Raw genomic sequence first — 144,179 nt, forward strand, 5'->3', positions numbered from 1 at the left:
AGCACTAAGGATAAATCATTAGCTTTAGAATGAAAGGGGCCATGTTGAAGGCATCTGGATATTGAAATAATAGGTTGATCTGAGCTCATTGTTCATTCATTTAACAAATAATTTTCTCTGCCTACTGTGTGCTTAGAGTTCTGCTGGGGGATCCAGCAGTGGGAAGAACAGCCATCTACCTACCATGTGCAAAGCAGAGTGGTTGCTACCATTCTCTACTTGGCTGCCAGAGGCATACAGAGTTTAACTGGGATCACTTAGGAGTCTTCAAGGAATTTGTACAACAAACACATGAGGAGTCACTCCCATCATACAGATCAGCAAATGGAGGGTCTAAGAGGTTATATGTGTGGCTCAAGGTCAACCACCCCCCTTGCAAGAAACTTATACCCAGGTCAATGCAGCCCTGTTTCCACCTAGGCTAAAATGCTCTCTGCACTGCATGGGGTAGTTTGAGTGGAACATAACTTCCTAACTATGCCAATAAAAACATGCTCTTCCTAAATCAAATTGCCAATGGCTTACGCTGAGGTCCCTGACCAAATGAAATGTCATTGGAATAGTGGGAGAGTTGGATGGTGGGATGCTGTCTCTCTATCTCCCCACCACCCCTAAGTTGGTTCAGAGGGTATCAGGAGGTGAGGAGCCTGGTTGAAGCCCAAGGCTGTGACACTCTCAGGAAGCGAGTGCACCCAGCAGAGGCGCAGGCCAACATAGTTGTTCCAGGTGGAAGCTTCTGCAGCCTCATCTATGCAGCAGCTTGACAGCCTCTCTGCCTGAAGGCAGGGGACGGCCTGTGTGTGTTCCCCCCTCCCCCTCAGAACTTTGAGTATGAGTCAGTGACCCAGTGCTTCTTCACTGCTGAGAGGTGCTACTTGGTCCACGTGCAGGTTTCCAAGATGTGAGCTGGGAAGGGCTCTTCTGGCCCAGCCCATTCTAGAGTGTTCCCTAGGGTTGTCCATGATCCTGGGGTGGGGGAATGGGGGAGGGGCAGTGAAGAGAAGTAGGAGAAAATGTGGAAGAGGTGTGGGAATGATCAGTACACTCACTATGCAAATTATTCGAGCTGAAGACAGCAGACAACTTTGGGGAAGGCCGTTAGAGGGATTTTTTTTTCCTCCCACCCAGCTGTGAGCAGGTGTATGTGCCTGTCTGTCTGTCCCTGACAGGATCACAGTTCAAATCCTGGTGGTTCAAGCTTCCCAGGGTCATATAGGGTGAAGGCAAATCCAGTGACCTCCAGCCAGGTCCTCCCAAGTCTCCAAGCCCCTGTATGCTTAGACCTTATACCATTTGTTCTTGTGTCTTCTTCCCTTACTGGGACCACCAACAAGAGGTGAAAGGTAAGGTAAGGCAGTGTCTAGAAAACTTGATAGATAAGATGGTGCGTGTGCATGTGTGTGTGTGTGCGTGTGTGTGTTGGGAGAGGCTTGCAGAATGCATTGGGTCGGGGCACATTTTTATCTGGTGAACTGGGGCCTTTCCAGGAATGAACACCAGGCCAGGCCTGCTCCCTGGGAGAAGAGGGCTTTATTAATAGCCGGAGCAATTTAGGACCCTTTTTCCCTGAGCCATTTCCATTTGTGGTTCCAATGGGGTTTTGTTTTTGGTTCTCATGAGTTATTTTCTGCCCTCTGCCCTCCGCCCTTCTGTGGTGGGTCAGCTGGGGCCTGACTGGGGGCACGTGGTCCTGTTCTCCAAGAAGAGAGAAAGGCCAGGGATGGGGTTGGGTGGGGCCTTCCAGAGAAAGCTTCTAGTGAGTGCTTGGTGGGGATGGCAGGGTTACTGTCACAGAGAACGGGGACCGGATGGAGCAACTGGGCGTTTAGAAAAAAACGTCAATGGACATGTGGGGGAGGTGCTTCTGAGGACTGCCAGGGCCTAAGGCTCACCCTCTGGGCCGAGATGAATGTGTTTCCTCTGTGCAGGAGGAGGGAGCCCTTCCAAGGTGGCAGCCCAGAATTCCCCCAAAGACCCCAAGCCTGCAAATGCAAGCTTGCACCGCCTAGGGTCTGCCTTCCGTCCGTCTGAGGCCAAGGTTGGTAAGATAGACAAAAGACTCCATTGTGCTGGTTTATACACTGGCCCCACCACCAAACACCTGACCAACTTAAGTCAACTTTGTTAAGACAGAGAGCGCTTCTAGTGGCTTAATAGCTGTCATTATTTGATGAGGGTGGTGCTTCTATTCTGCCATCCTTACTACCCCTCGGGGATACTGGGCAGACAACTATGTTTATCAAGGGCTTCCTGCTTTGGCAGGAAGAGGAGTGCCGCTGACTGTAGGACCTGGTGTGGGGGGAGGTGTCCCCAGGGAGTTGGGTCTGGAGGGGAGTGGGGGCATGGCATTTAGGAGGAGAGTCAGCCTAGGTGGTAATTTTGGGAGTGGATAATTCACTGTGAGTTGAAGCTGGAAGTCATGAAAGTGGATGAGAGTTTTGAGAAACGACTTGCTGGAACTGCAAATTCCTCTAAGGATTACAGCTTGGAGTAGATCACACTGAGGAGGGAAGGGAGGAGAGAAATCACCCTGCCACTTTGCCTCTTAAACTAGTCCAGTGCCTGGAATGTGAGGAAGGGAGGGAGAGAGGAAGGAACGAAGGAGGAAGGGGGGAGAGGTGGGGAGATGAGAATGGTGGGGGAATATCTATTTATCCTGCACCTACTCTGTGTCACACACTTGGAATATGTCACCATACTCAACTACACCCACAATTCTGTAAAACAGAGATGATAATTTTTATGCTACAGATGAGGGTCCAGCCCTTCAGAGACAGGTGCCCAACGTCACACAGGTCGGATGCAGTAGAGATCAGAAGCAATCCCAGCCTAGCTGACACCCCCTTATCTTTCACCCTATTCCCTAGGAGAAGAAAACAAAATAGAGTCAAAGGTAAAGAGAATCAGTAGCTCTCGGGGAAAGCCAGAGCAAACCAAAGTTTCTTCAAGATTGTGGAGACTGGAGCATTTCTTTAGATGAGGTAGACGGAATCCCAGGAGAGAAATTCAAGATTGTGTGTGGGACGGGCAGGGGCGTTTCAGAGAATGTACTGCTCGGTCCGGCTTCATGGCTACATTTCAATACAACATTCTTCAATTCTGCATTTCAAATACATGTATGATGCCTTATCTCTAGTGAGAAAGTATACACGTAAATAACCACGGTGCTTATGCTCTGGGAGGTCTCGGCAGGTGATGTGAGCATATGAAAGGAGAGCAGCCTAGAACGGAGAGGAGGGGTTCAGAAAAGTCTGCAGAGGTTTGAGATGAATGGAAAATAATGAGTTCACTAGAAGAAAAGGCAGGGAAGGGCATTTTAGGTGAGGAGCGTCCAATGGACAAAAGTATAGACGTCTAAAATGTATGACCTGTTAAGATTGTGTTTGCTGCAGCCAACTCATCTATGACAAAGGAGACAAGCATATACAATGGAGATAGGACAGCTTGTTCAATAAGTGGTGCTGGGAAAACTGGACAGCCACATGGAAAAGAATGAAATTAGAACACTCCCTAACACCATACACAAACATAAACTCAAAATGGATTAAAGACCTAGATATAAGACCAGACACTATAAAACTCTTAGAGAAAAACATAGGCCAAACACTCTCTGACATAAATGACAGCAACATCTTCTCAGATCCACCTCTTAGAGTATTGGCAATAAAAACAAAAATAAACAAATGGGACCTAATCAAACTTAAAAGTTTCTGCACAGCAAAGGAAACCCTAAACAACAGGAAAAGAAAACCCACAGAATGGGAGAAAATCTTTGCAAATGAACCAACTGACAAGGGATTCATCTCCAAAATTTATAAACACTTTCTGCAGCTCAATACCAAAAAAACAAACAACCCCATCAAAAAAATGGGCAGAAGATCTAAACAGACAGTTCTCCAAAGAAGACATACAGATGGCCGAGAAACACATGAAAAGATGTTCAACCTCACTCATTATTAGAGAAACGCAAATCAAAACCATGATGAGGTACCACCTTACACCAGCCAGAATGGCCATCATCAAAAAGTCTACAAACAAGAAGTGCTGGAGAGGGTGTGGTGAAAGGGAATGCTCTTACACTGTTGGTGGGATTGTACATTGGTGCAACCACTGTGGAAAACAGTATGGAGATTCCTCAGAAAACTAAATATAGAACTACCATTTGATCCAGCAATCCCACTCCTGGGCATCTATCCAGAGAAAACCATGACTCGAAAAGACACATGTACTCCAATGTTCACTGCAGCACTCTTTTAAATAGCCAAGACATGGAAACAACCTAAATGTCCATCAACAGAGGAGTGGATCCAGAAGATGTGGTATATATACACAATGGAATATTACTCAGCCATTAAAAGGAACAAAATACTGGTATTTTTAGCAACATGGATGGACCTAGAAATTATCATGCTAAGTGAAGTCAACCATACAATGAGACACCAACATCAAATGCTTTCACTGACATGTGGAATGTGAAAAAAGGACAGACTGAACTTCTTTGTAGAACAGATGCTGACGCACAGACATTGAAAAACTTATGGTCTCTGGAGGAGACAGTTTGGGGGGTGGGGGGATGTGCTTGGGCTGTGGGATGGAAATCCTGTAAAATTGGGTTGTTACGATCATTATACAACTACAGAGGTGATAAATTCATTTGAGTAATTAAAAAAATAAATAAAAATAAATAAAAATTTTTTTAAAAAGATTGTGTTTGCTAGGGAGTGGCTTAAGCAATTGAGGGGTTCATCTTTCTCATGTAACTGGAAGATCAGAGAGAGCCCAGGGCTGATGTGGCAGTTTAAGGAGGCCACTGGGGACCCAATTCCCTCTGTCCTCCTGCTCTGCCATTCTTAGCTCAAGGCTTTTGTCTTATTCATCATAAAATTGTTGCCATACCTCCAAACATTGCATCAGAGTTCCGGGCAGAAAGAAGAGGGAAACAATAGGTAGGGCTTTGCTCACCGATGTTGGTAGGAAGGCTTCCTCAAGGATGTCTGCTGATCTTGAATGAGCCAGAATGGTATGACCATTCTGGTACCCTACTTGCAAGACAAGGTAAAGATTTGAGTATTTCTTTTTTGCTCTCTCTGTAGTAGAGGAAGGCAAGGCAGAAGGGTATTAGAATGGATGTTAAGCCAAACTATGGAATCTGCCATAAAGTGTTTAGAAAAGGAGTGAGTGGTCCAGAATAGTCAGGAGATGTGAGACATGACTGGAGATTGAGCTGTTGGATGGGAACTGAACTATGAGTGTCCTTTCTCCAGGTTTAAACTGCTTCTAGGAGGCCAGGCCTGGACGGTGTCAGTTTTTCAGTTGTGACCCTAAACAGAGTGAATATATCTGGACAAGACATCTATTCTTAAACTCAGGAGGATCCCATGGGTAAACATGTTTTCTTTCTTCTCTCTCTCCATCCATCCATCTATCCATCCAGTATCCAATTAAGCATTATGTAAAGCTTGTCATCTCTCTTTCCCCAACCCTCTCTCTCTCTCCCCACTTCTTTCTCTCTCCCCACCCCTCTCTTCCCCTCCCTCTCTCTTCCCCCACCCTCTCTCTCCTCCCCGGGTTGGGCTAAGACCTTTTCTAAACGTGGGAGCCTAAGGATGAGGAGTTATCTAAGACAGCTGCTATTTCAGTCCAGAACTTGAAGCTAAAAATGTTCGAATGGAAAAAAAAGTTTAAAAATATAGATGTGTATTTTTCTAAAACCCCATTAAGCTGTCAAGGGCCCTCAGTGTGTGTTTCCTTTCCCATCGTTGCTAATCAGCAAGGTATGTGTGTGCCCTAAACAGAAGAGTAGCCAGCCACCTCCTCCTCCTCTTCCTTCTCTCTACCTCTTTCTGCTGTTGCTTGCACTTGAGTTGAACCCAAGCCTTGGGAACCCAGGAGCTAGGCTTCCGCTCCCCTGGGAGACTGCTAGGTGGAACAGCGCGCCAGCTCCCACAGAGGCTAGGACACCAGTGCCAGCCTTCCTAATGGCACAGTCAGGCCCTCTGGGCTCAGATCCTGGCTGCACCACTCACTAGATATATAACTTCAAGTGCTTTATTGTTTGAGGTCTCCTCTTTCTCATCTGTAAAATGGGTATAGACAGCATTTCCTACATCTTTGCCTCACTGTGAGATTAAAGGAGCATATAAAATATGCAGGACAGGGTTTCATAGGAAACACTCACTGCATGCGGTCTATTGTTATTAGGGTTACTATTACAGTATTACTATTGCCTCATTGCTCTCTAGTCCCTTCCCCCAGTTTGGAGAGTCTTAGATAGAAGAACTAGGAGTTCCCATTGTGGCTCAGAGGTAATGAATCCAACTTGTATCCATGAGGATGTGGGTTCGATCCCTGGCCTCGCTCGGTGGACTAAAGATCCGGTGTTGTGGTGAGCTGTGGTGTAGGTGGCAGATGTAGCTCAGATCTGGCATTGCTGTGGCTATAGCATAGGCCAGAGGCTACAGCTCCGATTCAACCCCTAGCCTGGGAACCTCTATATGTTGCCAGTGTGGCCCTAAAAAGCAAAAAAAAAAAAAAAAAAAAAAAAAAAGAACTACAAAATAGACTTTGAGATTGCCTTATCCAATCACAAGACTTGAAGATGAGAAAATGAAACAAGGAAACTTTCTTGGAGCTACCCCAGTCCTGGGTCCTGGACCCTTTCCACACTACCGTGGCTTGGCCACCCCTTGTCCCATCATCTCAGCCCACCAAACGCAGACACAGAAGTACTTAGTATTTTCATTGTTTACAAACATGTTCCTTAACTCTCTCTCATCATCATGGTGCTCGCATTGCTAACGTCCAGAGAACGGAAACCATACGTGTAGTTTGCTTGGCTCAGTGCTGTCACAGCAGCCACACAGACAGAAGGAGGACACCAGCAGTGAGAGTGCCGGAGGGGCAGCCCCAGAGCCATGGGACTGGGCCCTGATTCAGTCAAGGCAACATCTCTGGACCTTCCCTCTTCTTCAGCTGCTCCTTTGACTAAATGGGAGATTGCTTCAAAGCAGGTATCTCCGAGGGGAGATTTGAATGTGTCAGAATACTCAGAGCACTTTCTAGCCCTGGGACCCCATGATTCTGATTTTTATATCAATACAGTGCATCATTTCCACTAGTGAATAAGAGGTAGGGGCCCCAGATTCTGGGGTATTGTGAACATTCCCACTTATTGATCTGGGGTGATTTAGGAAGACTCCTTCCAGAAAAAGGCATATGCTTTGTATATGTATACACATATATATACACACCTATATGTATATACATGTATAAATATACTGCATATATATTTTTCTGTATAGTATTATGGTTTGGCATTTTTTGTGGGCTGGAAGTTATGCTTTATTTTTTTAACTAAATTTTATTAGAGTATAATTGATTTACAACATTGTGTTAGTTTCAGGTGTACAGCAACGTGAATCACACATAGACACATCCTTTCCTTCTCAGATTCTTTCCCCGTACAGGTCACTGCGGAGTACTGAGTAGACCTCCCTGTGCTATCTGGTAGGTCCTTGTTACTCATCAATTCCATACACAGCAGTGTGTATATGTCAATCCCAACTGCCCACTTACCCTCCCCCCACCCATATGTTTTGACACTTAAAAAAAATCGTTCCAGCTGGGAGAAGAATGCTCCTTCTGGGGCTAGCAATTCTTTGGGATAGCAAAGGACCCATAAGACACCTCTCTTTGATATGCACACTACCCAACCCAGAGCCACACAGCTTCTGTCTGGCCCATCCACTCTGAATGGCAATAGTCCTCTGTCTTAATCTTCCTGGGACCAGGTACCAGGCAACCACTTGTACAGTCCAAAGCCCACTGAAGTTATTCCAACTAGTCAGTCCTAAACTCTTCCCCCGACCCTGCCTTGTCTTTCTGGCAAAGACCCCAATGAAGCCATGGTTTAAATCTTCCTCTCGGTCCTGTCTTCTGCCTCCTCACCACCCGGGTGAGCCTGCATAGAGCGCTGGGCTGCTTGTTGCAAACCCCTGTGAGCACAACAAACGTTGTCTTTTCCTGAGCCTCTCCTCTATCTTCTCTTGTGGCCGCACCTGACTCACCATCATGTTATAGCCTACAAACAAGGTGCCAAAGATCCCCAAACATCTCAGTAGCCCATGGCATCACATCTGGTCTCTTTGCTACATCAGCTGCTTAGAAATGAAGCTGACTGTTGGGTGTTGAGTGTGCACAGGTGTCCCAAGACAGGTGCGTCAAGATCCCAGCTTTTGAGAAGCTTGTAATTTCATTGGGACGATAAGCTACAAACAGATGAATGGTTCAATGACAGAAGATGCAAATGACAGTTTAAGACATCCCAGCACAGCCCAGGGTGAGGACAAGTAAGCTGAAGCCCAGGGTGCTGGGCAAGGCTGCTGGGCTGGGAATGCTCCTGGGGCTACCATCTTGCTTTGTTACCCATGTAATCCTTGACCCGCTGGGGAGTGAGGGTTTGGCCTGGACCCCTAACTCCATGTGTTTGGCTCTCTGGGCCCCCAGTCTCCTTGTTTTATACATAGAATGGAACTGGTGCTCATTCTCCTTCTGTTCTCAGAATACGTGCTGCACAAATGCAGGGCTGGGGCTTGCAGGGGAAGAGCCAGCTTTGGCTTGTGGAAGAGACTGGTATCCTGTGTCGCACCTCACCCTCCCCTCCCCATACTGGACAACTGATGGGCTCAAGAGAGCAGGGTCAGCAGAGCTTCAGGTGGGGATTCTGTGGAGAGAATGCACAAGCTCAGGACCCTCATTCGCTGTGAATACATGCAGAGAGAGAACAGAAGCACTTTTATTTGGGAGGAACACTCTTGGGAAAAAAAGTTCAGCTATCATCATCTCTCATTTTGTTTCTATGAAACAAGGATTCAGACAAATCCTAGCACTTTACTTTGGGCTGTTGGCCCGAAGGAGACCTCGTGTGTGGCTGCAGTGGCCAACTTTCCAGTATAGCTCCCATTTCTGAGATGCCTAAACCACATCCCTTATTAATATCCAAATGCTTGCAACACCACCAAAGAAACCTCCCTTCTGCCTTTCTGGCTCAAGTCGGCCTCAATAAAGTGTGCTCTAGGGAGAAAACCCTTCTTTCTTGTAAGAGAAACCCCTTTCAAACCGCAGGAGGTTCGAAGCTATAAGCCTCAGAATATCTGGCTGATAAAGGTTTAAAGCATGGAGACCTTCCCTCTGGCATTTAATAAGAAGCTTGGAAGCAGGCAGTGGTTATGATTGTTTAGTGGCCCAATAATTTCAGCAGGGCCTGGACTTTTTCTGTGCTTCCTTTCCACCACGCTCATGGCTGCAAGATGGCAGCCATAGTTTCAAGCAGCACATTCTTACATGAGTGACCATAATTCGAAGTGGATGGGGCTAATGGCCACTCTCTTCACCTCTCTCTCTCTCTTTTTTTTCTTTTTTGGGTTACACCAACTGCTTAGGGAAGTTCCTCGGCTAGGGATTGAATTGGAGCCACAGCTGCCAGCCTATACCATAGCCAGATCCAAGCCACATGTGCAACCCACACCACAGCTTGCTGTAACACCAGACTTTTAATCCACTGAGAAAGGCCAGGAATTGAACCTGCATCCTCATGGAGACTAGTTGGGTGCTTAACTCACTGAGCCACAACAGAAACTCCTCTTTTTTTTTTTTTTTTTTTTTTTTTTCGTCATCTTTTTGCCTTTTCTAGGGCTGCTCCCTCGGCATATGGAGTTCCCAGGCTAGGGGTCTAATCGGAGCCGTAGCCACCAGCCTACACCAGAGCCACAGCAATGCTGGATCTGAGCCACGTCTGCAACCTACACCACAGCTCATGGCAACGCTGGATCATTAACCCACTGAGCAAGGCCAGGGATCAAACCTGCAACCTCATGGTTCCTAGTCGGATTCGTTAACCACTGTGCCACGACGGGAACTCCAGAAACTCCTCTTTGATCAAGGAGAAAAATCTTTCTGAAACAGGCTTCCTTTATGTTTCATTGGTCAGAACTGGATCAGACACCCACCCTAATCAAAAGCAACTCTTTGTTGACTAAGACCCTGCCTTCCCTATGGGGGTAATATCACCCTCAATGGGATGAAACTGGGTTGTTGGAAGACGGGGGCAAAAACATCTCACTCTTTTCATGTAAAAAGCACATGTACATACAGTATATGAACATATACAGTGTAGCTATGGTATTAAAATTTCATGGGAGGGGGAAATTAGGGGAAAAAAGTCTTAAAAAGTCTCCCTAATAATTTTTTTCGGCCTCATCCTCAGCATGCAGGAGTTCCCAGGCCAAGAATCACACCTGAGCCATAGTAGTGACAATGCTGAATCCTTAACCACTAGGCCACCAGAGAAGTCCAAAAACAAATTTTTAAAATGTTGATCAGTGCACAAAAAAAAAAAGCCTGCACATGGATGTTTATAATAGTTTTATTTATAATTGCCAAAATTCGGAAGCAACCACAATGTCCTTCAATAAACTGTGGTACATCTAGACAATGGAATATTATTCAGTGCAAAAAAGAAATGAGCCAATCAAGCCATGAATAGACATGGAGGAAACTTAAATGTATATTATTAAGGGAAAGAAGCCAGTCTGAAAAGGCTACCTACTGTATGATTCCAACTATACGACATTTTGGAAAAGGCAAAACTGTGGAGACAGTAAAAGGATCACTGATTTCCAGGGGTTGAGGGGAGGGAAGGATAAATAGAACACAAAGGAATTTTAGGGCAGTGAAACTACTCTGTATGACATTATACTGAGGGATATATGTCACAATTTTTCCAAACCCATACAATGTACAACACCAAGAACAACCCTAAAGGAAACAATGGATGATAACGATGCTTCAGGGTAGGTTCATCCTTGGTAACATGTACCACTCTGGTGCGGGATGCTGATGCTGGGGGAGACTGCATGTGCGGGGCAGGGGTATATGGGAAAGCTCTGTAACTTCCCTTCAAGTTTTCTTTGAACTGAAGACTTCTCTGAAAAAACAAAGTCTTTCTTTAAAAAGGTTGAGAACCACTGACCTGGACCAACCCCGACTCATTGCCAGAGTCTAGGGACATTTCTTTTGGCCAGGAAGTCTGGGGAATGAGGGCCAAATAGGCACCAACAAGGTCGACCACATCCTGCCTAGAAAGAAATGTGCTCTGTGGGGGGAATACTTGGTGGGTATGTGCATAGGTGTGAAACTTCACAGGCACGCTGGTTACAACATGTAACCACTGCCTTGTTTTCAAAGATGGGCTGGATTGGCTAACTCCATGATTGAGCTGGGTTTGTAAGATGAGGGCCAGGACTGAATTTCTGGGGACAATAAAGAGCATTGGCCAGGGATTTTGGAGAAATAATAGCCACTTAAAGGAGAGTTTTATGAAGTTTGGCTGTGTGGTCAATGACTATGCTAAATGGTTCAAAGCATTTCTCTCTCTCTCTCTCTCTCTCTCTCTCTCTCTCTCTCTCTCTCTCCAACAAGATGAAATCTGGCTCTAGATCTGGCATTCTAGGCCAGTGAACTCAGACCACTGGGCTCAGCGAAAAAAATTGAGGAACCAATCTTTTGGAACAGTTGGCTAACTCCAGGCAATATGGAAAGTCAGGGGCAAAAGGGTCTTCCTTGCATTCTTCCATTCCTAGAACCCATCTCAAATCCTCCCCCTATTTCTTCCTCTGACAGTTGTCTTTCTCTTCATGTTACTAGCCAACTGTGTTTCCAAGCCCTTAGCCCTGCATTAAGTCAAGTCAACTAATGTGCTCTGCTCAGGAGAAGTTCTGGGTTTTAGCTAAGCATTCTTTGCTGGTAGTTGAGTGAGCTGAGGAAGAGGCATCAGTGCCCTGGAGTCGTCCTTGGAATTATCCTTGCTCTATCCACCACCACTTTCACAGGCCCCATTTCAGTTCTCCTGGAGGCTTGTCTTACAGACTTTACATGCTGCTCAAATGCTTGCTTTTTGGACGTCTTTGTGGTCCTAGGAGGTAGGTAGGGACAAGCACATACATCTGAAAAACCTGGTTCCTGAGGCAGGATAGGGTAAAGGTCTCTTCTGCTATGGGACACCTGGAGCAGCCCAGATGATGCTCCTTGACAGATATAGACACCAGTGTTTTTTCCTTGACCTAGTCCCTGCAGCCCACACCAGTGACACCTCTGGCTTACTTTACTGAAAATCAAAACTAGTTAGCCCCAGGCAATGGAAGTCTCTAGGTGATACTCACCTTTTTCTTTATGCCTTTTTATAGAAGAGTGGTTCTCAGCCCTGACTGCACATTGACATCACCTGGGGAGCTTTCAAGTCACTACTGCTGCCTAGACTAATTAAACCAGAATCTCTGGGGGTGGGGCTCCGGCTTTAGGATTTTTTAAAGCTCCCAGGTGATGGGATATGAATGAGAACTTGAACATGTATATGTGTGTGTGGTTTTTTTCAGTGGGTCCACACTTTTTTTGTGTATGGCTTTTTAGGGTTGCTCTTGTGGCATATCGAAGTTCCCTAGGAGTGGAATTGGAGCTGAGCCACCAGCCTACACCACAGCCACAGCAATGCAGGATCCAAGCCCAGTCTCCAACCTACACTGCAGCTCAGGGCAATGCTAGATCCTTAACCTACTGAGTGAGGCCAGGGATCAAACCCCTGTCCTCATGGATACTAGTTGGGTTCGTTACCTCTGAGCCACAATGGGAACTCCTGCCATACTTTATTTCTTAAATCTTAAAAGAAAATAAAACAATTCTCACTTTGAAAAAATTTTTGGCCCCATCTCCTCGATTCATTCCAAGAATTTTGCCCTTTTATTTATTTAAAAAGTATAAAAACTTACCATGAAGGAAAACATTGTATATAATGAGAAATATTCGTTTTCAGTGCTGTGTGTAAAGGAGAAGAAATTCAAATAAAGTGAGTAAAATCATAATTTAAAATAAATATCATTTACGCTTTATTTCTTTAAATGAGGTAACTGTTTTCGTGGCATTTTCGTAAGGAGAAAATATGGGAAAGACCTTCAAAAATGAGTAACAAATCGATTGAAGGTACATTTTTGGAGGGGGGGCGATACACAACCTTGCTATGTGCTGACCTTTAAATAGATCTTTATTTCTGTACTGACTCATACCATAGTTGTTTCTGGTGGAGGCCGAGCTTTTATAACTGCATGTTTTGTACCAGATGTGGTTGTAAAGGCACGGGGTGCTGGGATTGAGGTCACTGAGAGCAGAACATAGATGAGTAGAGGGGAAGAAAATGTGGCGTCCTGCCTTCCCATGCACCCTTTCCTTCTTTTCAGCATCAGTTCTGTCCAGGAAGCAGCTGCTGAGAACAGGTACCTTGGTAAAGCTAACCGGGGGCTTTTCCCCCATTGACCGAGCAGACATGCATGGCCTTCGGGGTTCTGGACTCAGAGTCCCTGGCTGGGCGCTCTTACCTCTGCCCAAGCTGGCAGAGCCTTGAGCCTCAGGCTGAGCCTGTGCCTCTCAGAGCAGCTGGGGTGATTTACAGGGGAGGGGGCCCCGCTTTGGGTCAGGCTCACACGCTCTGGTGACTAAGGGGATGGTCACACGAAGGGTTTCTTTCTCTGAACCTTCCCTTTTAATGTTATCCGCTGTATTAACAATGAATCTACCTAAGATTTCACTGAAGGATAACAAAGTGAAAAAAATAACACCTTGAAGTTCCTGTTGTGGCTCAGCCGTAATGAACCCAACTAGTATCCATGAGGATGCGGGTTAGATCCCTGGCCTCGCTCAGTGGGTTAAGGATCTGTCATTGCCATGAGCTGTGGCGTAGGCCAGCAGTGGCTGCAGCTCCGATTCAAGCCCTAGCCTGGGAACTTCCATATGCCACACATGCAGCCTTGAAAAGCAATAATAATAATAATAATAATAATAATAATGCCCTGCTATACCGAGGCCCTAGCCAGGGCCGGTGTTCCTATGTTAACATGCAAAGTAGCCCAGCGACTACACACCGACATCCCAAACATGACAGTGCAGAATTTCTACCGAACTTTGTGGTCCACCCCTCCCTAACAACAACAGCACCAGTCACGTTCATGTGAGTGGCCAAGATCTTTATCGTCAAAGGTCTTGGATATATACTCATTAATTCCTATTTTTCTCCCTTGTAATCATTCTCAAACATTTGCCCAGCAATGCTGGGTCTTCAGTAGCTCATAAGACCCCCGAGGGGATGAACCTTGCTACTGATATTTCCTCCCAGGACATCTCTAATACACTGAGTTGCACACTCTGGGCGCCTAATGAGTGCATGGGAACTGCCCGGTGAGAGCACTAGCTCTTTGGCACTTTGCTGTTGCATCAGCCAAGTCAAATGACTGGAACGGAGATCACAGTCAGAGCCAGGGGACCTTTATTGATCATCTGGGAGTCAATCTAACCCAATGCCTTCAGTTTATGGAGACAGACCCAGAGATCAAGAGCTGGCTAGTAAATGTTAAAATGGAAATAACCCAGTTAAATATGTCACCAGACTGCTGCCTCCCTGCTCCACATTCTCCTGGAGGGTCAGAGCCCTGGAAGCAAAGTGAATAAGCTTAGGACTATTAAAGTCCATTTCAATGGAAAAAAGATCCTATCTGTATATTAACTGAAGACATGCTCATCGATTTCCCTTAGCAATTGTGATACTTAGAAACTTGGTGTAAAGCTATTGTGGTCCCATGTTTTTTTACAAAATTGGACTAACCGGCTTAGTGTTAGGAATGACATCCTCTGGTGTAGGTCCCTTTTATGGGGAGAAAATGAAGACACCCCAGAGCTAGCTGCCCTCCTGCAACCCAGTGTAATCCAACAAGCCTGCATGGGCTGGCTCACCCTACTTCCCGGCATGAAAATCATGCCTCAGCCCCTTGTCCTGTTCTTGTTCTAAAAATCCGGTTCCCAGGGACCTTGGTCTTTCTTCTCAGAGGAAACTGGGCAACATTTGGACTTAGCATCCAGAAAGAGAAGCCTGAGTTTGGAGCGTCCCTGAGGTCTAGTCCCCTTTCTGGAACTCTGGCAGGTGCCTCCACTTAGCCACTCACTGCCCTGCAAGCGCCCTCTGCCTCCCCCACTCCCTTCTGCAGCCCACTTGCTGCAGGAAGCCCTTATTCTCTGGCTAGTTTGTCTCTGCTCTGCAGTGGCTGATTTAGCCCCCAATATCATTGCTGAGGTTTCACCCATCTTCCCTCCCTCTCTCCCCACCAGACCACCTAAGCTGATGTACACCTGCTTCTACACCTCCAAGGCCACTCTTCAAAGCCCACCCTGCCAGCCCTGCATGGGACAGGTGGGAAGCGTGTCCTAACTCTTCAGCCCTCTAGCTGGGGGACTGCAGGCTGATTACATCCCATTCTTTTTTTGAAACCAAATTTATTATGATAGAACTTACAAACGAAAAGTGCTCTCATTTAAAATGTTCAGCTCAATGAATTTTGACAAATGTATACACACCCCTGCAAATACCACCTGGTCAAGAAAGAACATTTCTGTCCCCTTAACTGGTCCTTCCCTTACCGCTCAAGCAAGTAGTTGAGCAGCTTTCTCTCACTGCAGATTACTTTGACCTGTTCTAGAAGTCATATAAAAGGAGTCATAGGGTGGGTTCTCTTGAGTCCCTAAAGGCTTCTTTCTCTCAGCATGTTTCTGAGATCCATGCACATTTTTGCATCTCTGCATTCATTCCCTTTTATTGTTGAGTAGGATTTCATTGCAGGGATGACCCACAACATTTTTACCTGTTCACCTGTTGATGGTCCATTTTTTTCCTACTTTGGGGCTATTATGAAGAAGCTATGATGAGTAGATGTGTATATGGCTTTGTGTGGACATATGTTTTCATTTCTTGGTTTTTCTTTTTTTGCGTTTTTTTTTTTTTGTGTGTGTGTGTGTGTGTCTTTTTGCAATTTCTAAGGCCGCTTCTGTGGCATATGGAGGTTCCCAGGCTAGGGGTCGAATTGGAGCTGTAGCTGCTGGTCTACACCTGAGCCACAGCAATGCGGGATCCGAGCTACGTCTGCAGCCTACACCACAGCTCACAGCAACGCCAGATCCTTAACCCACTGAGCAAGGCCAGGGATCGAACCCGCAACCTCATGGTTCCTAGTTGGATTCATTAGCCACTGAGCCACAATGGGAACTCCAACATATGTTTTCATTTCTTAGTTAAACTGGAGTAGAATTCCTGAGTCACATTGTAAGAATAGGTTTAATTTTATTTAAAAAATTTTCTTTAAAAACCCTGCCAAACTACTTTAAAGTGATTGTACCGCTTCACACTCCACCCTTAATCTATAAGGTTCTAGTTGTTCCACATTCTTGTCAGCCCTTGGGGTCATCATGTTTTCCACCTGAGCCATTAGAGGAGCAATGCCGGATCCTTAACCCACTGAGCAAGGCCAGGAATTGAACCTGCATCCTCATGGATGCTAGTCAGATTCGTTTCCACTGAGCCATGATGGGAACTCCAGGAACCTCTTATATGAGGCAATAGGCCCTAGGAGGTCCCACAATATTGATTTTTCTTGATCATGGCTTTGTTACCTCTCCAGTTCAAGAAAAGTCAGTGGCGGAGGTCCTGTCGTGGCTCAGAGGAAACAAATCTGACTGGGAATCATGAGGTTGTGGGTTTGATCCCTGGCCTCGCTCAGTGGGTTAAGGATCTGGCATCACCATGAGCTATAGTGTAGGTCGAAGACATGGCTCGGATTTGATGTGGCTGTGGCTGTGGTGTAGGCCGACAGCCACAGCCCTGATTGGACCCCTAGCCTGGGAAACTCCATATCCAAAAAAAAAAAAAAAAGAAAAAGAAAAAAAAGAAAGAAAAGTCAATGGTAATCTACTAGCAGCCGCCTATCCCTTCCCACCTCAACCAAACTCACAGTCAGAGTCGGCCTTCATCTCCGCAACGTGGAGTTCTCCCGGCAGCCGAGACTCTCCTCTGTCCCTCTCCTGAGTTGACAAACCACTTTACATTCCATATGACCCTCCTCCTGGTTTTTCTCCTGTGACCCCATGGGATTTCCTTTTTCAAAGCTCTCTTTCCAACTCACCCCTTCCTCCAGCCAGTCTCCCCTTTGTAAGCCTTTAGCCCTAAAATGGATGGATTTGGGGGCTATCACACAGATGGATTGTGACATAGGACTTTGTTCTGAGCCCCTCTGAGCTCCATGTTTCCAAGCTGGATGTCTCCACCTAAATGTTCCACAGGCACCTCAAACTCAGCATGGCCCCAGGAGATGCTTCCCCTCTCTGTCCCCCCATGATTTCCCTTCTCCCATTGGCTCCATTTCTGCTCCCACATCACCCCCCTTTTGGTTACCCAGGCTCAAAACCCTGGGGTGACCTACAGCTCCTCCCTTTCCTTAATCTCTGATTTTGCATCTGTTACCAAGTCCTGCCAATTCTACCCCTTGCATTCTTCTCTTTCTCTTCCTCCTAGAGTCTGTGACCCTGGCTCTCATCTGCCGAGGCCTGTTGCTTGGTCTATTTGTGACCAAGTGGCAGCATTGCTGGCTGCCTAGCTCACAGCCATTTCCCATTGTTCCCTTCCTGCCAGGAGACCCCACAGACCATGGGAGAGACAGAAAATCTAGATGCTTCCTTTCCTAGCATCCTTTGCAGCCATGGGACCTAGTTCTAATCAATAAGCTATCAGAGGAGGTCTTCTGAGAGGCTTCTGGTGTGATTTCTCTCTCTCTCTTCTCACTAACCCTCTGCCACTAGTGACTCTTCTTGTTCTTAATTCCCTCCCACCCCTATCCTTTTATGCCAATTCTCTCCTCAACATGTCTGCCAAATCATCTCTCGAAAACAGAGTTTTGACCAGGTTATATTCCTGCTCTCAATAATTCCCCTATCAGATGATGGAGAACCCTAAAAGTCTAGAGCCTGGCACATAAAGCCTTCCAAGATTTTGTTCTAATGTATTTTCTTTTTTCTTTTTTTTTTTCTTTTTTTTTTTTTTTTTATTGTCTTTTTGTCTTTTCCAGGGCCGCAAGGCTGAATCCTTAACCTACTGAGCAAGGCCAGGGATCAAACCTGCAAGCTCATGGTTCCTAGTTGGATTTGTTAACCACTGAGCCATGACAAGAACTCCTCTAATGTATTTTTCTTACTTTTTTCCCTGAGATTTGTTTTCATATCTCAATGCCTGGCTGAAAGGGGATGCGTGCTTTCCCTGTTTATGAGTTAGGGGTCTCCAGAGCTTAGGAGGGAAGGCGGTTAGAAACAAGAGAATGACTTTCCATGGCCTGTCCTGTTACCCCATTCAGGACAGTCTTAGGAGCAGGTACCTGACGTGTCTGCCCATCATTATGTGATCCGACTCAAGAAGACCAAGGCCCTGGCTAAACTGCTCCTCCCACACACTGCGGAGTCTGAAATGCCATCACTTGCAGAATCAGAAAAGCAGGGGTGCTTGTTGTCTATGCCATCCTCAAAAGCAAGGATTTATATGACAGCACAGGCTGGAGACAGGCAAGGTTATCCTGATCCTTGAATAAACATCTTCCTAAATAAAAATGAGGAAGAAATAAAGATCTTCTCACATAAAGCGCAGGTGGATTCCAGAAATTATGGTGATGGGGAGAGGACAGCGGAGATGATGAAAGAAACAAGACACACAGAGCGCGTAAGCCTAAACGTCTCACTGACTTGTATCCCAGCCTCCAGGCTCATCACATTTAACTACCCCCTTGGTTCTGCTTCCTGAAAATAGTCATCGTAAAAATAGCTAATATTTACCAAGCGCTTCCGATGCCTGATCTCATTTAATTCTCCCATGGCCCTAGGAAGTGGGCACTGTCCTTTCTCCCATTTTACAGTTCTTTGCCTTAGGTTTACAGCTGACAAGTGGCAGAGCTGAGACTAGAAGTTCAAAGTCTACTTCTGTCCCAGAAGCCCCGCCAACACTCCTTCCTTGACTCATGCCTGCCTCCGTGCGTTCATCCCTTTGCCATTGACTGACTCACAGATCTAAAGGGAAGTAATACATAGGTCCTGCCCTGAGCAGCTCACCGGCTAGTGAGAGAAACACCTACATCAGCAAATATTCATACTGTATCCCAATGAGCGTTATTATTACCACAGGGACCTGAGCGGGTTACTTGGGTTGTCCCTGACGTGTACCAACCTCTTGGAGTTTGTGCCTTCTCATCCAATCCCAGGCTCTTTCCACGATCTTCTATTTTCCTCCATGATGCTGACGTCAGCATTTGTGACTTTATCTGATACCCCCTGACATGCTTTCTCTTATGCTCCTAGACGGAGCTGCCCTCCAGCTCCATTCAGCGCTGGCTCCCCCACACCCTGTCAGGTCTGAGCAGGGAAAAGGAGGGGGACCTCAGAGCAGCCTGGGGAGCCAGGTCTCCTCATGGCCCTGCCTCTGACTTCCAGCAAGTCCTTGGATGAGCCACTTAATGACAGAGGGCCTCGTTCACCACTTTTTGTGCAGAGAAGGGTAGGATCAGATGCTCTTTGAGGTCACTTTAACTTTTGGTATCTTATGACCCTAGCTTAACATTCTGACCGGGTGTCGGGGGAGTGGACTTTCCAATAAGACCGTCTCCCCTCTCCTCCCGTCTCCCGGCCTCAGCCCTTACTTCGATAACCTTCCCCTCCTTTTATCAGGTAACCCCCTGCTCTGTGTGCCCAGGGTCCTGGTTCCATCCTGGGTTATAATCCACTGATTTTCAAGGTTCCCTCACCAAGGTTCCCTCTGTCTGGGGTCCAAACGACAGATTGGGCCATGAGTCACCTGTGGAAGCGGAGGAAATCCAGGATCTTGAGCTCCTGGCTGAGGCTCAGATCCACTTGAGTGAGCTGGCGGCCTCCTTGATACAAGGGCCAAGACTTCCTTCCTTGCCAGCAGATGATCACAGAACACAGGAGAGAGGCTTGCTGGCCGCCACCAGACCCACGCTCGCCCTTTGTCTAGGCCCAGAGTTTATTATTTAAGAACAGCACCCCAGGAATGGGTGCTGTGGACACTCTCTTTAAAGAAAAGCATTTCGGGGGGGAATGGTTGTGGCTCAGGTTATTCTTCCTTCTTCCCTCCTCCCCCAACTTAGCCATGGGTCGGAAACTAGTGCCATGCTAATGCCACCAGCTCAGCACCCTCTGACGGAACCAGGATGACATAACCACAGGATACTGAGACTTATAGATGGGAAATGACATATCACAGGCAATTTAACCCATGACAAGCCTGGCCAGATCAGAGACTCATGTCTTCAAACATGAGTCTGAAATCCTCTCTCTGCATTTACAGTCTTGGTTTGCCCTGTGACACCCCGCTGTAGGTACACTGTTCAGATATAGAAAGAGCTGCCATCCTTTCTGTAGCAGACGTACGCAGCAGAGGAGGACTTTTGTAAGAAATGAATTCTTCTGCTCTGGAAGATAACGTGTTCAACGCTTCTGAGCCTAAGCCCTGGACTTCCCTTCCATTGTGTTCCTGACATTTGCTGTAATAAATATCTCTTCTCTCAACAGAAGGAACACACAGATGAGAGCACAGCCACCTCCCAAGTGTCTAAGCTCCTCATCTCCGTAGCCAACCTGCTTTCTAGAACATCTGCCTCGCAGAACCACCCTCCTGGAGAAGGAGCCAGTGTTTACCTTTGTGCGATTCTTCAGCACTTCCTGGGCATCTGCTATGCCCTCAGCTCTGCAGGACGCCCCTCTGCAACACATGAAGAACTTTCTTCAATGAACACTCAGACTGCGCTTACCATGGGCACAGAGCGAGGCTGAACACAAGAGGCGAGTCCTCGCCTGCTTCAAGCTTACCATCCAGCAGCATGTGAAACTTATCAGAAGATGAAAATATGCAAATGTGACAAGAATATGTTTCCGATCCTTAAGGAGTTATAATAGCGTAGGGACCATAAAATGTGGTGAAAAATCCACAGTATTTTATCTAGAAGCCGTAGCCAATATCCAGCCAGCCAGCCCCTGGCTGCCGGGAAGAACAATGGCCTCTGTTCAACTGTGCTGACAAGGAAACATGGTAGAGAGAGCTCTGGGTCTGGACTCAGCCGCGTGCTGGCTGTGAGGTCTTGGGCAAATGCCTTAGCCTTTCTGGGACTCGGGCTCCTCCTCTGTAAAAGGGTTTGCCTTGCTTCCTTGCAGGGTTGTTGTGACACAGGTAAGTTAATATACATGCAGACAGCTTGCAAACTAGAAATAGCACCAAAAGGCCGTTTTTATTCTTAAGACAAAAGGTCGGTATTTTAAGAAATAAAAAGTTCTGAGTATGAGACTAGTTCCCCTAGGATTCCCAAGGACGAGAGAGTTCACACCACGACAAGCATGGGCACACCAAGTGCATTCACATTAAAAATATTAACATGAGTTTCCAGCCATGACCTTCTACCAGACCAGGGTCAGTTTTAAGTGGACTTTGCCCCCGCTTACCTGGGGGCGATCTCTAAACTGGCTACTGACATTTGAAACCTATAATCAGAATGCTAACACTCGAGCTGAGATGGGGTTTTATTACATGTTGAATGAAAATACCCCCCCCTCGGCAAGAATGACTTTATATCCTCGGCTACAAGTTCTGACCGTGTGACTCATTCATTCGACAAGCATCTCCTCTGCACTGGGAAACTCCTGTCTGGGAAGACAAAGGTAGTCAGGACAGGTCTGTCCCGTGGAGACCTGAGAACCAGGTCTAGAGGGAGCAAGTGCAGCCACTGGCGAGGTCTGGGGTACGTGGACGCCCCACGCAGGAACATCTTGCCCAGTCTGGAAGGGGGAGGCGGGTTGGGAAATGCTTCCAGCGGAAATGCTATTTCGGTGGGTGGCTGGAGGGTGGGGTGGGCTGGAGAGGTTCCTGGCGGAGGCAACAGACGATGCAAAGGTGCAGGGGGTGCAGAGAGTGGGCAGAAACCAAAAGAAACCTGGAGCCAGGCCGGAGGAGGGCAGGAGGGGTGTGTCTAGAGATGAGGCTGCGGTGCTGGCAGGGGCCGATGCGAGGGATCCCCGGTGCCACGGGAAACAGTTTGGAATGTCCTCCCTGGGAAAGGTGACTGGTCTGCTAGGGACAGTCAGGGTTTATGCCTGTTGCCTCGCAGGAATGATGAATCGCACCATTTCCTTTTGCTCTTCAAAGCTGCCGGGGTTGGATGATGAATGATGCGGCCACCCTGTTCTTCGGGCAGTAGGGAGGTAGGAGCCAGGCCGTGACTGGGGGAGGAACCTGGCCTCCTCTCCATGATGCTGGGGGTCGTGGGCACAGAGAGATGTGTCTCAGAACATTAATAGGATCTTTCAACCTTTCAGATAACTATTTCTCCAGCACCAAAAGAAGTGATTGAGGAGTTCCCTTCATGGCGCAGTGGAAACAAATCTGACTAGCATCCATGAGGATGCAGGTTCGATCCCTGGCCTCGCACAGTGGGTTAAGGATCCAGTATTGCCATGAGCCGTGGTGTAGGTTTCAGGTGTGGCTTGGATGTGGCGTGGATGTGGCTGTGGCTGTGGTATAGGCCAGCAGCTACAGCTCAAGTGTGTCCCTTAGCCTGGGACCCTCCATATGCCTCGGGTGTGGCCCTAAAGAAAAAGACCAAAAAAAAAAAAAAAAAAAAAAAACAGTGATTGAGTTCTTATTCAGTCTCTTGAATTCTCTGTGACTGCCAGCAACTATGCTAATCACGCACAGAGATTTGAAGGTGGCATATTTTGCCTCTGAAGGGTCAGTTAGGAAGACCCCCGGAGCCACGAGGGAAGCCCTTCTTTCCGAAGAGAAGTAAGAAGCAGGCAGGATCTTCCTTCAGCCCAGACTGGGGAAGGGTAGGAGTCTAAAACCACCTCCCTCATCTTCGGCTTTTGTGGGGTGGGGGCTGGCCCTGAGGGGGACACTCAGACCTGTTCCCCTGTCTCCTCTTCCTGGAAACTGGCCAGCGCTCCGTTGCATGGCCCTAGGACTCAAAGGCCTCCTGGGAGCCCAGCTCCCTCCCCCATGACTCCCAGCAAAGTAGGCCTGTTATCAGAGTTAATGAGAGTTACTCACAGTTTAAGTGCTGTTTCCAGCCTGGAGTTGGCATTTCTGCTTTGGTTCAGCCTCTCCCACTATAATTAACTAATTAACTATCAACGAGGGGGTGATGCAATTATGACACAGCAAGCCTGGCTCCTCATCTTCCCATCAAGAACCCCAGAGCCTTCTAGAATCAAGGGAGGCTGGTCTGAGTTAGACAGGATCCTCCGCCCTAGTGCTTGGTCACCCAGCCAGCATTCAAGGCCACTCCTTTCCTTGGTCCCAGAGGCCAGGCAGGGACTGGAGCTGCCCTGAGGGTGAACACTGGACTCCTAGCCACCAACCCACTAGCCAAGGGTTAGTCCCTAAGGCTCCCTGAGCTTCCGTCCCTCCGTCAGTAAACAGACATAACAAAAGCTATTATTTCAGTGAATGTAAAAGTGCTTTGTAACACACTACACAATTGCTCCTTGTACTGGATGTGCAAATCAAGGCCCAAGGCATTAAGGGACTTGCCTAGACCACCAGCAGGCAAGCGGAGCCTGGATCAGAATCCTGGGCCCTGTGCCAGCCAGCATTGCCCACTCAGCTCGCTGCAGTGGGAGCCTTCGGTTGGCCAGGGCTCTCAGGACAGCGGACATACCCGAGGGGCAGGTGGTGGGCCTGGAGCTCCAGAGGGCAAAGGGCTGGAGGCACACCTACTCCAGCAGAAGCCTGGAGAATTCCAGAAGGCTCCCATGAAGGGGCCTCAGCCTGAGTCCCTGGTCCTGAGGCTCTCATGTGGCCAATGAAGCTGGGCTGGGGGGCCGCACCACAGTGGGGTTCCCGCGGGCCCACGGCTTTGTTTTCATCCTGTGCCTCTGGTGTCCACAGGATGCCAGGGAGGAGGGCTGTTTCATAAAACCCCTTGCGTAGCAGACTCACGACACTTCAACCTTGACTCCTCAGGTGGAATATCCGTGGAGCAGCCTCCAGTCAGAATTCTCCTCACAGTCTTAGGTTTGGTGATGGATCCCCAACTGTGCTGCGAGGTCCCCCTGGGGCTGGACTCAAGCTGTGGTCCCCTCTGCATCTCCCAGTGCAGTTAAACATGGCGCCCTGGCTGAGCAGCGGCTCAATTACATGCATATTATTAATCACAGCCTGTTTGTATTACTCCTAATTTCTTTCCAAGCCCAGTGCATGTAATTTCTAAACATGTTAGCCTCACTGTAATGGTACGCTAGTGCTATTTGACTCTCAAATTTTTATTTGACATTATTTTATCGATTGCACACTTCAATGCGGAATCTGCATACTTGTCATGGTTAATGGCTACACAGGATTCCAGGAGCCTGATATCCCACACTTCCTTTAAGCATTCCCTGATTGCTGGGCATCTGGGTTGCCTCCAGTGTTTGAACACTATAAATAACGCCACGAGGCCACCTGGCTTTTCTCCCCCTCGCCTGGACATGAGGAGAGGGGCTGGAATGGGGGCGGGACTTCTCTCCTGCATTTCTGGAAAGCCCTAGTTTTTCCACTGCTTCATTGGATTGGGGGTAACAGAATCCCCTGTCTGTTGCCCTGTCCCAGACAGGCCGGTGTCACAGGGTATCAATGGGGGATTTTTTTATCTGGCCTGTGGTGCCCCCAAAATGGGAAAAGACACTCGGCTGGCTGAGGCCTCTGGGCTCTTGAATCAGCAGTGCTCCCGCTTTGAACTCTTGACTTTGGAGCTGGCCTTTTGGGTACAGTGGCTGTCGACCCATCTCATCAGGTGGGCTCTGAGGGAGCCCCAATAAGATCCCTTTTGTTCTTACAGATCAGTTCAAGGTTACACTGGGAATCAGAGTATGTCTGACCTGAAAAGGAAACTTCCTATTTAGCCAACCCAACTTTTCCATCTTACAGCTGAAGAAATTGAGGGCCAGAGAGTAGAAGTGACTTTCTAAGATCACACAGCTGTTATGGCTCAGTTAGGCCAGAGGGTAGGAAGCTCCTTATACACAAGCTGGGCCTTAGCATCCTCCAGCTTCCCCTCTGGAGCATATTTTTAGATGGGAATACTCACCATAGGTAAGATGTCAGCTCTTTACAAACTGATCTATAGCTTTCACAAAATCACAGCAGGGGTCTTTGGGGATACAGACAAGGAGATTCTAAAATTTATGTGGGAAGGTAAAGCCAAAATAATTTTTAAAAAGAACAAAGTTGGAGATTCACATTACCTGACATTAATATGCATCATAAAGCTACAGTTCTCCAGGCAGGGTGGTGGTAATGAAAGGATGGACAGAATAAAGAAAACCCAGAAATAGACCCACACAAGTACGGTCAATTGATTTTCAAAAATGATGTAAAGGCAATTCAACGGAGAAAGAAAAGTCTTTTCAATACATGGTGCTCAAACATTAGACCTCCTATAAAAAACAATATACCTGACCTATGTCTCCCACCTTATACAAAAATGAACTAAAGTTAGATCGGAGACCTAAATTTAAAATGTGTACTTATAAAACTCAGGAGAAAACGTAGAAGATCTTGGTGATTTTCGATGAGGCAGAGTTCTTAGATACAATAACACGTGTATGACCCATAAAAAAAATCAATAAATTGCACTTGATCAAAATTAAACCCCTTTACCTCAGCAAAAGACACATGAAAGAGATTGAGAAAACTCCCACAGATTGTGAGAAAATACAGATCACATATCAGACAACAGATGTATATCCATAATATAGAAAGAACTCAAGAAGCAACCAAAATTATTGAATGGGCCAAAGATCTGAACAGACATCTCACTAAAGAATAAGATATGCAGATAGCAAAAATAATGCTCGAGATCTTTTGTCATGAAGGAAATGCAATTAAAACCAGAATGAGACACCATCACATACCTACTAGAATGGCTAACAATAGCGACGTCACCAAATGCTGGTATGGATATGAAGCGACGAGAACGCTCAGACATTGCTGATGGGATTGCGAAAGGCACAACCAGTCTGGAAAACACTTTGGCTATTTCATATAGAGCTAAACATATATTCACCATGTGATCCAGCAACTCCACTTCTAGGTCTCTAAAGTAGACATGGAAGCATATGTTTATTCATGAATATATAGGGGTATATAGTGATATGAGACATCATTGTCACAATTGCCCAAATCTGGAAACACCCCAAATGTCCCTCACTGAGGGCATGGATAAACATGCATGAGGTGCATGCATGCAATGGGATATGATCCTGTGAGGCAATTAAGAGGAACAACCACTGATACATGCAACAGTTTGGCCAAATCTCAAATGCACGATGTTCAGTGAAAAAAGCCAGTCCCAGAAGGTTACCATGGGGAGGACAAATAATTTCCTCTCTACCTCCTCTGATAAAAGACAGATTAACAAGAGAAAAACAAGCAGAAGTTTATTAACATGGATACTTTTGTATATAAGAGAGACACCCAGGAAAACAGTAATTGTGTGAGGTGGCCCAAGCCACCATCTAAAACACCGTCATCAAAGATAAAATCAGTTGCGACAGGAGGTATAGGGAGGCTGGTTATGGAAATTTACCAGGAAAAGCGCGGTATACAAGGAGAAGGTTTATTACGCAGATGTAAGTCTTGCTTTCTCTATTGATGGCAGTTCTGAAGATTTAGAGTCATCTTTCTCTTCTTGGTAAGGTGAGAGAGACACCTTTACAAATGGAGACTTCCTTTATAAGTGTAAATGTCCTGCAATTGTGTTCACCAGCGCCAGCCCAAGGAGAAGGGGGTGAGTAAGGAGGTCTCTTTACCTTGGCTCTACAAAAACAGACCACCCGCAAATCCACCGGTGGTAAAGCTCCTGGCTACAAAAGCCGCTCGCAAGAGTGCGCCCTCTACTGGAGGGGTGAAGACACCTCATCGTTACAGGCCTGGTATCGTGGCCCTCTGTGTAATTAAACGTTATCAGAAGACCCCTAAACTTCTGATTCGCAAGCTTCCCTTCCAGTGTCTGGTGTGGGAAATTGCTCAGGACTTCAAAACAGATCTGGGCTTCCAGAGGGCAGCTATTGGTGCTTTGCAGGAGGCAAGCGAGGCCTATCTGGTTGGCCTTTTTGAAGACACCAGCTTATGTGTTATCCATGCCAAACATGTAACAATTATGCCAAAAGACATCCAGCTGGCATGCCGCATACGTGGAGAACGTGCTTAAGAATCCACTATGATGGGAAACATTTCATTTTTTTTAAAAAAAATTCTCTTCTTCCTGTTATTGGTAGTTCTGAACGTTAGAATTTTTTTTTTCCGAGGGGTAGAAAGGTACCTAGGTGTATGATTGTAAGTGGAAAAACAGGGGACAGAAATCAGGTGTTGGCAGTTTTTTCATTTTCACTTACGTGTGAATTTTTAATACAAATGTGGGGACATTAAGCATCAATGCAAGTCAAAATGTTTCAGTGAACAAGTTTCAGCAGTTCAACTTTTTATTTATTTTTGTCTTTTTGCCTTTTCTAGGGCTGCTCCCATGGCATGTGGAGGTTCCCAGGCTAGGAGTCGAATCGGAGCTGTAGTCACTGGCCTACACCAGAGCCACAGCAACGCGGGATCTGAGCCGCATCTGCAACCTACACCACAGCTCATGGCAATGCCGGATCCCTAACCCACTGAGCAAGGCCAGGGATCGAACCTGCAACTTCATGGTTCCTAGTTGGATTTGTTAACCACTGCACCATGACAGGAACTCCCAGCAGTTCAGCTTTATAACAATTATAAATAAACCTGTTAAATTTTTCTGAACAGTGCCAACATTTGGATTTTTTTAAAAGTAAATTTCTTATTGACCACAAAATAAAATTAAAAAAAAAGTAAATGTCCCTTACTAAAGGGTAGCTTCTACTCTGTTTTCAGAGTTTCTCCTATGGTGCTATTTCTTAAAATAATCAGCTCAAAATGATCCTTTTGCCAAAGAGGCACACATACCTATATTACATACTGTATAATTCCATGATATGACATTCTGGAAAAGGCAAAACTACCGGGACAGAGACTAGATCAGAAGTTTCCAGGAGTCTGGGGTAGAGGAAGTATCTGAATTCAAAGGGGCAACACGAGGTTGGGGTATTGGAATTGTTCCTTATCTTCTCAGCGGTGATGATTGCAAGAATGTGCATGCGTTAAAGCTCAGATGTCAGGAAGGGGAAGTGGGGACTCTGCTGGGCACTGGGGCTCAGGGGCAGCTCTCCGGACCCCAGAGGGATTGATCTCCAAAAGGGAAGCTCAAGGCACTAAGGGGCTGGGAAGTCATCAGATGGTCCACACCAAGGCAAAACCAGTAGGGCTCCCAGGAGCTGAGCGTGAGGCAGGGGGTTGGTCATGGGAACTCAGATCTCTGCTGATGCCTGCCCCCCAGGAGAAGGTCACAGAGCAATTACAATAAAGCCAGCTAGGAGCTTGTGTACTGGAGACTAGAGTCTGGACTGGTCCCACGCGCTGGAGCGGCAGTGCTAGACCTGCAAGTCAGGGTCTGGAGGCGCTGCTGCGGAACCTGACACAGCCAGCTGTGAGAAACACATGTGTTGGGAGTAGTGGGGAAGCAGAAATATGCCGTGGGCCAGATACTGTCCCTCCTCAGGTCCAGGCTTCCTATCTGCAGAATGAGGGTGGGAAAACTGGACTTCAAAGTTCTCATGAGCCTTAAATGACAGTGACAGCCAAAGTGCCTAATACCTAGTAGGTCAGGTGGCAAAAATTCGACCAGCAGGGATCTAATTGGTTCAGTTGTCTGCTAAGGAGGTTGAATGAATAGTGTAAACTGGTGGTTCTCACACTTAACTGAGCATCATAATCACTTGGGGGCTTGTCAAACCAACTGGCTGCCTCCTCTCCCTGGAATTTCTGAGCCTGTAAGCTCTGGGGTGGGTTCTGAAGCCATGCATTTCTACAAGCTCCCCAAAGTTGCAGCTGCTGAGCTCCTGGCCTGGAGATCATGCTTCAAGAACCATTGATATAAACACCAAGAGAGTTGACTTTAGAGCCACATAATTTGAGCAGGAAAATTCTGGTTCCACCACCTCCTAGCCCTGGAACCTTGAACAACTTACTTAACTGCATGGTATCTCAGCTTCTTCACCTAAAATAAGGATAGTTGGGCCTTAGGATGATTGTGGGGTGTTGTAAGGATTAAATGAGTTAGTAAATGAGTAAAGTACTAGAAGAGAACCTGATAAATTGTGAACACCCCAAGGGGTCAGCCAGGCTCTTAAAATACACCCACAATTGAGGTTAAGAGCATCACCCCCACGTTCAGGTGGAGAAACACAGGGTCAGAAATAGGAGGGACGGAAGGACGCAACTCATCAGAACCAGAGCTGGGACCTGAGCCCAGGTCTTCCAGCTTCCTAGTTAGGGCTCCTTGCACATCAGGACTCACGGGTTCCTGGGGCTCGGTTCCTTTTCTTTAAACTCTAAGCCCTGGGAATGGATAATTAGGCCCTTAAGGCTGAGTACAGGAGAAAGGAAATGGGAAGGAGGCGGCTCCAGGAGGATGTTTGTCTGAGAACCTGGCACAGAACAACTCAGGATACACGGAGTGGGCATTTTTGTGCCTTCAGAAGGCAGATATATGAGGTGACTCAACGTCCTGCCCACACGTTCCCTCTTGGCTGTGTAACTGATTGAAGTCATCAGTGAATGATGCAGCAGGTGCAAATGGATCACCCACTGATGGTTTACACAGCCCTGGAGGACACCTCTACTCCCAGCCTAATATGGACAGAAACCCCAGCTACTGGACTACAGCATCAACAAACACAGCAAGCCTTCGTGGGATGAATCAGAGCATCCCACTCGCCCATGCGGAACATAGTGTCAAAGAAGCAAGGATCAACAACAGCGAGTTCCCTGGTGCGTGTGTGTGTGTGTGTGTGTAGGGGGGTCTTTGTATCCCCCAGTCCTAACTGCAGTCAGTTGCCTTGCACCAAATGCTCATGAACAACAGGGGAGGCTGGGTCTAGAGTCAGCCCAACCGCTAATCTGCCAAGGAGGAAACTCTGACCCAAGCCTGGCACTCGATGGGTTTATAAATGGATGGCCTCTGAATTCCAGACTCTTCTGTTCCCTGGTCTAAAAGATACATCTCCTTGAGAGTCTCCCAGCCAAACCTCCTCTCAACATCTTTGTTTGATTTTCTCTTTTTCCTATCCCCACTGTCTCAATGGATGACAGCATCCCCTAAGCACCCAAGCCAGAGGCTCAAGAGGAAAGGTGCACATTCTACTTTTTGTTCTAATTACTTTTTTTTTTTAGGGCCTCACCTGCAGCATATGGAAGTTCACAGGCTAGGGGTCAAATCAAAGCTGCAGCTGCCGGCCTTTGCCACAGCTCCCACCACGCTAGATCCGACCTGCACCTGCAACCTGTGCTGCAGTTTGCAGCAATGCCGGATCCTTAACCCACTGAACGAGGCCAGGGATCAAACCCGCATCCTCATGGATACTAGTCAGGTTCTTAACCTGCTGAGCCACAACAGGAACTCCCAAAGTGCACATTCTAATGCAAAGTGCCCCTAGAGTAGATGGTAGCCTTGAAATGGGGTACACAGAGTGTACACAGACCACTTGGGGCAGCCTTGGGAGCCACCTTGCCATCCTTGCCCTCTTGCCCCAGGAATGTCCAGTTGCCCTGGCCCTGACCAGCCTCTTTCCTAGGCAAGCTGCCTGTGGTTTGTAGATTAGCCCTTATCTTAAATACTGAGCTGGAGGAATCAGCTTGTGTGAGTTTGGGGATGATCTGATTATCTTGAATTTGAATAGATGCATTAGATTTACTACAAATCCTTCTTGACCACGATGCCTGCACTGCATTCTCATTTCCTTCCTTGTCAGTTTCTTCTACTCATTGACTCCATTTCTATAGCCGTCTCCATCGCCAGCCCTGGACTGGAGGAAGGAACAAAACGTGGGGAGGTAGAGGGGCCTGGTGACAACTGGACTCCTAAAAAAATCCATTCGGGTTGATCATGCTGGCCTCCCTTGCCGGTGTGCTTAGGGGAAGGAGCATCTCCGTCTCTCCTGCCTCCCTTCTCCCACTGCATCCTCCTCCCTTGAAGGGCCGTTTCTGTGGGAGGGATGGGGTGAGAGATGGGAAAGGTAGGGAGAGAGAAAGCGCAGAGGAAACAGGGATTAAATCAAATTCCCGCTCTTCACATTCTCACGACTGAAGACTTCTGTCAGCCTCTCAACGCTTGGATGCCCAGGAAACAGTTAACACTGGAAGGAACAATGGAATGAACTGGAAGCCTTCCCCTTGTTACAGGGAAAAGGAATGCATTGTTCAAATTTCTTAGCCTTTTTTTTTTTTTTTTTTTTAATTTAAGCGATGTGGGCTACTAAAATGTTTCCTACAAAAAAGCCTTTTGAAAATTCTATGAAAGTGGCCACATTTATGTTTCTTGTAACTGGATTTAGGTGTGAATTTGTATACTGCTGGATATAACGTAAAGCCAGAATCATCTATGCCATGAACATTCTATACGCGTGCCCTTTGCTTATGTCAACTTTGCATACGTGGGGTGGGGCAGGGGTCTTAGATCCTCTGTAGTCAGCCACTTGTCGCCACCAGGTTCACACACCTTAAGAACCAAGCTCATAGCCACTAAGAAGCTGAGTCATCTTGAGCAAATTCCAGCCTGTGGTCTCAGGTTTCTTATCTGTCCAGACTGACAGAACAAAAAGTCTCTCTTAGTTTTCATATTCTGATTCCACACTAGTGCTAGGGTGTGTGTGTGTGTGTGTGTGTGTGTGTAAGTGACCAAATTTAATAAATAATTATTAGGAAGCTCCTGTTGTGGCTCAGCAGTAACAAATCTGACAAGTAGCCATGAGGATGCGGGTTCGATCCCTGGCCTTGCTCAGTGGGTTAAGGATCCAGTGTTGCCGTGAGCTGTGGTGTAGGTTGCAGGCGATTGGACCCCAAGTTGCTGTGGCTGTAGCTATTAGACCCTTAGCCTGGGAATTTTCAAGTGCCACAGGTGTGGCCCTTTTAAAAAAAAAAAAAAGGCAATAAAATTACTAGACTGTGTCTATTGTTTTCTGACTCAATCCTTGCCTTAGAAGTCCCCACCAATACTCCTACCCTACCTCTTTATGAGTTTAACCACTCCTTGGCATTGTCCCCTCCGGGAAGGGGCGTTCCCCTTGAAGAACCCAACTTCCCCTTAACAAACTTTTATGAGTAGTGTAGAAACATTTTTTTGTTTGTTTCAGTGGAAAACTATAGCACACCCTATCAGGTTATCAGATTCTACTGTGTGTTGTCTTTGAGCTATTTGGCCATGCTCTGTAAATTCTGAGGTTGTCCCTGTCAATAGGTTCTCACAGGGGACTGATTCCAGACTCCAGCAGATACCCAAATCCATGGATGCGAAACTCCCTTATATAAAATGGCATAGTATTTGCGATAAAGCTACCCACATCCGGTATAAACCATCGCTAGATCACTTATAATATCTAATACAACGAGAATGCTATGTAAATAGCTGTAAATACAATGTAAATGCTATGTAAACAGTTGTGGTATACATCAAATTCAAGTTTTGCTTTTTGGAACTTTCTGGAATTTAGAAAATATTTCCAATCTGCCATTGGTTGAACTTGTGGATATGGAACCCTCAGGGAGAGGGTCAATTGTATGTAAATCCTGTGCTGTTAAGAGATTTCACTTCCCTGGAACCAGTTTTATCTCCATCTATCTTCAGTTCGTCTCAACATTTCTTTACTCAATATAAATGCGTGGGGGGGGGGGGCTTTTCCTTTGAACATCTGCCTGGTTCCCTCACATCGTGAGGAAACTAAATTCCTGAACACTGACATTTTTCTCTCTGTGAGTCGTGATATTACCTATCTCTGCAAATTGTCTTTTAATAAGATATTTTTTCTTGCTAAGCTTTTAGGAGACTGTTTCTGTTTTTACCCCATCATTTGAATTTTGTTCTACCTCAGTACTCTCCTATCCTCACCAATTACTCTTCTCATCACTTCCCTACTCCACCCCATTTATTGCTCCTTCTAGATTCTTCTGTTCTTTTACCCTGGACTTGTACAGAATCAGGCTTGAACATATCCAGGCACTGCTGGAAACCAAATGTTTTGAGGTTTTTTATTTTGGAAATTTCAGCTTCAGTGCTTAAGAAATACAGCCTGGGCATGTTTTTGGTATTTGGGATCATTTAAGAGCTGCCTATTTGGTTCCTGGAGACAGAGACCATAGTTAGCATTTTCCTAGCTTTGGAAGGCAGAGGTGGGGCCTGCATGTTTTCAGATAATTTGTATGATAATTGTGTATGAAAATAATTTAACCCTTTGTTTCAATTTTTTTCACTTTATCACAGAGGGGGTTTTCTCTTGAGGTGTTGCCTTCAGTTATGCTTTTGTTTTTGAATAGCTTCTACTAAGAACTACAACAAACCCTGAGTGTGACTCTGCCCATATATTTAGCTGGCTTATTTGGGTGTGCATGTATGTGTGAAACACACACACGGAAGATAGAGGAAATGAGAGAATGCTCCAACACTTGTAAGCATCGAGTGTATGAACTGTGATGCTTACATTTATAATTTCCGTTTTCTTTAGCTGTCAGGTTTGAGCCTGACGTTTCTTATGCTGGGGGCCGGGGGTAGGGGGCTGTTGGTGGGAGCAAGAGCCCTTGGGGGCAGCCCAAGTACATGGCTTTCCTGGGCCCTTGGAAGGGTGGGAAAAACCTTGTTTCTTGGAAGAGCTAATTAAAGACACTTCATTTGCTCTTGGTGAAATTCACAGCCAGGGAGGTAGAAGAGAAAGGAAGTGAGTGAGTCTCACTTGCTGAACCTTGCTTTTTTTAAAAAAGTTAACTCTTTCTCTACTCCGGTCAACGTGGACAAAGTACACTGTAATCTCACAGCTCATGGTTCCAACAGCACGCTCGATGAATGTTCTCAGATCTCCTGCCAGAAAACATGTCGTTGCATCAAAAGAAGGGGGAGACGAAATGTGTGGTAGGTAGTTTATGAAGGGACATTTTCTTCTGAACGGGATAGAGGATGAGTCACAGACTGGGACCAAACATAGATTCTCTAGACCTTGAGGACATTTCTCTGGACAGCTTAATGAGAACTGGGAAGGCCATTTCAACATGTTATGAATTCCTCATTCACATTTTTTTCATTAGAGAGAGAGAGAGACAGACAGACTTAATCCTAGACTAACATGGTTGCAGCACCAGAGATATTAATGTAATTTGAGGCATCATATTATAAAAATGCCATGCTATAAAGACATTAATTTGCCAAGCTCGACTGGGTGCAGGATGATACAATTCCCCAAAGAAAACGTCTCCTTGAACAGGAGAAAGTCTGTGATTTTTCCTGTGATAGGGAGGAGAAAACATGGATGTTTGGTATCTTGATTTGGATACCAATTTTTTTTTTTTTTTTTTTTTTGGTCTTTTTAGGGCCGTACCCATGGCACATGGAGACTCCCGGGCTCGGGGTCCAGTCTGAGCAGTAACTGCTAGCATACACCAGAGCCACAGCAATGTGGGATCCGAGCCGTGTCTGCAACCCACACCACAGCTCACAGCAACGGCCAGATCCCCAAACCACTGAGCAAGGCCAGGAATCGAACCCGAGTCCTCATGGATGCTAGTCGGGTTCATTAACTACTGAGCCATGACAGGAACTCCTAACGTTCTTTAGAGAGAGCAAAGGAAACAGCCCAGCAGACAGACACCTCCAAGTCCTGGCTCTGCTTCCTTCCTGGAATCAGCTCTCTGGTTCCAACAGAGGTTCCGACAAAGACTCGGAAGGGGTGATTGGAAACTCCCGGCCTCTGACAACGCCTCTCACTGCTTCGCACAGATCTCATTTCCTCTGACCCCACCAGAAGCCCAAATAGGAAAATGTCAATCATTTTAAACTCGTGCTCCTCCCTCTTACTGTGCTCCCATGAAGCACCATCAATTCCCACCCTGATGGTTCTGTTCCCTGTGTTGGCTGCTGCCTGAGCTCCGTCTTCATCCTGTTGTCTGGATAAGGTAGTGGCTTCCACCTGGGGTCTCTCCCCACCTCCCCATCCCCCCATCCTTTCCCTTGGACCTGTTACATGCTGTTAGGTTTGCTTAAATGCAGATCCTACCATGTGCCTCTCTTGCTTAAAAATCGCTGGTGGCACCTCACCACCTGCCCCAGGAATGGCGAAATTGTCCCTAGACTCAAGCTTGTTTTGGTCCCACCTAAAAAGCTTGAAAGCAAATCTCAAAAGATCAAACTCCTTCTAAGTAACCTGAGTCCCAGAATATAGCTCAAAAATACTTAAAGAAAAAACAAAGTCAGTATGCAACAATAAAACACACATTATATAGCATCCAATAAAAAATTATCAGACATTGATGTTCCCATCATGACTCAGTGAAAACGAATCCAACTAGGAGTGATGAGGTTGCGGGTTCGATCCCTGCCCTTGCTCAGTGGGTTAAGGATCCAGCATTACCGTGACCTGTGGTGTAGGTTGCAGACGCAGCTCAGATCTGATGTTGCTGTGGCTGTGGTGCAGGCCAGCCACTACAACTCCGATTAGACCCCTAGCCTGTGAACCTCCATGTGCTGTGGGTGTGGCCCTAAAATGAAAGAAAAAAAAAATCAGACATCAAGGAACCAGGAAATAAAATCCACAATGAGAAAAATCAATCGATAGAAACAGATACATAAATGACTTAGATGAACCCATACTTATATGGTCAATTAATCTAAATAAAGGAGGCAAGATTTGGAATGGATTAGCAATGAGATCCTGCTGTGTAGCCCTGGGAACTATGTCTAGTAACTTATGATGGAGCATGATAATGTGTGAAAATAGAATGTGTACGTGTGTGTAACTGGGTCACCATGCTATACAGTAGAAAAAAATTGTATTGGGGATATAACTATTAAAAAAAAAATCCTAAAAAAAAATCCTAAATAAAGGAGGCAAGAAAACACAATGAGGAAAAGATACCCTCTTTAATAAATGATGTTGCAAAAACTGGACAGCTACATGCAAAAGACTCAAACTGGACTGCCTTTTCATACCATATACAAAAATAAACTCAAAATTGATTAAAAACTTAAAGAAAGTTTTCAGAAAGAAAACTGAAAGAAATCAGAAAACTGCCAGAAGAAAACATAGGAAGTACATATTTTGACATGGGTCTTAGCAATATTTTTTTGAATCTGCCTTCTCGGGCAGCAAAAACAAAAGCAAAAATAAACAAATGGAACCTCATCAAACTAAAAAGCTTATGTACAGCAAAGAAAACTGTCAACAAAAGGCCACAGGAGTTCCCTTCATGGCTCAGCAGTTACCAAACCCAACTAGGATCCATGAGGATGTGGGTTCGATCCCTTGTCTTGCTCAGTGGAAGAAGGATCCAGCCTTGCCATGAGCTGTGGTGTAGGTCAAAGATGCGGCTTGGATCTGGCACTGCTGTGGCTCTGGAGCAGGCAGTGGCTATAGCTCCAAATCAACCCTTAGCCTGGGAACTTCCATATGGGGCACAAGCGGCCCTCAAAAGCAAAACAAAACGAAAACAAAAGGGAAAAGGCTGTACACTTTCACTTACATGTGGAATCTAAAAAACAAAACAAATGAACAAACATAACAAAACAGAGCCTCCTGAATAGGAAACCATACTTGAAAACAATGTATCCATCAGGGGTTAATAATCAAAATGTACAACTCAGCATCAAAAAACAAACAACTCAATTAAAAAATGGACAGAGGACCTGAATAGACATTTTTCCAAAGACATACAGATGGCCAACAGACACGTGAAAAATGCCCAACATCACTAATTATCAAGGAAATGCAAACCAAAACCACAATGAGATAGCACCATACACCTGTCAGAATGGCAGTTATCAAAAAGACAGAAAATGATGTGCGTGAGAATGTGGAGAAAAGAGAATGCTTGCACACTGTTTGGGGGGGCGGGCGGATTGCAAATTAGAAAACAGTATGGAGATTTCTCAAAAAAATTGAATTTGAGATCCTCTAAAAATTAGAACTGCTAACTAGTAAAGCAACTCCACTTCTGGGCATTTATCCAAAGAAAACAAAAACAATAATTTGAAAAGACATACATCCCTCTGCTCATTCAGCCTTATTTATAACAGTCAAGATATGGAAACCACCTAAGTGTCTATCAATAGATGAATGGATAAAGAAGAGAGATACACACACACACTGGAATTTTACAGAGCCATAAAAAAGAATGAAATCTTTCTGTTTTTCAAGACAAGAATGGACCTAGAGTGTATTATGCTAAGTGAAGTAAGTCAGAGGGAGAAAGACAAATGCTGTGTGCTTTCACTTACATGTGGAATCTAAAAAACAAAACAAATGAACAAACATAATAAAACAGAATCATAGATAGAGAACAGGTGACTGCAAGAAGGGAGGTGGGGGGAGGAACGAAAGAGGTGAGGGAGATTAAGAGGTATAAACTTCCAGGTACAAAACAAGTAAGTCACAGGAATCAAATGTACAGCATGGGGAATATAGTCAATAACAATGTAATATCCTCAATGATGACGGATGATAACTAGACTTACCATGGTGAGCATTTTCTAATGTATAGAAATATCAAATCGCTATGTTGTAAACCCGGAACTAACAATGCCATAGGTCAATTATACCTCAAAAATAAACCAACTCGGAGAAAAGGAGATCAGATTTGTCGTGACCAGTGTCTGAGAGTCATGGGAGGGGGAACTGGATGAAGGTAAACAGAAGGTACAAACTTCCTGTTATAAAATAAGTGCTAGGGATGTAATGTATAACATGATAAATAAACATTGCTGGAGTTCCTGTCCTGGCTCAGTGGTTAACGAATCCAGCTAGGAACCATGAGGTTGCGGCCTTGCTCAGTGGGTTAAGGATCTGGCGTCGCTATGAGCTGTTGTGTAGGTTGCAGACGTGGCTCCGATTCGACCCCTAGCCTGGGAACCTCCATATGCCACGGGAGCAGCTCTGGAAATGGCAAAAAGACAGAAAATAAATTAATTAATTAATGCACATTGCTTTATGTTACATGTAAAAGTTGGTAAGAGTAAATTGTAAGACTTTTCATCACAAGGAATTTTTTTTTCTTTTTGTTTTTTATCTATATGAGATGCTGGATGTTCACTAAACTTATTATGTAATCATTTCATGAGCTAAGAAAGTCAGATCACTATACTGTATACTTTAAACTTATACAGGGCTGTATGCCAGTTGTATCTCAATAAAATGGAAAGAAAAAACCGACACAGATGGCAGAATAGACAGGAACATTTTTAAAGTTATTATAAACATCCTCCATATACTCAAGAAGATAGAGGAAAGCATAGGCATGTTAGGAAGAAATATGAAATATTTTTTGAGGTCTTATTGAACTATAGTTGATTTATAATGTCATGATAAGTTCTGCTGTACAGCAAAGTGATTCAGTTATACATATACAAACATCTATTTGAAAGTTTTAAGACTCAGATCAAACTTCCAGAGACCAAAGCAAGAAAATAAAAATAAAAACAAAAAACAAACTGCAATATCTAAGACAAAAAACATACTGGAAGGGAATAACTATAGAGTAAACACTGTGGCTGAAGAAATAAAACTGTCAGCAAGCTATAGGAGAACTTTAGGCAGCCTAATATAGGAATAATTGCAGCCCCAAAAAGAAAGTAGAGAGAGGGAAGAAATAGGTGAAAGACTCCCTAATTTGATAAAAGGATCCAGGAAGCTCAATGGATCCCAAGCACAAGACACACGGAAAAAAAAATACCAATGCCTGTGCAAATGCAATTTGATTATATAATCAGGAGTTACTGTCATGGCTCAGCAGCTATGAATCTGACTCGCATCCTTGAGGATGCACGTTTGATCCCTGGCCTTGCTCAGTGGGTTAAGGATCCGGCATTGCCATGAGCTGTGGTGTAGGTCACAGACGTGGCTCAGATCCTACATTGCTGTGGCTGTGATGTAGGCCAGCGGCTATAGATAGCTTCAATTCGACCCCTAGCCTGGGAACCTCCATGTGCCGGGGCTGTGGCCTTAGAAAGACAAAAAAAAAAAATTACACAATCAAATTGCTTAAAAATAGTGACAAAGAGAAAAGTCTTAAAAGTAGCCAGAGAAGGAGTTCCCGTTGTGGTGCAGCAGAAATGAAATGGACTAGAATCCATGAAGATGTGGGTTCAATCCCTGGCTCACTCAGTGTGTCAGGATCTGGTGTTGCTATGAGTGTGGTGTAGGTCAAAGATGTGGCTTGGATCCCATGTTGCTGTGGCTGTGGCACATGCCGGCAGCTGCAGCTCCTATTCAACTCCTACCCTGGGAACTTCCATATGCCACGGATGCAGCCCTAAAAAGCAAAAAAAAAAAAAAAAGTTTCCGGAGAAGAGTCATGAAGACAAAAAAGAATGAATGGGACCAGACTTATTGTTGAAGACAATGAATCCAGGGGACAGCTGAGCAACATCTTTGAAGGACTGAAAGAAAGCACTCTGAACCTAGAATTCTTTACAGAGTAAAATATCTTACAAAAGTGAAGTGAAGTAAAGATTTGAGACATACAAAAGCTGAAAGAATTGATCACCAATTCTACAAGAAAGTTAAAAGAAGGGGCTTTGTGCATAAGGAAAATAAAATCAAATAGAAATCTGGTTCCACACAAAGGGATAGAGCTGCTAAGTGGAAAATATATGGGTCATTATTTTTTTTCCACTTTCTTTTTTTTCCCATGTATTATTATTATTATTTTTAATAGTTATTTCCCCAATACAATTTTTTTCTACTGTACAGCATTATGACCCAGTTACACATACATGTACACATTCTATTTTCACACATTATCATTGCTAATCCATTGCAAAGGCAATAGTTTGTATCTATTAACCCCAAGCTCCCCAACCACCCACTCCCTCCTCCTCCCCCTTGGCAACCACAAGTCTACTTTGCAAGTCCATGATTTTCTTTTCTGTGGAAAGGTTCATTTGTGCCTTATATTAGATCCCAGATACAAGTGATATCATATGGTATTTGTCTTTCTCTTTCTAACTGACTTCACTCAGTATGAGAGTCTCTAGTTCCATCCATGTTGCTGCAAACGGTATTATTTCATTCTTTTTTATGGACGAGTAGTATTCCATTGTGTATATATACCACATCTTCCTAATCCAATCATCTGCTGATGGACATTTGGGTTGTTTCCATGTCTTGGCTATTGTGAATAGTGCTGCAATGAACATAATGGGTGCATGTCTTTTTCAAGCAAATTCTTGTCTGAATATATGCGCAAGAGTGGGATTGCTGGGTCATATGGTAGTTCTATGTATAGATTTCTAAGGTACCTCCAAATCCCATAATACATGGCTATTTTTACTTTAAACAACCAAGTGTCTTGTAAAGATATTTGGAATTAAATTTAAAGCTTTTAAAAAAATAAATTTAGTTCCAAATATCTTTACAAGACACTTGGTTGTTTAAAGTAAAAATAGTCATGTATTATGGGATGTATATTACACATACAAGTAAAATGTTTGCCGAGTAGCACAGAAGGCCGGAGGTGGGGCTGGAAATGAAAGTACACTGCAACATTCTTGTGTTGTATATGAATTGGCACGATATTATTTGAGGTAGACTGTGATAATTAAAGATGTATATTATAAACCCCAAAGAAGCCATCAAAAACAAAACAAAAACATCTCTGTAATAAGGCAGCATAAGAAATGAAACAGAAGTATGGAAAACAGTCTAACCTAAAAGACAGAAATAGGAAAAAAAAAAAAAAAGGAAAAGCGGCAAACAAAGAGAAAGAGGGTAAATTTAAAACTAGCCATTGCTGGGAGTTCCTGGCATGGCTCAGCCATTAATGAACCTGACAAGGATCCATGAGGATGTGTGTTCGATCCCTGGCCTCGCTCAGTGGGTTAAGGATCCAGCATTGCCGTGAGCTGTGTCTTAGGCTAGTGTCTGCAGCTCCAACTTTACCCCTAGGCTGGGAACTTCAATATGCCACAGGTGCAGCTCTAAAAAAGCAAAACAAAAACAAAAAACAACCATTGCTATAATGACATGATGTACATTTAAAAAGCAGAGACTGTCAGACAGGATTTTTAAAAGTCAAGCTCTGATTCGATTCTATATTGGAAAGTAAACCAAAACACAAAGACACACATCGGTAACAGAAAAGGGATGGAAAAAATAGGTCATAGTCACGCTCCTGGGAGAAGCTTCTGCTCCGACCATGGGGAGCAGTAAGAAGGCAGGGGATTGGGAAGGGAGGAACAGGGAAAGGTGTCAGCAGTGTCCCCAGACACCTCCCCTCACTGGGAAAAAGTGGGGCATCTGCAGCCCCCCAGCATGCACTGTGCCCCAGCCTGGCAAGGGTAGCCAAGGCGGAAAGAAGACGAGTGAAGGCACCTGCGTCAAAGACTGTTTTTGTCATCACGTCGGGGCAGGACTGGCCTCTAGAAAAGTGTCCGCAGGGAGAGCTGTGGGATGAGTGACTGGAAGAGATGCCAGGTCAACAAGGCTCCCAAATAGCTCAGGACCCCCTGAGTGACAGTGGTGTTGGTATTATTTCTGATTTATCAAAACTTTTTTTGGCCGTGCCCACAACATGCAGAAGTTCCCAGGCTAGGGATCAAACCCATGCCACTGCAGTGACAATGCTGAATCCTTAACTTCTAGGCTACCAGGGAACTCCCCCATTTTTTTTTTTAATACTGTTGGCAAGTTGGGAACAAGGTTAGCGAGTTAGGAGTTCTGGGCCATCCAGAGGAGAGGGATTTCCCCCAGGGGCCTGGGCGTGAGCTCAGGTCCAGTGGAGAGCAGCTCTGATCATCCCTGTGTCAACGGGACCGTCATGATTGTGAGGGGAGCTTCCATGGTGCCTCTTGGTGAGCTCCTGAGTCTGAGTCAGAGAGATGGGGAAGCAGGACAGACCCATACCTGAGGGATGATGTTGGGGCAGGGTTGGACCAAGGAAGCTCTGCCAGGTCCAGGCTAAGCGGTTGTCTTATCAGAAAGTCCTTCTTCTGGGGAGGGTGAGGGACAAAAGGGCTAAGACTATGCCATTCTGGGGCAGGGGTGGTGGGGGGAGATCAGGCCTCCAAGCAGCTCTTCTGAAATATTTAGTTGTTTCAGGCAGTGTTTAGTACTGGATTTCAGGGTCTCATGTCAGAGATGCCCGCCTAGACCCCCCTACACTTGACAAAGCATGGAGGTCTCCATGCAGGGGGGAGATAGTGGGGCATGAGAGAATCAGGACCACTCTCTCAGAGGTAACCAGATGGCAGGGGTGCTAAGTCAAGGATACACGAGGCTCTACAGGTAGGGAGACCTCTCCCATTGTTTCTTCCAGAAAAGAGTGGTCATCCACCCACCGGCCACCAGACCTAAGTCCCCCAAGGTCACCTGAGCAGCCCAGCTCTTCTCAGACTAGTGCCACAGCCACCACCCAGACTGTCTGAGCCACCATCTTCTCACCTGTACTGTCCACCCCCCCTCCGAGAGTGACCTTCCTACACATCTCAGCTCCCTCTTTTCTCAGAACAAAACCCATGTTCTTCAGCCTGGAATTATCCACCAATCTTGATTTTTTTCCTTTGCATGGGGGATGTGCATTTACATCTGTTTCCCCACTCGCCTGCCTCCATCTGGGTACCCTAAGAGCGGAGCTCAAGGTACACGCCGATATGCTACTGCCTTCAGGGTACAGTCCTTGGGAAGAAAGAGCAAATGAAAAGAGGGTGAACTGGGAAGCCAGGAGAGCCAGCATGTGGTTGCTTCTGAGCTGGCCCCGCATAGACTGAACAAACAGAGGGCATGATACTCTGGGGCTGTGCTGTCTTCCAAGAGTCTGCAGAGTGTCAGGACAGCCCCTTCGGCGGGGAGGAAGGGGGGAAATGTGTTCACTGTCTCCATTGCTCTAAGGTCTTACTCCTTGGAGTTGTGTGTTTGAGACCCATCAATGGCACCTCCCACGTTAGAGGCAACATGGAACCCCAGAGGAAGGAGAGGTTAGAGGGGAGGGCCTGGCAAGATACGGCCCACTAGGAGCTGACTGAGCTGCTGCTGGGTGGGGCACCTCAGAAGCAGCTGGAGGACATCCTGCAGCCAAGGGCACCAGACATGGTGAAGCTCGGAAGGTCAAGGTGATCCAAAGAGGGGCCCTCACGTACACTTTAGCCCTGCATCCACCACAGGCAGAGGGTTCTCAGAAGACACATGAGAAGACATATAGGTTATTAAACAAGACAACTTGTGTTAAGTACTTAGCCTGGTGCTTTGGAAATGCTCAGGAAACTTCAGCTCCTATGGGAGTTCCTGCTGTGGTACAATGGGATGGCATCGTCAGTGTCTCGGGAACCCTGGGGTGCAGGTTCCAACTCTGGCCCAGCACTGGGGTTAAGGATATGATGTTGCCGTGTAGGTCACAATTGCAGCTCAGACCTGATCTCTGGCCTGGGAATTGCAATAACATAAAATAAAAGCCTCCCTGCAACTCTCAGGACCAACCAAAATTTTAAAATCCAGTATCCTTAAAAAAATTAGCTCCTGTTATTACTAATATCATCCTTACTCCATCTCTCTGACGGGAAAAAGGTGTTTCTTGCCCATGCCTAACACTGTTCTTGATGCAAGACAGTGTCTACCAGGCCCAGGCTAAGCAGTAGTCCTATCAGAAAGTCCTTCTTTTGGGGGGGGGGGGGGCGAGGGACAAAAGTGCTAAGACTATCCCATTCTGGGGCAGGGGTGTTGGGGGGACTTCAGGCCTCCAAGCAGCACTTCTGAAATATTTAGACAGGTGGTTCTTCTCCAAAGGCCCTTGTCTGCCCCCACATCACCCCTGTAATTAAGGCAAGAGAAGGAGGGCTGAGGGCAGGCAGGGTGGGGCCCGGGAGGGGGGCCTCAGCTGCCGTTCCCCAGCTGGCTGCCCCGGCCTTCCTGGCCCTGCTTCTGCTTCTCTCCACTTGGTCAGCCGACGTGAACCAACACAGCGGACCTCTTACCCAGCTGCTCGGGGCCGGGACTCCTGTACAGAGGTAGTTCTGAGGGCATGGAGGCCCCTGTTCAGGCTGAGTGCCTTGGAAAGGAGGGGGCAGCTGCTGGAAGATACTAGGAACTCCTATTCTAGGGCAGCTGGACCTGGCCATGAAGCATCTCTTCATCCTCATCCTTGACAGAGACCCTCTCCTCACTCCATCCTGGCCTTGGTCTCTACCCATGGCCCTTATTAGTCTACTGGCTTTGAACAATTCAGTGTTCCAAGTCAGGGCCTAAAGCAGAGTCAGGTTCCCCCCAGGAAAACAGCTCAGCAGGAATGGGGGAGGGAGGATGGCGCTGACACTCATCCCTCCTACCCTCCCCCCAGGGGCAGAGTCCCATGGCTCTCCCCACTCTAGAAGACCACTCACCTGGTAGCCTGCATCACACAACTGCTCCAGACCTGACCAGAGAGCCCCAAGAGGAAAATCCCAAAAGCTCTGGCCAGGGGTGGCAGCACAAGAACTTTTGCTATGCCCTATGTTGTAGGGCAATTCTTGTGTGTGTTTATTATATCGTTGATTTGTTCATTCATCCAGCAAATGAATTATCAACACCAAAAGAAAGAGGCATGATCGTGAAGTTCAGCTACATACAGCAGGAAGAAGGTCCGCAAGCAAAAATACCCCAAGAACGAAAAGACTATCCACTTACAGAGAAAGAGGAAGTTAATTTCTGCCTGAAGGAACCAGAAAGAAATTGTCGAGAAGGACTTTTTAAACTGGGTCCTGAAGCATAAGAAGGAGTTTCCCAGGGAAAAATCTGAGGAGGCTATGGACAGGACTGGGGTATTACATGCAGTTGGAAAAATGTGCCTAACTTGGGGGCATGAAGGAACATGTGTTTCTTTATGATCATTTTGTAAAATTTTGTTTAAAACCCTCTAGGTTCCAGGTTATTGGGTTAGGTACCAGGAGTGCAGAAAACAGCAAGACAGACACAATTTTCTCTTTCTAATGGAAAAATAAAAATTAAACAAATGAACATTACATAGATAACTATATTTACAATTGAGCCAAGTCTGTGAAGGGGAAGCAAAGGGAGCTATGGGAGCATGAATAGAATAAAAGAGAGAGGGGTCCATGGGATCTGGGAGTCAAGAAAGGCCTTTCTGGGGAAGAGACAGTTCAGCTGATTCCTGAAGAATGAGTGGGAATTAGTCAGGCAAGACATTCCAGGAAGAAGGAACAGCCTGTGTAACAGTTCTGAGATAGAAAGGCCATAGGGTCTGGAATATCAGAAAATATTCAGAATGGATAGAGAACTCGGGCTGCGGAAGGCAGGCAGCAAGATGGTGCAGGATCAGAAGGCTTTGAGCATCATCCTAAGAGCAAGGGGAGGAAGGTGAGGGGTCTGCCTTATGGAAAAGACCTCTCTCTGGCTGTTGTGTGGAAAGTGGAGTGGAGCCATAACAGATGCAGGGAGACCAGTTAGAGCAATGAGTCTCAATCCTAGCTGTAAGTTAGAATTAACTGGGGAGTTTTTAATAAGGATCATTAGACTCCCAGATTTCTTTTTTTTTTTTTTACTTGTTGTGGATGAAGCTTGGGCATTAGGGGGGTTTTGTTTAAAAAAGAATTTATTATAGTTGATTTACAAGGTGCCATTAGTGATTTTATTTTAAGTTATGCAGATGACTTTACAGCCTGTCTGGGACTGAGAATCCTTGAGTTATACAAATGTTTCTTTTAAAAGAGAAAAAGAGAAGAAGGACCTTGCTCTACTCTAGGTGATAGAAGGTGGTGGTTGGCCTAATGGTGATGGAGACGGAGAGCAAACGGTGGGTATTTTAGGAGGCAGGATAGACAGTAGTAACCAGCAAGGGCTGCCAGATTTGGGGCTAGGCAATTCACTGAGAAGAAAAACATTGGGGATACCAGTTATGAGGGTCATGACATAAAGCCAGGCATGGATATGTTGAGGGTAAGGTGCATATGAGCCCTCTAGGTAGATGGCAAGCAGTTGAATGCATAGACCTGGAACTCAGAGACGTCTGGGTTAGGGGTATGAATTTGAGAGTCATGGATGCAGAGGTGGTATTTGAGATGTGGCTGGGATTGCCTAGCAAAAAGGAAAGTATGTGGGATGGGTGGAGAGAAGAGGGTCTAGTACTGAGCCTGAGGTCCTTTAGCACCAGGGGTTGAATAGAGGAGAGGAGTTTGGCAACAGCATCTATAAATGAGAAGCTGGGGGGAACCTGGAAGCTTAGAGGAATCAACATTTCGATGTTCCCGAAGGTCAAAAAGATGGGGTCTGGAAAGTGTTTCTTGGATTTAGCAATCTCTAGATTATTGGTAAATTTAGAGAGACATGTTTCGGTGCAGTGGTTAGCACAAAGGCCAGCCGGACTGGAGTGAATGGGAGGGAATGAAATGTGGGGACACACCAAGAGCTTGGTTATAGAAAGAAGAAAGAAGGGGTGTTTGTGGCTGGAGGAGGTTGTTGGCTCAAGGATATGTTTGTTAAAATGGGAGAGAACTGACTTGAAAGGTTGGAAAGGAGAGGGAGGGGTTGTGGATACAGGAGAAAGAAGGGGATCTAAAGCCCTGGAGGAGTTGGGATCCGTTTAGGAAGTCATTCTATTGGAATGGGAGAAAGGGACGAGGGGTTGGGTGCTAAAGTGGATAACTCTGTCCCTTTGTTGGGGAGGGTAAGTGACTTCTCATCTGATAGCTTTTGTATTCTTAATGGAACAAGGGGAGAGTATGTATTGGGAAGAAGTTTTGAGGGTGCGTGGTGGCAGGGTTGGAAATTTGAACCCAGCAAATTTGATGGGGTTGATCAGCATATTTGTTATGGAGAGATGGCAACTAAAGTGGCAGAGAAACGGGAGTATGTAAGGCTCTATGACAGCCCTGGAGAAAGTGATCAAGAATTTACAAAAGCGTTAAATTCTAGAGTGACTTTTTGACATGTAGTGAGACTTAGTGAGGCTGTATTGTATTAATTGTTTTTTGCTATATAACAAGTTATTCCTAAACTTGTTAAAACAAAGATAATCTTAATGTTCGTTCAGGAATTTGGACACATCTTAGCTGAGTGAGTACCTCTGCTTCAAAGTCTCTCATCAGACTACAGTCAAGGTGGGTGGCCAGGGCTGGGGTCTCATTTGAAGGCTCAACCGGGGGAAGATTGCTTCTAAGCTCACTCATGTAGCTGGTGGTAAGATCAGGTTGTCATAGGCTATTGGGCTGAAGACCTCCATTCTCCACTGGCTTTTGGCCTGTGGTCCCCTTCAATTCCTTTCCAGGTCCATTTCTCCAGAGAACAGCTCACAGCCTGGCCCTGCCTCCCCCAGAGCAAGTGAGAGGGAAGGAGTGTACGTAAGAATGAAATCCAGTCTTTTTGTGATCTAACCTCAGAACTGGTATCCCACTGTTTTTGCCTTACTCACAGGGTAGAAGCAAGTCACCAGGCCCAGTAACTCTCAAGAGGAGGGGATTATAGAAAGATGGGAAAACCAGGAGGTGGAGATGAGGGGCCCATCTCAGAGGCTGCCTAACATACTGCTTGGAACGTGCAGTATGAGAGAGAAGGCTGGGGAAGGGCTTTGGTCAGTGCCATGGATGCCAAACTAAGGGACTGGAATTTCATCCCATGGACTCTTTGGAGTCATGGGCGATTTTGAGGAAGGAAGAGGTTGGTGGGTTACTTTTTCAAAGGTTTATTCTGGGGACAGGGTGAATGATGGCTTAGCTGGGGAGAGAGAAGAGATTTGGGGAGAAGGGCCAGAAGATCATGGCAGTAGCTTCGAGAGGGGATGGTGATTTCAACTGGAGACTGAGAGTGGTTATGGGGAGGAAAAAATGGCTGCAAGAGACAGCTGAGCAATACTCCAGGGTTCTCAGCCAGCCCTCCCAGTGGTGGCCCAAGGGGTTCTCCTGACAGGTGTCAAACTGGGGTCTTGGGTCTTCAACACCAGGAAGAAGATGTCTTCTCTTTGTGACACTAGTGTGCCCGGGGTGGGGGCGCTGTGAGAGGGTGGGTAGGGTGGTAGATGGGCCCAGTCATTCAGGGAGGGTGGGGACTCTCACGGAGCAAAAGGAACATTAGGAAAAAATGCAGATTTTTGAGAACCCAATGGAGGGTGGCCTGATTCAAAGTAACCAAGTCAATAGAAACACTTACAGGGTTAGAGAAGGAGGAAACAGGAAGGAGACAGCTGCTGGGTGGAAGCCAGGCTGGGCGGGCTGACGTGGAGGCTCAGCCGCAGAGCTGAGTGACAGGGCGCCAAGCCCGGGAAGCCAGCTAAGTCACAGCCGTGGCTGGAGGGCCCATCTGGGGCAGGGCCACAACCACTCGTGTTGAACCAGGGGCAGAACGCTTCCAACACAGGTTCTACTGTAATTTCACAACAGTGAGGAGAGGCAGGTGGGGCGGGGATTACAGCCTCCACATTCAAGGTGAAGGAAAAAGCTCGAGGAGCTCAGCTGACTCATTCAAGTTGATGCACCTCATCTGAGGCGGAGCTGGAGGGTGAAGCCTAAAGTCAGCGGACAGCCTGCATGGAAGATCCCACTCCTCCAGGGACGTTGGTGGCCCAAAGGCCGAGCCACCTAGGTGTGAAGACAGAGCAGCTAGGAGAATTGCAGGTGGTGGGCTCTGGAATTTGCTTAGGAGGAACAAAGGGAGGGGTGATTGTAGAGATACAGGGATACCGGCTGGAATCCAAGTGTGGGAGTCAGTGCAGCGCCTTCAGGGAGGGATGGGAACCCTGAAGCTATTAGGAGCCCCAAAAGCAGTCTCTCTCCCTCTCCCCCAGCACCTGTCCTCCGTCTACCTCTGTGTCGGTCTCCCTGTCTCAGCACATCTGCGTCACCATCTCTTCACCAACTCTCCTCTCTGCCTCCATAGGTGTATGTGCCGGGTGTGGGGGGATGCCAATGGAGCCACCCCATGGCTCCAGAGGCATCACAGCCATACTGGAGAACAGACCAGACCACTGGCAGAATCTTCCAGAAGACGGGGTCCAAGAGGCCGAGGAGGCCAAACACAACTGCACCTGCTGCACTTAGAAACTGGGGTCCCTGTGACTGGGAGCTGAGATGAAGAGTGCTCAGCAGGGAGTATGAGACTGCCACTGAACAGAGGTGTCCACCACAGGGACATGGCAGTGACTCCCCTCGGCCAGACACTTGCCAGCCTCAGGGCGCTTGCACCTGCAGGTTCCTCTTCCCCATATAGCCACGTGGCTTGTTCCCTCACTCTCTTCAGGTCTTTGCTAAAATGTAACCTTTTCTGGAGTTCCCGTTGTGGCTCAGTGGTTAACGAATTTGACTAGGAACCGTGAGGTTGCGGATTCGATCCCTGGCCTTGCTTAGTGGGTTGAGGATCCGGCGCTGCCGTGAGCTGTGGTGTAGGTCGCAGACGCGGCTCGGATCTGGCATGGCTGTGGCTCTGGCATGGGCCAGCAGCAACAGCTCCGATTAGACCCCTAGCCTGGGAACCTCCATATGCCGCGAGTGCGGTCCTAGAAAAGGCAAAAAGACAAAAAAAGTAAAGTAAAATAAATTAAAAAAATAAAATGTAACCCTTTCCATGAGACCTTTCCTGACCAACTGGTCTAAAGCCTAAAAACCATACTCCCAGCCCCATTCATACCCCTTCTCCCCTGCTTCATGTTCCCCGTTACATTTTACTATCATGTCTACCAAATATTCTGTTATTTCCTTTTTATTATCAACCTCCTCCTCCTAGAATGCAAGCTCCACAGAGGCAAGGAGTTTTGACTCTTTTGCTTGCTTTTGTATTCCCAGGGCTTAAGCCTACAGCAAAGCTCAATGAAGATTTGCTGAATGAACTAATGAGTAAAATATAGTTTATCTTCCCAAATGCCCTCTCTCCGTAAAAGCGAATGTGACATGACTTTGTCTTGTGAGCCAGGGGCCACTGGGGTTCCTGAATAGATGACAAAATAAGAAAGTTATGAACCCAGAACATAGACCTTTAGAAAGGAAATCTTTCCTTCTCTGGTCCTTGTGGGTTGGCAGAGTTAGCTAATGGTTTGGGAATGAAGACAAACAGAGCGTAAGTCAAGTAAGAATAACTACAGTTGTGACAGCCTCTGTGAAATTTGTAACACACATCTGAGAGGGTGTAAATGCGGTGAGGGAAGGCTGCCATGTGGGGGGTTCACCATGGTCCCTCCAGGGACCCCCCATGGGCAAACACATAGCCTTTTATGACTTAGGCTGGCTTCCCTTGGCCTGACTCCTTGCCTTAGAAACCCAAAACATGCCACCAAGAGAGGAACTCCTGGCCTGAGACATTGTTGCCAAGCATGCCAGCAGGAACCATCTAGCCTGGTCAAGACCCAGGGAGGGCCAGGCTCAGGTGAGGCAAGCCAGGTACCTAGGGCCCAAAATTTAAGGAGGTTCCCACTCTGGGGTTCATGACAGAGCAGGGTTCACATTTGTAGGGACCTGAAATGAGAGCCACCTTAAATCCTGTGCTTCTAATAAGATGCTCACTCTCAGGGCGGGAACCATGACTTTTGGGGCTCTGGGCGTTTTTACCTTTGTTGACCTTCATTTAAAAAATATATGTAAAAAGTTATATTTCAAACTGTGTTGATCTCAAGACAAATATAGTCCAAGCTGAATGATAGTCATTTTTTGCTTCTAACTTGAAAACAAATTCAACATTTTCACAGCCCCTGAAAGGGTCCTGGGCCCTCGGCAATGTTCCTGCTATGCTTAATGGTTAGGTTAGCCCTGGCAAGGGGTTGCACAAATCCGAAAGGGAGTCCCCCTAAATTTTGCACCCTAAAGGCTTCACTCCTTTTAGCCTGATCCCAGCCCTGTGCTCAGGCAGGAATCAATACAGTCCCTAAGTTAACAACCTCCATTGAGGGATTTCACTTCCATCACTTCTCTGAGCATCCATATCCTCAGCTTTAAAATGCTTCTGGAAGAATCGTGTATCCAATCTCATTAGGAAAATATAATAAAATCGCCACATGATCTAGCAATTCCACTCCTAGGTATGTACTGCAAAGAATCAAAAGCAGGGACTCAAATAGATTCCTGGACACCCATGATCACAGCATCATTACTCACCATAGCCAACAAGTGGAAACAACCCAAAGGTCCATTGACAGATGAACAGACAAAATACAATGTATACATATGATCAGATACTACTCAACAATAAAAAAGCATGAAATTCGGATGCAGATTACCATAGGAATTATGCTCAGTGAACCAAACCTGCACGAAAGGACAAATACTGTATGATTGCATATATGAAGTACCTCGAAGAGGCAAATTCATAGAGACAGAAAGAAGCTCAGAGATTCTGTTAGGGATGATGAAAGCCTTCTGGAAGTGAATGGTGGTGATGGTTGCACGACATGGTGCATGTGCTTAATGCCACTGAATTGGAGAGTTAAAACGGCACGTTTTACAATTTTCAAAAGCAGAGATGCATAAGCACTTTACACGGAATAAACATGTCATGCGACTCTAAGAAATCATGATGGTTACTGATCGTTACTATACGGCTGCAGTCGAGGTGCGTTCCAAAGTTCACAGACAGACAGGCGGGCATAAAACTGCTTGGTAAACACAGCCTTCTCCAGCCCGGACCTGTAGCTCCCCACCCACGCAACCCGCAGATTTAATGACCAAGTCGAAGAATGAATGGACGACGGCCAAGATTCTCCAAGCACGGCGGGGTATGATCCAGCGAGCACTTTCATCTGGAGACCCGTCATTCTGCGCTCTCCGAGCACATTCCCTAAGGGCCAACCAGGATGATGGGCTTGGCCCAGAGCTCTAAGATTGTCCTGGGGTTGGTGGCACAAGGAGGGACCCCTGCGAACCAGGTTACCCACCACCAGGCCCCGACAGGGGGCCCTTGGCACGGAGGTCCGTTGGCCTGATCTGACTTCCCGGTCTGGACAGAACATCCTGGTATCTGGATGAGCTGAAAGGGGAGCTCCGGGGCATTACGACCTGGGAGAGGGACCCACTGGCCTCAGCGGCAGAGCTGTTTCCCTTTCCACGAACGATAGCTCATTGCCAAGGTGAAGTCTCACAGAGCACACAAGTGAGGGGGAGTTGTATTCCCAGCACAGAGGACACATCACAAATGAAGCACCACAGAGAAGCCCATCCAGGGCCATTTTGGCTCCAGAGATACCCTGCCTTTCAGGGGCACCTGTGAATTCCCAGGGATTTGTGAGCTATGTGTGGGCATTTGTGGGGAGAAAATATCTGGCTTCTATCGGAGTCTCAAGGAAGAGCATGACCCCCAAAATGCCTTTAATATCACTGCTCCTGTGAATTGGAAAATGTGATCTTAGGCATTCCCGTTGTTGCTCAGCGGTTAAGGAACACGACTAGCATCTGTGAGGACGTAGGTTCGATCCCTGGCCTCGCTCAGTGGGTTAAGGATCCCACGTCACCATGAGCTGTGGTGTAGGTCACAGACACGGCTCAGATCCTGCATTGCTGTGGCGTAGGCCAGTGGCTACAACTCAGATTCAACCCCTAGCCTGGGAACCACCATATGCTGCAGGTGTGGCCCTAAAAAGACAAAAAGGCAAAAAAAAAAAAAAAAAGTGATCTTATAGATCAGTATTTAATTTATATCTAGTTTTCAGGAGGTGGGTGGGTTGCTTCAAATGATGTAGGGGATGGCACACACCTGGCTGCAGAACAGGTGATGCCGCGGGGCCGGAGGGGGTCACTGCCCAGTCCTTCCAGCCTCTTCTGAGTGAAGCGGTTTGTTTTTAAAAGAGCAAATTTTACCTCTGTGCACAAACACCGACACCAAGTGACAGTACATCTTCTCCTGGACTGTGGTTCCTCCTCATCCCTCCCAGCTTTTGTATGTGACATGCCCACGTCCCCAGTCAGCCCAGAGCCCCAAAAGGAATGACCCTCCAAGCCCCACTGATGCGCTTAATAACCCTTTAAACCCCCCAAATAGAGTCTTAGGCACTTTGCAGGCAGGACCTTTCGGCCAGGCTGGCTGGTCAGGCGAATACCAGCTTGCAGGGCCCCCGAACTGCCCTGTCCGGGGAGGGGAAGCCGTGTGGAGAAGGGTCACAAGGAATGGGTAATTTAAAGGCTCTGAAGAGTGACTCAGACATTCCAATGGGGCTTTTATTTTTCCTTTTTGTTGATGTGTGAAATGTAATTGTAGTCATTTTTTCCAATGAGTTGATAAACAGTGATTATCCATGGCAGCCTTTGAGCTGGGGCCATTGCGAACCAGTCAGCCCCGTCTCTATACTTTTCTCTTTCCCACCCCCAGCAGCTAAGATAACCACCTCCTAAGCTGAAGATCAGAGGTTCCTTGGTCCTAGGAATTTTAGCAAAGGTGCAGGCTGCCAATGGTCATAGTGCGGGGGGGCAGGGGTGGGATTAGCTGAAGGTGAGCTCAGCCCTGACCCTTGGCCCCACCCCTCACTCTTTTGTACCTGGGTTGCAGCAAGAACAGAGAAATGACTTGTTCTGCATCCAAAAGACCACCATCAGGAAAAGGCAGAAGACAAAACATCGGGTGAGCCCCCCTTCTTCGGGCTGGGAGCTGAGCTAACCGACCCCTCCCATGTGGGTTACTTCATATTATCCTCATAACACAGAAGAAGTGCTGAGACCCAAAGCACACTACACACCAGACCTGATGCATAGCCCATCTCTAGGATAGTTACTCTCATTAGTTATTACTGTCTCCCTGCAATTTACAGATAAGGAAACTGAGGCACAAGAGGATGTGGTCACAGGGCCAGTTGGTGGGGGTGGTGGAGGCATTGGGATTTGAACCCCGGGTCTGCCAAACTCTAAAATCCATTCTTTCATCACCACACAAGGCTACCTCCTATCAGAGAGCTGACCTTGCTGGACCACAATGGGCCCTACAACCATGCCCAGCTGTGAGGCTGTGACAGTGGAGTAGAGTCTCCCAGGGGTTTCACGAGGGTGGCTCCTCATGGTTTCCTCCTCCTACTGGAAGACACAAGCTTCCAAGGAGAACCTGTTTTACTCATCAGCTGGTGGCTGGTTAACAGACCTGCTAGGTAGTGACAATGGGCAGTGCCAGCTGGGGAGTCCTGCTGGTATCATTGCTGTCTCTTGTCATGGGGACAGGAGGGTGGCTTCTTAGATTGCCACCACATGCCAGGGACACAGCCCTCACTTCTGTGGAGAAATTCTCTTTGGTGGCAGGATTGCTGGGTGGACCCCCAGGCCAGGATCCCATAACCCAACTCTAGCAGGTGATGTCGGGTAAAGGATGGAGAAGCCAGCCAGGACTGGGGTGGTTCTGTTGGGGGTTATATAAGGTCATTCTAGCTGCGCTGCTCTAGCTGCTTCTCTTGGTGAGAAGCCCTGGGGTGTGGCAGTGGGGCCAGGCTTGGGTGAGGCAGTTAACACTGGTGAGAGATGGAAGGGACAATTGAAAGGAAGTTTTTGGAAGGTTTGGCCGGGCAGGGAAAGGAAATGAACAAGAGATCTGAGGGAGAGATGAGAAAAATGGCAGGACCTTTTTCTAGTTGTTTGCACTCAAGACTGGGTGAGGTTGGAACCCCAAGGTAATTTTTTATTTAGATCCAAAAGTTCAATACTTGGGAGTTCCTGTTGTGGCACAGTGGAAATGAATCTGACTTAGAACCATGAGGTTGCAGGTTGGATCCCTGGCTTCGCTCAGGGGGTTTAGGATCCAGCATTGCTGTGAGCTGTGGTGTAGGTCACAGATGCAGCTCGGATCCCGAGTTGCTGTGGCATAGGCCAGCAACTGTAGCTCCCATTCGACCCCTAGCCTGGGAACGTCCATATGCTGCAGGTGTGACCCAAAAAAGACAAAAGACCAAAAAAAAAAAAAAAAAATTCAATACTCATATTTTTAAAAGGAGTGAGTAGGACGGAGCATGTTATTTATTTAAGAGAGACTTGATGCCTTGGAGTTAAAACTGCCGCTAACACTGTGGGCTTCTGAGCCACTGTTTCTCATCATTAAAATGGGGGCCATGGGTCCTCAAACTTAGTCTGTTGGGTGCCAGGGAGAGTTCAGGAGTCACTTTACTATTAATTCCACTGATGTTAACCATTTTCTTTCTGGATGCTTTTAAGATTTCCTTTTTGTCTTAAGCTTCCTAAATTTTTAATTTGTGTCTAGGTGTATATTTCCGTTTTTTTAAGGGGGATTCAGCAGCCTTCTCGAATCTGTGGTTTGCTATATTTACGGATTTATGACACATTCTCAACTATTTTCCTTTTTTGTTTCTTTAAACTGTGTTTTTTAACATTTATTTATTTCCCCCAGTTTTACTGAAATGTAACTGACATACAGCCCTGTATAAGCTTAAGGTGCGTAGCATAATGATTTGTCTTATATACTCATGAAACGATCACAATAAATTTAGAAAGCATTCATCATCTCACATAAATACAAAATTAAAAAGATAGAAAACGTTTTTCTCTTTGTGATGAAACGCTTAGGATTTACGCTCAACTTTCATATATAGCATATAACAGTGTTCTATTTATCATGTTATGCAAACATCATTAGTAGTCAACTTATAACTAGAAGTTTACACATTTTGACTGTCTTCATCCAATTCCCCCTCCTCCCACCCTCTGCCTCCGGTAACCACAAATCTGATCTTTTCTTCTTCTGCGTTTGTTTTTGAAGTATAATTGACCTGTAACACTATGTTAGTTTCAGGTTCACAGTGCAGTGATTTGATATTTCTATATATTTCAAAGTAATCATTATGATAAGTCCAGGTACCTTCTGCTACCAAAGATATTGTATGATTATTGACTACATGACCCACATTCTGTATTTCATGCCTGTGACTCATTTATTTTGTAACTAGAAGATTATACCTCCTCATTTCCCTTATCTGTTTCTCTCCTCCCCAACCCCTCACCTCCATGGCAATACCTGCTTATCTTCCATACCTATGACTCCATTTGTTTTCGTAAGGCTTGTTTTTTAGATTGCACACCTAAGTGAAATCATACTGTATTCATCTATTATTTAGTTATTTTTTTTGCTTTTTAGGGCCATACTTGTGGCATATGAGAGTTTTAGGGGTCTAATTGGGGCTGCATCATCCGGCCCATGCCACAGCCACAGCAACCCCAGATCCGAGCTGCTTCTGCAACCTATACCACAGCTCATAACAACACCAGATCCTTAACCCACTGAGTGAGGTCAGGGTTCAAACCCACATCCTCATGGATACTAGTTGGGTTCGTAACCCACTGAGCCTCAGTGGGAACTCCCCAGTATTTGTCTTTATCTGACTTATATCCCTTGGCATAATACTTTCTAGGTCCATTCTTTTTGCTGCAAATGGCAAATTTTCATTCACTTTTATGAATAATATTCCATTGTGTATATACGCATCATCTTTATCCATTCATCTATTGATGGACACTTAGGTTGCTTCCATATCTTGGTCATTGTACATAATGCTGTAATGAACAATGGGGTGCGTATATCTTTTCAAATTTGTCTTCTTCAGAAAATACCCAGAAATGGAACTTTAGAATCATTTATGGCAGTTATATTTTTTAATTTTTTGAGGAATTTCCATATTGCTTTCTGTAGTGGCTATACCAGCTACAATCCCATCAACAATGCATGAGGACTCCCTTTTTTCCACATCCTCATCAACACTTGCTTTTTGTCTTTTGGATAATAGCCATTCTGACCAGTGGGCGGTGATTATCTCATTGAGGTTTTGATTTGCATTTCCCTGATGGTTACTGATGGTGAGCATATTTTCATGTACCTATTGGCCTTCTGTATGGCTTCTTTGGAAAGAAGCTTATTCAGGTCCTTTGCCCATATTTTAGTCTTTTGTTAAATATTGAGCTATATGAGTCATTTGTATGTTTTGGATATTAATCTCTTATCAGACATATCATTTGAAAACATCTTCTCCCGTTCAGTAGGCATCCTTTCTGTCTTATTTTATTTTGGCCGGACCTGCAGCATATGGAAGTTCCTGGACCAATGCCAAAGTTGCAGCAAGGCTGGATCCTCAACCTACTGCACCAGGCTGGGGATTGAACCTGCGCCACCACAGAGACAACTCCAGGCCCTTAACCCACTGTGCCACAGTGGGAACTCCTTTTTGTTTTCTCGATGCTTTCCTTCTCTGTGCAAAAGACTTTTGGTTTGAGGAGGTCTCATTTATTTATTTTTGCTTTTGTTTCTGTTGCCTGAGGAGACAGATGCAAAAAAATATTGCTAAAACAAAATTTTAAAGAGCACACTGCCAATGTTTTCTTCTGCAAGCTTTATGGTTCCAGGCCTTACATTTAAGTCTTAACCCATTTTGCATTTATTTTTGTACATGGGGTGAGAAAGTAGCCCACTAAGATTCTTTTCAATGTAACTGTTTATTTTTCCCATGACTCTTTTTTGCCGAGGCTGTCTTTTCCCCACTGTATCTTCCTGCCTCCCTTTTGGTAGATTAAGTGTGTATATAAACATGGGTTTATTTCTGGGCTCTCTATGATGTTCCATCCATCTACGTGTCTGTTTTTGTACCATTAACATACTGTTTGGATGACTAAGGCTTTGTATTATAGTTTGAAATCAGGGAGTATAATACCTCCAACTTTATTCTTCTTTCTCAAGGTTGTTTTGGTTATTTGGGGTCTTTTGTGTTTCCATATGTATATTCTAAAATAATCTACAAAAAGGGAGGCCAGAATACACAGTGGGGAAAGGTCAGCCTCTTCAATAACTAGTGGTGGGAGAACAGCTATGCACTGGGTAGGTCAGCCCCTCTTCCCAATCTTGGAGAAGCAGCCTTAGGAAAACGCCATCCTCTAGGGCCCTGCAACACACTACTCTCTGGTCATCAGACCTGCCTGCTCTCAAAACCCCCTCTAGGAGTTCCCATCATAGCACAGTGGTTAACAAATCCGACTAGGAACCATGAGGTTGTGGGTTCGATCTCTGGCCTTGTTCAGTGGGTTAAGGATCCGGCATTGCCATGAGCTGTGGTGTGGGTCGCAAACGCAGCTCAGATCCCGAGTTGCTGTGGCTGTGGTGTAGGCCGGAGGCTACAGCTCCACTGGACCCCTAGCCTGGGAACCTCCATATGCTGCAGGAGTGGCTCAAGAAAAAGCAAAAAGACAAAAACAATAAATAAATAAAAGTCCCCTCTAGGTGCACTGCTTGGGCCTTCCGGCTGTGGTGGGCTAACGACTGTGGGCACACTGTTAGGTGTGGCTGACCTCTGGTCTGGTTGGTGGCCAGGCCCTACCTGGTGTGGATGCTGCTGGACGGTGTTGGACAGGGCCAGGTCCTGGCACAGCTGGCTACACAGCCTGTGGAATCTCAGTCCTGGTACCATCCCACTGGCAAGTGAAGCCAGGTCCTGGGCTGGTTGGCTGCTGGGCTCTGGCAGTCCTAGGGCAAGTACTGGAGCACTGGTGTGTGGGGCCAGGGCCCGAGTAGCTGGGGGCTCTGGTGGTCCTATGACAGTAGGCTTGCTGGTGGGTGGAGCTATGTTTCTGCCCACCTAGCTGCTTGGCCTGGAGCTTTGCAGGATGGGTGCTGACCAGCTGGTGGGAGGGGCCATGTCCCAATACTAATAAGCTAGAGGGAGGCTTCCCCAGTGGTACCTGCAGCACCGGTGTCCTCATGGTAGAATGAACTCCCCCAAATGGCTACTGCCAGCATCTGTGTCCGCAGGGTGAGTTCCAGGTGCTCCAAAAATCAGCAAGTGAGTCTGACCCAGGCTCCTTTCAAACCACTGCTTCCGCCCTGGGTCCCAGAGCATGTGAAATTTTGTGTGTGTGTCGTTGAAGAATGGAGTCCCTATTTCCCACAGCCCTCTGGGTCTCCAGAAAGTAAGCCCTGCTGGCCTTCAAAGCCAGGTGTTCTGAGGGCTGGTCTTCCTGGAGCAGGACCCTGGGCCGGAGAGCCGCATGTGGGGCTTAAACTCAGTGCTCCTTGGGGAGAAACTGCAATTGGAATCATCCTCTAACTTAGGCTCACCTATCCAGGGGTGTGGTGTTTTTCTTCTTTTGTTTGTTTTTCTTGTTGTGTTTTTGCTTTTCAGGCCCACACCCACAGCATACGGAAGTTCCCAGGGTAGGGCTCGAATCAGAGCTGCAGCTGCGGGCCTACACCACAGCCACAACAACACGGGATCCAAGCTGCGTCTGCAACCTACACCACAGCTCATGGCAACATCAGATCCTTAACCCACTGAGTGGGGCCAGGGATCGAACCCGCATCCTCATAGATACTAGTCAGATTCGCTTGCTTCCACTACGCCACAACGGGAAGTCCAGGGGTGTGCGTCTCGATGATACCACATCTCCACCCTCCTAGCCATCTCACTGTGGTTCCCTCTTTATATCTTTAATTTTAGAAGGTCTTTTCTGCGAGGCTTCAGGTCATTCTCATCATAGTTACTCTGTCAATAGGTATAGCTTTGCTGCGCCGGCGGGAGGAGCTGAGCTCAGGGTCTTCCTACTCTGCCGTTTGGACCCTTCCCCTCCTCATCCATTTTCATGTTGAATATTGAATTCCTTTCATTCTCCTTTTCATCATCTTCCTAAGTCCCGGTTAGATATATATTAGATATTCTCTCTCTGCTATGCTTCTACTTAACGTTTTCACGTTATTAACCTCTTCAAAATTGTTGGGCACGGTGTTTGGCACATAGAAAGCACAGGATAAATCACTGTACCCTTTCCAGGTAAAGGTGGGTAATATAATTATCGGGGGGGGGTGAGCCTCATATTTAAAAGACAAATTGAAAACTACATCACTGCAAAATATATTTGTATGAAGAATTGAGATACAGAATGGCCCTCTGAATCTTTGCTGCTCAAGCATGGTTCCTGGACTATAGCATCGGCCTCACCCTGCAGCTTGTTAGAAATGCAGAATCTCAGGCCCTGCCACAGACCTGCTGAATCAGAATGTTAACACAACAGCCCCAGAAGGTTCACATGCACTCCTAGTTTTGAGAAACGCTCTTGCTTTACCAACTTGCCCCGAGAATAATCGAAATCACCTGAGGTGTTTTCAAAACTACTGGCACCTGAGTCTCACCCCCCAAGACACTGATGTCATTGGTCCAAACTCTGAGGCTTTAAAAGTGTGTCTAACATGCAACAATCTTTGACAAGCGCCACCCTGAATCCCTGCGGTTTCAGGTGTAGGAATTGTCTGGGTGGGGAAGAAGCAGAGGATACAGGATGCCTGCTCAGCTTTCCCAGGCAAAAACCCTCTTGCCACAGGAGTCAACCTTGACTTTGCCCAAAGGAAGCTGCTTAAAGAAGGCAATCCTGGGTCTAATCCCAACTCTGCCTCCCCGACAGGCTGTGTCCCTGAGCTCAGTTACTGCTAGCCAAAAGGACCTAGCGAGTGACTTGTCCCTCTGAGTCCTGGTGTGGACAGTTGAAAACACGGCTACTTATTCCCTCCAGCCATAAGGTCTAAAGTTTCCCCTCATTTGCTGTCCTTGCTGCCTTAGGATCCCGCTGAAGCGGGCTCCTCCCAGCTGAGCTGGCAACCCCAGACCCTAAGCAGCCTCAGGCAGAGCAGGTGCGCTCCTGGCGGGTAAAGAGCCAGTGATTCCATTTACATGAAAGCAGCTGGGGGGGGGGGGGGCAGGGGCAGAAGAGTGGCTACCTTTTGGAGGAGTAATTGACAATGAAGGGGCATTTGGAAGCCTTCTGGGTGTGATGGCATTCTATATCTAGAGCTGGGTGGTGGTTTTACGGGTGTGTAACCCTTCACTGAGCTATTCACCTGGGAATTGAAGACTTTATGTAAATTACACCTCAATTAAAAACAAAGAGCCAGTAGTGCTCAGCAGGCCCCCAGGGAAATAAAATGTTCAAATCGCTTGATGGCCAGAAGCTGGGGACTCAGGCTAGCTTGAGAGCTAAAGCAGAAATCGGGTGGGTGGGGAGAGAGTACGAGCCAAAAAGTGACCCAGAGAGACAGGTCCAGAGAGGGACAAAGTACAGATGGAACCAAGATGACCCAAATTCCAGGTGGTTGGATTAGTCCCAGGTAAAGAGTGGGGTTTGGCTTCCAAGTAGGGAGACCAGCTGTACTCGTTTGCCCACAGGACTCCCAGTCTTAGCACCAAAAATTGTGCATTCTGGGAAGTACCTCAGGCCAAGGCTGTGGGGACAGTTGATCACCCTGTTCCCAGGCCCTGGGCTGAGGCTGGCAGGGACAAGAATCGGGTCCTGGAGAAGACCCCCCCCCCCCTCCCAGAGGCCCCAGGAGGGCTAGGTGGATGGGCTCTCTCCTCTTTGGCCAGAGGCAGCAATGACTCCACCAAGTCTGAAACGAGATAGTGGCCACCTACTTTGTGGCTGTCCTAGATATAGCTTCGGTCCAGTGACTGCCTTCATGGCACCCAACAGGCTAGTCTGAAATTGTTTATTTGCTTTTGGGTATTTCTCTTGGCTTTGCACCCCCGCGGGGTGGGGGATGGGTGAGGCTTCCTTGTCTCTGCACCCTCACTCCAGCTCTGCTCACAGACCCAGCACCGGGGCCTCAGTGGGCCCCTCATCTTTGGGGGCTGGAGACCCTTTTGGAAGAAGTTTTAATCCTCTTCTCAGAATAATGCTTTCAATGCATAAAGTAAAAGGCAAATGGGTGCAAAGACGCTCCCTGAAGCTGAGCTACTGCTATGCAAGTGTGATAAAGTCATAAATGTCCTTTATTAATGCTTTACCTAACAAAACCCAGCAGCAGGTGTGATTTGGAGGTCGCCATGGCTACAAATGGTCATTCATGATACCTGCCACAAGTGTACCGTGAAAATGAAAACACCTGTGATTCCTAGCGGCGACAGGCACAGGCGCTGCTGGCTCTACTGTGGTTTGTTGCCTACATTCTCAATAGCAGGACACGCTAAATTTCACTTTGTAGTTAATGCAAGTATAAGTGTACTTTCTGTCCCATCCAAATTCACACGCACCCCTGAATTCTACCCATGTGCCCAGGTTAAAAAAAAAAGTGCTGCATATGTCAATGAAAGATCAGAAATGGGTATTGGAAACTGTAGAGTGCAGTTCCCCAGGTAATATTGTTGTTGTCTGGGGCTTGTGGGTGCTTCTGGGATGGGCAGGGGAGGTTGACAAGGCTAAGACCAGATTCTGAGCCAGCGAACTAGGAGGCAAGAAGCCAACAGAGGGGCCCAGTCTCTGTGTATCAGAGCTGGCTGCTGATCCTCCCAGGCTTTGTTATGGTAAAATAACCTTTGGCGTGACCCTCCTCTCGGCCTCCCTCCTTTCACCACTGGGTAGGGAGACTGCAGCCCGAGGGGAAGTCGGGGGTGGGGGCAGGGGAGGGGAGGGGACTGTCTCTTCAGCCTGGAGAGAGGACTTAAGAGGACTTTGGGCAAACAATGGGAGGTGCCTCAGGGTCAGACCCCACCCATAGCGAGGGCAAGAGCTGCAAGGAAGTCCTCTTCCTCATTCCGGAGAGCCGCTCCCCACCCCCCCACCTTGACACAGGCCTCCTTGAAAGCCCTCCTGGGGCCCTTTAAGATGAAATCTACCTGGGAGAGGTGGTGCATTCAGATCTCAAGCTCTTAGCCTGAGCAATGTTTTATATCACCCTGTGTAAGAATACAGGGGAGCAGAGACCCTGGGGGCAAGGGGCCCCATTCCTGGCAGCAGCCCAAGTGACCTCTAGCTGGAAAAGTGCCCTCTCATTAGCCATCAGGAAATCAAGGCATAGCGCGCGCGCGGCGCCAAGTAGCAGGACCCCAGCGGTAGCCTGATGACATTCCAGCCTGTTAGACAAGGCGCCCCCTGCCCTAGGCAGCAAGGCTGCAGACCCCACGGGTTATTTTTATCTAATGGCGCTACTGTTGGTTGTCTGGTGGCTGCGGTTGGTCGTGGGTCCCAGCAGCCGTGAGCTTGCAGCGAGAATTTCCTGTGCAGTTTCCTCCTCCTCCCTCAGGCGAGGGTCCCTCCCTCCAGTGCCCAGGAGGCAGTCTGAGGGCTGCCTGGAGCTTAACCTTGGCCTCGGAGGAGGCCAAGGGCATCACGACCTTCCCAACACCGGCCACCCACGGCTCTGGATTCCACCCTTCAGTGCCCCAGCCGGTTTCCTCTGCGAGGAAGGGTACAAAGCCTTTACTATAGCTGCCTCTCTCCCACCTCACAACTCTACAAGGTAAAAACACTGCTTTCTAGAAAGCCAAGTTCACTTCACTCTCAAACTGTTTTGACTGCAACTTAAGAGCAAAAAATTTTCATGACCCAGTACACACATCCATACCTAAGTAGGAATGAAACAAATGTTTCAGGAAATAACACTTCATCTTCCCAGGTCTGTTGCACTGTTATTGTCCCCCCCCCCCTTCCATTCTCGTTTCGGGGTTTTTTGGTGTGTTTTTTGGGTTTTTTGTCTTTTCAAAAATTCTGATTGCAACCAGTTTCACAACTCAGTAATGATTCGTGATTCGGGTGGAAAAATACTGTTCCAGTGACATCTTTCTTAAGCTCGTTCTTTTTTCTGCATGAAGGAAGGGCACTTAAGATTTATAGAAGCCTCTGAACTAGGCACAGCCCTGATTTTAGAGCTCTATCCATTTTACAGAAAAGGAAGCTGAGAGGCAGGCAGGCTAAGTAGCTTTTCTACAAAATTGTCAGAATGGGAGCATTTACGCCATGGAAATTGGCAAAAGCCATAAATCACTTTTTCCCCCTTGAGACCCGAGTCTACACACTTACCAGGACATCGCTGGCTCTCGCCCCCCCCTCTTTCTGATACCAGAGTCAGTATATTTTGAAGCCCTCTGACCTCAGCTTCCTCATCTCTAAAATGATATTAAAAATGTCTACTTCACAAGAAAAAAAATACACTTTTTGAGTACATTCTGGTAAGTATGAGGGACAATGACTGGAAAGAAACAAAAATGCAAATAATTGACTTGCCACTATGATGGCATTTGAAAGACAAGGTCCCCAAACTCCACCATCACTGCTAATTGTAGCTTGTACAGGGAAAAAAAAAAATAAATAAAAATCTATATGTAAAAAACCCTTACTTTGTAAAACTACTGTAAGAATTAGAAGAAATGAGGACAAGCCTATCACCCAGTGCTCTATAAATGGTAGCCAGTACTAGAAAAGAGCAAATTCACATTTTTTCTGATTGGAAGTGGCCAAGGAAGGAGTGCAAAGGAATCCCATTTCAAAGAAGGCTCTTCCATGCAGGTAAACGGAGAGAAAGGACTATTCTAATGAATATTCGGGCACATAGACTATACTGACAAACATATCACTAATTTTCTCAAATTTCTAGAATAAGAGCTATACCGTCTCAAACGTATCCAGTCCCAGCACAGTAGTGGTTCCTCCATCGGACAGAATCTCTGCCTGGTGACACCCAGAGAAGACTCTGAGCCTTAGGACAGTGTGGGCTCCAATACTGGGCAGTTCTTGGCCTGCCTAGAATCCCCTCCTGTCCACTGTCACCCTGCTCTCTGAGGCCACGCAGGAAAAGTCTGTATCATCATCACCATAACATGGTGGCTCTAACAAATCACCGTCAATTTCGTGACTTCAAACAACACCAGTTTGTCATCTTACCGTTCTAGAAGTCAGAAGTCCAAAATGGATGTCCCTGGGCAATAATCAAGGTGTTGGCAGGGCTGTGTCCCTTCTGGAGGCTTCAGGGAGCACGGTTTCCTTGCCTTTTCCAGCCTGGAGAGGGACCTGCACTCCTCGACTGGTCGCCCCTTCCTCCATCTCCAAAGCTCCCCGTGACCCCACACTCCCGCTTCTGCCTCCTCCTGCCCCACACCCACCCCCTTATAAGGACCCTGGAGATTAGATGGAGTTCACCTGGATAGTCTGGGCTCCCCCAAGCCAAGGTTAGCTGATTAGCAACCTTAATTCCACCTGCACCTTTATTTCCCCCTTGCCATGTAACCTAATGGAGCCACAGGTTCCTGAGATTAAGACATGAACAACTTTGAGGAGTGGGGGCTCTTATTCTGCCTACCGTGACAGTTAACATTTCCAGCACTTAATATGCGCCGGGTACAGTTCTAAGCGTGCTACTTGCAACAGTGCGTTTAAACCTCCCCACTACTCTGTGAGGTAGTTACTCATTTTACAGAGAAGGAAAGTGAGGCCCAGGGAGGAAAAGTAACTAGCCTAAGGTCACACAGCTGGGAAGAGACAGGGCCGAGCTACAGATCCACGGGCCTGACCTCAGAGCCCGTTCTCTTAGCCACAACCACACATCAGTAATCAGAGGACAGAGGACCAAACAAATTCTACCTAACTTAATCCTCCTTTGACGATCCAGAAACCCCTTCAGGATGTGACAGTGCCTCAGGTCCATCAATACTGACTGCCATTTGCCGCTGGTCAGATAACTTTGGATGGGCTGACCTGTGGATTTTCAGGGGTTGGGATGCCTGATGAGCCTGCTTCCTTCACTAGAGGGCTTCTCACAATGGGCAATAGTGATTCTCAACTCAGCTCTGTAGCATTTGAGTTCAGCTACTTCTCTTTCCCTCTATTTAAGTCCCACTGGCTTCCCAGATGTTCCTCAAAAATATCAAATCAGGAGTTTTCTCGTGGCCCAGTGGGTTGAGGATCTGGCATTGTCACTGCAGCAGCTTGGGTTGCTGCTCTGGCCCACGTTCAGTTCCTGGCTTGGGAATTTCCACGTTATGGGCATGACCAAAAAAAAAGGTCAGGTCAGTGTCTACCACAGAGCCTTTGCACTGGCTATCACCCACACCTGGAATCTTTCCTTTATGCAAAACTCAACCATCACTTCAAACAGGTCTCTGCTCAAGGATCCTCTCTTCTAAAAGGAACAAGCTATCAGGCCTTGCTTAATGGGAGATGTCTCTCATTTCCCTCCAATATTTGGTGGATAGAAGGCATTAAATTTCCTTTCTTCTCCCTGCTTTCCCATCCCTCATGGTGATGAATGAAGGGGCCAGGCTAATGGAGGTGCATTTATAGGTAGGGAGGTATCTTCACCCTGAAGCTCTCTTTGACTATGCCATGCACATGGGGGATGCAGAGCAAAAAGCAGAGCTGAGAAGGCAGGAGTTAGTTTCTTACCAGACTTTCCAGAGCAAGAGAGGAAAAAACCCTGACTTGTGGAGTGCCTACTGAGGGCTCAATCTTTACATCCTTATGCAAGAGCTGCTAGAAAGGAACACCGAGGATCCTGGACATTAAGAAATGGGCTCCAAATAACACATGGGCAGAGCAGGACTTGAATACAAGTTAGCCTGAATAACAGAGCACACTTCACCAGTTGCCATCAATGTTCCTCCTTTAGGGGCCTGGGGAGGAGTGGAGACAGCATTGAAGTGATTAGCCAACTATGAAAGAGGAATTTTTCCTAAATGAATAGTTGTTCTATTTAGAGAGTCATATGGAAACAATAGGAGACAGAGGTAAAGACCCACGTTTCCATACCTAGGGGATATTTACCTTTGGATGTACAATTCTTCTAGCACCGTTTGTCAAAGACTCCTTTCTTCACTGAGTTGCCTTGCTTGGCACCTTTGTCAAAAATCAATTGACTGTATGTTTGGGACTATTTCTGGACTCTCTACTCTGTTCCATGGATCTATTTGTCTATCTTGATGCCAGTACTAAACATTTTGATTACTGTAACTTTATAATAAAGTTTGAAATTAAGATTTGGGTTCTCTAACTTTGTTCTTTTTCAAAATTGTTTTGGCTATTCCAGGTCTTTTGCATTTCCATATGAATTTTAGAATCGGATTGTCAATTTCTGCCCAAAAAAGATTTACTAGGATTTTGATTGTGTGAATCTATAGACAATTTTAGAGAAAACTGACATCTTAATATCATGTCTTCAGATCCATGAACATGGTATACATCTCTGATTATGCAGGTCTTATTTCATTTCTCTTAGTAGCATTTTGTAGATTGTATTGAACAGATTTTGTACATCTTTTGTCGGATTTATCCCTAGTTTATATATTTTTGTGATAATATAAGTGGTATTTTAAATTTTAATTTCCAATATATTACTAGCATATAGAAATATAGTCAGTTTTTGTATATTGGTCTTAGATCCTACAGCTGAACTCCCATATCAGCTCTAGTAGATTTTTTTTTGGTAGATTTCATAGGATTTTTCTACATAAATGATGTCATCTATGAATAAAGATAGTTTTCAGTGAGCTGTATTCAAGGAGGATGTGTCCTGATAAACTCCACCCTCAGGCTTTTGGGGAACATAGAGGGACAATTCAGATGGTCAAGACCTGAATGTTATTGTCAGGGCATCAGATCCATAGATTGAATGGTCTCACTTAGGCTAATATTAAAATAGATTAATGAGGGGGACATTAATACTGGGGGACACCATTAATACTGGGGGACACCCTCCACGCAGATTACTTATCTATACTCTCCATGGTTAAAAACCCAGATATGGGCTGAGTGAAGGCAAAAACATCCGGTCTCAGACTCAAAAATGTCCAAAAACCCTTTCTATAAAGCACCGCCTTCTTTCACTCTGACCTCCATGAAGCGCCCCCCCCACCCCCACCCCCGGTTGGTCTTTCATCTTGGTCTCCCAATTCCATCTCCAGAGAGGCAGTGCCAAAATGTAAAGGATAGCATTCTAAGCCCTGCACTTATTTATTTTTTGGTCTTTTTGCCATTTCTATGGCCGCTCCTGCGGCATATGGAGGTTCCCAGGCTAGGGGTCTAATTGGAGCTAATTGTGGCCTACACCAGGGCCACAGCAACGCCAGATTCTTAACCCACTGAACAAGGCCAGGGATCAAACCCACAACCTCATTGTTCCACAACGGGGACTCCTAAGCCCTGCACTTAGACTGAAATCCAAACTCTTCCTCCAGCCCTCATTGCACTATGTCCTCCTCCCTGTTCCCTCCAGTCAGGCTCATTCCAAGTCTGCTCTGCCAGAAGCACTCACTCCATGCACCTCACCCCCTTCTCTTGCTCCATGTTACTTTTTCAGATGCCCCTCCTGACCCTTCCGATAGACACTCTCAGAGCACCTGCTTTTCCTGTCTTTCACTCACCACATCTGTCACTTAATTTTACACTAACGCAGTGCAGTGAGGGCAGGATCTGCTGCTATTTTGTTTACCCCAACCTCTTAACAGTGCTTGATAAGTCCAAGGTACTCAATCAATGGGTTGAATGACTCTTGGAGCTCTCTGAGCTACATACACACCTATCAATTTATTCTTAGACTTTAAAAACTTTACAATATATCTTAAGGTGTTTCTCTTCCCTTAGAAAGGCTGTTTAAAAGCACAGCAGTGTGTTAAAATCTCCCCAGCTGATTCTGAAAAATGCTAATGCCCGGACCTCACCCCAACCCACTAAAATCCACAGGCATCTGCATTGTTTTAAAGCTCCCCTGGTGACTCTGAAGTGCATCCAGAGCTACTGTGAAGAAAAAGCTGCTTTCATTCAACCTGCTGATAAAAACTAAGGACAGGCTCGACCCACAAGGGCCAGCAGGTGAGATATGGAAGGACACTCAGATGGGGCTCCTGCAAGGGTGGCTCCTGTGTCTTGTCCATTCCAATGGAGCAGGAAGAAAGGAAACCAGACCAGAGTGGAAAGCATTTTCAAACTTTATTTACAACTGTCACAGTGACAAAAAGTAGTTTGGAAAAAAAAAAAAAAATGCTAGTTTCTCCCTGAGCCTCAAAAAAGAACAGATAGAAGTTACAGGAGGTTCATCTTACAACAGGCATTTTTACTGAAATACTAAGGTTTTTTTTTTTTTTTCCCCTCAATATGATCAGTTAGAAATACACACAAGTTACTTTAAAAAAAAAAAAAAAAGGAGGCCAGACAGGAGCTCAGCCACTTGTCCAAGAGCAGCTGGGTTCCCCCAACAGGCTCACTGCTGAGGGTCCTGACTTGAGCTGTCAGCCCCTGGTCTGCTCAGACTCCACGTGGTCGTACAAAGGGGTCTAGTGACCAGCAAAATAATAAACCACCCCCATAAACACACATATACACAAAGTCGATTTGTTATGCAGTTTACAAGCACATTCCCATCACATGGCAAGACTGGACAGATGATACCGGGGAGTGGATGAGAGGGGACACAGAAACACAAGATTGTTTTCAAAGGCAAGACCCCATCCACAAAGGGAAGTGCGGGATGAGAACGGTGGCTGTGAAGGAATGAGAGGAACGAGGGAGGCAGCCAAAGCAAGGGAGAGGGAGAGCGAGAGCCAGGGCAACCCCCTGGCTGTGCAGGCTGCAGGCCTCTCCCACTTGCTCAAGGAGCTGGAAGAAGTTATTGCCATCGGTGTGTGTGCGACACAAGCAGACAACACAGAGGGTGGGGGCAGGGAGGCGAGGGGCTGAGCGTCGGCTTCCCAGAGCCAAGTCCTGCTGCTGTGACAAAAGCACGCGCTGGTCCTCCTGCCCCAACGTTCTCCAGAGCCACACTAACCTTGAGGTATAAAACACAACTCCACACGCAAGTCCCAACCGGGATCAACCTGGACCGACTGGAGCCCTGAGGGGAACACGGTGGGTGCCTCCGTTGGCCGAGTTCAGCCCCAGGGAGCATCCTGAGCTCACCTCTTGGCTGCACAGTCCTGCTCTGAGATAGAGATGGTTTGAAGAGTTTGTCCTGCAATCTCTGCAGCTCCAGATGGTTCTTAACCATGATAAGAAGCTCTAAGCACAAGCTAGCTTTCTCGTGCCACTGTGTCCTTGCAGGGGTCAGGTGGGAGGTGGGGAGGGGTGAGGCCCACCGCTCAATGCTCCCTCACCATGCCCTCCTCCCCCCACATCCGGGAACAAACCGAGGATCAGCTTGGAATCTCACGACACTTTAGTTTCAAATTCCATCCCCAGGCTGCTGCATGAGAGCCTCTCCCTGCCATCCAGTACCACCTGGGCTCTGCCAGCTCTCAGGACCTGCATTAAAGTTCATGTCCTCAACAAGAAATAGAAAAAGCCCCCTCTGCATGCCACTCAGCTCCCACCAGAAAAGCAGGCCAAGATCCCACGTGGGAGTGGGTGCTGCGGCGGGTCGGGCTGGCTGGATTATTCCGCAGCGGGGCTGGCAGCCACCCCGGCCTGACTGCTGTGGCCGGGACTAGGGAGGGTGGAGGTCAGGGGACAGGAAGGGCCAGCCTGGAAGAGGCTCGTGCCTCTGCTCAGAGGGAGAGCAAGTCCGGGGCGAGCAGGTAGGAAGGGATCTTGGTGTCCAAGCACCCACCTGGGTCTTCCAACAAGGGCGGGAAGAGCTCTCGCAACTTCCAAAAGGGCTTGGGGGCAAACGGGATACATCAGGGGAGAACTGAAAAGTGCGGTCTCTTAAAAACCTCCAGATTACAGCGGGCACATACACCTGCCGGGGTCCGAGGGGAAGGTGATGGAAAAGGAAACAGGAGACCCTTTTCTTTCCCAGCATCACCTCCAGCTGGCTTTGCCGGCAGCCAGCGTCCACTGTTCTCCTTTATCTGCCTCCCCATTACAGACCAACACACCTGAAATAAAAGCAAAAGCTGGCAGTGGGCAAAACTGGGGAGAGAGATGAAGACTTTGTCGTGTGAGGTCCCAGCCGCCAGTGCATGCATGCCGGGCAGGTACTTCCTGGCTGCGCTTCTCTGCTCAAAGTTTTCTTTAAAACGCCTGTTTTCTCTTTCATCTGTTTGTTTTCTTACCCCAGTCATCCCTTGTTAGCTTTGCACTTCCCCCATCCATCCCCCACCCCCCCAAGAGCCCCCCAGAATCCCACCGCCCCAACCTGCTGGAGTTCAGATAAAGATCTCCAAGGCGCCGCCTCCCCGCACCCCCCACCCCTGCTCTAAGCAGCTGCCTTTCTCAGAAGGCCTGGCACGGTGTCGCTGACGGCTCTGCTGCTCGACATCTCAAAAAAGGAAAAGAAAAGAAAAGAAAACCAACTCAGTGATTTGCAGGTGCAAAACGGAAGCCATCATCCGCTGTTTTCAGAACTGTTGTGGCTCACACGCTCCTTCCATCGTAGTGGGAAAGAATACAGTTCAGGTACAGATGCTGCCTGGGGTGACCCCGTGGGAGCCGGCGCGGACTCTACTGCTCCTTGTTTTCGTTCGCTGTCTCTTCACAGTTGTCCTGCTCATCCTCCTGGACCAAGAACTCCTCGGGGGGCCACCGGAGCTCCCCACTCTCCACCTCCCCCTCTGTGGGCTCCACCACGATGGAGGGCAGACGGTCCTTCAGTTTGCAGCAGCGGTCGAAGTCTGAGGGGTCGGGGAAAATCTGAAATAAAAGCAGAGAGAGAACCTGGTCACGGACACGTGCAGGAAGGAGCCCCTGCTCTGCACCAGGGACCATGCCACAGCCTCAGGAGTGGGGCATCAGGCGGGAGCCAGGGAGCAAATTCTGGAGCAACAGAGGAAACCATCCCTCGGGAGACTAAGCCTGGAGCTGGAAGTTTTCATGGCAGTGCTACTGAATGTGTGTTTGGATTTTTTGTTTTCAGATAAAAGAACTCAAAATCATGGCATCCACAGCCAGTCACATTTCCATTTGTAGCATGCGGGTTACTCTAGCAGTCCAACGCAGGTAGCAGGTGCCAGGGCATTAAATGCCCCCTAGGATAATTATTGGTACCTGGTGCGAGCCACCTACCAGGTGCTTTACATGAATAATTTGGACCCAACACAGTCATGCTGAAACATAGATGTTGCTAATACTACTTGAAAGAATTCTAGAAGATTCCTGGAGAAGGAGGTGGTCCACACCATTCAGCCTAGAAATGAGTGGTGGTGGGACGAGATTCAGACTCAGGTCTAGTTTGATTCCCAAGCCCATACCCGTTACCACTGGCCTCCTAATGAGACGGGTTCTGACCTCACTGCAGCTGTAAAGTCAAGGTTAAATCAGGGTTGGGGACATGGGCCCAAACACAAGCACGCTGGGAATACAACCACAGGCTTCTTTTTCACTTGTGACCAATGCCCGGCTTCTTGACCATCCTATACCTAAAAGCTGACTTCTCTTTTCAGAGTCCCGTCCACGAGACTTTTTTTCTTTTTTCTTTTTAGGGCCTTGCCTGTGAAGTATGGAAGTTCCCAGGCTAGGGGTTGAATGAGAGCTACAGCTGCCGGCCTACACCACAGCAACGCCAGATCTGAGCAGCATCTGCGACCTAAGCGGCAGCTCACAGAAGCGCTGGACCCTTAGCCCACTAAGCAAGGCCAGGGGTCGAACCCGCATCCTCACGGACACTGTGTTGGATTCTTAACCCGATGAGCCACACTGGGAACTTCGAGACTTCTTTTTTTTAATGCCTGCTGTGGGTCCTGCCCAGAGCCGGGAGAAACCCCAAACCAGGCTATACAATTCAGGCTCTGCAGATTCCCTTTGGACATGCTGCCCTGTGACTACAGCTGACCCAATTCTTTGCCCAGCAGTTTAAGTACTTAATCCGATGGGCTGCAAGTCCCTCGTCACTCACAGCCCTCAGGGACACTCCCAAGTGCCAGAGAGAAGAGACACTGTTTGGGACACAGGGGCTCAAACGGCACCTTCAAGGCCATCTCTTCCAAACTCTCCATTTCATATATGAGGAGGTCAGGAAACTTGCTCAGGGTCATAACAGCTTGTTAATGAGAAAAAAGAAAGGAAAGCAAAACCTAGAGAAGGTGGAGACCCACATTTGAAGTGCTGGGGGTTCCCTATACCTGGCTCTGGCTCCCGGAGGAAGTAGAAGTATCCCCTACAAACTCAGGCCCCCCAGCTTCTAGGATGCTATAAGGGTGCCTGATCTTACGGCACCCAACCCTAAGCAGTGCTGCCCCAGTCAAGTCCCCTGCCCACGTCACAGGCCACGTGGGGCTGCTGGGAACCACGGGCCTCAACCCAACCTCCCCAATCCCTGCAGACCTGTGATTATTAACCATTTATCCAATAAAGCCCTATTGCTGGGGATTAAGTCTTAAGCCAGCTGCACAACCAGGCTTCATTAAAGACTTAACGAGGCTTATAAAAAGTATGGTAAGAGCAGCCAGGAGGAAAACAAGGCGGAGAGGGGCTAGGCTTGGGGTGAAGGGAGGCCTGTTAATCCCCCACTTTGGGCTTTCTCTTCCAGAGGCAGCCAGCCCTGCACGGCTGCCCTGGCCTGTGCGGTGCACAGAGACCCGTGTGCTGAGTAGGGAGAGGGCCAAGTGGCTTCCTTGGGCCCCCCTCCCTTCTCGTGTAGAGCTGGAGCCCCTCCTTGTGGGTGAGGACACAGGTGTCCTTCCAAGCATGGGCTCTGGGCATGAAAGGGGAACCCCACGATGGAAAGCACACTTTCACACATGACTTCCCTTGGGCTTTATCAAACCCCCTAGGAGCAGAGAGACCCTGGGGACCTGGGGGTCACATGGGAGAGGCAGGATTCAAACCTAGATCTGCTGTTCATGGCACCTGTGCCTTTTGGAAAATGAACGGACACTCCTGGGTCAATAGAAAACCAACCAGGGAGGGCAGGCAAGATCCCAGGCCTTAAGAGCCCAGCTGGCTGCTGGAGGCCCCCATGCGGGCCCCAGTTCAGACGACCGTCTGGGCAGCCAGGTCCAGAAAATGAGCTTCCCCGTCTGCACCGTTGTTCCAGATAGTCAAGGACAGAGCCATGAAATTTCAAGGGGAGGTGGACACCTGGCCCGGGACAGACCTGGGCCCCTGCCTCTACCCTCCGACCTCAAGCCCAGGGCTGTGCCCACGCTGTGACTCCACAGCTGAGAGAGGTCGCAACTGGCTTCTAATTCAGATCACCCAAGCTGAGGAAGAGCCAAAGGGACAAGCAGCAGCAAGGCCAGCAGAGGGACAACAACAAGGGTGCAGAGCAAGTGATCTCCTTTTATGCTGGGAAAGGGTCTTTAATGAACTAAAAGCAGGGGGAAACGTTAAAATAAGGAGGATGATGGTGGAAGATATACCAGGCACATTTGCTGAGCAGAATCTCCGTCTCCACAGTAATCCTCTGAAGTGGTGTGATCACTACTGGCTGGATGAGGAAACTCAAGCACAGAGCAGGCAAGTGACTTACTCAAGGCCACAGAGCTAGGAAGTGGTCGGGTGGGGACCCAAACTCAGGCCCTCAAGATTTCAAAGGAGATGTTCATGTGTTAAGACAGTGTCAAGCCAGAGACCCTGATTTTCCACGAGACCCTAACAAAGCCCTCTCCGCCGCCAGGGCCTCTGTTATTCCTTTGATGACGTGAAGAGATTGTCTGGTCTCACTGGATGGGTACAAATGCTTGGCAAATACCAAGACGATAAAATGCTTTGAAGACATATGCTAAATTCAAATTGGAATGTCCTCTTTTGGAGCAGTTTCAACAGGACTACGGTAAGTACTCAATCCCTAAGCGAGAGGCAGCAATACTAACAAGTAATTAAAACAACTCCAAACAATGCTTTTCATACCAGAGCTGCACAATTAAGTCTTTTAAGTCCTTGGGGGACGTCTGAGCATTGAACTTCTGATACTGCTTAGTTGCCAGAGAACTTTGCTCCCTGAATTGCTCAAGCCAAGCGCCATCAAAAAAAAAAAATTTTTTTTTTTTTACAAAGCCTGTTCATTACATTTCAAAAAATCACTATAATAATCCAACCCTCCCATCAGAGATTTTATTTTATTATCAGAGAATACAATTTATGCCTCTGAAAATTGTAGCTCTCTCCAAAGACAAACAAAACGCACCCAGAACCAAACAGCTTCTCATTTCCTCACACCCAGACAGAAAGCCTTGCAAAGCGTAGCCTAGTATTTTGCCAGTACAATCTTATCTCCAACAGCTGCCTAAGAGGCTGACCCCAAGGAGGTCAAGATTTTTCCACTAAGTCATGCTTTTTAATCATCTAGGCAGCAGAAAAATGAGAGGTTGCAACGGCAATTTGACAGGGCGGGGAAGGCAGTGGAAAAAAGGACTCAAGTCAGACTTGCCAAGCACATGACAGGTAGGGCTGGGGCAGCAGGCCAGCCCGGCATGCTGTTTGCCTGCAGGAACTGGCAGGGAATAAAGCACTGCCCCTGTTCCAAAAAGAAACTGCTTCTGGTTAAACCTCTTACCCCAAAACACCCCTTCTCCCCGGACTGGGGAAAGGCCAGGGAAATAAAATCCTTTTCTCTTTTCTCTGCAGGAAAGGCTCATTTCCAAGAGGCTCAGAAGGGAAGATGAGGAGGCTGAGAGGCATTTCCCACCCTCACCCCAAGCACAGGACAGATCTAGAATCATCCATCCCAGCTGGGATTCTGTCAGCCCTGCCCCTTCCGCTGTCTGCCAACCCTGGACTCCTCATCCAGCTGTCACACTGGGCTGCCAGCCCAGATGGACAGCAAGCTCCCTGCTTTGCAAATGGGGAGACGTCTTCAAATCACCTGCACCAGGAACATTTCGCATCTCCCTCTGGAGGAACAGCAGGCATTTAAACTTGGGCATGGCGAAATTTACAGAGGCCATCCTTTGCCAGGTGGCCTCCAATCCCAACAAGCCCTGACATTTTGGGAACTCCAATGAGTTCACTCGAAAGGTCAAAGGAGCTTGAGGACCTTCTAGGGAGAAACAGCGTGTGATGTCAACATACTGGAACTTCTGGCCGTGTAGATCAGAGCTGTCCTGGAGAACTTTCCACAATGATGGAAACGTTGGAGTTCCCATCGTGGCGCAGTGGCTAACGAATCCGACTAGGAACCATAAGGTTGTGGGTTCGATCCCTGACCTTGCTCAGTGGGTTAAGGATCCGGCGTTGCCGTGAGCTGTGGTGTAGGTTGCAGATGTGGCTCAGATCCCGCATTGCTGTGGCTCTGGCGTAGGCCAGTGGCTACAGCTCCGATTCGACCCCTAGCCTGGGAACCTCCATATGCCACAGGAGCAGCCCTAGAAAAGGCAGAAAGACAAAAAAAAAAAAAAAAAGGAAATGTTTTCTATCTGCACTGTCCAATGGTAAGCACCAGCTACAGGTGTCTATGAAGTACTTGAGACTAAACATTTTAATTTCCTTTAAGTTTTATCAACAGACATTTAATAGTAATATGAAATTATGTGAAATATATAACGTTAATATAAATTTGAATAGCTACACAAGTAAATGGTTAAATACAAGACACAGTGAAAGCAGGCCTGTCCAGGAAGCTCAGGATGTTTCGTTGATGGACCAGCACAGGCAGTCTCAGAGCAGGGAAGTCTAGGTTCAGGAGTTCCCACTGTGGCTCAGCAGAAATGAATCTGACTGGTATCCATGAGGATGTGGGTTCAATCCCTGGCCTCGATCAGTGGGTTAAAGATCCGGTGTGGTCGTGAGCTGTGGTGTAGATCACAGACACGGCTCAGATCCTGCACTGCTGTGGCTGCAGTGTAGGCCAACAGCTACAGCTCCAATTCGACCCCTAGCCTGGGAACTACCATATGCGGAGGGTGTGGCCCTAAAAAGAAGAAAAAGAGAGACAGAGGGAAGTCTGGGGTTGGGGTTGAAGGTGAGCTCCTGGAGATGAGGAATAAGTCAGCAGGCCTTTGTTCAAGCATAAAAGTTGCCAGCCAGTCAGCTCCCATTTCACCCATGGAGGGAAACTGAAAGGTAACACCAGGGCCCCAAAGCCCTGAAATTTGGGGGCCTAGGTATCAACTGTCTGCCTCTCAGCCAGGTGACTCAAACCTGGCTGCCCCAGGGGTGGGAGAGGAAAGAGATGTCTGGCACCTAGCATGGAAAATGTGAGCGGTTCTGGTTGGAGCAGCCCTCCCCCGTGTGCACACCTCCCTCCACTGTCCTCCCTGACAACTTGAGCTGGCCACCAAGAGGGCAGAGGGCTCGGCAAAGAGCTGAGAGATGCTAATAGGGAAAACGGACACCCCCGGGTAGAGGAGATGAAAGGCAGCTAACTAGACATAAAAGGCTCATTACCAGTTCTGCAAGCTGAGACCCAGGGAGCTTGTGCATCCTGCTCCTCTTTGCTGGGGGAGAACAGAGGCAAGAGGCTTGCTGGGGTAGGGGGAGAGGGGAGGAGGGGCGGAGGGGCTGAGAGGAATAACCAGGTCTCTCTCCAAGGCCCTGGGAGGCTTCGTCTCAGCATTCAAAATCACGCAATGAGCCTCTCCCCTCTCTGGTTCCAGTCGGGGGCGGGGGAGGTGGGGAATCAACCCCAAACTTGGAATGGAAAATCGCCACTCCCACAGGTAGAGGAGGAGTCTGAAAGATACAGCTTTTCCTTTGTCCTCATGTCTTATTATCTCCATAACCAGGGTCAAGTCTCTAACTTTTCTAAGTCTCGGTTGCCTCTTGAGTAAAATGAGGAAAGAGTTTCCTCTCTACAGTATTACATGATGCTTCAGGTTGAGGGCCAGTATGGTACCCAACAGGCTCAAAGGTGTGGTGGCCCATCCTCCTCTCCTCATTTATAAATTGGGATTAATGCTAATACCCATTTTATAGGGCTTTGGAGAAAAGCAAATGCAGGTACATACAAATATGTTCTGTAAACTTTAAATTCCTAATGATGGTTCTTATTAGGTAAATCTGGGGTTCCCAAGGCGCATTTAGAGTCTGCAGCTGTGGCTTAGGACAGGAGCAAATCAGCAGCATTCCTGGGCTTGCGCTCACAAATTCTAGGCCAGGCTCTTTGGAGAAATGGTTGTGACTTCATCACCTCCCCCTCAGTGCCTCTCTTTTCCCAGGGCATGGGTTAGGCCAGCTGGAAGGGGAGCCACTTGCCTTGGCCAGATCCTGGCCTTTCAGTAGAAGCCCCTGCAATCTCCCGCTTCTGTACACTTCCCTCCCTCCCCCAGCCTATTCCAGGGGCCTGTGGCCCGGGTTTCTTATTTTTCCTGGAGAACAACAATGGACTGGCCTTGTGTATTTATTCCTTCCTAGGAGGGGCTGGTTTCTAACAATGGACAGATCTCTACCAGCATCCTGCTCTGCCAAAGGCTGAATGAATGAGCAGCAACTAATTCAAAAGAAAAAGTACACTCTGCTTCTTTGTCCCCTAACAATATGTGAAGGCAAGAAAAATGTTCTTTGAAAGACTTGCCTCCTCTATTTTATCATCATCATCATTATTTGCATGGTACTGACTTTTCAAAGTGAAACATGGCTGGTAAGAACAGAAAGAATTACAGCAAAGGGGCACAGTGGCTACCAACTGCATTCAGGGGAGTAGGGAGAACATTCTCCCACCTCCACCTGGATGCTAGTGACCTCATTCTCCATCCTTGAGACTCACCTCACTCAACTCTCCCCTGGCCTGGGTTATGGAATATCCACCTCACCCTCTCCTGCCTTCTCTATCTCTGACCCTATAGGAGACTTGAGAAGAGATTTGGGGCTTAATAACAACTGTTGCATCTCCTTCCTTTGGATTAAAGATGCTTAAGCCTGCAGCCTTGAAGCTTAAAAGAAAAGGAAATCCTCTGGATAAACACCATCTTTCATAAACATCTCTCCAACACACACCCATCCTGCAAGTGAAGAGTTCCAAATTCCAAGTAATTAGAACTAATTGCTACTGATACCTCTGGGCCCAGCAAGCCAATGGGCTTTTGGAATGTTAAAGAATGTTTCTCAAAATTCTCCAGTGTGGCAAGAAAATACTGCAGCTGTCTGGCATAGATGATTTCAAGTATCCACATTCTACTGTCCATATCCTTATTGCCCTTTGAAAAGAGCACATAAAAGAGAACAAAATAATGCCATTTGCAGCCACTTGGATGGACCTAGAGATTATCACACTAAGTGAAGTAGGTCAGATAAAGGCAAATATCACATGATATTACTTATATGTGGAATCTAACTTTAAAATGATACAAAAGAACTTCATTATAAAATGGAAACAAACTCACAGATTTTGAAATCAAACTTATGGCTACCAAAGGGGAAACCCTGGGGGGAGGAATAAATTGGGAGGATGGGCTTAACATAGACACACTACTGTATATAAAATAGATGAGTAACAAGGAGCTACAGTATAGCACAGGGAGGGCTACTCAGTGTTCTGTAAAATCCTGTATGGGAAAAAGAATACATATGTGTATATGTATAACTGATTCACTTTGCTGTACACTGAAAATAATACAACATTGTAAATCAACTATACTCCAATCATTTTTAAAAAAAGAAAAGAAAAAAAGAAAGAAGGCATGCTTTCCAGTCTCTGGGCCTTGAGGGATGGGCTTTCTCTCTCTCTCTCCCCCACTGGTGCTACCTAGGGGTCCCACAGCCACAGCCCCCTCTTGCAGGAAGCTCAAACCGCCAAGGCTGCCATTTCCAACCATTCCTTCCTTCTTTGTTTTGGAGACAAAGATCTTGATTGTGTAGCCTGGTCCCATAGCCTCCCCATCCTTGTCTTGGGCTCCCCTATTACATGGCTTCCAAACTCATCCCAGGATGGAAGCAACTCTTTCAAGTTTCTAAGGACTTGCTTACGGGCCAGCCTCTTGGCTTGGCCTTCATTCACCACCACCCGTGCAGCACACTACCAGGCCAACCTGCGTCAGGACTTTGGCTCTCTCCTGATTCTCATGACCCTGCTCAGATTCATCTGACCTGTCTAACCTCACCTTGCCTGTGCCCTCCCTGGACTCGGTGTCACCTAGGCTTTTCTCCTGGCTTCACCTGCCCATGTTAGGCTGAGGATTTCCCCCACCCACGCTGCACTTCCCTTTCCACCATCTGTGAAAATCTCCACTTGGATAACATCCAGCACCTCCACCTCAACTTTTCCCAAAGTGAGGTCATCAGCTAATTTATGTCTTTGAGTTAAAGACATCGCCCCCACCCCACCCCCACCAAACAGGAAGACCTGCTTAATGGTAGGTCCCGTAAAAAAAGGCCTGGAGATTTTAGCTGATCATTACTGCCGTATTAACACAAAACACTGAAGCAAACAGGGGTACCTTCCTAGAGGTCATTACACCAACAACGAGGCAATGCCCTGCTGTCCCCTGATCAGACACTTTCTGCTCAGTCCAGAGCAGTGGTTCTCAAGGCTCAATTCCCAAGGTCTTTTCAGGGAGAAAGTGTCTATGGAGTTAAAATGTTTTCTGAATAATACTGAGATGTCATTTGTCTTTCTTCCTGCGTTAATACTTGCACTAATGGTGTAAAAAGCAGTGGCGGGTGAAATTGCTGGCACTGAGCAAGAATTAATGACGGTGGCAGAAGCAACCTGTACTTGTAGTCATTGTATTCTTCTCTACCCCCCACTCACAATCAAAACAAAAAACTTCATGTCCTTGATGAGCAGTAAAGATTAATTCTTATTAAATATGGACTCTTTTTTTTTTTTTTTTTTTTTTTGCTTTTTAGCCAGCACTCGCGGCATATGGAGGTTCCCAGGCCAGGGGTCAAATCGGAGCTACAGCTGCCAGCCTACACCACAGATACAGCAACTCGGGATCCAAGCCGTGTCTGCAACCTACACCATGGCTCACAGCAATGCCGAATCTTTAACCCACTGAGTGGGGCCAGGGATTGAACCCGCAACCTCATGGTTTCTAGTCGGATTCATTTCTGCTGCGCCATGACGGGAACTCCTAAATATTGACTCTTAAGTACATGTTGTTTTACTACTCTGTGTGATGAAATGGTAAGTCAGCATAAAACACTTCTGGTGCATCTCAGCACAACGGTTGTCTTGCAGAAAAGCAGTTAGGAGACGGAATTGCAAGCTGCACTAGCCATTTTTTCCCACAGAACACCATTTCCAGCTGAAAGAAGGACTGACAACAAACCATGATTATTCACATTTGGGAATTTGGCAGCTATAAGCCTGACATTTTAAAGAAAAGGACTGGTGGTATTTGCTACCAATGATAAAAACTGAGGTCTCAGGCAAAAATTAGAACTTTGGAAAACTTCTATCAGCCACTGTAAGCTTGGCAGTTTCCTACTACTTGAAGAATTTCTGATGAGACCAGTGGAGATATTAGCTAATGTGACTTTTTGATATTATTAAACAAAACGTGTTAACATTTGGAAGATCTGCATAACTCAGTGAACCTATATTTTCCCAATGATCAGTGCAGCGCATTATGAAACCAAGCGTGGGTAAACGATTCATTCGAAGTGCAAGAAAGGCTAATGAATTTTAATGTAAGGGTACAGAAGGTTCACTGATAAGGTTTCAGATTCCACATTACCGCTAACCTTTAAGAAACCACCACTTGCTGAGTTTTGCTGAAATATCAAAGTAAAATATATGAAAAGGCTCTTAAAACATTTCTTCCTTTTCTAACTACATACCTACTTCAGCCAGGTTTTCTTCATTTACATCAACCAACACGGTTCACGACAGACTGAAAGCAGAAGCAGATGTGAGATTCTAGCTCTCCTCTAAGCCAGATATCAAGCAGATTTGCAAAAATGTTAAACCTTTCTTCTCACAAAACTTTTATTTTTGTTTTGGAAAAATACATTTATTTTTATTAAAAACCATCACTTGTATTAACTGGTAATGGTTTTATTGTTATTTTGAAGGAATTAACAAATAATTAAAAAATTAAACACTCTATTTTAATACCACAAGATATAACTCACATAAATATCTCTGGCAGTTCTAAATAGGTATTAAGAACATAAAAAAGACCAAGAATTTTTTTTAAAACTTGAGAACCAATGGGCTGGAGAAAAAACACCCTCATAAAGGTGCTTCTGTAAGTCAAAGTTAAAGGATGATATGTTTTAAAACTGGAAAAGCTTTGAGGAGAAACTAAAAGGTGCCTTCGTGTATGTGAAAGGCTGACATGAAGAAAAGAGATTTTTTTTTTTTTTAACTCCAGGGGGCCCGATCTAGGATCAGGATGGAGGATTTCACCTCATTGTACAACATTCTAGCACAAAATGATAGAATCAACTTTCCCCATTACAGATGCAGAAGTCAAGGTCTGAAGAGGTGACGTGAGTTGTATGAGATGACACAGGTAGTGGCAAAGCCAAGATTAGAAACCAGCTATCCAGATTCATGGTCCATAATCTCGCTGTGCTGAGAGGCTCTGGGCTCTGTCACCAGCAGTGCTCAAAGAGCACAGAGTGACCCAAGGCCATTCTGCTAGAGTGCATTCCCACATCTGTGAGAGACTGGCAGTCTTAAAAGTGCCCTCCCATTCTGAGAAGCCATAGGACCACCACTGTGATCCCAAGGACAGAATCAATATCCATGATCTCCAAACTTTGTTTTTTTGTTGTTGTTTTTTACACTTTTTATGGTAGTTGATTTACAGTGTTCTGTCCTTTTTTGCTGTATAGCAGAGTGACCCAGTTATACATCTATATACATTCTTTTTTTCACATTATCCTCCACCATGTTTCATCCCAAGTGACTAGATAGAGTTCCCTGTACTACACAGCAGGATCTCGTTGCTTATCCACTCCAAATGCAACAGTTTGCATCTAGTAACCCCCCAGACTCTCAGTCCATCCCACTCCTTCCCCGTCCCCCTTGGCAACCACAAGTCTGTTTTCCATGTTCATGAGTTTGTTTCTTTTCTGTAGACAGGTTCATTTGTGCCGTGTATTAGATTCCAGATATAAGTGATATCATATGGTATTTGTCTTTCTCTTTCTGACTTCACTTAGTATGAGAGTACAATCACCAGACTCTGTATACGCCCTACAAGAATTTTGAAAAACCATGTCTCCTTCTACAGTTCTTAAAACTGACACCTAAAGCTTCTGATATATAATAAATGTCAGCATTTTAAATTAAAACATGTAAGCCATTGTTTTAAATGTATACGCAAAGGCTTATAAATACCATGGCAACCATCACCTACTTTAAAAAAAAAAAAACTCATCGAAAAGCTCCTAGGTTAAAACTTAGCACTTCCTCTATTTGAAAATGCATTTCTATTCTACTGCTCCATGGAATTTTATCTTCATATACTTTCAAATATGACAGTTTTTAGTCATTAGCTTTCTTTTTACTTCTCTGCAATAAAAGATATATTCATTGTACATAAATTGACTTTTAATGTTTTTATGTCCTGGGACCCTAAGCCTTTTTAGTAAAAAAGAAAAAAATTCTGGATTAGCTTATTGCAGCTATTGGTATGGAAATGATCAATAAACATACCACAAATAATGATTAAATGCAAAGGTAATTTTTAAATTGATTTTGTATTGTGATAGGTGAGATTTATGAAACTTCTTAGAACCATTTTAAACGGTCCATTTGTTTGATGCCCCTAAGGTTTCTACACACTGGGGAAAGAAACCCTGAAAGATTCAAAGGAGGGCAAGAAGCAGGTCCTCCTAAAAAGGAGGTAAAGGGTTGGATTACCTGCGGTGGTGCAGTGGGTTAAGAATCCGACTGCATGGGAGTTCCCATCATGGCGCAGTGGTTAACGAATCCGACTAGGAACCATAAGGTTGCGGGTTCGGTCCCTGCCCTTGCTCAGTGGGTTAACGATCCGGCGTTGCCATGAGCTGTGGTGTAGGTTGCAGACGTGGCTCGGATCCAGCGTTGCTGTGGCTCTGGCATAGGCCGGCAGCTATAGCTCCAATTCAACCCCTAGCCTGGGAACCTCCATATGCTGCGGGAGCGGCCCAAGAAATAGCAAAAAAAAAAAAAAAAAAAAAAAAAAATAGACAAAAAAAAAAAAAAGAATCCGACTACAGCAGCTTGGGTTGTTGTGGAGGCAAGGGTTCAATCCCCAGCCTGAAACACTGGATTAAAGGATTCAGGGTTGCTGCAGCTGAGGCTCGGATTCGATCCCACAGCCCTGGATTTTCCATAAGCTGCGGGTGTGGCCCTTAAAAAAGAGAAGGTGGTGGAGGGCAATCTTGACAGGAAAGGTACAAAAAAAAAAATGGTGAGGCCTGTCTTTTAGGAAACACAATTTTGGAAAAGCAACCGAAGGTAGCCAAAGATGTGGAAACTGATTTCCCGAAAATGCCCTCTGTTGTCACATCCCTTGGAAAGTTTCTGTGAACCCCAGAGGCAGCTATCCTCTGGTTTTAACACCTTGTTAAAACATGAAGAGGTGTATACATAGAACATTTTTAAGGAATGATTTGGCTTTAAATCCTCCAATATTAGGGTGCCAAGGAAAACAGCCAGGAAGTTTCCTGATGCTTCAACTGCCATATCCAAGGGGGCACATGACCAAAGAAATACAGAAATTATAATGTAGTACTAGCTGATCCTTAAGAATGCTTCTATCTAAGAGAACACATTCAACTCTTGAAGAAGAAAAAAAAAAAATTCCTTCATGCTAACAGCAGTGACGCCAACCACACTTGTTATTCTGTCCTGTCCACGTACACACCATGGCTCAATTATATTTTTTTCTTTACTCACTTGTTTAAAACATGTTTTTTTTTAAAAAAAAAAACAAAACTCTATCACTACATAAATGGGAAACTAGTATTACTTGTCATAAGCAGTAACCATAAGATGCACTAACATTTTCAAAGTTTATCTATGTAACTTGTAAATTAAATTTGTAAACAACCAGGCATATGTGGACCTTACTGGAATGTTGGCCGAATGCTATTTACTTGTTGCAAAGAACCTAAAGCCTTGCAGAGCTGTTGGGTGGAAGGTCCTTGAACCCTGGCCCAAGACTTCCAATATGTTCAGATTTACTTCTAAGAGCCCAGCTTATCTTTGATTTCAGGGAAGTAATATTTCTAATATTTCTGGTTCTATGAGCCACACCTGGAACGCCAGGGAAACCAAGATGGTTCAGGGGCCTAAATGTACATCTGTTCAACCTTCTGGGTCTCCAGGTCAAGGCAACTTCACTGGTCTTCCTCAAGGTCACACAATGTTCCAATGTCATTTATAGAACAAAGGAGATAAGAAGGGCACTCAGCAGCTCATCTCCATTCATAATCCACAGGGCATGTCAGTATTCCCACTGTGGGACAAGATTATGATCACCCGCTATTTGGCAATGCTGGCTCAGTGTAGCCTAACATCTGAAATGTTATCGTCTCGGCTCAAAATAAGCAATTAACAAACTAGAGGAGATGTACAACGTCTCCCAAATACTTTAAAATAACCAAACACCCTTCTGACTCTGCACAAATCTCCTCCACTTTTTCCATCTCTACAGACTTTACACCCCCGAGATTCTATTTGCTAGAACAGAATCTATTTGCTAGAGCTTTCAATGCAGGGAGCTTGTATCATGATAACCTCTTTCATTTGTTTTCTGTTTTTAAGGTAATATATAATCAAGAGGCTTAATGATGTTGAAGCTCTTTGATTCAGTAATTCGACTTCCAGGAATTCATTCCAAGGAAACAAATCAGACTTGCACAGAGGTTTGTGTAAAATGATGCTCAAAGCCGGGTTCTCTATAAGAACAAAAGGTGCCACGACCTAAATATTCAGCAATAAGTGGTATGTAACAAAATGAAATACCATTTTATAAAGAAAACCAAATGACAGGAACATAGTCAGGATAATACTATAGTAAGTGGAAAAAAGATTCACTCTAGCATAACTAGTATTACCTCAACTGTATTTTTTTTTTTTTTTTTTTTTTTTTTTTTTTTTTTTTTGTCTTTTGTCTTTTTGTTGTTGTTATTGTTGCTATTTCTTGGGCCGCTCCTGCGGCATATGGAGGTTCCCAGGCTAGGGGTCGAATCGGAGCTGTAGCCACCGGCCTACGCCAGAGCCACAGCAACGCGGGATCCGAGCCGCGTCTGCGACCTACACCACAGGTCACGGCAACGCCGGATCGTTAACCCACTGAGCAAGGGCAGGGATCAAACCCGCAACCTCATGGTTCCTAGTCGGATTCGTTAACCACTGCGCCACGACGGGAACTCCCTCAACTGTATTTTTAAATAAAAATCATAGAAAAATACTGGAAGTAAACATATAAAATCTTTCAGTGATAAGAATGTGGGTATTTTCTTCCTTCGTAGTTCTCTGTATTTTCCTGAATTTCTAAAAGGAATTGCTATTATCTTTATATTTATAACAAACACATACACATACACTTTTACACTTTTTTGACTCAGAAATTCTACTCCTAAGACTCCACTCTAAGGAAACAGTATAAACTATGGATGAAGATTTATATGTAAAATTACATATAAATTATCACATTATTTGTAAGAGAAAAATGTTTACAATCTAAAAAAAATTCAACAATTGGAGAATGGTGAAAAAAATCATGTTGTAATTTTATAACATTGTGCAGTTATTAAAATGCTGCCTTTAAGGCATGTTTAAGATAAGCTGTAATGATGTGACACTGATGACTTACACACCGTAAAGTAAAAACGCAGGACAAAACTGTGTGATCTTGGCCACATAAAAATTACAAGTGCCGTGGAAAAGAAGGAAAAAGATGCTAAAATGGTCACAGTTGCGATTTATGCGTGGTGAGATTACGGTGAGTGGATAAAAAAAGTTTAAAGAAGAAACTAAAAATTCCAACATGGCATATGTTACTTTAAAAATCTGAAAAGTAGGCATACGCATAATAAAATACATACGTTACCATTGAAAATTACTCAAAACGGGGGGAAGGAAAAGAAAATTTTCCTACAATCACAGCACCGTGATCTAAAACAATCACTTTGAACATTCCACCGTCTGCCCTTTGGGTCATGAATAAGTGTTTGTGGGTATGAGTGTGTGTGGGTGTGGGTGTGCGTGCATCTCCCTGCAGGCACCTCAGACCCTGTCCACAGGGATCAGCGGCTGAGCTCAGTGCTGCTCAGGCACCTCGGGCTAATGCTCACCTGCGGATGAATCAGAGCTCACACGCAGAGCTGTGCCTAGAGAAAATGTTCAGGAATTTGGGAAAACCAAGGATGCTGCTCAGATCCAGGGTGGACAAGTGTTTCAAGCTCTACAAAGTAAAGGCCAAAGATGGGTTCAAGGCATACTGTTAACTCTGCCTGGGAACTACTTCGTGTTCAAGTTAGAAGGAAGTCAGATCTAGAGACCAGCTACCTCTGGACTGAGGTTTGTGACTGCCCTCTTGGCCAGGCAGGTTCTACTTTGGGTGAGAGACCCAGAACCTTCCTTCCCGTTGGCTCCAGTAAAATTCCTGGCTGAGTTGCAAGGAATTGCTATCCCTTCAGCTAAATGCTTGGGTGCCTCTTCTATACAGTTTACCTAAAAGGAGCTTCTGACAGTGTAAGGCAATTAATTCTAGCAGAGAGAGGGCCAAGGGAGCACCCAAACTTTCCTTGAGGTCAAAATGCTAGCAGGACAATGGTCTGGAGAAACCGGTAGTGAATTTTATTTTATTTTTTTTCTAAGACAGGTCTGTGCAATAAGGGGCCCGTCCTCAGTCGAGGAGTGAGAAGCAGGCACAGCATTTAATTCACTGATAAAGAATCCTCCTGAGCTGGGCTTGGAGACAAGTGGAGGACAGGTGGCCAGGTGAGCGGCAGCTGAGGGGGCACGGTGGCTATTTGATTGCAAAGGGGCGAAGCCTCGGCAACTCTGGGCCCCGTGTGAATGAGGGCCTGTCTTCATTCTCCAAGGATTATTTCAGGACTCGAGCCTGAAGGATCATTTCGGGACGTTCACTAGACACCCAGGAATAGCTCTTGGCTCCAATCACAAGATTCGCCACCCAAACTCATCCTTTTCCCTAAGAGGACAATCCTTCTCTCCAGCCACTTGGGTCAGCGTAGAGAAAGTGCTGATGCTATGAAAATCCACGCCACAGGACGGCCCGGGTAGAGGGATGATCCTCAGTGTAGGAAAGAGAGAGAGGAAGGGTCTAATCAATCACAGAGCCTTCGCTAAGCGACTGTTCACAGGACCCCGTGCCTGGCATTGTGGGAGCAAAGGGCCACCCAAGACACAGACCCGGGGTCTGGAGAGTGATGAACGCACCAGGGCTTGAGAGGCCTCAGGCCTAACACAGGCCCTTTGAGAGCAGGCCGGGTTGTATGGCTCCAGTGTGTGACATGTTGGCTAGGGAAGTGAAGCGGGCTTGTTCTCCCCCTGGCCGTGCTACAGACTCACTGTTGTGACCACGGTGTGTGTGCTGGGCCAGGGCATCTCTGCAGGCCCGCACCCGGGGGCATTCCAGAACAGCGAATGCCATGCTGACGTCAAGGCTTCTTTCGGGCCCTGAAAGGAAGGTGCTGGCTCCCTCGTACGAAGGAGACGCGACTTGAATAAAGTGGGCACTGACTTAGAAGGAGACAGCATACGCCCACACAGGGTCCGTGCAACGTGCTTCGGAGCCACATGGTCCTAACCCCTCTTTTGTGTCCCCGTCTTGCGAGGTGTCCCGAGCAGGGAGCCGGGTGGATGGGCTAGGGATAGGAGAAAGAAACCTCACTGGGTTTCCAGCAACATGTTCTGTCCATGACCGCACATCTCCTGCCAAGTGCTCTGGAATTTCAGCTTTATGTCTCTCCAGGGACAACTGAGGCTTTTTAAGTCTGATGTGAACGATGATTTCCTGGTGCCTGTGGGACTTCTGCGCGCCTGCTCAGGAGGGCCTCCAAAATTCTTGAGAACATGTGGGTACCACAGCTGGGGGCGGGGGGGTACCCAAGAGCCAAGGGCACCAGGAGGAGGAGACAAAGGAAGGTGATGACTTAGGCCTGGAGTGGCCTCGTGAGCAGGGGCTTGAGGGAGACGGAGCAGAGACACACGCAGGATCCCCGACCCATCACTCATTTCCACACCTGCATTTACACAGGTGGGAACAGGGAGAGCCAGGCTCGGGGGTCTCGCTTCAGTGGAGATGTGTGTGAAGAGAAGCGTTTCTGAGCTACGGCCGGACTTTTGAGGTTCCACCGAGCCTGTTCTCTGAGAGAGGAGATGCTGCTTCTGATAGAGAGTGAGGAGGGGAAGATTAAGGAGCCGACTATTGCTGGGTCTTGGCGACAGAAGAGGCAGAGCTCCTGTGTGGGGAGGACCTGGTTCTCAGCCAGCGCAGCACACAGACCTGTCCTGATGCAGAGCTAAAACCGAGGCTCGGGGATGGCAAGAAGCTAACGACAGGGCTTGGCACAGCCCCTCCTCCCTGTCATAGAAAACACCAGGATTTTCCCTCCCTCCTGTCTTGAGAAGCACAGGGAAGAGGCAGGGAAGCTCTTAGGGCAGTGGATGGAAGGGAAGGCCCAGGACACGGGGCACTGTGATGCGTGTAGGATTAGCTCCTCTGGTTTATGGCGCATCTGCCTGGCTTCCCCGAGGACAGCCCGCTGCCCCTCTGACTGGTGGATGGACGTCAAATGGCAGGAGTGTGTGACCACAAAGAGTGGGAGGGATACAGACAGGGATGCCGGTGAGGGACACGTGTGCCGATCAGAGAGGAATTCAAAGAGCCTAGGGAATGATAAAAGTTATCAGGCCGTGGTCCAGTTGCTTTATTTTTTTGTTGTTGTTTTTGTTTTCTTTTGTTTTGTTTTTAGGGCTGCACCCATGGCATATGGAAGTTCCCAGGCTAGGGGTGGAATTGGAGCTACATCTGCCAGCCTACACCACAGCCCCAGCAACACTAGATCTGAGCCGCATCTGTGACCTACACCACAGCTCACAGATCCTTAACCCACTGAGCAAGGCTAGGGATCAAACCTGCATCCTTATGGGTACCAATCAGGTTCTTAACCCACTGAGCCACAACAGGAACCCCAGGGCAGTTGCTTTAGAAGGTACAATTTCAAATGAAAACCAAGGAGCCATATCTCATCTAGGACTTAACAAGGGAGATAACACTGCTGCAGCCTCAGCACGCTGTGCTGGGGAAAGTTAGACAGTAAGGCCAGAATGCAATGGCCTTTGACGTGTGGCAGCATCAGTGTCCACAGACAAAAGCCCAGAACCCTTCCCCATACAGGGCTCAGACCAACTCAGGCACAGCAGGAAGGGGATCCAGTCAGAGAGGCATTTCAGAATGCCACATTCTTAGAGCCCCTGGGCGGTGGTGGGGGGCCTGCAAGGCAGCCTGAATTAGGGAAAGTATAAAGGCATTAGGTGCAGACATTCCTGTCCTGTGGGCTGGAAAACAGGAGGCCCACAGATGCAGTATGAGGGAGGGAGCTGCAGCCAACAAGGACATAAATGTCCTCACAGAGGGCCCCCCACCCCCAACACACACTCAGCCCTGTGAGCTGGCGGCCACCCACACCCCTCCCAAAATGTACTCAAGACTTTCTAGTAAGCGTTTACTCACCCACCCGACGGGTGTCATCATTCATGCCAAGCGAGAGAGCAGACATGGATTTCACGTATTGAATAGACTCTCTAAATAAATGTTAAGACAAAACAAGGCACTGGCTCTGTCGATTTTTATACATGCTCATAAAACAGCACTAACTCCCTAAGCACAAGAGATAGGGCTTACCCCAATCTTTCAGGAGATACAGAGCTATCTATCTGAGCCTGGGGAGGCCCTTTAAAAATTCTAAGGCAGAAGTGAAGGTAGGCAGCTTTAGAATCAAAAGGGATTTCACTGAAACAATCACTGTCCACCTTGCACCTGCTCTGTGAAGGCCCTGAGCCAGCAGGCACCTTGGGTTGGGAGGGGCCACTGAGGGGTTAGTGGCTGATGGCCACGAAGAGGGACTCAGTCATCGCCTGTCCTCAGAGCTCTGGGCAGGGAGAAGGTCAGGCAGGACCACGGCAGCATCCTCTAAGCACAAATGCCACACACAGGTATCGGAGAAGAAAGAGGTCACATCTGGGGCAGAGAAATCAGGCAACTTTCATACTGAGTAGGTCTGGAGAGGGTGGGGAATGATTGACAAATTCCAGTGTGCCTATTTATTTTACGACCTTGTTTCAAGGTCAAACCACAAGTCTGAGATTTCTGTTTCATCTGCCAAGTCAGAATTGATGTCTCCTTCCCACTTTTAGTTCCTTGGAAAAGCAGGTCACAGTAAAAGCCACGTACTATTATTACTCTCAGGAGGAGTGCCAAGAACAGAGCTCAGAGATCTCTCGCCCCCAGGTCTGAGCCCAGCCGGAGCATCTACAGTGGACAGGCTCTGGCCAGTCCCCAGAGGTCTGGTGGGAATGTGTTTAATTAGATGGCACTGGCTTTGAGTGGGCCCAGAGAATAGCAGTCCTATGACAATTGTCAGACCAGCTCGCTGATTTCCCGAGAGGCTGTGAAAACTGAGCCCTCAGCCTGGCACTGCAAGGAAGATTTGGGGGGCCTTTTCTTACGCAGCAACAAGTGATCTCAGGTGCCCGGAGGTGATTTTATTTTCCTCCTGCCATGGCAGCCCCAGTTCAGCTGCCCTCACCCAGTGTTGCAGCCCCTTCCTCCCACATCACCTCGTTTAACCCGCAGATCCAGCAGAATGACCTAAAGGTCAAGAAAACTGCCCTGTAGGACCTGGCCCTTTATCCTGGGACATATCCTAAAGGAGAATGTAAAATGCACATCCAAGTCATTTCTGTGTTTGGAGAGGTTCTGTGATGGAAATTGAAAACCTAGAACTGAAAAAAACCAAAAAACAAAACAAAAACCCCCCAAAACCTCATCTGTTACCACAAAGAGATTCGGTCTGATTCAGCAGCTTGGAAACTGGAATCCAAAAACACCCCAGCCTGTGGCTCGGGAAATTTCTACCCTCCCACAGGCTGTGGGGCCTTCAATTGTCTCTCTCAGAGCTACTTTGAAGGTGGAATGTATAAAACCAACCAGAAAAGGGTATTCCCCCCTCCTTCTGAACCCCCTCAGGCCACCTGAGTACTTATTGCCAGCCAGCAAAAGGGGCTTGACCATACTGACACACAACAAAGGGGCCTTCTTGAACCTCCCAGGCGTGTCTGAGGTGACTCGTGCTGTCACCTGTCGAGTCACCTTCCCCAGCCTTAGCTTTCATCTCAGCTCTCTTTGATCACCCTCCTTCCAACACGCCCACTCAGCTTTCAATTTTCTTCTTCCTTTACAAAACAAGCGCCCCTGGAATGCTTCTAAGGAATGACTAGCCAGAACAAGTCTAGATTATAGCCAACGCCAAGGCACAGACACATGATACAGCAGAAGGGCAGGGCTTTGGAGTTTGAGACCCAAGTCATCCTCTCAGTCTGAGCCTGTACCCCCATCTGTGAAACAGAATAGTAATTCCCACCTCAGAGCTGTGGTCAAGAATGAATAACACTCGTAAAATGCATGGCCAAAGCTGGCATTCAATTAATATCTGCTGAATGAGCCCATCACAGCCCATTCATCTTGACGGGCCAGTCATCCTACAGTTTCCCAATATCTCCCCTTAAAAACAGACTCTTTCCAGAATTCCCATTGTGGCGCAGTGGAAATGAATCCGACTAGGAATCATGAGGTTGCGGGTTCGATCCCTGGCCTCGCTCAGTGGGTTAAGGATCCAGGGTTGCCATGAGCTGTGGTGTAGGTCGCGGATGCGGCTCAGATCCAGTGTTGCTGTGGTTGTGGCGTAGGCTGGCAGCTATACCTCCGATTTGACTCCTAGCCTGGGAACCTCCATATGCCCTAAAAGGACAAAAAGACAAAAAGACTGAAAAAAAAAAAAAAAAAAAAAAGCAGACTCTTTCCTCCCTTAGATGTAATCACCTAGACACTCTCCTTGGAAATCTGAAAACAGGTCACTGCCCTGGTGGTCTCTGTAGCCAGCTGAGGGCCGTGGAAAAGCATATGGCAGGCCGGAAACAGCACCGTGTTGAGAATCTAAAGATGTTACTTTGTCCACTTTTTTGGTCCTTATGCATTTTAGATCCACCAGGTGGGATAATCTCTGAGCCGGATTCTGGCACTCGCCTCCCCGAGAGAGCTGTCCTTCAGGGAACAGTCTCTTCAACTTGAAGTGGTTTGAACACTAACCTTGTTGGAATCAGTTGGTCAACCATCAACCAGAGGAAGAAAGCAGCACTTGATACAACAATTCCTCCATCAGACCACCCTTCCCCATAAGCTGCCCCTCACAGCAATGTTGCTACCATCAAGGCATGGCCAGGAAGGGAAGTTCTGGTCTGAAATGACTGTACAAATTACTTCCTCCTTTGCCACCATGAAAAGGACAGTCCATAGCAGCCAGGATGACTAATTAATAACATCAGCTCATGCTTGCTGAATCCTGACTGTGTCCCAGGTACTGTGAATGCCTTATCCATGCCATCACATTATGTTGAATCTTCACCACAAATCTATGAGGTAAGGACTACTATTGTCCCAATGTATGGATGAAGAAGCTGAGGCTTTACTGGCATTAGGGGACTTTCTCATGGGCACAGAGCTCTTACATGTGGTGCTGGGATGCAGAACCAAGACTGCCTCTGGCCCCAGCAAAAGCCACTGGGCTCTAAGGAGCTAGAAGGAAGCCAGTATTGAACTCACCTGGTAGGAAAGGCCATCCTTTCGGGGGTTGAGGCCAATCTCCTCCATGGATGGGGTGTTCAGCATCACCTCAGTCATCTTGGCTGATCTCAGATAGTCAGGGCTGCCAAGAAACCCAGAACAAAAGTCAACAAACACAGCACTTGCACATTCCTCGTCTCGGTGCATTCTGCCATTAATTCAGGGCACTGTCTGGAAGCGGGATGAGAAGTGCTCAAAACAGAATTTGCAGAAAAACAAGCCCATGCCCTAAGGAACCACCTTACAAGCCCAGAGCGTCAGGCTCTCAACCTCCACCAATAAAGCCCATTGTCTGAAAACTGCTCTGGCAAACCTCTTCCCTCCTCTCCGATACTAGTCCCCACTGGCACAGAGCAACTCTGGATTTTCTTGTGACAGAACTAGGAAAAAAAAAAAAAAAAAGACCCAAACAGTAGGTAGCTGAGGCTGTCTGTCTATATTAAAGCCAATTCAGCCTATGTCTAGAGGAATCAAATATTATTATTACATAATGATAATAGGTCAACCTCAGGGAAACCAAGTTCAATAATGCCGCCTTCCTAAATTTCTCTCTGTCTCTCTGGTGTTTTTTGTAAAATGTCCCGCTTAAAGCCCCAAGGGGTCAGCTTTCTGCAAGCTTCACATCTGCCATCCAATCCCCTTCTCTAGCCCCAGCCACAGCAGCTGCAAGCTCACAGCTTGAAAAACATCCCTTGGATTAAAAGCCTTAAGGATGCCTGAACTCTGATTGCAAAGGAAATTTCCAGAGGGGCCAAGCTGACCCACCAAAGGCTGACATGTGAAAATGTTTTGTACTCTCTAAGCAGGATACAAATGTTCCATTATCCTCACACAAGCCATGGGCACATACAGGGTCCCGAATCTGTAATGCCAAATGGCATATACCAAAGTCAATGCACTTGCTACACAATACCCAATGTTGTCACCATCATACCATTACACATGGTTAAAAAAAAAAAAAAAAAAAAAAAAGGTAGAGTAAGCTTTAGAAAGATTATATCTAAGGAAACAGGGGTGCCAAACCCTTCTTCATTTTATGGCTACTACATAGAGTAGAAATGGCACCGAATTGGAAACAGAAGCAGTAAGTTCTGATCCAAGCTCTGCCACTCAAGTGGTGTGTGATCTTAAAAAAGTCATATAACCTTGCTGAGCTGCAGGTGCCCTGTTAGTCTGTTACCATGATGCTAACAATGCATATCTCACAGTTACCCTAAAGGAAAAATCTCTGAGGGAAAGAAAAGCATTACAAACTATGAAATGCTAATCAACTGTAAAGTAATCCCAAACCTTAATCTCTCTGGGGGCAATAACCTTGATGGGCCCTAACACCCACTTTGGCAGGTTTTGAGTGGTCAGGGGCACACAGCCTCCAATGGCCTTCCAAGTCTCCCCCATATGGTACCTGGCTGCTCACATACCACGGAGATGGGAGAGAGGGGCACACAAGCCTCAGGGATTAGGGCATTTTTACTTTGTTTTGTGAGTTCAGTTTCCTTTCTAAACAGAGCCGGGCGGGGATGGGGGAGGGGAAACTAAGAGAAGATGCTAGCCTTTTGGGCAAATTTAAGGTCAGGGGCTAGGACTCCAAAGTCAGTTTCCTCCTCGCTTACAGAAAGGCTACCGCTGACCCCCAAAGAAATGGGACAGGAGAGCGCCCACCGGGCTCTCCCAAGGCTCTTAGCTGGTGTCCAGGCGCACACTTCTCGCTCCCGGCTGTGACGCGGGCCTGAAAAGTTGAAGCAAGAACCATGAACTTTCCGGTTCCTGGGGTGAGCAGAACCGCACGGAGCTGGAGCCTCCGGGCCGGGTTTTTAGCGGCAGCACCTGAGAGTGCGCTCGTGGCCGCCGGCGCTCGGCCCCCGACCGCCCGAATACTCTTCCTCTTCCCCAGCGCAGGAAGGAAGCAGCGGCCGGCGCCCAAGTTCCAGAGGCTGGGGGCCTCGCTCCACAACAAGCGAGGGGAGCACCAGGGGCTCACCTCTCCCCGCCCGGATCCCAGGTCGGGTACAAAACCTCCGTCTCCCCCTGCCTGGCCTGGGCTCCTTCCAGCCGGGCCCGGTGCAGGCGGCTCCTCCCCAGCCCGGGCCCCCATAAAGGCGCGTCGGATTTAAGGGCTAGGGAGAGAAAAGGGATTGAGAGGGTGGCACGAGGGCTTGTGCTGCTGCTTGCGGCTTCAGTAGGGTTACTGTGGGGAGAGCGTTCTCCCCACCCCTCGGAGCTCTGCAAACGCCGCTGCTGCATCAGCTCAGCCCCACTGCCGCCAGCCTGGACGCCGAGACTTGCATGCAAACAAAAAGGAAAAGGGGAGGGGCCCAAAAGAGCCCCTAGCGCCAGGGCCCTTGCAGGGCGCGCACCTCCCGCAGCCCTCCGCACCGGGGGCTTTATTAGCGGAGTTCAGCCGTGACCCCTGGTTCTCCCCTACCCCATCACCACCGTACACACACTCTCCCAGCCGTCACTTAAGTGAGGGCTTCGAGTTCACTTCCTTTGTCTGGATGCTCTCAGCACCACTTCCCCCCACCCCCACCTTTGCAACCTTGACGTTGACTCCTACACCGGCTTGGGCTGCGGGTTAGTGCCCGGAGCCCTAGCCACCCGCTGCCCTTGCACCCGAGCCGGCACGAGCTGGCGTCCGAGCACCGGAGCCACAGCCGGGAGACGGATGCCCGCCGAGGGGGCAGGATACTCACCAGTGAATGGGGAAATATACAGACATGAAGTCCTAGGGGAGCCTGACCCACGCCCTTGTGATTTAAAAAGGGTCACTGCGTCCCAGGGAAGGATGTCACGGGAGCAGACAGGTGCGGCTAGCTGCGAATGCGGGCATGGGCGTTCGCCGGTCTGCTTCCCGGAGACAGCCCCACTGCCTGTGGCGTCGGAGCAGACGGAGCTCTGGGTTCTCCACCGAGCTCGCGGCCCCACAAAGAGCCCGGGAAGCCGTATTTATAGGGGTAGGGGCGGGGCTCGGCTCTGGGAGGCCCCGCCCTCCCTCGCCCACTCGGGGAATAACGTCACCAAAATCATGAATGGCTTCAGCGCTCGCAGCTCAGGCGGGCGGCGGCTCGGGGGCGCGCTCTGCTCCGCTCCCCGAAGGCCGTTGTTTGCTGCAGCTTCTAGCCCGGCCCGCTCACCACGACTCACACACGCAGACACGCGAGGGGACATGAGCGCGCGCACACACGCACGCACGGGGATGGGGGTTCAGTGTCAACGCCACTTCGCGCCTACCACCCCTCCCGCGTCGGTGCCCCTCTCCCTGCACACACCCCCGGGGACTTGCGAGCAGAGGACTGCGGCGTGAGCAGGGCGCTGGGGCCTGCTCCGGACGTGACCGCTGGGCGGCCACCCTGCGCCGGGGGAGGGCGCCATCCCTCAACCAGCGCCCTCTTTTGCACCCACTGGCCATGCCCAGCCCACACCTCAGGACCCTCTGTGGTGTTCATTCCCCCAACCTAGGCTTTTCCCTCGCATCTTAGCTCGCGGCACCTTTATCTCTGCGCCCGAGGCGCATCTCTCCTATCCCCCGGAGAAGCAAAGTGGAAATGAGAGCACAGCTAAAATAGAGGCGACGGGAAGGTGGGAGGGGACGCGGAGCTGGGGGATCGAGTGCCCGCGGGGGTCGTGTTAGCTTGAGAGGAGCTGATCTGCAGCCCTGAGAACCGTGGAGCGTTTTATTTGCGTGAGAAAGGATGTGATGTCGTCGCAGGGTTTTTCCATCGGACACGTACAGACCCGGCTCGCGGCCAGGGGACTCGGGCTGCAGCGGGACGCCGCGCAAGCACAACCCATCAACCTTGGCTCCCAGATCTGCTCCGAGGAGAAGAAACAAAGAGCTTCAGCCGAACCCCTCCCACATTGTTCAGGAATTGCATCGCCAGAGTCTTTCCCAGTGGTCAGGCTTCGCAGCCCCCAGAGCAGGATGGGAGTCTGCCCCTCTGTGGCTGGAGTGCGTTGCTTCACACCTCTGCCTCAAAGACTACTCCTGCAAAATGGCTTTATAACCCTGACTTAAGTGTGCACTGGGGACAGAGGAAGTGTGGGGAGAGGGGGGGAGGGTATCCAAAATTAGGCAAAATTAAGTGTGCCTTGAAATCAGCTCTTCCAAAGGTAGTGAATGTATTGAAACCATACATAATGTGCTTAAAAGTGAGAACATCAGGCGTATCTCAGGCAAAGGAGGATAGGATTCATGGTGAGGGTTTAACAGTGGCAGGGCCATGAGAAGGCTCTCATAATTTTGACCAGCTCAAAACGCAAGCCAACCCAAATGAAAATAATCTATAAGAATTGATGAGAATAATGAAATTAAAACCAACGTTGCTACTTTTAGTCATTCATATCTACAACCTGAATAAAAACAATGTACATCCTATGAAAATGCAGCTTCAAGACCAGCCCCCTAGCTGCTCCCCTCCAACCAGAGAAATTCAGGAGCTCCTTGTCATCCCACCTCTACTCCCTCCCTACAAGAGAAATCAGAAATTGCTATGTGCTGCCAAGTACCACCTCCATTCTCCTCTGGAGGCAGCGTCCTGACAGAGGGCACTGCTTCTATGGACAGGTGCTATGGAGGATGAGTTAGAGGGTGGGGGCAGTTTCCAGATGTGAGGTCCCTGCTGACAGGGGGCGCTGTGCGTAGGTTTAGGGAGACTGTCAAAGTCTGGGTGTGCCATGTTGTCATCTACTCTGTCAAAAGGGAAGCCGACGCTTAGAGAGCTGTTTTCCAAGCTGGAGTTTCTGGGGCACTTAGAGGAGAGCGCCTGAGTTGGGGTCTGGCAAGCAGAACTGGTGCCTTCTGCCATCTCGCCCCTAGTAATCCCTGGCCACCCCTGGCCTGAAAAACCGTCTCACCACTTTTATATACCACAGCCCTGCATTATAACTTTGTGATTTTTTTCTTGTGAAAATCCCAAAACTCAGAAAGCTACCCCACTACAGACACACACACACACACACACACACACACACACACACACACACCCCTCAGTGTCAAAATGGCCTCATTTTGGAGAAGAGGATGGGAGGTAAGGCCTCCACCAGCACTATCCAGCCTCTGGAAAAATTCCCTACTTTGGAGAACACTGAGGTAATTAGTTCATGCTCCTCTTAGGGAAACTTTGTATTTAATGCCCATTTTAGCTAAATTTCACATCCTTTTAAAATGGAGTTGAAAGTTAGCCTTGGGTTGAGACCCTAAATCTGCATTCTCTGGTTTCCCCTCTGGGTCCCCATGACATAGTCATTCATTTGAAAATATGGGAAGCATGGGGCTAAACTTTGATACAACTGAAACAAGTTGTATTTCTCAATCGTAAGACTTCATAGAGTGCCTTACAGGTTTTCAAAGCATTTCCACAATCTCAACTTTCAAAAAAATGTAGAAAGATTACCCTAGCACAACTTTACAAATAGGCTAATAGGGGCTGAAATAAATGAAGGGACTTTCCAGGGATCACACCGCCACTCGGCTACACTGCCGTGGGTCACTGCATTAGTTTCATCTCTCTAAAGACACAGGTTATTTCAACCTGCAGAATGACCGTTTCTTCCCCCTATCCCATGAGATACATTTCTATCCCTACCGCCTTTGAATAAAGGAAGAAATAGAAACAAACAAATGAAGCTACGTAGCACCCCAGAACCTTAGAGCCGAAAGAGACCTTCCAAATCGGAGTCCGGTCTCTTCATTTTATAGGTGAGAGGACATCTAAGGTTAAGTGGCACGTCCAAGGTTGCCAGGCTATTAAGTGGTATCGATGGAACCTGAAAGCAGGCCTTCAGAAAGCTGGTCAAATGTTCTTTCCACAACCCCACGCCTTGCACTGAACTTGCCAGGACGTCAGCAGCAGAAGTCAAACACACCATCTGGTTTCTCGAAACCCCCTCAGTCCACCACCAATACTTACTGAGCGTTTATGATGTGCATACCAGGGAACTAAATACCTTTCTGTATGCCCTTCCTTTTGTCCCTAGGAACTAGAGAGTCAAATTGCAATTCTGCTTTAATAAAAATCCAAGTGTAATCAGAACTGCCTTACTTTCCAACATTACATAAATCCAGTTTCTCAATTCCTTCTCTCTCTCAGCTAAAATAAGTATTTAAAAAAAGAATAAAGGTACTGAGCTTTACATTTTATTAGAGTTATCTCAGGCATCACTGTGCCATGTAGGCAGGACATGTAGCTAATTATTCATCGAATAAAAATGTCTGCATCTGCATTCATTTAGCAACATATTCGCACAATTAATCTCCCTTCTGCTTTTCCAAAAAGGCGGTGTTGCTTGTAATTTGCCTAGTAGTGGTGACGCTAGCCCTTGAGTTAGCTAGAAGGGACTTCACAAAGCAAGCAAAACTGATGTACACTCAGATCTGTTAGAATATTTAAGCTTCACAAAAAAACTTTAAGACAGAAGTGCTACTGCCCCATTTTATAGCTGAAAAGAGAGGCTCTGAGAGGTTAAGTGACATGACTCTCTAACGGAGCAACTTAAACTTGACTCCAGGGCTTGTTGGTTCTAAAAAACCAATGTGTCCCCCTGTCCCCAACACAACATTTATCGTGGCCTCTGTGGTTTTGTTTGTTTTAACAGCCAATCTATAAACTGAATACAAGTTTGATTCTAGTAGCAAAGATCGGGACTACTTTTTGTCCATCCAATGGTTTAGGGCTGGCAGAATAAAAAAAAACTTCCCACACTGGGAATCTGGGAACTTCTCAAAGGTATCAGTCAAAGGCTTGGGGTTCAAAAAAAAATGAGTGGGAGAGGGGGAGTTTCTAGCCAATTTTTCAGTGAAACTGGTTTGAGTATGTAAGAAATCTGAAAGACAAGAATGCGTGTGGGCTGATGTGAGGATGAAATGAGATAATGTTATGAAAACACTTGGTGAGTTGGAAAGCACTGAGCAGACGCACGGCTTGTTTTTAAGGTGTGTGGGGGGAAAGGAGGGGTTCGGCAAACGTGATTGCATCTGCTTCAGTTTTTCACTTATTTCCACCACAGACTGTCCCATTTCCCCCCTGGAGCCCCTTGACTGAACTTTCCAACTCTGGGGGGCAGACCTCAGAGGCAAGTAGTGAAGCTCTGCCTGGTGGGCACCGCTGAGGTCACAGAGTCCAGGCAGCTCCCCTCCCTGCCATAAGTTCCTTCAGCCTTTGGGGCCTCCCAGCAAGGGTTCAGCTGGGTTCTGGACACACGATGCATGAGCAGGCTTGAGAGCATGGGCTCACTTTCCCACCTCAGCCATTAGGGAATGAGCAATCCGCCACACAGAGCAACCCACACCCACCAGACAGAATCCTCCAGGCTTCCACTGACTTTGCTGTAAGCCCTCAGCGAGTTACGCGCCCTCTCTGTCTCAGACTCCTAAAGCAATAAAGCAGCCAATAGACATCTCTTTTTAGCTCTCCGAGCTCTAATAAGGCTGAGGGAAATCTCTTCTATAAACGCTCAAGAGGGAAGTGCTTTGCAACTATCCTCAGAGCTCTGCAGCCCAACGTAAAGCCCGGGGATGCCCTTGCTCTCTGCCATCTCATGAGGAGCCTCCATCGTTCTGCCCAGAACACTCTCACCCCCGACAAGAGCCTGGGATCCGACAGCCCATGAACTCTTGCCTTCCCAGGTATTAAAGAGATTCAGCCCTGGTTTATTTCTTATTTCTATCAAGGGGCCTTTGAACTAAAGAGATTTTTCAGAGAAAGAAAACGCTATGGAATCTTTAGGATCCAGGCTCTTAAAAGAAAACACTGAAACTGGAACCAGTTCAAGGCTCTCGTGTCCAATTAAGGAAATACTCACATTCCCGTCCTGGCTCCGGCCCTAGCGTGCCTTCTCTCTATCCACATCTACTCAGGAATGCACTTTAACAGCCAGAAAGGAGGTCACTATCACCAGGACACAGATCGTATAGCAGAGGGCTCCCTGGGGTGGGCTCCAGCAGGCTGATGCCTTCCTCGAATTAGACAAAGAGCATGGACCACAGAGCAATCTCAATTCCCTTCATACTACCCCTCCACCTCCTCCCTCCACCATTTCACCCCCAACTCTGGACCAGAGAAACTCCACGGTACCTGTGGGGTTAGGCAAAAAGAGAAAAACACTTACAATAGTTTCTGGTGAAGAAAAGCACTTTCAGTTTTCTTTTCAAATATACAGGATGTCAGCTAGCTTCCTCCAGAGGCAGCTGCGTCCCTGTTGATCTCACACCCACTGCTGCCCCTTGGATGAACAAGCCGTGAATTATACACAGGGAGCAGCTCCTCCTGAAGGCGTCTGCCAACCCCGAAACCCGAGCTAACACCAGCTCGCTGGAGTCCCTGGTGTACTTCACACCCACATGGTGCCCAGCCTTGGGATCAGATAGCTGGGTCCATATTACACCTTCCTGACCTTTCAACAACACTTCTCTCAAAAGGTCTTAAGCACCTACTACGTGCCAGGCAGTAGCGTTCTAAGCACTTACTCTAGGAGATCTTTAGTTCTCTCCCATCGCCATCCCTCGTGAAACTATCCCCAACAAACACACACGCGCTACATGACAACAGGAGTCTCTCAAGCCAACACAGCTCTAAGACAAATCACTAAATTGCTTCAGTGATCCCCTAAATAATTAGAAAGCTGAATAAAAACAGCACATATGTTATTAAGGGCAGTTTGCACATAAGACCCCTAACCTCTGCACTTCCTACCAGGTTTTCTACCCCCAGATTCCTTTTATAAAGAAATTGGGAGCTGCCTGTCCTGCGGTGCTTGGCGTGGTGTCCGTCACTGGGGAGATTTGGGAGACCAGATGCCAGCTCTCTCTAGGACCATCTGCTAAAGGCTGTGATAGAGATGTGAGCCTGAGGGTGGTGTGTCATGATTGCTCTTTTCTTGAGGAAACGTGTGCTCACCACCAGCATGGATGCTCTGTAAGGACAAGTGTTGAGTCTGTTTCGTCCACTGTTCATACCTTCACCACCCGGCAGGGTGCCTGGTACATAGTAGGCACTCAAGAAATACGTGAATGAATGACTGAATGGTATTAGGAGAAGCTCAGGGGGAAGGATGCTACTGAGCTGGCCTCAAAAGATGGGTAAAAACAACAAGAACAGCATAAATAATGGCTCGGGGCTGAGAAAGTGCCAGGGTGTGCTGGGAACCAGGAGTGAGCAGAAGACTCTCGATCTTGGGAGGGGACATTGGAGGCTCCTAGGATGCCAAGTCTGCAAAATAAGTAAGCAAAATGGTGTACTTATTTGCTAGGAAGGGGTCTTGCGCTCTGCAGAATGGACTGCACACTAAATTTCTGGCAGGAAAAACATCTGTCACTTCTATTAGCCAAACCAGTCTGGTTTTCCTGGCCTCGATATTAGTTGAGTTAATAGCAGCATTTCTCTTCCAGTTGGGTGGAGCTAAGCAGAAGTGTTAAGTAGGTCAGATTGAGTTTATGTGAATTGTGTCTTCCGAGACTTCCCCTTTCCATCTCCTCCTGTTTCACACCTCTCTTTGACCCACTCCAGGCACCCACTGATCTCAAGATACCCATGCTCCCTCCTTCATCAGCCTCTCAAACTCCAAAGCCATCCTTTTCTTTTTCACTGAAGCGTCCATTCTTCAGCTCCCTAGTATCAGGCAGCTGCCAGGCAAGCGAACTTAATCTGCCAAATAATTCACACTATTGTGAGAATGACATGCTGGCAATACCTCCAGGGCCTCTGTCTAATAGTGCCATTTCAGGCAGGGTAAGTGGGGGAGAGGGAAGATCTCTGCGGTCCCAGAGGCTGGATGGTGGTTGCTGGTAGGAATCTGAGGGGAACCCATGCCCTGAGAAGACAGAAAAGGAGATGAACCCCGAAGAAAGGCTGGATGGGTGAAAACACGGGTACACAGAGAAAATGACTTCCAGAGTTAGTCACAGCCCTTCTGGAGGGATCTGGTTGGAATCCTTGACCTCATCTCTAACCTGACTACAGCACTGTAGCAGATTAACTCTGACGATCAGTGAGGAGGGATTAAAAAAAAAAAAAAAAAAAGTCTGGGCAGGCCATTTCTTTTTTCCCTTTTACTAAGAAGGAGTAATGCTTCAGACCAAGCGGACTGAAGGGGGCTTCTCCAAGTGGACCCCACGCACCCTGCAGTCCACACACCCTGCAGCCAAGCAGCCCAGGTGTGCACCAGGAGGCCTGACACCATTTCTGAAGTCCTGAGCCAGCCTGAGCAAAGCCAATGACAGGTCATGCTGGTGGGAAAGGCCAAATGCCTTTTCACATGCTTGATGAGGCCCCGGGGCGGCAGAGGCTTCCACAAAGTGTTTCGAAGCCTAGTGAGTGGACAGTGGGGCATATTCAGGCTCATACAGGGTTGGGGACACTACTGCTCACCAGCTACTGAGGACAGTGGGACAGCCGGCCACTCACATCCCCTGCCCTGCCATCTGGAGCCTGAACGACTGCAGGAATCTCGCCTTGCAACCCCATCTGCCCGCTGAGTGAGCAGCTGGCTGCCCCGCTCCTCCTCACCCAGGCATCCTCTTAGGAAAGGAAAGCCAGAAAGAGGGAAGGAGATTCTCCCGAGAGGCTGTTTTCTCACTTCTCTTTTTAAAGCCCCTGATGTTACAACCGAACAAAGCAAGAGCGTTAGGTGTGTTTTATGTCTTTCTGGAGGCTGGGTACTGAGGGGGTGGGATGTCCCCCACCCCTAGCCACATGCTGTCTTTTGTTTGGGGGTGGCTGGAGAGCACACCAGGAAGGCCTTGACTTACTTCACTTCCTGTTCCTCACGGGGGGGGGGGGGCACCTCCACACACACGCCCCGTGGGTATCCTCATGTTATTGCCTCCATCTCCAGGACCCCAAGCCTCCACAGTGCGTTCCTATTTCCCCATTTAAAAAGAAGGAAATACAAAGACAAATGAATTACTCACCAGTTAGGATGTTATCTGACATTCTTAATAAGAGAACGAACAGGTCTCGTCCCTTGCCTCGCCTCAGTTTGCCCCTCTGTAAAATGGGTCGGATAGTCCCCACCCTCAGCTCATCACCCGTAAAGGTGCAGTCATGGTAAACGCTCAGCTTTCTTGGCAGAAACAGTCAGTGTTAAACTATCTTCTACTGGAGCTGCTTGAATATGAACAGTAAAAAGAAGGGAAAGTGAAACCCACATCAATTATTCCATTTTGTTGCTTGTTAACAGGAAAACATAGCAGAGGCAGCAGCCCTTTCTTGGGTTCTGAGAATGAAAGGCCAGGCCAGTTCTCTTAGAAGAGAGTGATTCCCAGTATAATGGTTGCTAACCCATCTCTCCCTCTTCCTGGCACACTTTTTCTGGGAGTATGTGCACTGGGTCTCACACTTGCCAATACCTTGACTACAAGCACACGCTGCTGCATTTCTGTGAAAGCCCAGGAGGCTCCAGCAGCTTCTGTTGGCAGGCAAGTGGTCTCCCACCTTCACAGCCCGCCCTTCTGCACATGGGGACACAGGCAGATGAAAGCTATTTGTTCAACAAGGAATATTAAGAAATGCCCTGGAAAGGAGCACCAGCGAGTCACTCGGCTCTTCTGTTGTTCCTGGGACCTCCACATGTCCATACAAGCACATGCACTTAGGTGCCAGGGGCAACTCAGCAGTTGAACAAGTGCTCTGTTTTCTGGGCTGAAGGTAGAGAAATAGCTGACCTCAATCCAAATAGAAAGAGAAAATGCTCATCCAATTCACATTGTTTTACCACCTTTGTTTGTGTTTGAGTATTTGTCACAAGCAGCAACAAATACCTCCCAGTGACTTCAGGGGAAACAGGTGTGAGGACTGGTGTGGTTCCAATAGCTCTAGCCTTCTCTTCCTTCTATGGTGCCAAGACTGGGAGCGGTGGAGACCTTCATGGTGAGAGGAGCCCATATGGGGATAACCATCTGACAGCAAGAAAGGAGGGGCGGACTGGAGAAGGGGAGGTCGGAAAGGGAGCCGCTGTGATGGCCCAAGACGGAGGCTGTGTCCGTGGGATGTTCAGACGATGAGGTGAGAGGCCACCCAAAGACGGAGGCTTCTGAATTCAGTAACTGGATGTGGGGCAGAAGAGGGAGGGATTGGAAAAGGCTTGGAGTTCTTGAGCTTGGGCAACTGGAAAATTGTCACCATCTGCTGGAAAAGCCAAGCCCAGAAAGGGCTGGTTTGGAGAGAAGAGGATCGTGTCCATTTTAGACGCGTGGGGCATCCATGCGATGAGATGAGTAGCAGCTGTGGCTACAGGTGCTGTCACACCATATCTGCCAGTTGTCTCTCACTTTGGGGTCCATGGTGGCTAAGGTTTCTGTCCCAAAGGTCAAGTGCCTGGTGAGTCTCTGTGCTGTGGGTGCTTTGACCATGTTGTAGATTGGATTCTTCAGAGGCAGCTGCGGAGACAGGGTTTGGAACCAACTCCAGTGAAAGGCAGAAGGAGAGAGCAGGCTTGGACCAAGAGAGAAAACAAATGGTGATGCAGCTTATGGGATGCTTTGGAGCAAGTATGACCCATCAGAGTGTCTCTCATTGGGATAAAATGCCTGGGCCTTTGTTCCGCTGCATCTGCAGGGCGAGAGATGCTCGGGAACACGTGACCATGGCAAAGAAGGCTCTTCAGCCGAGGCTGACCTTGAAGGAGCCAGCAGAGGCAGTCTGCTGACCCCACTCACTGTGGCTGGGCAGCAGGTCCTCCCCTGAAAGGCACATTTCCATTTCTACCACAGACCCCAAAGCTTGCACCCCTGCTTTATTGCCTCTCTCCATTTTGTCAAGCATCGCAGAGGACTGCAGCTGGGGGAATCCTCAGAGAAGGGACAGAGTAGATGCCAGCCCATCTTCTCTGTTTTGCAGGTGACAGAACGAAGGCCCACAAAGAGGAGTTGCCTTTCCTCAGTTCTGACAGGCAGTGAGCGTGACCTCAGGACCGGCACTTGATCCTCTGGCTCCTAGGCCTGTGCTTGCCAGGAAAAGAGAGTGCTCTGTGCCCAGCGAGTCACGCAGGAAGAGCCCTGCTCCCAAGCTCAAGGAAGGGCCACACGCTGTGCCCCTTGTCCTAACTTTCATTGTCTGCAGATGTGCTGGCCATTAAGGCAGCACTTAGTGCCCCAAGGCATTAAGTGAGGCAGGCTCGGGGGTCTGGAGAGCAGACTGGATTCAGCTTCTCAGAGAGGCAGGCCTGGGGGGTGTTTATAAATCAGACTTTCAGGTTCCCAAAGCAGTTCCTTACCTTGTTTTTATCTGGGATTAAGCCAGCTCGGGGGTGGGGGGGGGGTGTCATTCTGGAATCTTTCACAATTGCTCTCAATGCATTAGGCATTGGCACAGCCGTCAGCTGGCACTGGGCGCATTATAGAAAACATCCCCATGAAACAACCTGTGGGACTTCTCATAGAGCTGGTGTTGAGGACAACCCGTGGCATTCTGCTGTGTCTTCTGATTCTCCCTCATGAAGCCCCATGGGGAGCCCCAGCACCAGGAATAGCTGTGCTTCATTTTTCACAGCGTAGGTGCAGCGAGTGCTGTCTGTGCTTTTCTTGCACTTTTGCTTTGTAGGTTAGGAAGTCAGCTTGATCTAAGATACCTTAGGAATTCCTGCTGTGTCTCTGTGAGGACGTGGGTTCGATCCCTGGCCCCGCTCTGTGCGTTTAGGAAACAATGTTTCCACAAGCTGTGACATGGGTCACAGTTACAGCTCTGATTTGTCCCCTGGCCCCAGGAACTTCCATATGCCTCAGGTGTGGCCATAAAAAGAAGGAAAAAAGATGCTTTAGTCCAAGTACATGGGACCTTAGAGTATTTGATGGGATATTGACCACGCCAGGCTTAATCTTCTTCCACCTTTTATTTTCCCTCCTGCCCCACCCATATTCTCTCTTCTTAATTTTTTTAACTTTGCCCTTTTCTGTGTGGCTTCTATAAACTCCCTCAAATACTTTCTAGGATGATATCATATGTGAATAATAACATTAAATATGACTTCCTTGGAGGCCTTCCATTTGTCTTGGGACTCGCTGCTTTGAGTATTTTCTCCCATGTAGCATAACAGCTTCCCAGGAATGGAGTTGGGATGGCCCTCCAGGAGGGCCTGAACCTGGCCTGCCCACCTCTGCAGTACAAATCATGGTCACATCCCAAATGTTAGTGGAGTCCTAGAGCCGTCCAGCTCCTAAGCAGTCACCAGAATTCAGGTCTTCCAAGAGTCCAGGGGAGAGTCTCATATTATTCCCACTTTGCCCTGTGTGTGGCCAAGACCAGCCAGGCCGGCTGCCTTGCTTCTTGAGGTGCAGATGTGATGCAAGTTCATACCTGGTAGCCATCTGGGTTCTGTAAGGGCACATCGCAATTCTTGGAGGTATTTAAATATCTCTAGGTGGGTCAGTCAGTTACAACTGTCTTCACTCTGGTGTTTCCACAAGCTGGGGCATTTTTTTTTTCCTCCTGCATTCCTGAATGGCCCTTAAGAGGCATTCTTTCCAAGCTGACACATCAAAGCATATTCTCCTGGTATTAAGAATTTCGAACTGCATGTCCTAGGGTTTGAACACATCAGTACCAGAGGGAGTTGAAAACCAGATGTGTCCACCTTTCTGAGCAACTGTCTGAGTAACTGTAAGAGGCCAGGGCTTACTGGGCCAAACATTCACCCCAGGATTCCTGCATTCCTGAGCTTGGCCCTGACGATTCTGTACAGAAGGAATTACTCATTCTCGAGCGTCAGGAGGGCCTATCATCACAAGCAGACAACGCCCAGCCTTACCAAAGGGGTGTTAATTATCCTTTGTCTTTGGGTTATTTCAGATTGCTGGGAAGGGGAGGGAAGGTAGCAATGAAAGCTCTTGGAAATGATACTTCCATAGCAGGAATTAACCCTCTTAGCCTGAATTCCCTTGGAAGGAAGAGGCAGGGATAATAACACCTACCTTGAAGAGCTGGTATGAAGAGTAAAAGAGCTAAATGACAGAAAACACCTGGTACAGCACCTGTCACAGAGTCAGATGGAGCTCCTCACACGGTAATTATTTCGACTGCGGAAAGTGCACACAGTCATCTGAACCCTAAGGCTCTGCCAGCTCACAGTGTGGTCCATAGACCAACACCACCAGCATCACCCGGCAGCTTGTTAGAAATGCAATTTCTCAGCCCTGCCCCAACCTGCTGGATCAGAAGCTGCATTTTAATAAGACCCCCAGTGACGATATGCACATTAAAGTTTGCAAAACATCAGATTAAGGAACGTCTATTTTATCTTTGAATCTGATGGATCTGGTGGCATGTCTCTTGGCAACCAACAGTCAGTCAGTAAATGACTCCGTCCATCAAATCCAGGCAATATTTACCTAACACAACCCGCTTGGAGCCAGACTGGCTCTGAGGTGGCTCTAGCCAGCCTGTGGCTTGCTCTCTCACCTGCCTGCCACAGTCACCTGCTCAGTGGCCAAGGCTCTGGGGAGATTGAGGGCTCCTTGTTTACTGGGCAAGCACAGATAAGGTTTCTCACAGCCCCACCTGAGCTCCTGTGCCAAGGTAAACTTGCTCTCCAGAATCGCTCCCTGACTGGAAAATGTGTCAGTCTATTTATTTCTCACTCCCACTGGAAAAAAGGTGGGGTGGGGGGGAGTGGTTGGTCATGATGTCATTCTTTCCACAGAACTTCTCAAAGGCATCGAGTTTCACGGTGACTTCCAGGCACTGCTTGTGTTTCGCTGCACGGTACAGAACAGAACTGGCCAGAAGCACAAGTTTCTCTTCCTTCTCCCAGCACTCTGCCCCCTTCCCCCACCTCTTTCTGGGGTTTGTACTCCCTGAGGGTTTTGCAGGCAGCCCTGAAAAGGAACCTGGGAGCCACAAGGTCTGGGAAAGTTTTCTTAGCATTTCTTGCAGAGGTGACCTGCATCAGGGGAACCAGTTGCTTGTTGGTGGGGAGGGAGGGCAGGTGTTGGCTCTAAGCGGGTAGGGGAGGGACTCCCTAGGGGCAAGACTAGCGATTTAAGACACGTCAGGGAATTAGGAAAAAGGGGTGAAGTGATTTTTCCAAAACCATACAAAGATTCAGCAGCAGTTGGGACTATTGCATTCATCACAATTCTTGTTTACATTTCTCTGGAGAAGAGCTGAGACTTTCTAATTGAGTTTCTGGCTCCCATAAGCTGATGAGAGATGCCATTGGCTAGCAGATAGCACTGGAGGAAATCTGGACTCATGCTAGGAGTGCAAGCCCAGCATTCATTCCCTTTATCAAGATATCAAGATCTCCTGTCATTCAACATTGCTTCCATCACAAGTCTGAGGTATTTAGAAAATAAGAACCAATAAGAGAGAGAGGCCTTTCACAGACCAGTAAAGATAATGTCTCATGAACTGAGAAATATGATTAATCCAGTCGAATCTAAAACCTGTTTTTAAAATGTATTTGTAGTATTTCAACATGTAGATAAAATCATAGACTAACAAAGTGAAGCCCTGTGGACACACTTCCCAGTTGTATCAGCCAGGACAGAGTTGGTTGTGCTGTGGTAACAAACATTCCCCAAATCTTGGTGGCTGAAAGCAGCAAAGGTTCATTTTTCACTCATCCACCTGTCCTCCACAGGTTACCTGGAGATGTCATGTCTGCTTAGGGCCTGAGAAAGACAAGTTTTATCTCTGGGAAGCCACTTCCTCCCCAGTTCATTGGCCAAAGTCTCCAGGCCACCCCTAACTTCAAAGTGAGTGGAAAATGTAATCCTTCTATGGGCCTGGAAGGCAGAGAGCCAGAAATATTTGGTGGGCAGCATTAATGATGGCCACATCAGCTTTAGCAAATATTAGCATATTGTCTTATTTGCTTCAGGTCTTTTCACTTCAAGAAAAGTAAATATTAGAGACACGACGAAGTTTCCCTCTATACTCTTCCCTATCCCATTCTCCTCCATCATTTCCCAGCGCAAAGCAATGTTTTGCATTCAGTGTTAATCATCCTCGTGCACGTTTTTATATTTTTACTACATTATTGCATTTTTATGTATCTATAAACATTATAAAGTATGATTATATTGTGCCAACTTTTAAATTATATGCATGTGTATCCATAATAATAATCTTCTGCATTGTGCATTTCTCCCATAGCATTACAATTATGAGATTTTTATCTATGCTGACACACATTGTATTATATTCCATTGTACAACTATAATACAATTTAGTCATCCATTCTCTTGTTGATGGAGATTTAGGTTGTCTCCAGGCTCAGCAAACATCTTAATACATGTCTCTTTGTGCACGCACGTAAGATTGCACGCCTGGCAGTGGAATTTCTGGACATGACCACCTACAACTTTACTGGTCACTGCCAAATTGCTCTCCAAACTATTTGTATCAATTTACGATCCCACTAGCAGCCAATGAGCCTCCATGATTTCACAGATCTTTGCCAGCACTTGGCATTGGCCGACATAAATTTCTGCTGATCTGGTAGGTGTGTATGGTATACATTACTGTTTTAATTTGTATTTCATTAATAGGGAGAGCAAGCATCTTTCTGTGCTTTTATTGACCTTCTGGGTTTCTTCTTCTACAAATGGATAATTTATATTCTTTGCCCATTTCCCCCCCCATGTGTTATCTTTTCCTAATTAATTTTAGAGTTTTCTTTACATGTTATATTCATTGCAAAAATCTTCTCCCAGGCTATGGCTTGTTTTTCACTTTGTTACAGTTGCCTTTTGTTGTATACAAGTTAATTTTAAAATAATCAAAGTTGTCCCTTTTTAAGGTTTCTATGCATGTGTGTTTTAAAGAAATCTTTCTTTCTTTTTTTTTTTTTTTTTTTTTGTCTTTTTGCCTTTTCTAGGGCCACTTCCCACAGCATATGGAGGTTCCCAGGCTAGGGGTCTAATCGGAGCTGTAGCCACCGGCCTCTGCCAAAGCCACAGTAACTCGGGATCCGAGCTGCGTCTGCAACCCACACCACAGGTCATAGCAACACCGGATCCTTAATCCACTGAGCAAGGTCAGGGATCGAACCTGCAGCCTCATGGTTCTTAGTCAGATTTGTTAACCACTGCGCCACAATGGGGACTCCAAAGAAATCTTTCTTTATCTGAAAGTCATGAAGAGTTTTTTCAATACTTTCATCTCATGTTTTAAAGTTTCGCCTTTTGTTTTTAGCTCTTTAATCTACCTAGGGTTGATCTAGGGTAGAAGTCTAATTTTGCATTTTCCTCGTGGATGATAATTGTTCCTTAGACCCATTTATTAAACAGATCCACACTGATCTGTAACATCATCTCTGCCTTCTATTGTTTCTAAGTATGGGTGGGCCAGCGGCTGGGTTCTCTATTCTGCTATATTGGTCTATCCTTTTGCCCAAATGATATTGTCTACATTACTAAATATTTGATAAAAAGTCTTGATATCTGGTAGGGCAAGTTCTTCTACCTTGTACTTTTTCAAAACTGCTTCTCAGGTATGCTTGGTCCTTTGCTCTTCCAAGTCAATTTTAGGATCAGATGGTCTAGTTCCAAACAAAACAAAACATCCTCTTGGACTTTGATTAAAACGTCATAGATGAATCTGACATCTTTATGATCTTGAATGTTCCTATCTATTTATTTCATTTTGTATGACGTGATCATGATTTCCAAGCCCTCCGTAAGACCCCTCATCTCCCCTTCTGCTCCCCTCTCCAACTCTTCTCGCTTTGACTCAAACATTGCCTACTTCCTATTTCTTATTGTAGCGTCAGTATTTCCACTTGTAGCACTGGTCTCTTTCAAAGATCCCCCAATTCTTCCAACTTTTCCCAGTGTGCAAAAGGTAAAACCCAGACAGTATTATATCGACAAGAGGGTGGAAGAGAGGATCCCGAAAGTCTCCTATGAAGAGATATGACAGCACAATTACATACAAGGGCATATGCAAAAAATATTTTTTGAGCTTCAAGAGGTAGTATAGGCGGTGGTAAAGAGGCCACTCTGCTGAGTTTGAATCTCTGCTCTATCATTTACCAACTTAAATTTTGGGCCAATTACTTAACCTTACTATGCCTTAGCTTTCCCTTCTGTAACACAGGGATGAAAATATTTTTTCATAGCATTATTGTGAGAAATAAATAAAGTAACTATGTAAAGTATTTGGGGTAGGGCCTGGTATATCATGTCTTATCTATTATTGTCATTACCAAGATAGGATTTCCATGGAACACTGGGAATGTGGCTAGTTTGAATATTCAGACTAGATAATGTCAGAGTAACTCACTAATCTTAACACCAGACAGTACTTATTGGCTAGTGTTCTATCTTCCCATTAAGTAGAAGGGTACCATCCACGTTGCATTGCAGGTTTAATCATTAGTGATTCTCAATGGAGCTAGTTTAGTGTTAACTATGTTGCAAATTTCACAGAATCATTGAGTTCAGGGTTGGACAGTACCTAAGATAATCAAATCTAATTTCTTACCTCATGCTTGAAACCTCTTAAAATAAAGCTATGGAAAAGGAAGAGTTTTATGAAAGAAGATCTGAAAGGCAGTAATATTGAAAGGGCATCCGAATCTATTTAAAAAATAAAACCGAGAAGATGGTAGAAAATAGCATGAATGAGTAAAGTTCCAAAGGTTGCTGGGAGTGACCACAACAGAAGCTGAAAGGAAGGGGGTGGTTCTAGAGAGCTGATAGCCTAGGTCCAAAAGAGAGAATCTCATTCCTAGTAATATCTGTGCCTTGGAAACCAAGGGAGTACTTCTGAAGAGTACATGTTACTGCCTAAACCTCTCCCTTCTCCCTGCCACCAGGCTGCCAGGAGACCTGATATTTCTACCTTTGTGTTAAGACTTTGGGTACCCTATTGAAAGAAAGCGTATATAATTTATGAGGAGTAAGCCCATATCATTCAAAAGACCCTTAGGTTGAATTCCTTAGCTTAAGGTATATAAGGTATATACATAACAAAGTTCTGCTAGGCAGAGGTGAAGGGAAATGCCCAGGGTATGGGACCCTCTCACAAGCAGGGAAGGCAGGATGGAGACTCAAAGAAACCAGAGCAGGGGAAGGTGGAGGGACAGACTGGGGTAATACATTATAAGGGTATGAGTAAGGGTGGGAGAGGAGGGTAAAGAGTGGGTAGGATCACCCACCTGGAGTTGCTTCTCCATTGGCAGGAAGTTGGCTCTAGCTCCCAGAAGTTTCTTTCAGATGATCTGAAAAGTCACAGACCCCTGGGGAGTCTTGTTCCCCTCCAAGGAAGCAGTTAGATCAAGGACTACATATCACCGTGTGGGATCTCCCTTCAGAATGCAGACTCCAGGGTCAGAGATTCTCACATGTACTGTGGTATGTCCCTGATGACAGAAGCATCCTGCTTACAACCACTTAAACACTTCTTTGGTTGCTCCTTAATCCCTTGGAAGCTGAATAGGACAGTAACATTATCCCCAAGTTATGGAAGAGAAAACTGAGGGTCAAAGAAGAGGCAACTTGCCATAGGTCCCACAGCTGGACAGAAAGAATCAGACCAACCTCATAGGAGGATCCCCCACAGATATCAAAATGTAGCTTTGGAGCAAATGGAGAGCTAGTTGAAGATATGGCAGGCATGTACCCGAGGTTTGGTCTTAGAACATGACTGGGCTGGGCTGGCAGCCCCCAGGTGCTTCCTCCTACAGGGAGGGATCTGCTAAAGGGGCTGCCAGCCTGATAGAGGTCATGCACCTGGGTGTGAGCACACAATATTGTCATGAAGCTTGGTTGCTGCCCTGGCCCCACAGCACCTCCTGCTCCAGCCCTGTGGCCACTGTCACTCCTCCATTCTCTTAGTTTATTCATTCATTCATTCATTTAACACACAGTGAACACTGAGCACTAAGAATACAGAGGCAAAACAGGATCCTATCACTGCTTCCACAATGTGGTGGAGGAAGGCAGTGCCTAAACAGACAAGGGCAACAAATGTTGACTTACTTTCAGAGAGGGAGGATAGTACCATGGTTAGGATTATAGACTTTGGAACCAGAATGGGAAAATGAATTAAGGAGAGAGGACATATTGATGATATAATAATTGAGAATTTTGTAGAAATAAAGAAAATTTAAAACTTCTGTTGAAAGGATTCAATGCTAAACAAAATAGATAAAAAACAGAATTCACATATAGAAATAGTGGAGTGAAGTTTAAGAATTTTAACAACAGGAAAAATTTCAAATTGTCTATTAAGAAAAAGTAGATCAACTAAAAAGGAAAATGAATCAGAATGACATGAAACCTCAATAACAAAGATAGATATGAGTTCTCATGGTGGTGCAGCAGAAATGAATACGACGAGGAACCATGAGGTTGCAGGTTCCATCCCTGGCCTCACTCATTGGGTTAAGGATCCAGCATTGCTGTAAGCTATGGTGTAGGTCACAGATACGGCTCAGATCTGACATTGCTGTGGCTGTGGTGTAGGCTGGCAGCTGTGGCTCTGATTCGACCCCTAGCCTGGGAACTTCCATATGCTGTGGGTGTGGCACTAAAAAGAAAAAAAAAAGCAATGACATAGTATTTTAAATGTTGACTGAAAAGAATTTCAAACCTTTAATTTTATATCCAGCCAAACTATTGCTTATATTCAAGTAAAATAAAAAATAGTATCAAGTATAGAAGGCTTCACATAGCTTATCTCCAAACCCCTTTTGAAACATTCTTAGAGCTAATTTTTTTTTTTTTTGACTTTTTGCCTCTTCTAGGGCTGCTTCCCGTGGCATATGGAGGTTCCCAGGCTAGGGGTCTAATCAGAGTTATAGACACAACTCGGGATCTGAGCCTGAGTCGTATCTGTGACCTACACCACAGTTCATGGCAACGCCGGATCCTTAACCTGATGAGCAAGGTCAGGGATCGAACCCACAGCCTCATGGTTCCCAGTCGGATTGGTTAACCACTGAGCCACAATGGGAACTCCATTAGAACTAATTTTTTAATTAGCCTCAGAACAAGGAGAAGGAGGAAGGGAGGAAAGGAAAACATATACATAATGTCAGAAATCAGGGAAACAGCAGAAACAATAGGATTAAACAAACTGGTTTCTTGAAAAGGCTGTAAAATATACAAATAGTATATGACAAAGTAGTGGAGGAAAAAAGAGATGTAAACAAGTGGTTAATATTGAAAGAAATACAAACACGATAAAAAGTTTTAGACTAACAATACTTTGAAAAATTATAATTTGGAGACATTAAAATTGATACAATTCTGGAAAAGTATGAAATTCCAAAGTTGCAACAATAATAAAGAGCAAACTGAAATTGTTGAGTATTCAATAAAGAATTATAATATAATCAAAGACCATCTCTCTTCCTGAAAAGACGTAGGCTTAGATGGTTTTACAGATAAGTTCCACCCACCTGTAAGGATGAGGTAATACCCTGACATACACAAACTGTTCCAGAAAATATAAATCAGTTTCTCCTTTGTTATGAGACTGGTCTAACCTTGATTACAAAGTCAGATAAGTATGGTAAAAACAAACAAAAAAGCTATAAGGTTACTTCATGTTTGAATATAGATAAGAAATTCTAAATAAAATATTAGCTAACTATATCTGACAGTGTATTTAAAAAGTTATGACCAAGTAAAGCATATTTTCAAAATACAGTAAAATTTAATGTGAGAAAAACTATTAATGTACTTTTTACCATTTATGAACAAAAGAAGAAAAATTTCATGATTGTCTCAGGAAGTGTTTCTAAAAACATTTGAATATTTATATCAAAAAGCAATCTGAAAAGCATTTCTATCAAATAAGCACTTTTGAATTTTTTAAAAAACTCTCATAGAACTGGAATGAATACATATTTTCTCAACTTGATGAAGGCTATATATTAAGTATCTGTAGTTTAGATTCATCCTCATGGTGAAGGGTGCCTGTTGTCACTGCTATGGTTCAGCATAGTACTAGAGACTTAGCCAGAAGAATAAAATCAGAAAATAAATAAGAGCCATAGGAAGGAAAGAGAGAGAACTATGACTGACCACAATAGGAAAACTCAACATAATCAACAAATTATTAAAGCTAATAAGAAAGCTCAGCAAGTTTGCTCAATAAAAATATCACAAATATTGCTTCCACAAATATTTCCTCCACATAACCAATAAAAAGTATGTTAAAATAGCAAATATATTAGAAGCATACTTTTTCTTTCAGAATAGCAAAACCAAAACAAAACAAACCATGCAGTATTTGAGTATCATTCTTACAAAGAAGCATGGTACCTTTAAGGAAAAAAATTTAAACCAAAAAATCAGATCTACTGAATGGGAGAAAATATTTACAAATCATATATCTGATAAGGGGTTAGTAATCAAAAAATACAAAGAACTCTTACAACTCAACAGCAAAAAAGCAAACACTCTGACTTCTTTTAAAAGATATTTTTCTAGAGAAGACACACAAATGGTCAACAGGTGAAAAGGTGCTCAACATTACTAATTATCAGAGAAATTCAAACCAAAATCACGAGATATTACCTCACATGTATTAGAATGATTATCACCCAAAAGTCAAGAAATAAAAAGATCTGGCAAGGATGTAAAGAAAAGGCAACCATTTTGCACAAAAATGGGAATTTTTTTTGTCAGTTTGTTTTGGCACGCCTATGTCATGGAAGTTCCCTGACCAGGGATCAAACTTGTGCCATAGCAGTGACAATGCATGGTCTTTAACCTGTTAGGTCACCAGGGAACTCCAATGGGAACATTAACTGATATATCCACTATGGAAAACAGTATTGAAATTTCTCAAAAAATTAAAAATAGAACTTCCATATGATCCAGCAATCCCACTTCTAGGTATATAGCCAAAGGAAATGGAAGCAGGATCTCAAAAAGAATTTGTACTCCCATATAACTTGCAGCATTTTATTCAGAATAGCTAAAACTGACAACAACCTCAGTGTTCATCAATGATAAAGAAGTGAGATTATAGATATAGGTATAATCTCATAATTTCTCTACCCATTAGTATGTGAGATATATATGTGTGTGTGTGTGTGTATATGTGTATATATATATATATACACAAATGTTATTCAGGTATGATAAAGAGGGACAGCCTGCCATTTGTGACAACATGGATGGAACTTGAGGGTGTTATGCTAGGTGAAACAAGCCAGACAGAGAAAGACAAATACTGTATATCACTTATATGTGGAATATAAAAAGCTGAACTCATGGAAATAGACTACAATGGAGGTTACCAAGGGCTGGAGGATGGGGGAAATGGGGAAGTGTTGGTCAAAGAGTATAAACTTCTGGTAATATCAAATAGTTCTGGGAATCTAATATACAGTATGATGATTATAGTTAGTAATATTGTATTATATACTTGAAAATTGCCAAAGTAGAAGAACTTAAACATTCTCACCCCCCAAAAAAGAGATGTTAATTATATGACATGATGCATGTGTTAGCTAGTGCTATGGTGTAATCATTTTGCAATATACAAGTATACCAGATCAGCCATTGTACACCTTAAACTTACACAATGTTATATGTCAATTATATTTCAATAAATCTGGGGTGAAGGGCAGAATATTGAGTGAGCATAGACATCATATGATAACCTTGTTAAAATGCAGATTTAATTCAGTAGAACTCAATGTGCCTGAAAGTCTGCATTTCTAACAAACTCTCAGCTTCCAGATGGCAATGCTTCTGGTCCAGGAACCACATTTTGGGTAAATGCAGTTGATCTGTGCATGACAATAGGTAGCCACATGAAGCTATTTAAATTTTACTTTTAATTAATTAATATTAAACTTTAGTTCCTCAGTCACACAAGCCACTGTTCAAATAGCCACATGTCATTAATGGGTACCATACTAGGCAACACAAAAGTATAGACTATTTCCATTATTGTGGATTATCATGGAAATTTCTATGGGACACCACTGCTCTAGAATTCAGAATATGTAAATGTAAGAGTATGTAAAACTTGTAAAAGGCTTAAGATCAAACAAGGGTTTGAGTGATTTACTGTCATCTTTATAAGGAGTTTACTCAGACTTTTAGGTGATGGTGGGGACAGACTAAAGTGGTTGATTGTGGCCATCACTGTCACTGACTTGGATGAAGCTCTCAGAAGCATGTAGAGTAAATAAACAGATAATACAAAATAAGCAGGGAAACCCCTCTGAGATGATTAAGTCCGGAATAATACAAAACAAAACAGAAGCCAATAACAACGAAACAAATTAGGTAGGCACAAGTGGCAGGTAATATACTTAGGGAGGGTAGGAGTAGGTGATGAGTAAAGTATATAAACCTAAATGGGAAATGACTAAGAATAAAGAGAAAAAGGACCCAAGGTTAGGGTCCATGAGTTATTAAAAAAAAAAGTAATAAAAAATGCTTATTAATAGCATTATATAGAGGGATCAAGATGGCAGAGGAGGGAGTTCCCATCATGGTGCAACAGAAACAAATCTGACTAATATCCATGAGGACATAGTTTCAATCCCTGGACTCACTCAGTCAGTTAAGGATCTGGCATTGCCATGAGCTGTGGTGTAGGTCACAGACATGGCTTGGATCCCACATTGCTGTGGCTATGGCATAGGCCAGCAGCTACAGCTCTGATTCAACCCCTAGCCTGGGAACTTCCATATGCCATGTGTGTGGCCCTAAAAAGACAAAAAAAAAAAAAAAAAAAAAACGGAAAGAAAATATGTAAGCAAAATGAAGAAGCACAGGAACCATTCCCAGTTGAAAGAACAGGAGAATTCCCCTGAAAAAGCAATGAAATAGACCTCTGTGATCTAACAGACACAGAGTTCAAAAGAGAGGTAATGAAAATACTGAAGGAATTAAGAATGGATAGCAACAGTTATACATATTACTTTAGAAAGGAACTAGAAACTATAAGGAGGAGCCATGAAAAATTAGAAAATTCATTTTCAGAGACACAAACTGGGTTAAAGGCATTGAAGAGCAGAATGGATAATGCAGAGGAACAAATAAGTGACTTGGAAGGTAGAATAATGGAAAGGAAGTTACCAAGCAGGACAGCAGACAGAAAGCCAAATGAAAAAGAAACAAAGAAAGCAAGCAATATACGATATCTATGGAATACTATAAAGTGTGCCAATCTATACATAATAGGAATTCCAGAAGGAGAGAAAAAGAAAAGGGGATTGAAAAGCTATCTGAAGAAATTATGGCTGAAAACTTTCCAAATCTAAAGAAGGAAACAAATATCCAGATACAAGAAACACAGAGGGCCCCAAACAAGTTGAACTCAAAGAGACCTACACCAAGACATATTATAATAAAAATGGCAAAAGTTAAAGATAAGGAGAGGATTCTAAAGGCAGCAAGAGAAAAACAAAGAGTTAATTATAATGGAACCCCCATAAGACTATCAGTTGATTTCTCTATAGAAATGCCACAGGCAAGAAGAGAGGGGCAAGATATATTCAAAGTTCTAAAAGAGAAAAATTTCCAAATTAGAATACTCTATCCAGCAATATTATCATTTAAAATAGAAGGAGAAATAATTCCTCAGACAAACAAAAAATAAAAGAAAGAGAAATACTAAAACCATTCTAAAAGAAATATTGAAAGGTCTTCTCTAAATAGGAAAGAAGTAAGAAGATATAGGATGGAAGAAATCACAATTGGAAAGTAATCACTTAAATAGGCCAGTATATATATCAATTTGTGAAAGTGATGATAACTACAAGGAACCCCAAAAGGATAAACATAAAGATGTAAAAAAGGATATAAAAAATCGTATGTTGCCGTGAGCTGTGGTATAGGTTGCAGACGCAGCTGGAATCCCACGTTGCTGTGGCTCTGGTGTAGGCCAGGGTCTACAGCTCCTATTAGACCCCTAGCTTGGGAACCTCATATGCCATGAGCGCGGCCATAGAAAAGACCAAAAAAAAAAAAAAAATCATAAAACGTGGAGAAGGAGAGTAATAAAATCTAGATTCTTTTTTTAAGAATGTGTTTGAGACTATATCAGTCCATCAGTCTAAAGCAAGCAGATATACGAAGGGGTTAACATATTTGAAAACCAGCGCAACTACAAATCAAACAATACATTCACAAAAACTAAAAAGAAGAGGCCACAGCATAAGATAAAAGGAAATCATTCAACCAAAAAAAGAAAAAGAAAGGAACAAAGGAGAAACATACAATCAAATGGAAAACAAGGTTTAAAATGGCAACAAATACATATTTATTAATAATTACCTTAATACAATTATAAATGTAATAAAATTCATGAGTTAAAAAAGAAAATAAATGATAATAATAATAATTACCTTAAATGTCAATGGACTGAGTGCTTCAATCAAAAGACATAGAGTGAAAAAAAAAAGACATGAGTGTCAGGCTAGATAAAATAACAAGAACCTACAATATGTTGCCTACAAGATACCCATCTTAGGGCAAAGGACACATAAAAATTGAAAGTGAGGGGATGGAAAAAGACATTTCATATGAATGGAAATGAAAGGAAAGCAAGAGTCGCAATACTCATATCAGACAAAACAGACTTTAAAACAAAGGCCATAAAGAAGGATAAAGAAGGACACTATTTAACGATAAAATGTTCGATTCCAGAAGAGGATATTAAACTCATCAATATATATGCCCCTAATATAGAAGCATCCAAATACATATAATTACTAAGACACATAAAAGGAGAAATTAATGGGTATACAATAATAGTAGGATATTTTAACACACCACTCACATCAATGGACAGACCTTCCACACAGAAAACCAATAATGCAATAGAGATCCTAAATGATACAATAGAACACTTAGACTTAATTGATAGTTTCAAGGCATTACATCCAAAAAGACCAGAATACACATTCTTTTCAAGTGCACAGGGAATATTCTCTAAGACTGACCACATACTGGGGCACAAAACTAACCTCAAAAAATTCAAGTATAGAAAGTATTTCAAGCATTTTTTCTGATGATAATGTCATGAAACTAGAAATCAAAGACAGGAAAAGAAAAGAGAAAAAACTGACTCCATGGAGACTAAACAACATGCTACTAAAAACCAATGTGTCAAAGAGGAACTCAAAAACGACATTAAAAAAAATACCTTAAGACAAATGGCAATAAAAATACAACCATAAAAAATCTATGAGATGCTCCAAAAGCAGTTCTTAGAAGGAAGTTCAGAGCAATACATATCTTCCTTAAAAAAAAAAACAAGAAAAACCTCAAATAAACAATGTAGCCTATCATCTAAAAGAATTAGAAAAAGAATAAACAAAACCTAAAGTCAGCAGAAGGAAATCATAAGATCAGAGAGGAAATAAATAAAATAGAGATTAAAAGAAAAACAATAGAAAAAAAGATCAATAAAACCAAGAGCTAGTTCTTTGAAAAAGCAAACAAAATTGAAGAACCTAACCAGACTCAATACGAAGAGAGTGAGAACCCAAACAAACAAAATGAAAAGAACTCTCAACTGATAGTGAAGAAATAACAAAAAAATTAAAAGAATACTATGAACAATTACATGCCAACAAATTTGACAACCTAGAAGCAATGGACAACTTTCTAGAAACACACAGCCCACCAAAACTGAATGAAGAAGAAATAGACAATTTGAACAGACCAATCACTAGAGATGAAATTGAACATATAAGAAAAAAAAAAAAAAAACTCCCTGAAAACAAAATCCAGGACCAGATGGATTCACAGATGAATTCTACCAACTGTACAAAGAATTTATACCAATCCTTCTTAAACTTTTCCAAAAGACTGAAGAAGAAACACTCCCAAAGACATTCTATGAAGCCATCACCTTAATACCAAAACCAAAGATACCACCAAAAAAGAAAATTATAGGCTAACATCTTTGATGAATATAGATGAAAAAATTCTCAACAAAATTTTAGTCAACTGAATCCAACAACACATTAAAAAAGATCATACACCATGATCAAGTGAGGCTCATCTCAAATTTATAAGGATGGTTCTACATATGCAAATCAATCAATGCAATATACCACATTAACAACAGAAAAGTCAAAAACCACATGATCATCTCAATAGATGCAGAAAAAGCATTTGACAAAATTCAACATCCATTCATGATAAAAACTCTTACTAAAGTGGGTATAGAGGGGACATATCTCAACATAATAAAAGCCACTTAGGACGTACCCACAGCCAATATGGTACTCAACAGAGAAAAGCTGAAAGCCTTCCTGCTAAAATCTGGAATAGGACAAGGATGCCCACTCTCATCACTTTTATTCACTGAAGTACTGGAAGTCCTAGCCACACCAATCAGACAAACAAAAGAAATAAAAGATATTCAAACTGGAAGAGAAGAGAAGAGAAGAGGTAAAATTGTCATTATATGCAGATGACATGATGATATATAGAGAAAAGCCCAAGGACTCCACACAAAAACTACTCAAACTGATCAACAAATTCAGCAAAGTATCAGGATACAAGACTAATATTCAGAAATCAGTTTCACTTCTGTATACTAACAATGAAAAATTAGAAAAGGAATATTAAAAAAATCACACCAAAAAAAAAAAAAAAACCCACATAGGAATAAACCTGACCAAGAAGGTGAAAGACTTAGAAGCTGAGAACTATAAAACATTAATCAAGGAAACTAAAGAGGATTCAAAGAAATGGAAAGATAGCCTATGCCCTTGATTTAGAAGAATTAACATTGTTTCAATGGCCATAAAACCCAAAGCAATCTACAGATTTAATGTGATCTGTATCAAATTACCAATGACATTTTTCACAGAATTAGACCAAATAATCCAAAAATTTATATGGAACCATAAAAGACCCAGAATTGCCAAAGCAATCTGAGGAATAAAAACAAAGCAGGAGGCATAACTCTCCCAGATTTCAGACAATCTTATAAAACTACAGTAATCCAGACTGTGTGGTATTGGTACCAAAACCGACATACAGACCAAAGAGTCCAGAATAAACCTAGATACCTATGGTCCATCTTCAACAAAGGAGGCAAGAATATAAAATGGGAAAAAGACAGTCTCTTCAGCAAGTGATGCTGGCAAAACTGGACAACTGCAGGTAAACCAATGAAACTAGAACACATCCTCACACAGTGCACAAAATAAACTCAAAATGTCTTAAAGACTTAAACATAAGACATGACACCATAAAACTCCTAGAAGAGAATATAGGCAAAACATTCTCAGACATCAACCATACAAATGTTTTCTTAGGTCACTCTCCCAAGGCAACAGAAATAAAAACAAAAATAAACAATGGGGAATTCCCATTGTGGCGCAGTGGAAAAGAATATGACTAGGAACCATGAGGTTGTAGGTTTGATCCCTGGCCTCGCTCAGAGGGTTAAGGATCTGGCGTTGCTGTGAGCTGTGGTGTAAGTCACAGATGCAGCTCGGATCTGGCATTGCTGTGGCTCTGGCGTAGGCCAGCAGCTACAGCTCTGATTAGACCCCTAGCCTGGGAACCTCCATATGCCCTGGATGCAGCTCTAAAAAGGACAAAAGAAAAAAAAAAAAAAAACCCACAATGAGACATAATAAAATTTATAAGCTTTCACACAACAAAGAAAACCATAAAAAAATGAAAAAACCTCCAGAATGGGAGAAAATAGTTGCAAACCATGCATGGGACAAGGGCTTAATCTCTAAAATACACAGACAACTCATACAAATTCAACAACAACAAAACCCAATTGAAAGATGGGCAGAAGACCTAAAGAGACATTTATCCAAAGACCAGTAGGCACATCAAAAAATGTTCAACATCGCTATTAGAGAAATGCAAATCAAAGGTACAAAGAATGGCCATCATTAATAAGTATACAAATAACAAATGCTGAAGAGGGTATGGGAAAAAGGGAACCCTCCTACACGGCTGATGGAACTGTAAATTGGTAAAACCACTATGGAAAACAGTATGGAGGTTCCTCAGAAAACTAAATATAGAACTACAATATGATCAATCAATCCCACTCTAGATCATATATCCAGACAAAACTATAATTCAAAAAGATACATGTACCTATATGTTCATGGCAGCATTATTGACAATAGCCAAGACATGGAAACAATCTAAAAATGTCCAGTGACAGATTAAGGTTAAGACATTGTACATGTATACAATGGAATATTTACTCAGCCATAAAAAAGAACAAAATAGTGCCATTTGCAACAACATGGTTGCCACTAGAGATTCTCATACTAAGTGAAGTCAGAAAGAGAAAGACAAATACCGTATCACTTATATGTGGAATCTAAAATATGGCACAAATGAACCTATCTACAGAACAGAAACAGACTCACAGACATAGAGAAAAGACTTGTGATTGCCAAGGGGGAGGGGGAGAGAGTGGGATGGATTGGGAGTTTGGGGTTAGTAGACACAAACTATTACATTTAGAATGGATAAGCAATGAGGTCCTACTCTATAGCACAGAAACTATATCCAGTCTCTTGGGATAGACCATGATGGAAGATAATATAAGAAATGGAAGGTGTGAGGGAGTTCCCTTCGTGGCTCAGCAGTTAACGAACCTGACTAGGATCCATGAGGTTGCAGGTTCGATCCCTGGCCTTGCTCAGTGGGTTAAGGATCCCGGGTTGCAGTGAGCTGTGATGGTAGGTAACAGACGTGGCTTGGATCTCACGTTGCTGTGGCTGTGGTGTAGGCCAGCAGTTGTAGCTCTGTTTCGACCCCTAGCCTGGGAACTTCCATATGCCGCAGGTGCAGCCCTAAGCAAAAAAAGAAAAGAAAAGTAAAGAAAAGAAATGGAAGGTGTGTGTATATATATATATATATATATGACTGGGTCACTTTGTTCTACAGCAGAAATTGGCACAACACTGTAAATCAAGTATACTTCTTAAAAATAGCAGTATGAATATAATATTGGTCAGCAACGTACCTGGCTCAAGCCTACAAATGAATAAATCAATTAATTAATTAATGAAAGAACCAACCAACCAACCAACCAAATTGGAGGGGGTGCCCTTTAGAGGGTAAGAAGAGGGGTTGAATGGGAATAGAAACTGTGGATGATGGGAAAATGAAATATTAAATCAAACAAAACAAGAGAAGGTCTTTGCAAAGCTTGACAATGGTAACGTACACAAGGCGAGAATGAGGAGCACACTCACCTCTACACCTACGCTGGGAGTTTAAAGAGAGAACAGATGGAGAGAGACGGAAGGTAGGTCTCTCTTGATAGAAATACTTGTACGAAGTGGTGTCTTTAGGGCCAAAAGAGTTGCTTGGGGTTTTTTGTTTTTTAAGAACTGTGTGACTTCAGACAAATCCTTATGTTGGCTGAGAGTCTCTTCATCTTAAAAAATTGGAGTTTCAACTGTATCTGTCCTACCTCCCTCTCAAGATTGCTGGCCTCATGAACAAAATTATGAATGAGACAAGAGGTTGAGCTTCTGGGAAGAAGCGTGAAGTGCTGTTACTGTGACAGGTGTCCAGTGTCAGCTTAGGAGTTGGCAGCTATGGAGTCCTCAGTTTCTCACACTCAGCCTCCCCAACAGCATTTCAGTTCTGAGTTACTGGGTTGGGAGGGGACTCTGCCCATGCGATCCCTGTGGCTGAGGGAGCTGAGCCATATCACGGATCCTCAAGCCTCTCAGCTGCTGCCTGGGAGGTTCAGGGCTCCCCTCTGAGGACTAGGACCTCAGAGGACAGGCAGTCCCTTTGAGGCATGCCAGCTGGAATGGAGTGTCCTGAGGTCAGAGGGACCCCAACAAGAAAATGGGGGCAATGACATTCCCTCCTCCCTCAGCCTACCACCTCAGTGCCAGCCTCGCCACCACTCCTGGCCTCCCAGCTGAGGTGGCAACCTGGTCTATTGTCCCACAGCTCACGTGTAGTGAGAGAAGCTAGAGGGAGCAGCCTTGGCACTCACCTCTGCTAATGATTTCAGTTTGCAAAGTGCTTTACCCTGATTATCCCAATACTCCTACAAGGCAGTTATTATCCTCTTTTCGTGGATGCAGAAGCAGGCTCACAGAGGGAAAATGACACAAGCTAGACACAGGTAGATTGAGGACCCAAGTCTTGGATTGTCTGGATTCAGATCCTGTTCATGTCTTATGTTGCTATAGGCCTCTTGCCTTGTGGGTGCAGGAGATCCAGAGCTATTCTTTCCATGCCCCTGGCTCCCAGAGGCACACCACCTGAAACCACAGCAGCCACACTGTGCTTTCCTGCTCTTTCTTCAAGTTCCCTCCATGAAAAATTCTTAACTACACTTCCTCCTAAACCTCCATGGGCTTATAAAGGACTTATAAGCGTCTAAGGTGGAAGGCTTCTGCCCTCTCCTGGCAACTCATGAAACTGCCCTAAACTAACCCATCCATTCAATTCCACTAAATCCATTCCTTTTTTCAGATCATTTCCTTTCTTGAATAAATACTCTGATATTTTTCCAGCTCTTACTGTGTCTGAACAGAATAAAATCATAATATTTGTACTATGAACATCAGACTAAAAGTTAGGAAACCTGGGCTTGAACTGCCTGTCTTTTGTGGGATTCTGGTTAAATCAGCTTCCTTGAGCCTCAGTTTCCTTATCTGTAAAATGAGTGTAACGTCTACCTCTTGGAGTGATTGTGAGGACTGAGTGATAGGAAATACTCAAGGGTCACAGAGCGGGGTTCGAGGAGAGTCCCAGCTAACATTTGTTCATACTCATTGCTTTGCAGGATTGTCACTGCTTCTCCACTCGCAGGAGACTTCCTGAATTCAGTCCAAATAATTTAAAGACTCTTAGAGCTGGAAGGCAGCTAAAGGCAGGCCACAAAGTGGCTATTAGAGGTTCCCTGCAAGGCACATTAAAAGTGGCTGACCCCCTATCCATTGTTCAAATAGTCCTGCCCCCAAACCTCACCCCATTATCCTCACAAAACGTTTCGAATGCGGAAACTCAGCATCTTAAGAAGCAGCCCATTTCCTCTTTGGCCAGCTCTGCCTGGGGGCAAGTTCTCCCTCCCTGGAGGAGAGGACCCCACCTGACCATACTTGCTGAGGCCCAGAAGTGAGGTCAAGGGAAATGCTTGGGGTACCATGTTACTTTCTGCCAAAATCCATTCACTTTACTCTTCAGTGGATTATTTTAAGTTGGGGGCTTTGTACTTATTAAAATATCTCATTCTTGAATTCCCCCACAGTGGAGTGGCTTTTGGGAGAACAGACTCCTTATCTTACAAGCCAAGTGTTCTCGAAAGGGTCTTTTGGCTATTCATAGCTCATATGGAATCTGACCCAGCTCACTGATGCCTGCAGCACAGAAGTCAGAATTACCATTGGCAATGCGGGGACAGCTAAGCCCAGATGGGGTGAGGGACGTAGAGCAGTGAGGGGACCAGGCAAGGCCATCTGGGAAGAAGTGCACCCAAAGTTGGCAGTTAGGAGAGTGTTCAGAAAAGGAGATGGAGAAGGCAGCTTAAATTTCTTGACAGTTTTTGCAGAGGAGCCGCTGAAAACCATCTCATACTCTTTGCCATTTGTGAGCAGGTTTTGTACCCTCACATTAAGAAATCACCCAGACTGGAAGGCTACACACCTCAGCCTCCTAGGGCCCTGCCCGTTCTCCCCAGAACTCACATCTGATTGCCAAGCATCTGCCCTACAGCTCATTATGTTCCTCTTTAATCCGTCTTCTGTTTCCTCTGCAAGGAAAAGAGAAAGAAAGCAATGATGGTGGAGGAGATACATGCAGGTTTGCCCATTCCTTCCTCTCCTTTTATTTGTACATTACAGACAACATTTCCCTGTTTCACTATCTGTGGGTCCTCCAGATAAAATTAATTCTGTATGCTTTATCTCCCCTGTCAGACTGGGGGTGCCTTGAATATAAGAACCAGGACCAGTTTACTCATATATCTGAAGGCTCACATAGTGCCTGGCACACAACAGGTGAACAAAAATGTGTGTTGAATTTAAGTGAACTGCAAGTCATATGAACAGTTGAAAGTTGGAAGCTCGACACCATTTAGTCTAGTAGCTCTCAAACCTGGATGTGCATTAGAATCACCCTGGGAGCTTTAAAAAAAAAATTAGAGCCCTAGTCTCTCCTCAGACCAATTAAATCAGAATCTGAGAGCAAGATTTTCATAGTTAAATGACCAGAAAGGAACTCATCACCTGAAGGCATGCTGCAACGAATCCTTTATGAAACTGAGATCACTTTCTAATGCATGATGATTATCCATTGTATTATGTTTCAGTGATCATATAATGCATTTTCTTAAAGTTGAGCCTATGTGCACTAAATATGTAGAACATGGATTTTTTAATAAGTACCTAGCAAATATAGACGGAAAAGGATAATTTTCACTGCGTATTCAGAGACTTGCCCATTCAAGGAGTGGCTAAAGGTTCAACATATCACAGTGGTTGAGCTGAGTTTCATTAAAAAAAAAAAAAAAAAACAAAAAGCCCAAGGATGGAAAGGAGTGAGAGAAGGGAGACCTGGCTACTCCCACCCCTAATAAGAGTCTTTGTGTGACCTGTTGGGACAGATTCTGATCCAAAGACACCTTCTTTGGAAATGTGTATATGTCTGAATATCCTTCTGTTTTCACAGAGCAGAAGTGATCAGAACCTAGTGTGGGTTTTAATTATATTAAAGTATCTGTGGAGTTCCTGTCGTGGCACAGTGGTTGGCAAATCCGACTAGGAACCATGAGGTTGCGGGTTCGATCCTTGGCCTTGCTCAGTGGGTTGAGGATCCGGGGTTGCCGTGAGCTGTGGTGTAGGTTGCAGACATGGCTCGGATCCCGCGTTGCTGTGGCTCTGGCATAGGCCAGCGGCTATAGCTCCAATTCAACCCCTGGCCTGGGAACCTCCATATGCAGAGGGAGCGGCCCTAGAAAAGGCAAAAAGACTAAATAAATAAATAAATAAAATAAAGTGTCTGCTAAGAGAAGCTCGCTTGGCCAGCACTTGCCCGGACAGCCCCAGCTGCAAGAAAATGGCAGGGATGTTTTTACAGATCACAGCACTTCAGGACTGGAGCAAGGTAGAGACAGGCAGAATGTCACTGTCAAATTCTCTGAGTGTGGTCCTGAACTGGCAGCATGGACCTCCCTCATCTAGGAGCTCCTCAGACCTACTGTATCTCAGTCTGCATCATAATAGGATCCCTACGTGGTGTTCCAACAGAGGAAAGGTTAAAAAACACTGCCTTTAAGAGAAAGACAAATACCATAAGATGTCACTTATATGTGGAATCTAAAGCATGACACAAATGGACTTACCTACAAAACAGAAAGAGACTCACAGACATAGAGAAAAGACTTGTGGTTGCCAAGGGGAAGATAGGGAGGTGGCATTTGGGATTAGCAGGTACAAACTATTACATGTAGGATGGATAAACAACAGAGAACTATATTCATATCCTGTGATAAACCGTAATGGAAAAGAGTATGTAAAAGAATATATATATAAGAATGTGAAAAAATTACATATATATATATATATCCAAATCACTTTGCTGTACAGCAGAAATTAACACAATATTGTAAATCTACTATACTTTGATAAAATAAATTTTTCAAAAACACTGCCTTTAAAGGTGCCCTTCTTACGATTGCCACTGACTTTACATGGAAAGGGCTAGCTAGATCTTCTCTTTCTCACCCCAGTAGCTAGTGTGTAATAGCTCTTACAATATTTTAACAAGCTTTCGGAGCCCTCATGACTTCTTTTTGTAGAGAAAAGAAAAAAAATTAAAAAGAAGTAAAATAGCTGTCATCACTGATTTGAGGCCCAGAGGGAGAGAGGAGATCAAAAGTCAACATCTGTGATTCTGCAAATAGAAATGAAATGTTTCCCAGGCTGGCTGGGAAGTGGCCTTCAAGTGCTTGGCTGGTCCTTTGTGGTCCCACTGGAGGTGGCTGGGTTCAATCCAGAGCCTTTGAAGGGAACCCCAGGGCTGACCGTCATGGGAGGTGGTAGCGCTCAGCCAAACTCCCAGGGAAACTTCAAGTAGGTCTGCAAAGGCCTAGGCACCAGCAGTGCGGGCCACCAACAGCCCTTCTGCTCAGTGGAGACCCTTCAAAGGAGCAGGATAAACTATCACCTGGAAGTAGGCGTACAGGTAATGTTTAGTTACCTCCTCCTCCTGCCCAGCTCTGAGCCAGAGCCTTGTCCTTCCTCTGTCTAGAGACCAGGTCTATGAGGGAAGCAGGGAAGATGTAGAGTCTTAAGCCTCCTTCATGGTGTTCTGATCAAGTTGTTTCTCTGAGGGAAAAGCCAGAATGTTGAAGAGTAATCAAGCAGCCAGTGCACTGGGCTACGGTCAAACACGATGGGGGCCAGTGGGATTGTTAGAGAGTGGGGGGATTTGTTCCAGAGATGTAGTTTCCAGAAATCCCTATGACCAATACCTGGATGGGCTTCTCCATCAAGGCTCCCAGAAGAGGTGACAGAAGCAAAAGTGGTGAATATTATAAATAGCTTTAGCGAGCTCCTTCTGTGGGCCAAGCATGATACTAGGTCCTTTGCAAGCATTATCTCTGTTACTCTCAACAGGAACCCTAAAGCAGGCAGTCCCCCATTTTACAGAATAGCAAAGCTGAAGCTCAGAGGGCAAGGGTGCCATGCCTATGTTCAAAGAGTTAATGCATGACAGACACTCAAGGTCTGTGGTCTTTTCCCTACTGTACCTGCCTCTGGAACCCGGGATTGATTGCAAAGCACCCAATTTTAGCCCTTTCATTAACTGGCCCCATAACTCTAAGCAAGGTCTATTGTCTCTCTTGGCCTTGGTGTGCTCATTTGTAAACAAGGTAGTATTAATAGGCCTCCCTTGTGTTGTAAAGTGCCTAGCACGCAGCAAATCCCCAGTAGATACTAGTTTTTCTCCTTCTTCCTTTAAAATGAAGGGCAGCCTTGGAGTTCCCGTCATGGCTCAGTGGTTAACGAACCCACCAGTATCCATGAAGATATAGGTTCAATCCCTGACCTTGCTCAGTGGGTTAAGGATCCAGTGTTGCCATGAGCAATGAGGCTCAGATCCTGAGTTGCTGTGGCTGTGGTGCAGGCCAGCAGCACAGCTCTGATTCAACTCCTAGCCTGGGAACCTCCATATGCAGCAGGTTCAGCCCTAAAAAGATATAAAGACAAATAAATAAATAAATAAATAAATAAATAAATAAAATGAAGGGATGGCCTTGGCACTGAGGTGTAAGACTGTATGGCTGACCACCCACAGGCAGGACTACCTGAGACAGAAGGGCTCCTCTGGCAGAGTTCCTGCGTGAATCAGGGCCCAGCATCTTTGCTTTCCTTCGCCACCACACCTGGCTCGACGCTCTCCTTGCTCTTGTTCTCCACGTAGCCGAGAGGCCTCCAACCAAACAGGTTCACCTTGACCCAGACGCAGTTTCCTTTTCCCTGCTCTGCATTCTGGCCAAGAAGGAACCTCAGAACATTGATTTCTCAGCCCCCTGTGGGCACTCTCAGCCTGGAGGGCTTCTATGAGGGGGTGCTGGGGATCCAGGACCAGAACACGTCCAGCGCTCTGCAGCTCCCCTCCACATGTCAGTCCAGTGATTCAGTGCCAAGGGGCCCTGAGCCAGAGTCCCCTGTTACCCCGAATCAAGAATCAGAGCTGGGTATCACTGAGCCACTCTTCATTTCTAATGAAGTACCAGACAGTCAAAACCAGCTGCATTTCTGCCTCGAGGGTCAAAAGTAGGAAGAGACTCTTTCTTTGGATATTTTCCCCTGGATGTTTGGTTTATGGTTTCTTTGAGGGATAAAGCTTTAGCCATTGGTGCTCTTTAACAATAACTCCATCTTCCTGAGGACATATTCAGGGATAGGAACTAAGATGTATATAGATGTATATATCTTGCCACTTGAGATAGTGAAATGTTGAAAACAGCACAGATGTTCAACAATAGGGAAATGGTTAAATGAATTACAATGCGGCTTTATGACAGACAATGATACCCATGAAAAGTGATGTGTCCCAAGAATTTTATTGACTGGGCACATATAAGAATCATGTTAAGAGGAAGAAGTGAGATTCATAACTACATAAACAAATTAATTACAATTATGAAACTGTATGTAATATAGATGTGTGTATATGATATGTAATAGAAAAATACATAAAAGACAAAACCCTAAATATGAACTGTATCTATCTATGGATTAATTATGGGTTTATTTATTTCCTTGTTTAATCTTTTCTATATCTGCACATTTTCTTTCTTTCTTTCTTTCTTTCTTTATAGGGCCACACCCACAGCACATGGACGTTCCCAGGCTAGGGGTCAAACCAGAGTTTCAGCTGCCTGCCTACACCACAGCCACAGCAACGAGGGATCCGAGTTGTGTCTGCAACCTACATTGCAGCTCATAGCAATGCCAGATCCTTAACCCACTGAACAAACCAAGGATAGAACCCGCATCTTCACGGATACTAGTTAGGTCCATTACCACTGAGCCACAACAGGAACTCCTATATTTGCACATTTTCTTGTAAGAATTAAAAAATATATTTTAGGGGAGGGAAATCTGTTTGTAAAAGGGCAATCCTTAAATCCCATCCCATCAGGACCCACCACGCAGGCTGATGCTGGATGTCTGGCTCACCTGGTTGGTGTGTGGGAGCTGTGAACCCATGGTCCCTGTTGCTCCAGCCCAGTCTTCTTCTGCTTCTCCAAATCCTGGGCCAGCTTGGTGTGTGGCTCTGTGGGCCACAAACTAACTAATCCTGCAGGTCACCTGCATTACTAAAAGGAAGGGAGACAAGTACAAGTTGCAGTTTTCCCCCAAGGACCCCAGTTTGTCTTTGTGGGTTCCTGTTTGTCCTTTCTCCCCTACTTCACATCTTTCTTTCCCAACTGCTGGCCCAGAGGGACATCAGGCCCAACGCTGGACACAGAAACAACCACATGATGTAGACTGCTTAACTAGCATCCACAATTGTGTGAGGCCTACTCTTCCCCAAATGCCTTTATTTGATATGGTATCATTCACTGTAGCTCTCCCTTTCAGATCAAACCCAAAGACACACAGATAAATCCCCGAGCCTGGATTTGATCCCAAGACTCTCCAAAGCCCACCTTCTTGCATGACAGTGTGTCCTCACTCGTCTAAGCATTAACATCAGGGTAATCAGCTCTATAGGACAATTGGCCCAGTTTCTGCAGCAAGTCAATAATATGGAGGAAAAAATAGGGGTGAAGAATAGGGAAATGCTGCAAGAGAATTAAGAGACAGAATACACTAGGATGTGCTGACCTTATTTAGATTCTTATTAGAATAAACCACCTCTAGGAGTTCTTGTTGTGGCTCAGAGGTAATGAATCTGACCAGTATCCATGAGGAGTATGGATACTGGTCATCCATACTCTATCCACTAGTATCCATGACTAGTAACCTGCTCAGCAGGTTAAGGATTCAGCTTTGCTGTGAGCTGTGGTGTAGGTCACAGATGTGGCTTGATCTGGCATTGCTGTGGCTGCGGCATAGGCCGGCAGCTGCAGCTCAGATTCAACCCCTAGCCTGGGAACTTCCATATGCTGTGGGTATGGCCCTAAAAAGAGAAGAAGGAGGAGGAGGAGAAGAAAAAGAAGAAGAAAAAGGAGGAGGAGGGGCAGAAGAAACCACCTCTAAAGAGATATTTTAAGAAAATGAGGAAATCTGATTAGAAACTAGATCTTGGCTAATCAAGAAATTACAGCTCATTTTTCTGGAGTTCCCATTGTGGCGCAGCAGAAACAAATCCGACTAGGATCCATGAGGTTGCGGGTTCAATCCCTGGCCTCACTCAGTGGGATACAGATCCAGCGTTGCCATGAGCTGTGGTGTAGGTCGCAGACTTGGCTTGGATCCCGCGTTCCTGTGGCTGTGGCGTAGGCCGGCAGCTACAGCTCTGACTAGACCCCTAGCCTGGGAACCTTCATATGCTGCAGGTGTGGCCCTAAAAGGACAAAAGACAAAAAAAAAGAAAAGAAAAAGAAAGAAAAGAAAAAGAAATTAGAGCTCATTTTTCTAAGTGTGACAGTGACAACGAGGTTCTGTTGGAAAATGTCTCGATTTTGAGATGCATCCCAAAATTATGCAATTTGTGTTAAAATAGTTCAGCAAAGAAAAAAATGAAAAAGCGACAAATGAATCAAGAGTAGAACACTTTCAATAATTGTTGAATCTGGGTGATGGACAATGGAGGTTCTTTTCACCCTTTCCTCTCTTTTTAAAGCAGGTCACTCTCACAGTCCCGTTCTCTCTGCCTTGGTGGCGTTTGGTATAAGCCTTTTGAGCTTCTCCAGGTGACTCCAGGTGACTCCTTGCAACGCTCAGCTCCTGGTCCTCAGGATGGTTTTCTCCAGCTGCCTGTTACTTCCATGTCCTTTTCCCAAATGCTTCCTGAACTCATGGGTCAGGGCCATTTGGTTGTGCGGTGTGCCTTGCCCTGAGGCCCCTGACTCCTGCTGCCTGGGTGGCCCCATGGGTGGCCGGATGTGCTGCTCCTGGCTGACCCAGTGGGGCCTAGTGTCCAGGATTTCCTGTGGTCCATGCTGAGTGGCAGCCTTTCCTCTCTTCAACCCAAGCACAGCTGCTCAGAGTCTTGGCATACAAATTCAGATTGGCATGGGCTTAAATGGCTAAAGAGCTAGGTTTCTGCAGACCAAGAGTCTGAATTCTCTACCTACTGTGGTCAAGGCCATTGCAGTGACGCGGGTGCCCTATGCCCAGACTATGAGGAGCTCTTTCTCAGAATCTCACACCAATAAGCAAAAGGCTACATTCTACCCTTCACCCTCATCATTCACAAGTATTTATTGAATGTAAAGTCTGGAAATATGCTTAGAAAAATGGTAACTCTCCATCTCACAGCCGTGGAAACTAGACAGGAACAGTAACATGTCCGAAGCCACACGGGTGGGAAGTTGTCACCTTAGCCAGCTGCCATCTGAGTACTTCCCTTGAGGGGGATTCCTGAGATAGGTGGAGGCAGGGACCTCCTGCACCTTGGAAACTGGAAACTCAAGGAGGCTCGATAATCCCTACCTCGCCCCAGCAGAGAGGGAATGGGGTCATGACTCAAGGAGGTGACACCAGTGCTGCTGCCCAAATCCTAGGGGCTGAGACAGAGGTGTAAGATGAGGCAGGATCAGGCAGCACCTGTCCCCGGCCAATGGTGCCTAGAAAGTTAGTGGCAAGTGTCCAGCAGCTCTCAGGACATCTGTGCCTCGCCTGCCTAGGCCAGATTCTCCAGCCTGCTCATCAGTTCTCTGAGCTGCCTTCTTTCCTGCTGCAGTAGTTTCCTATTGCTGCTGTAACAAATTACCACAAACTTAGTGACCTAACACAAATGTGATATCTTCTAATTCTGGATGTCGCAGGTCTGAAACAGATCTGGGATAAAATCGAGGCTGGTTCCCTCTGGAAGCTCTAAGGAAGAATTCATTTCCCTGCCTTTTCCAGTTCCTAGAAAACGGCTTTTTCTGCATTCCTTGATGCATAGCCCCTTCATCCATCTTCAAAGCCGGAAGCGGAGTATCTTCAAATCTCTCTGACTTCACCTTCCAACATCACACCTCCTCTGACTCTGACCTGCCTGCCTCTCTCCTAGGACCTTGTGATTACATCAGCCCCACCCAAATAATCCAGGACACACTCTTATTGCAAAGCCCTTGATTTACTCACATCAGCAAAATCTCTTTTGCCCCATAAGGCAACATAGTCACAGGTTCCAGGGATTAAGACATGGACATCCTCTGAGTGCCATTATTCAGCGAGCCACACCCTCCAGTGAACTTATTCTGTTTCAGAAAACCAAGAACAGTTTCGATTATTTATAGCTGAAACCTCTGACTAGCACAGTCCCCAAACTCTCAAGTGTTAGAGCTAGGTAGAGCTGGAAGCTGCTTTCCTTGAAGAGAACAGAAACTACAGAGATTCAGTTCAGACAGAAAAGAGAAAATCTCTTAAAATTTTAAAATCCCTTAAAATCTCACAGACCTGTTCAGCTCCAAAAAACCCTGAGTCTCTCCAGCCAAAATGGAACTTTGTTTGCCCAATGTGGGCACATGATCAGCATTTCTGGAAAAGAAGTAGGCAATATGCAGGAAAGCCTGAAAAAATCCGCACCCTCAGATTCGCTAATTCCCCTTCCTAGAAACCATCCCGAGGAAAGAGAGAATGGGGGTGTGCCGTTACACTCCCCCACTGATGTCATCAGGGCACAGGGCGCAGGAGGCTGCAGAAGATAGGGTTTCTCCACCAGGCCCAGGCAGGCAGTCACAAATGCAGATTCCAGGCCTCGCAGATGAACTACTGAGTCAGATTCTCAGGTGGGTGAAGTTGGGCATCTGAACTTTTAAATCCTCTGCCCAAGGGTTTCCTCTGTACTTTAAAGTTTGGGAAGTGCAGCATTGGTGGTATAGTGGTGAGCATAGCTGCCTTCCAAGCTTCGATTCCCGGCCAATGCAGCGGGCTGTCTCTTGGAGTTCCCATCTTGGCTCAGTGGTAAATGAATCTGACTAGTATCCATGAGGACACAGGTTCAATCCCTGGCCTCGCTCAGTGGGTTAGGGATCCCAGTCCCTAGTCCAGTGTTGCCTTGAGCTGTGGTGTGGGTTGCAGACACCGCTTGGATCCCGCGTGGCTGTGGCTGTTGCTGTGGCATAGGCCAGGGGCTACAACTCTGATTCAACCCCCAGCCTAGGAACTTTCATGTGCCACATGTGCGGCTCTAAAAAAATAAAATAAAATAAAGTTTGGGAAGTCCAAGGGAGAAGAGGTGGTCTTCCTTTTCCCAGCCTGTGTGTTTAGATTTGTGCTGTATCTCTGACATCAATGGTCTTTGGAAGAGGCTCTTGTCTCTTGCTTTTTTCTTTTTCTTTCTTTCTTTTGTTCTTTTGTTTGTTTTGGTTTTTTGTTTTTTTGTTTTTGGTCTTTTTAGTGCTGCACCCATGGCACATGGAAGTTCCCAGCTTAGGGGTCCAATCGGAGCTGCAGCTGCTGGCCACAGCCACAGCAATGCAGGATCCTTAACCCACTGAGGAAAGCCAGGGATTGAACCCACATCCTCATGGATACTAGTCTGGATCATCACAGCTGAGCCATGATGGGAACTCTGTCTCTTGCTTTTTTTTTTTTCAATTCCCAGCTGACTGCCTGCCTTCAACTATTGTCCCCCTTAGTTCCTGGCCATGTGACTGCCATTTGGCTACAAGGGGCAAAGGGCAGCTGACTCTCAGGCTAGGGAGAAAGGTCAGGTCAGGAGTGCTCCATGCTTGGGTAGAAGGCTACCAGTGCATCAGGGGAGCTCACATAGGGCACCCACACTGGGACATCAGGGCCTCCACTGGGCATGCCGCCAGGAAAGGAGAACTCTAGGTTGACCCAGGCTTTGCACTATGATGGCCTCAGCCCACTCAGGACAGCTGGAGGAACAGAGACATGAGATGGATCTGAAAGCCTAAAGTCACACCAGGTCACACACCTGAAGAGACCCCTTTGTAGGAGGGTCTGAAAGGGCTGCTGTTTCTTTGTTCCAAGGAATTGGGCATTTTATAGACTTCCACAATCCAGTTCCATACTTATTTGTCAGGTGTTGTGACGTGCTCAGCACAGGGGGTGGGAACTAAAGCACAGACAAGAGAAAGTCTAGGTCTCATCCTTCAAGTTGCTCACACTCTTCCTGAGGGTTGAGACCTACTTGTGTTGAATCACAGACTGGAAGGTGGAGCTGAAAGGGCCCTCCAAGAACTCACCAACCCTCCCTCCTCCATTATGAAAAGGAAATTGAGGCCCAAGAGTCCAAGGTTGGCACAGGCTGCATTTGAGTGCTGGAGGCAGAGAAAGGAAAGAGTCACCAATGAGGGCTGGGGGGCAGAGGGGATGGCAACAAGGTGGCATCTAAATTGAGTTCTTAGGAGTTCCCATTGTGGCTCAATGGCAATGAACCTGACCACTAGCCATGAGGATACAGGTTCAATCTCTGGCCTTGCTCAGTGGGTCAAGGATCCGGCGCTGATGGGAGCTGTGGTATAGGTCACAGACGTGGCTCAGATCCTGTGTTGCTGTGGCATAAGATGGCAGCTGCAGCTCCAATTTGACCCCTAGTTGGGGAACTTCCATATGCCACAGGAACAGCGCTAAGAAAAGCAAAAATAAATAAATAAATAAAAATAGAGTTCTTAGAGTTCCCCGGTAGCCTGGTGGGTTAAAGATCTGGTGTTGTCAGTGCTGTGGCTCAAGTCACTGCTGTAGCATGGGTTCAATCCCTGGCTGCGGAATTCCACATACTGCAGGCACAGTCAAAAAAATAAATAAATAAAAATAGGAGTTCCCATCGCGGCTCAGTGGTTCACAAACCTAACTAGCATCCATGAGGACACAGGTTTAATCCCTGGTCTAGCTCAGTGGGTTAAGGATCTGGCATTGAGGTGAGCTGTGGTGTAGGTCTCAGATGCAGCTCAGATCCTGTGTTGCTGTGGCTCTAGTGTAGGCTGGCAGCTACAGCTTCGATTGGACCCTAGCCTGGGAACTTCCATATGCCGTGGGTATGGCCCTAAAAAGACATAAATAAATAAATAAATAAATAAATAAATAAATAAATTTGAGTTCTGAATGAACAGGAGGGAGCTAGCAAAGAACAGTGGGGAGGGGGATCCAGGAGGCAGGAAAAGAAGGAAACAAAACTTGGGACCATGGTACCCACAGAAATAGTGGAAGGGAAAACCCAGGAGAAGGGCCAGCTGCATAATTTGGGGACCCCATGCAAAATAAAAATGCAGAGTCCCTGCTGGGTTAGGAAAATCATTCTCAACTTCCCATAGCCCAGTGTCTACCCCTTCAAGCCACAGAGGCCAGGTGACCTCCCGGGATTGCAATCTTCACACCAGGCCATAATTTTCCTCCATCAGGGGTTGGCAGGAGGTTCTGGCCAAGCCACCTACGCCAGCCCTGAAGGAGGATAGCTGCTGGCTGCCCACCCTGAGATGTCAGAGGGTGTGCACCTGACCCTGACCCTCCCCATGCCCGTAATCAGGTTCAGGGGTCTGTTCCTCCAATTAGACTCAGTCACCCCCTTGGCAGCAGATGGCAGTAGTTACTGGACAGAGGTGTGGAGGGGCAGGCAGGCAGGGCCTGGAGTCTGGGGGGCAGGGAAGAGGGTCCCCGGGAGGCGGCAAATGGAGGGACCATGAGCGAGACCAACTCCACTGTCACATCAGACATCACTCACAACACAAACTCAAAGACAGAATTACTAAGAATTTCAAGAGAGCAACTATAGAGCATTAAACCAAAGGTGAGGGGCTGCTTCCGAGTGTGGAGCCCTGAGTGACTTCCATGTCCAGGGGACCCTGCAAGCAGCCCTCTCCTTCATCCTAGGGAGCTCCATCCCCAGCTTCCAGAAGGCACAACCACAGTCAATACCCAGTGAAGAGGGAACAGAAGAAATGAAACTGGAAACCAGGGCAGATGCTCATAGAGGAGGCAAGGCTGAGGGAATGCAGTGAAGACAGAGAGAGGAAAGACTATATTTGATAGCTGGGGTGGGGGTGTATATTTTAATTTTTTATTGAATCCACACAGGATAAATGATGTCCTGTTTGTTTGTTTTTTTAACAGAAAGTTCTATTTTGACTTACTGCCCCAGCAGATTGTCACTTAACGTTCAAAACTATATCAACCTTAAAAATGAATCTGTGGATGCTTGTAAGTAAACAGTTTGGGGGAGCTGCAAAAGTATTTTTGGTTGGTGAACATTTGTTGTAATCTAAGTCTAAGTGGGACTATCCACAAGAATATAACATTTGTGATGTTCTCTTAGTTTTAAACACCAAGTTTAAAAAGAGGTAATTTTTTGAATCTGCCTGTATTTATAAAGCCCTGTTTTCACCGTATTGTTACAAATGCCTCATTATTTGATTCTTATATCAGCCCTGTGAGTTAAGGGTCAGGACTAAAGATCCCAAGTGCCTGCCGTACTATGAGTGCTTGTCCTAGAAAGTACAGCCCAGGCATGGTTTAGTTCTGAGCCCTGGGACCTGACCTCTCTGCCCTCAGAGGCCTCATCTGTGAAATGGGAACATCTCTCATATGTGGTCATTGGGCGCTGTGTTAAATGAGAGTGTGCTGGAGCACTGGTGTAGCAGCTGGTACAAGGCAGACATTCAAATGGTCCCTCTTAGGTCCCTTACATTCTCCCCTAAATCCCATGCAGAGGGTACAATCATCTCTGCCAGTGCAAGGAGAGGAAGGGACTTGGTGAGCAGAACATCAGGAGCTGGCCCTGGGCTGCTCCATTCAAAGCCTGAGTTGTCTCCACTACCCTGCACCCTCAGGAACCCCAGCAGGTGCTAATGTCCCCACTCCAAATGTGGGAACTGAGCTTCACAAAGTGTAAGTGATGAGCTCAGGGGCTCACAGCTCATTAAAGGAGAGGGGTCACCTTCAGACTGTAAGTCAGAGACTAAGCAATGCATGTGAGGTGCTAAGCACAGCGCCAATAAGGAAGAAGTGGGAAGGTGGAGGATGGGAAGGGGGCAGCCCCCTCTCTGCCGCAGCTCCCTCCCCACCTCTGGTTTCACCACCCTCAAAGATACAGGGTCTTGTTGGGAGGCTACTATTTCCCCCGACCCCTCAAACCCTGGGGTCCAGTCTCACAGCCACAGCCCCTTAACCCCAGCAGGATGTTCTGCCATCTAAGCACTTTTATTTCAGGGTGACATTGACACATAGATCTGCTAAAAATAAGATCACTCTCCTGTTTCAGCAGGAGCACTGCAGTGGTGTGTGCTCCTGATAAGGAGCGTCCCTTCCTGGCCCCCGTCTGGCCCCTGTCTGGCTCCCGTCAAACAAGATACAGGGAAGGAAAGCACCTTTGTGTTTTCAAGCTAACAAGCTCTGAATGCAGCCAGTGTGTCTTCTTTTCCTATACCTGGCCTCAGTGTAGTCCCGCCCAATGGCCACTGCCCGTAGGAAATGGTTTGATGCCCAGAGAGGGGGGATCTGGGAGAGGCTTTTTTTAATTTATCAAGAGGTAAGCACTGGCATCTCATTTTCTAAAAGACTATGTTTTAGAGCAGTTTCAGCTTTATAGCAAAATTGAGTGGAAAGTACAGAGAGTTCCCATATACGCTATGCTCCCTGCCACACACAAATTTCCCCATATCAACATACCCCACCATTGTGATACATTTGTTACAACCAAAGAACTTCCATTGGCACCTTATGATCACCCAGAATCCATAGTTTACATTAGGGTTCACTCTTGGTGTTGTACATTCTGTGGGTTTAGAAAAATGAATAATGACAGGTAACCATCATTACGGTATCACACAGTATTTTCACTGCCCTAAAAATCCTCTGTGCTCTGACAATTCATCTTTCCCTCCCCTCTAACTCCTGGCAACCACTGATCTTTTCACTGTCTCCATCATTTTGCCTTTTCCAGAGTGTCCAACAGTTGAAATCATATAGTAGGTAGCATTTCCAGACTGGCTTCTTTCACTCAGTGATAGGCATTTAATTCCCCCCCACCCCCCGCTTTCCTTTTTTTTTTTTTTGTCTTTTTCCTCTTCTTGTAAGGATATCAGTCACTTTGGATTTAGGGACCACCCTAATCCTGCATGACCTCATCTTAACTTGATTACATCTGCAAAGACCCTATTTCCAAATAAAGTCATGTTCACAGGTTCCGGGGGGTAAGACTTGGTCATATCTTTGGGTGGCAGGAGGGACACAACCAAAAGCACCATGTTTTCCCCAATTATAACAGTCATATGAAGCATGACTAAAATGTCAAATGCTTTACTCTTGGGCATTATTTGTTCTCAGTTCTGCTTGAAGACTTTCATACAGTACAGTGAAAAGAAAAAGAATGGTTCTGGAGCTGAAGGCTGGGATCTCAATTCGTCTGTAGGCTGCAAATGACTACTCTCATTCACTTGCCTCCGTTTCCACATCCGTAAAATGTGAAAGTCAGACTAGATAGGTAATAAGATCCCTACAGAGCTTGATCTGATGGCCTACAAAGACGACAACGACAAAAATCTTACATAGCACCTCTCCGTGTCGAAATTACAGCTATTTTAACCCAATTCGATAAATAGTTACTTGGCATCTCTATGTATCCATCTCTAAATATATTGCATTTTCCACAACTAGATGGGTTCCTTAGGGCAGTGATCATGGCTAGCACCCAGTGTGGGCTCAGGAAATGCGTGTTAAATGAACAGTGTGATAGAGCAGCAGGAACACAGGAGACAGAGGTTAGAGTGTCAAATTATGCTGACACCAAGTGCCGCCTGGGTTTGTGCCTTGTTTTCCCCAAGTGGGTGTCAGCTTCTAGTGGCCAGAGCTCTCCTCTGTTCTTTACAGTGTCGGAGGCAGGGCTAGAGGCAGGAGACATGCAATGATAGTTTAATTCCCTGCCTCTGACTTGTTTCTACATAAACATGTAAATGTGATCACCTCATTGGCTGTTTCTGGTTGTGGTTCCCTTTTGTTTGGTTCCACATTTCCTCTCTCCTCCCCACCCTTCGGCACCCACTACCTCTCAAAATCTTGCTCAGGGAACTGATATCAACAATCTGGGAGTTCCCGTCGTGGCTCAGTGGTTAACGAATCCGACTAGGAACCATGAGGTTGCGGGTTCGATCCCTGCCCTTGCTCAGTGGGTTAACAATCCGGCGTTGCCGTGAGCTGTGGTGTAGGTTGCAGACACGGCTCGGATCTCACGTTGCTGTGGCTCTGGCGTAGGCCGGTGGCTACAGCTCCGATTGGACCCCTAGCCTGGGAATCTCCATATGCCGCGGGAGCGGCCCAAGAAATAGCAAAAAGACCAAAAAAAAAAAAAAAAAACCACAATCTGGTATGTTTCTCTCCGTATTTTTTCCATCCATATGGAGTCCTATACAGGCACACATACATGTACATAAATACTCATGTACGTAAATGGGGAGGTTGTTTGTCATTGTTTTATATGGCAGCATCATACTCCAGATGCTTTAAAGCTAAAATACTTTGCTTTTCTCACTTAACAAAGATATGACACCCAGTGGAATTCCATCCACACCATTGGTATAACCTTAATTTGAAATTTTATGTGAATGTGCATTGTTTCCAGTATAAGCATACTGTAATTTATTCAGCCATTCCCTGGCATATGGGCAGTATTTAATGTATCGATCGCTTGTTCTTGAGGAAGAGAGTTGCTGAGAAATCTCTGAACTCACGGCCAAATTATGTTGTCCTCATTTACCAGGCTCCATCCCCTGCCCTACACGAGCCTGTGGGTACCTAGAGTTTTGACTTCTCCCATCAAGTTGGAATCCACACAGTTCTCAATATTTCATCTTAATGGGGTCCAAGGCTTTTAAAAATGGAATCCAGGCTGTTTGGGCTGTTTCCAAAGAAGATAACTTTTTACTTAATGGCATCAACCCCACTAATCCTGTCTGAAATCTAATCAACACATCAGACAAAGGAAGAAAATGCTATTTCTTTAGTGAAATGGAACACATTTTCTTTTTCCTTTTTTTTTTTTTTTTCCTGCCATTTCTTGGGCAGCTCCTGCGGCATATGGAGGTTCCCAGGCTAGGGGTTGAATCGGAGCTGCAGTCACCGGCCTACACCAGAGCCACCGCAACGCCAGATCCAAGCCACATCTGCAACCTACACCACAGCTCACGGCAATGCCAGATCCTTAACCCACTGAGCAAGGCCAGGGATCGAACCCATGACCTCATGGTTCCTAGTCGGATTCGTTAACCACTGAGCCACGACGGGAACTCCTGGAACACATTTTCTACCATGAATTGTATCTCCTCTTGATCAGGAGCCCTGAAATGAGGAAGGGGCAATTTCCAGGGTCGCTAATAGGCTGACAGGCAGGTGAAGAAAGTGGTCATTGCAGAGACGGGCAGCAGAGCCTGACCCAGGA

At 46.0% G+C, this 144,179-nt stretch overlaps 1 protein-coding gene, 2 long non-coding RNA genes and 1 pseudogene across 5 annotated transcripts; 1 reads left to right on the forward strand and 3 right to left on the reverse strand.

The window, feature by feature from the left end:
- Positions 1 to 21,170: 21,170 nt before the first annotated feature.
- Positions 21,171 to 64,807, reverse strand: LOC146404899 (uncharacterized). The gene is made up of 2 exons (XR_014842336.1): positions 64,608 to 64,807; positions 21,171 to 22,221 (listed from the first exon to the last, which is right to left on the reverse strand). It is a non-coding gene; the product is annotated as an uncharacterized LOC146404899 (long non-coding RNA).
- LOC106509860 (histone H3.3C-like) lies at positions 25,045 to 27,171 on the forward strand (annotated as a pseudogene).
- Positions 64,808 to 68,623: 3,816 nt separating the features above from the next.
- Positions 68,624 to 101,499, reverse strand: LBH (LBH regulator of Wnt signaling pathway). 3 transcript variants are annotated; one of them, XM_013996234.3, is made up of 3 exons: positions 101,390 to 101,499; positions 93,263 to 93,365; positions 68,624 to 71,279 (listed from the first exon to the last, which is right to left on the reverse strand). In XM_013996234.3, exons 2-3 carry the CDS (start codon positions 93,338 to 93,340, stop codon positions 71,091 to 71,093), a joined length of 267 nt encoding a protein of 88 aa, XP_013851688.2. In that variant the 5' UTR covers positions 93,341 to 93,365; positions 101,390 to 101,499; the 3' UTR covers positions 68,624 to 71,090. The 3 variants fall into 3 exon arrangements, with proteins under 3 accessions (XP_013851688.2, XP_020943321.2, XP_084875823.1); XM_021087662.2 differs by lacking the exon at positions 101,390 to 101,499 and adding an exon at positions 95,977 to 96,206; XM_085019697.1 differs by lacking the exon at positions 101,390 to 101,499 and adding an exon at positions 94,556 to 95,475 and having other exon boundaries at positions 93,263 to 93,596.
- On the reverse strand, positions 82,172 to 89,384 carry LOC146404900 (uncharacterized). The gene is made up of 3 exons (XR_014842338.1): positions 85,789 to 89,384; positions 83,668 to 85,468; positions 82,172 to 83,524 (listed from the first exon to the last, which is right to left on the reverse strand). It is a non-coding gene; the product is annotated as an uncharacterized LOC146404900 (long non-coding RNA).
- Positions 101,500 to 144,179: the final 42,680 nt, after the last annotated feature.

Source organism: Sus scrofa, chromosome 3 (genome assembly GCF_054392235.1).
Source record: "Sus scrofa isolate SSC_HxYL_T2T_F1_AM1 chromosome 3, Sscrofa_HxYL_maternal_Yorkshire_Landrace_v2.0, whole genome shotgun sequence".
In the NCBI taxonomy this organism is placed as follows: Eukaryota; Metazoa; Chordata; class Mammalia; order Artiodactyla; family Suidae; genus Sus; species Sus scrofa.

Coding starts and splice junctions, on each gene's coding strand:
- LBH (XM_085019697.1), bottom strand. CDS start 93,430: ATGCACCGAGACGAGGAATGTGCAAGTGCTGTGTTTGTTGACTTTTGT. Junction 71,280..93,262: donor AGGATGGCCTTTCCTACCAG/GTGAGTTCAATA, acceptor CTTTTATTTCAG/ATTTTCCCCGACCCCTCAGA.